The sequence below is a fragment of the Pongo abelii genome, chromosome 13, assembly GCF_028885655.2.
Source record: "Pongo abelii isolate AG06213 chromosome 13, NHGRI_mPonAbe1-v2.0_pri, whole genome shotgun sequence".
In the NCBI taxonomy this organism is placed as follows: Eukaryota; Metazoa; Chordata; class Mammalia; order Primates; family Hominidae; genus Pongo; species Pongo abelii.
The window spans coordinates 99,082,820-99,226,998 of NC_071998.2; the positions used below are offsets into that span (position 1 = coordinate 99,082,820).

At 41.5% G+C, this 144,179-nt stretch overlaps 2 long non-coding RNA genes and 2 pseudogenes across 2 annotated transcripts; 2 read left to right on the plus strand and 2 right to left on the minus strand.

The window, feature by feature from the left end:
• Positions 1-3,616: 3,616 nt before the first annotated feature.
• Positions 3,617-64,912, minus strand: LOC129047983 (uncharacterized). The gene is made up of 4 exons (XR_008509935.2): positions 64,799-64,912; positions 58,408-58,501; positions 54,903-55,056; positions 3,617-5,220 (listed from the first exon to the last, which is right to left on the minus strand). It is a non-coding gene; the product is annotated as an uncharacterized LOC129047983 (long non-coding RNA).
• Positions 45,294-45,762, plus strand: LOC100456282 (large ribosomal subunit protein eL31-like; annotated as a pseudogene).
• Positions 64,878-69,459, plus strand: LOC129047982 (uncharacterized). Its single transcript, XR_008509934.1, has 4 exons — positions 64,878-65,112; positions 65,996-66,104; positions 67,919-68,010; positions 69,257-69,459. It is a non-coding gene; the product is annotated as an uncharacterized LOC129047982 (long non-coding RNA).
• Positions 69,460-102,686: 33,227 nt separating this feature from the next.
• Positions 102,687-103,109, minus strand: LOC100449890 (mitochondrial intermembrane space import and assembly protein 40-like; annotated as a pseudogene).
• Positions 103,110-144,179: the final 41,070 nt, after the last annotated feature.

A 144,179-nucleotide genomic window follows, 5' to 3' on the forward strand; every position in this document is an offset into this window, starting at 1 on the left:
GCTTTATTATTTTCATTTCATTTTGTTAAATCATGGCTTGAGAATATGATCAGAATTCCAGTTTATATTATTGAGTTCATCTCAGGCTGCTATAATCTCACTTTTTCTTTCTCCTCTTCCTCTCTCCTCATGCTTTTCTTCTTTTGAAGCAGCTATGGTAGGATCAGGGACCATTTCACAGACTTTAAATGTAGTATTTCCTGACATCTATCAAATCTATGCAAACATTTTCCTTTTTTTTTTCTCTCTCTCTCTCTCTTTCTCTCTCTCTCTCTTCTTGGTAACTGGAGGGAGTTCTCAGGTCTTTGATTCCTACATTGGCCTGATATTTACAGATTTTAGAGACATGCTGATCTAAGCCATTTGGTCAAGTATTAATGGCATGATTGGCATCATTTGTGGTGTGCCCTTGGGTGGTGACTTATCCTCTCCATACTTCACTTTTATCATTGTAAACAAGGGGCAATGAATATGCATGTTTTGATGGGGTTGTGGTGAGAATTATAAGTAATTTTTTAATGGTTCATTACATTATTAGCTTTGAAACTGGCAGATACGTAACATATATGCTTTAGTGAATATCAAATATTTTCTTTAAAAGAAGAGAATAATGTTTATGCGGTACTTGCTGTGGTCTGAATATAGTAGGTATTCCATAAGTGGTAGCTACTATTGTGGTTATTACAAGTTTGAATCATGAGCCTATGTATGAGAAGAAATGTCTGAAACAAGCATTTAAAGGACTCCGTTCATTTACATTACATCATAGGATACCCAAAGATGCATAAATAGCAACTTCCCAGCCTAGTGAGCTTAGAGTTTAGCTGTGGCAGCACATAAACACAGCTAGCAAACCAGAGCATATCCAGTCTGTACTCTAGACTGTTGCTTCCAAAACCCTTATGCCATAGTACACGAAGAAAATAAGAGCATTTGTCCAGTGTAATAGAGCAAGTGGGAGGGGACCTGGGGGGTGTCTGTCTATATGGGCTTGATTTTTTTTAATCACAATTTTTTTCTTTATCTTATGTAATTACAACAAAACAGAGTGTCTTAAAATTTTTATTAAATGTTAAATTTATATAAAACTTCCAAATAAATGGTTTTAAATTTTTCCATGACAAATTAAGCTCACTTTTATTAATATAAATTTTAAAAATATTACTCTTTCTGCTTGAAATGACACAAACAATCTCTGACCACAATATTTTAATGATGGTATCTTCAAATTATTAATCCTATTCCAGAAACCTTTCACACAGAGATGATTACAATTTTTAAACATTTGTATAAGAATTCAAAATTGTCTTCAGTTGAAATTATATTTAAAAAATCTGATAGCACTTCCTTTTTTATCAGTAAATATTGGATTGTTTGTAAAAATAAGAATGGATTTCAAATCCAACTGAACTTTTTAATGTAAAGGTTTCAGAATAATGATGATGCTCTAATTTGTATGATATACATTCTTAGAGAAGATACTGTTTAGCCACCTAGTAAACCACTAAAAATCTCATCAGCCACAAGTGAAAAGAGATATCCAGTATATGTGAAAGGAGAACTCGGGGCTGCTACTTGGAGCTCCATCCAACACGATCTACAGTTGGGCCTCCTCAGTTCTTCCCTACCTGATTGACCACACCGGAGGCTATCCCCCGGCTACTTGAACATCTAGAACGGCAACTCCTCCAGCAGCTACCTTCATGTATCCTTACCCATGGGACAGTCATCTCACACATCCAAGGCTGGGGACTGAACATAACCCACAGCCCCAAGTGTTTGCACATGGCAGATGGGTCATTACAAGTTATGGTGGTAAGGATTGTTGTAGTGCCTTTGATTATGTACATCTTTACCTGCACAATGGATTACAGTTTCATAAAGTTGGGACATACCTACATAAGTGTGCCATACGTAAGCATGCCTGCCATTTATATATGTGAAGTAGTACGAGATATGTTTTCAAACTATTGATATGGAGGCCAGAACTTGAAGATTGGTGGTGAGGGAGGTGACTTAAGAGTATCAATTTGAAACTGCTTATTCTACAAATGATCTCTCATTTGGGATGTGATCCAGAGTCAAAAGGGGGGCTTCCTTCTGGTCAAATAGAGAATTTAGGTGTATCTATGTAAACCCCCACCTTCTTCCAATGCAAATAAGTCAGATCCCATGACCTCCAATGGTAGTCGGACCCCCCCGCTACACCCCCGAGAACCAGTGTGGCCTGACAGCACATTCTTCTGGGGACCCAGGCTCCTTGCCCTCTTGCCCTGTGTCATGTTCTCATCAATCATCATTTTTGGTCCTTCATTTCTATTTCTTTAGAATTTAGAATGAATTCTCCAATTTAAATTCTTTAGAATTTAGGACTAACAATGTTGGCATTTTAGAGAAGGAACTAGACTTTCCCTTGGAGTAAAACAAGTATACTGTTTGGTAAAACAAAAATAAAGGGCTGAGCTATTTGCGGGGTGACAGGCCCTACTCCAAAGTCTCAGGTTTAGATTAAGGTTATATTTTCTCTGGAGGAGTAGGCAAAGTGTACTTTCTTCACTTGAAGGATGTATTTTTTTTATTACCTTCCAAGGCTCTTGAATGGATTCAATATAGATTTCCTTGGAGAGAGAATATAGCTTAGTAGTTAGGAAGTGGAGTGTAGGTTCAAATAGTCTGGCTTTAAATCCCCGCTTCACCATATCTTAAATGACCCTGGGAAAGTAACTTAATCTCTAGGTCTCAGTCTTATCATCTGTAAAATGGGAACAACTCACATTTGTCCTTTACTCTGTATCATAGTATTTCAACTTTGGCACCATTGACATTTGGGGACAGATAACTCCTTGCTGCACAGGGGCTGACCTGTGCATTGTAGAATGTTTAGCAGCATCTCAGCCTCTACACACTAGAAGCAGTAGTCCTGCATCCCCCAGTTGTGAGAATTTAAACTGTTTTTAGACATTGCTAAATGTTTCCTGGGAGGCAAAATTGCACCTGGTTGAGAACTGATACTCTAAATAGTAAATGAGAAACTTATACAGCACATGCATAGCACATAGCACTGTGGTTATGACCTGTGTTCAGATCCATCTCCTTCATTTGCAAGTTGGATGACCTCAGAAAAGCCACTTAAACTCTCTAAGCATCATTTCTTCATTACAAAATGGGTATCATCAGCTCTAATAGGTCTATCTCATTGAACAATTGAAAAAAATCAAAGGAAGTCTCTCATATAAAAATGCGATGTAAGCCATTGAGAACTATCTGTTATGACACACTGTTACTGCCTGGTGAATAGTTTGGTAGTGAGGCTGCATGGCTAGACCACCCCTCTAATGTTCAAAGTGATTTGCAACATCGAAGTGCTCAATACATTTTAGCTTCTGTTGTTATTGTCTCCATTCTACAGTGAAGAACTTGAGACTTGGGGAGGTAAAGGAACTTGCCCAATATTGCACAGCATGGTGCATGGAGATGGAATTTAATTCAGGCCATGTAATTCCAAAGTTGGTGCTATGTTCAATACATTCTTGTTTCCCAGTGAACACGAGTGCCATCATTAGAAATAAAAGCAGCACCTTCTGTTAGCAAAGGAAGTCACCATTTATAAAAAGATGTCTGTCTTTTGGTGAGGGTTGGAAAAAGCACTACAGGACAACTGAGAATAAGATAATTTAGGTATTTTTCTCCTGATTTTAATTCAGAAAAGAGGTACCCTTAGGGACTTGAAGACAGTTGAAAATGAAAGGGCAGAGCCAACCCCACCTCCATGCTATGAATCATTCATTCACTTAAAGGGTTGAGTTGTACGTTCCACATCTGAGCTATTTTCGTTTTAACTTTGCAAGCCTTGGTTATTCTAGCTTCCTAGGGAAAAGCCGTCTGGCGCTTACAGCCTCACTGGAGCCCTGGCTGTCATTGTGAACACCAGCAGTCAGAAGGTAAATACTGAGGATACTGCTCCTCTTAGCTGACTACCGTAAAGGCAAGTTCCTGATCCCTAAAATTCTATGGTCTGAGCTCAGTAGAAACCATCTCAACCACTGCTTCCAAATGTTCTCAGTTCAGTTGCCATCTAGAGAGAATTTCTCCCTCTGGGTCTTGCCTGGCTTTGGAAATTGCATTGAGCCAAGGGTGCCTTGTTGAACTCCTAATCTGGGGCTACATAATTGGAAGAGCAGCCTGCCCATGGTGTCGGTGTTGCATTACATCCAACCATGCACCTCTTCTCTCCTAAGTGCCCTCGGGACACAGAATTCCAGGATTCCAGGTAGCTGAGGGCAAATGCAGCACATGAAGCTCAGCAACAGCCAGAAGCTAAGCAGTTTCAAACTGATACTCTTTAAGTCCCCTCCTTAACTACCAATCTCAGTTCCAGCAGAGATGCAGCCACACGGAAAAAGAGAAATGTTTAGTTAGCTTGGGTACAGTGCCCTCCAGGAGGATGGATGCTTGACAAAGTCCCAAGTCCAAAGCATCAGCCTTGGAGTTGAGCTGTACCAGCTGTCTGACCTTCTACTAATCCTTAGGAAAAATTAGCTTTTTCATTTTCTTTTTTTCCAGGTGATGAAACATCTTCAAAAAGAAGAGTAATTTAACCTCCAACTCTCTGTACAATCAGGTAATACTATGGTACTCAGTTGAGGTGAGAGGCATGGTGCATCACCCAGCACATGGCGGGGCACAGTAAGTGTTTGTTTGGCTTTTTTTCTTTTCTCTCTCTCTCTCTTTTTTTTTTTTTTTGACAGGGTCTTGCTGTCTCACTCAGGCTGGAATGTAGTGGTATGAGCAAGCTTACTGCAGCTTCGATCTTTCAGTAGAGCGAAGGTGCTGCGCACCACCACACCCAGCTAATTGTTTTGATTTTTAGTAGAGATGAGGTCTCACTACATTGCCCAGGCTGGTATTGAATTCCTGAGCTCAAGTAATCCTCCCACTTCAGCCTCCCGAAGTATCTGAATTTGGGAGCCAAATTCAGGTGAGCCACTATGCCTGGTCAGCAGGTGATGTTTTGAGTCCTTCCTATAATAACTCTTTGTTGAGCACCAACTACATGCTATTGTCCTGGGCCTGGCCCCAAGATGGTCATTACTGTGCACATTGTAATGCAGCAAGTATGGAATTTGCAACCAACACCCAGATCTTCCGATAAGTTCCTCTTCTTATCAGCATGCAATCCTAGGCAAGTCATTTTCCTTCTCTGCATCTCCATCTCCTCACCTGAAACAAGGAGAGAAGATTTACAACACTTATTGAGATTATACACCTCATGCAGTCCTGGCACAAGATATGAATTAATGTATTCATTATTTCCTTCTTCCTTTCCACATTTCTGCATCAGTTACATGTGCTAAGTACTCCACACAGCTCAGAGATGGGAACTTTTGAAACTCTTCTGATCTAGTGCAAATGTTCTGGGGATGGCGAGGATCTGGAGAAATCCGGATACAGAGTAAGTCAGGTTGGAGAGAGAGTTTTTTAAAGACATTGCAATTGCTTAGGTGAGGAAGACAGAAGACTTCAGAGGAATTGAAGTTGATTCCTAGGTTTCTGGCTCGAACAACTAGGAAGAGGTTGGTGTCAAATGCTAGGGAAGAATTCTCTTTTCCTCCTGTCTTAGTCAGTTTGGGCTGCCATAAAAATACTATCAAAATTTATTTTCTCACAGTTCTGGAGCTTGAAAGTCCATCAAGGACCAGAAACCAACATTATTGGTTTCTGGGTGAGGGCTCTCCTGGCTTGCGGACAGCCACCTGCTTCCTGTGTGCTTACATAGCCTTTCCTTGGCGCTTACACCTGGGAGAGAGTGAGGAAACTCTCTGGTGCCTCTTAATAAAAGAGCTTTAATTCCATTGGACCAGGACCCCAACCTCATGACCTCCTCTCATCCTAATCACCTTCAAAGGCTGTGTCTCCAAATACCATCAATTGGGGATTAGAGCTTCCACAAATGAATTTTGAGAGAACACAAACATTTGATTCATAACACCTCCAGATTAATAAGAGAAATAATGATGACAGGTATCCTAGTCATCTTCCTATTCCAATGGCTTTGAGCCTCTTTGATTATTTCAGGAGGTGGCTTGCAAGCACATCTGTCTACATTCATTTATCTTTTCTTTCATAGGAAAGATAAAGGGGAAGAGGAGCCTCAGTAGGTGAGTTAGGGCTAAGCTATGAGTTCGTAGTGAAGACTTTTTCTGACACAAGCATAAAAAACTAGATTCCTAAGGACCCAATCAATGTGAGGCTTTGAACTGGAAACTGGGATGTCAGCTGAGTCAGAGGCACCCTTACCCTCAAGGATCTCACTACTTTATAAATACATGGAGGATTTTCTCAGGAAGTTAGCTGTTTGGACTCTGGTCTCGGGTCATGAACATCTTGCCTCTGAATATGAAGGTCCTTAAGTGTCTAGGACTTCGTCAGGCAGGGGATGGTCTGCTTACCTGACCCCTAAGTGGCTTGTTAGGATGAATCATGTTCCAGTTCTCTAAGAGGGTTTATGTGTTGGAAAGAATATTCTCTTTGATCTCATGGCTTAGAGTGCATAGGCTTTGTCCAGTTAATCATGTAGCTGGCGTCAGGCTTTGCCAGTTTTTATTTCTTTGAGGCTTTATGGCATTTAAAGGGTTGGAGACTGGCCCTGTAGCCAACATGGTTTTGACTTCAACAGCAACTGAATCTTTTCTCCAGCTCTTTGATAATAATTGATTAGTCTAGAAGTCCAAGCAAAGGTGGGACTTTCTAAAGTACCTCAGATCTAAGGGGTGATTGAAGGGGTGAGGCTTTAATAAGGACGCACTCTCTCCTCTCCTCTCCTGAGTCATTCCCGCATGGTTAAAAGAGCTCTCCCAATAAATTTGATTTTGCCTTAGTGCTTTCCATTTACAAAGTACATTCATTCTGCTATCACTTTAACCTCTCAAATCAGCCTTGAGAGATAGAAAGAGCAAGGCAAATGGGCCTAATTTTGCAACAGAGAAATTCTAACACTCATTAAATGATTTGCTCAGTGTCTTATGGGGTAGGAGTTGTGAGAGGATCTAACATTTATTGAGGGTCTGCTATGTGACAGTTTCCTTGTAAACCCTAACTTATATAGTCTACAACTAACCCTGGGTGAGGGGTAGATATTATTGTGCCCAGTTGAAAGATGAAGACACTGAGTCATGAGACATTTAAAGAGCTATTTCAAAGCCTCCCAGCCCTTAAATATTAAGCCAACATTGACTTTCTAGTCTTCTGAGAGTCAGTCTGTTATGCTGTTTAAACTCCTCATGCCTGACTGTAAGACGATAATAGTACACTATTTATGCTTAGTCAAATCTGGGGTAAAAAGTGCCGTAAAAGGAAAAGAGGTCCATTTTCCCTCTTTACAGAGAGATTTGGAAATTTGCTTCTCTTTACATATGAAATGAAAGAAGACACAGAGACATGGACCAGCTGCTGCGTGTGCTTCTCTCTGAAGTCTGAGCCGAGATTCCCTAAGCTTGACTGCATCGCTCAAGACCACAGGCCAGGGCAGCAGCCCTTCTGCGAAAAAAGCCACCTTTTAACCGGCTTGTTCATTTTCTTCTTCTTGCACACTCTGTGGTCTGGCAAGGAGCAGGGGGGCCTCAACAGCAAAGCCCTCACAACAGCAGTCCTTCTCAGTTCCCACTCTGAGTGAACCCAGCTCAACTTCTCAGGCTAACAGAAATTTTAATCCAAATGAACTGACAGAGAATTTGCTAAGTCCAAGAACACACAGTCTCAAGGTCACTGGACAGGAAGAGAAGCCTCTAAAAGCTGAAAGAATGAGGCAAAGGCTTTCCCCTCGGCAGGCTCTGGCTTCCCTTCTTGACACTTCCTCTTGGGCTCTGTGAGTGTTTGCCCAGGGTTATTGGCGATGTCATTGGGTGTCAGCTGATCGACAGTGAAAGGGAGAGGAGCTAGAGCTACTGCAGGCCAGGAGCGCACACGCTGGATCTCATCTCATCTCCATCTAACTCCTATGTGAAGTGGGCTGTTGGAACCCCTTTCCCACAGTTGAGGAAACTGAGGCTCTAAAACGTGCAGTACGTCGTCTATGGTAACTGGCTAAACTTGCATTTGAACCTGAATCTGTTTAGCTGCCAAACCTGTGCTGCTTCTACCACCCCACACTGTCCGCAGACACACACATAGCACTTTCTAAGGCTCCAAATACTTATCCCATTCTACTATCAGGCAGGGCCATTTAGATCCAAATCCTTTTTCTCCAATAGAAATGAGCTGTTTAAAGGCAATGACCTTCTTGCTCAACCCTTCATCCTTCACCAGACCCATCAAGAGGGCTTGCAAATAGTAGGTGCCCAATAATTGCTCATTTTTACTAAATTCAACATGTAAATGCACACATACCCTGCAGTTGGTTCTGCCCAAAGACCAAACCCACTGGCTGTGGGTAGCACTTTGTTTTACCCCAAGCTGTCTGATTCCCCGCAGGATAGGTAGTGGGTAGATTTTCTACCTATCCTCTTGGGTTAGTGGGACTATCATTTAAGCAGCGAACTTTTCCATTCTAACAAAGCTCTAATCAGAGGTGGAGAGGGAAGCTTGGTTATCTGGGGCAGGTTATATAGATCAGTGATTCTTTGGACTCCACAAATTCCCAAATCCATGGTTCAGGCTCTGTTTTCAATCTTCAAGCATTGTAGGCATCTCCCGGGGGCTATGAGAAGAATGCTCTAATTTCAGGACAGAGTGGAGCCTAGAGCCAACTTGGCAAGGGCCAGAGGAATATAAATTCAGAGTGACAACTTAAGGAACATGGTTTTAATAGAAACATACTTTTATTTCTTCTCCGATCACATGCCGACTGTCTGTTTGCATGGGGAGCCCCAGGCTCAAATGAAAGTTGTCAGAATTGGTAATTAAGGGGCTCTGCTTTTCCCCCAAAAGCTCCCTGGTCCTCCAGATGACAACTGTGAGAGATCGCTTGTATGCTTGGGGACTTTGTGAAGTCAACATTATAGAGCAGCCAGAGCAAATGTAGGTATGATTTGCTATATGCCATGGGGGGAAATTCTGGCACAATTCATTGAAGAAAATGTTAGGAAATCCCTGGACTGTTGGGCACATAAGAAGTGGCAAGGTTTCAAAGGTGAGTAAGACATCTTCTCAAGGAGCTTGTTCGATGGAGAAGACAGAGGTGTGAAGACTGTACTTGAAATTGGTTAGGGGTACAAAATACATTAGACAGAAGGAATAAGTTCTAGTATTTGATAGTACAATAGGAAAATTAAGGTTAACAATAATTTATTGTATATTTCAAAATAGCTAAGAGAGAAGAATTGTAATGGTCCCAACACAAAGAAAAGATAGATGTTTAAGGTGATGGATTTCCCAGTTAACCTTGATTTGACTGTTAAACATTGGATACATGTATCAATATATCACATGTATCCCCAAAATATGTATACCTATGATGTATTAATTTTTTAAAGCCCCATAATTGTAATTCTTAGATATTGTAATAAGAGAGTAAAGACAAATAATGAACTCAATTTAGTAGAAACCAAATATAATAATAACATAAGATGTGATATGTTTTCAAACTGTTCTCAGGCAATTGGTCCAACTTCTCATTTTAACACTTGTATGTACTATGCACTCCTTAAGGTTTGGGGAGAAGTCCTTGTAGAAATGTCATTGAATTTTTATTGGAATAAGATAAAGAAAAAGAAATAAAAATAAAGGTTAAAATTAGAGTGGTGTATTAGAATGTCAGGTACTTTTGTGTGTGTGAAAAGCAGTACAGCCTAAGGATTAAGAACAAAGGCTCTGGAGCCAGGCTACTGGGTTCAGATTCTAGTTTTCCCACTTACTGTGTGACTTTAACCAATTGCTTGGCTTCTCTGTGTCTCAGTCTCCTCATCTGTGAAAAGGAGAAAATGATGGTGTCTGCCTCATAGGTTACTGTGAGGATGAAATAAGTTGATAAAAGTAAAGCACTCCTAAATGCTATGTGGAACCTAGATTGGATCTTGGAACCAAAAGAGAACATTGATGAAAAACTCATAAATTCCAAATAAAACATAGAATTTAATTAATTTTTTAAAAATAATGATCCTGCATTAGAAATCTTGTCTGTGTCACAAAATAATACATTGTTGAGTATGAGATGGGAGATGGAGAGAAGTCAACTCCATAGAGAATGCCTAGAAAGGCTGACGAGGAGTTTGCTGGGTGAACACAGGAAGATGGAGGCCTAAAAAAAAGAATGGAGTGTTTAGGGAATTAACGTGACATAATTTGGCTGGGGCCAAGGTTGTGTTTCCAGATGTGAAGGAGAAGCAGGAGATGTCCTCAGAGAATTAGATGGAGTTTAGATCATGCATGGCTTTGTACTCTACACCAAGCTCAAACTGTCTCCTGTGGCAACCACATTGGAGTGATGTAGTCAGAGGTACACAGCAGAACAGTGTCCTTGGCTGCAGCATGGTAGATGAAAGAGACTGGGATCCAGAAGACAGAAAGACCAGGAATAGAGCTGCTATGGTCATTCAGGTGGGAAGTGATCACTGCCTGACCAGGACAGGACAGCAGGGCTGAAGAAACAGAAAGGATGAGGCAGAGACCTAAGAGGCATCCTTGGGAGATTGCTGTGATGTCACCCTGCAAGGAAGTCACCAATTGCCTGCCAGAGACCTTTCCAGAGTACCAGGGCCTCAGGATGAATTACTCCCCTTACTTTGAGATGCTTTAGTAAAGAGAGATGCAGAGTGTCAGGAAGAAATGGATCCTCATGTACATATAGGGGTTTACTCTTTACAGGGCTCCTTCATGTGCGTCATCTTGTTGGTTATTATAGCAGTCCTGAGAGGCACACATTGTCATTATTCAAAACTGTGCTTTTGTTTTACTGATGATAGATATTATAGAAATAATCATTGTAGAATGCTTGAAATACTTTTAAAAAAGGAGTAGAAAATTAGAATTGCCCTAATAGCTTGATTGATAATTACTGTTAATATGTTGATAAACCAGTTGCTTATAGCAGCTAGCAAGTGAAAAAATACAAAATTATATTTCAAATCCAATTACATAATAACAGGTTATATGTTTTAGCATTTTCTATAGTTACAAAATTGGGATTGAAATACAAGTGCTTTATATTCTCGTTTCAGTTTTAGCATTAGATTATAAGCATTTTCTGTGTTAATAAATCCAATTTGCAAGCCCAATTTTCATCGCTGCCTAATATTCCAATGTAAAGGTGTGGTATACTTTAGTAATACTATTATCTACTGATAGATATTGATGGACATTAAGTTATTTCTAGTTTTTGCACTCATAAATAATGCCTTCCTGAATATGCTTTAACATGTGTTTCCCCCATGTGTTTCTAATTACTTCCTTAGAATAAATTCCTAGAAGCAAAATTTCCAGGTCAAAAGATATGCACATTTTAAAACTTGATGTTTCCTGAAATTATGTATTCCAAGTGACCGTGCCTACTCACAGTGAATGAGCCAACCTGTATTACCCATCTTCATCAGTACTGAACATAATTTTTCAAAAAAATATTTGTCAATCTGATAAGCATAAAACTGTGTCTCATTATTGGGTTAATTTGTGTGTCCTCATCACTGGAGTGGTTTAATTCTCATACTCATTTTATAGATGTGGGTTAGTGATTTGCCCATACCACAAATTCAGCAGGTGGCTGAGAGTGGACTGCAAGCCAGCCCAAGTGGACTCCTCGGGCAGTGCTCTTCCCACTATGTAATATGTAAAGAGTTGCCTTGATTTCTCTGTGTTTACAGCATCGTTCTCTGGGTTCCCTTTCATTGGGGTCACACCCTCAGGAACTCACTGCCCTGGGTGTCAAGGAAAGAGTGTACCCTTCCTCCTGAGAGACAGCAGTTCCTTCAGCTTCTCAGAGGACCTGGCAGTGGGGAGAGTTCATGCTGTGCTCTGGGTGGAGGCCATGGGTATGGCATGTGCTTGGGTGGCTGGTCCTTCCCCACAGAACCCCAAATGGAAAAGGGACACAATAAGGAAATAAACCCTGCGTTCTTCCTAGAAGGAAAGCCTGACCTGTCACTTTTCTGCTGAAAACCTTATGATGGTCTCCTTGCCAATATCAGGATCTGGTCCAGGCTCTGTCTTCTGGCACTTAAAGCCCTGAGAACCTGACCTGACCTATATCACCTTAGTGTCCGTGTGATGGTCTCTCATGCCAGTCTTGCTGGCTTACATTGCATGTTTTCCTAGGATCTACCTATTTCTTGTCTTCCAGGCATCAGCTTCAAAGACATCTTCAAAAACCTGTCTGTCTTTTCCATGCTCTGAGCTTGCCCATGTAAAATCCTCACCTTGGGTAAGATTGGCTCTTTGTGTGGCTGCCTCTCTTCTCAAGGGAAGGGGACTTGTTTTCCTTTTCCCTGAGTCCTGGCAGGGAGGTTGCACACTTGAAAGGTTCCTAGACTGAATCAATGTTAGAAGTCCCACAGAAAACCTACAGGATTCTATCTGAGGTTGACCACAGAGTCCTTCATTCACACAAGAACTACTAGTGGAAGGACTGCAATGAGCCAGGTAACGTTAGGCGCAAGCAGTGGAATAGGCACTCCCCATTTCAGTACTTCAGTGCTCATATCTCCAGTAGCTGCAAATGTTGGTGGTTCTCAGCTGGGTTCCTCTCTGGAAATGTCCTCAGTGGAAGAGAACACCTAGCTCAAGGTTTTACCTCTCTACATGGGCAGCCTTCCTTGAAGACAGGTTGTTGGGAAGGTGTTGGTAGAAGCTTGACTCTCTTGTCTTAATTTGGAGCAACTCTGAAGGGCCATCCCCAGCTCTAGACCTCTCCACAGGACCAGCTGAGTTATTTGTGGCCAGTGAGTTGCAGCTGGAATTCTCTTATCTGCCTAATGCTGTTCCTCCCACCTTCCCATTGGAGTTGATCCCAAAGTCCCTCCCCAGTAAACTTCTTGAGTGCAAATTTCCATGCCAGAGCCTGATTGCTGAGGAAGCCAGCCTGACATGATGGTAATAAGAGATATGATACCTGTTATCATAGAGCTTTGGGGCCAGCTTTGTCCATCATAACTACCTTTGTTTGTCCCCTAGGACAAGCAAAAACTATCCAGGCCCAGTAGGGCTGTGCTCATGGTGACACTTGGCAGTGTCCTGAGCAAAGACCTTTGTAGCTATACCACTCCATGCAGCCATCATTAAGGCAAGAGCAGAACCAGCTTTGCAGCTGGCAATCACTCATATTAGTTCCATAAACCTGTTATTGAGTGTCCTCTGTCTCCCTGTGCTGGTGCCAGAGATAGAAATACCTAAGATATGGCTCTGGATTTCCAGGACCATCTCATGGAGGGGAAAATGAACAAGTAATCAGACAACTGAAAACATATGGGACAATTCAAGATCTGCAAAGTGCTATGGAAGCTCAGAGGAGATGGTGGTGGCTTACTCAGGGGGTCAGGGAAGGATTCTCAGAGAGGCAGAGGAAGGAGAACATGGTGAGGGCGGTATTCATGGGAAAGAGAAGAGAATAAGTATTTCAGATAGAAGAAATGTGTACATGAAAGAATGAATAGGGGTGAGTGAACAAGCACATTTGTATCCATTACTTTATTTGTGCTCTGCAACACCCTAATGAAGTTGTCTGCAAACATCCTTATCCCCATTTTTTGAACAGAGAAACTGAGGCCCTGGGAGGATAAACAACTTGTGTGCAGGAAGGGGGTTATCTGTGACCTGAACCTGTATCTTCTGACACCAAATCAATGGCTCTGTCTGTCACACCATTCAGCCAACATTGATTGAGCTTTTCTCCAATACCCAGCATGGTGCCCAATGAGGACTAAAAGAAGAGTAATATCAATGGTCAGCTCTTGAAGAGCTTGGATTCAAGATAAAATTTAAAAAATTGATAATGTTAAGGGACAAATGCTGAAATGAAGGCCTAAGCAAATGCCCTGGAATCATGGCAGAGGTATGTCCCCCAGAAATGTCCTTAGCCCTGTTTAATATTTGGTACCAGTTATTTGACAAAGACATATAAAGTCTGCTTATCACATCTGTGGTTGACACATAGCTGGGAGGGATAGAAAATATGATTGATGTCAAAATCAAACTTTTAAATGATCTCAGTTGTCTGGAACCATGAACCAAACACTGCAAGATGAAGTGCAGCAAGGGTTCACATTGGACCAGTACTTTCTTCGAAATAATCAATTGCTTGAGAATAGGAGAAGGGAGCCTGGCTTGGCCTCTGGCCGTAAGAGAGATTAGAGACTTCACCAGGCCTCAAGCCAAACTTGCACCAAGTATTTAAATTAAAAGTGTCTTGAACTCCTGACCTCATGATCCACTCACCTTGACCTCCCAAAGTGCTGGGATTACAGACGTGAGCCACCGAGCCTGGCCAAGATGGTGAAACCCCGTCTCTACTAAAACTACAAAAATTAGCCAGGCGCATTGGCAGGTACCTGCAATCCCAGCTACTCTGGAGGCCGAGGCAGAGAATCGCTTGAACCTGGCGGCAGAGGTTGCAGTGAGCCGAGATCGCACCACTGCACTCCAGCCTGGGTGACAGACTGAGACTCTGTCTCAAAAAAAAAAAAAGTGTCACAAACTGGCATACTCTGAGTCTGTGTGGCAATTATATTCATAGTCATTGCATACATTTAATGGGACATTTTATGAATTACCTTGGAGATGGTTTAATGGGACATCTTGTGAGTCATGTTGGAGATGGAGTGGTGCTGGAGGGACGACAGCATCTTCAGATGAAAGAGGAAGATGCTTATAAATCTCTTTATCCAGGCAGTTCTCTCAGTGCACCTACCACATGCGAGGCCTGTGCCAGGTCTTGGACAACATGGAATATCAGCCTAGGAAGCCCCAGGACCTTGCAGAAGGACTTATGCATAAACTCTTGTGTGCCTCTGGGAAAGTCATGGAGGCTTGCTAGGCATCATTTTCCTTATTTATAAAATGGATGCTATAATTTTAATCTCATAGGACCTTGTGAGTAATAATGAATGAGATCATGAATGTAGAATGATAAGCACAGAGCTTGGCCTGAAGCTTGTATTTAAAAAGGGTGCTTACTGTTAATATCCAGACAAATCCAGAGACATCTATAAATAGGCAGCAGGGTTGCAGGACCTGTGGACTTGGATTTAGGGTCAGGCCTTCAGTCTTCAGGTGGGTTCAGGAAAGGCTGATTTTTCTCTCTCTGAATGCGTGTGTGTGAAGAATTTCAAGCTCAAGAAAAGACACAGCTTTAGTATACTTGGGGCATTAATCAGATTAGAGAGACAGTCATCCACTTAACCAGAATGACACCCAACAGTGGACATAAATTCTCGGGTACCAGGAAGTTGCCCACGGTACCTGAATTAGGGCAAAAAGTCAAAGCTATCTTGGCAGCAAAAAAGATGAGACTGATTTCCACAGTTCTGGCTGGGGTTCCCTTAATCCACTTTCCTTCAGGATAGGTTGGTCTCTGGGCCTCTGAGTTTCTTCATTTGCAAAATGAGAGGGCTGGACCAGATTAGTGGTTCTCAAATATACAGTCTTGGAGAGGTGCTGGCCTATGTTGGAGTCAAATCCATGACATCCCGCTCAGATAACTTCCTGACTGTTCTATGTTGGGATACTAGGGAGAAAAATTGTTCCTTGCTGTGAATAGCCACATAGAAAAAAAAAACACTGGCATGTCCTTTCCTGCCACCCTCTCCAGACAGACTCCTGGGCTACCTTAGTGAACTTTCTTTTCAGCTTTGGGCCAAGAAAGGGAAGAACACTGCTAGAGATATGGTGGAGTTACTCATCCACTTCTCTGAAGTGCCCAGAATATTATGAACTCAAGGAAGTAGTGACAGTGTATGCTTTTCGTTTTTATCTATAAATGTCTTTGAAATTTGATTTTTGTTGACAGTATTAAAAATGAAGCGACCAAACTATTTGGAGACTCAAGTTCACTCTATTTTACTGTATTGCATAGGTACTCTCCCAGCTGACAACCTCTGTCAAGAAAAATATTATCTACAGCATAACTCATAACATTTTACATTCTATTTTAAATTTTAAAATGTAAAAAGCCTACCTTTTAAAAAGAGTGTTAGATTGCCAAGATATTTTTTTCTCTTTCTGAGGTTATGCCTTTTGTTTTTGAGGGGTAGGCTGTTAAAATTCTCATTCTTTTATGAAGTGATGATGACAATTGATGGAACCAGATTTTATTATTTTTAAAATTATACCACTTGGAATAAAGTAATAAAAAGTTAGACTCAGGATTGCTTTCCTCTTTTAAAAAAAAAACTTCCCTGGCCCATGAAATACAAAAAAAAAAAAAAACTTGAAGAAAAATTTAAGAAGAATTTATTAATTATACCCCTAATGTAAAGAGGCAGATTCACCAATGTAGCTTGGGAGGCAGTCTTAGTTCTTCAGATACCTATGTTGAATTGAACTCTGTGTCTAGTAGCAGGCTAAGTAGACTAGGGGGTATATAAAAGGACAATCCCTGGGATCACACTTGGAGGATGAGACCAGGGCCAAAATAATTTGATGTCTAGACAAGCCATTGGTGCTGGCTGTCTGGTAATTATAGATTTATATCAAACAGCTTAGCTTGGCATTCAGGTCTCTTTGTGATCTTATTTCCACCTGCCATTAGAACCTTATTTGTCTTCTTTTTCAGAATCCCTTGGGTCCTTAAACTCTGTGCCCAGGACATCCCTGGCAGCCTGGAAAAAGTATGGACCTCTTCAGAAAGTAAGGACTTGAAATAATTTAAAAAATACATAGTATTGCAAAGGAAAACAATGATGTTAAGATACAGTTATCAAAATAACTGAAAGTGATAGGGTTATTAACATGCTTCTTTAGTAACACATCAAAAAACAAGCTCTAGCATCAGGTCTGATGCCATTGGAATTTTGAAGTTATAATGAGTGTAAGTGCTATTCTAAGATATCTTCAACAAAAGTGATGTGTTATAAAAATATCTGTGATTTCTACTGATAAAAGGTCAAGGTGCTATTAATACTACTGTGGTCTGTTGTCTGCATGCATACTTGAAGAAAATGCTAGATTTCAGTGTGAATTCAGTGAGGATTTTGTTTTCTTTTTAATTTGCCATCTCTGAATTCTATCCACTGACCTTTTCAGGGATCCCTGCACCCCAGTTTAAGAACCGCTGCTAGTCAAACTTATGCTGGTTTTTCTAAATATTCCTGATGTTTTCTTGCCCAAGTTTATTATGGTTTTTTTCCCCAATCTGGAATAGTCTCAGAGCCCTCTTCTTATAAATGCAAAATTCTACCCATCCAGCTATCACCTCTTCCAAGTTTTCTTTGAGTTTTCTATGGCAAAATCATCTCTCTATTATCCAAGGTTCCACAGCCCTGCATCAGACATTTCTGATAGCCCTTGTAAAGTATCTATTGTACAGGGGTGATATGCAAATTAATTCTCATGCTATCCTTGTATTATCTACTCCATTCTATAAATTTTTTGGAGAGAACATCTGTAGTTGATTCCTATATCTTTCTCTTGATGTGTTTTCAAATACAGGTGTTGGCCCTGACCACCACACCCAGTGTATTCAGAATTAACCAGGTTTCATTTCCCTCAATATAGGGCTCCTAAAATGTCACTAGACTCCCTAAATAGCTCATGCCAAATATAAATAACCACTGCTCCCTAAATCTGCTTCCTTAACCTGAGTACTCCTGCCTCCTTCACTTAACCCACTCTGTTCCTTCCAACTAGAATGTTCTCCTCCCAACCCATGTATGCCTGTAAAAATCTTACATGGCCTTAAAGATCAATTTCAAATGTCACTGTCAAAAGAAGCCTTCTCTGCTCTCTCTCCCCAACATAGCACATTGCCATCACTTAGCATCACATTCTGCCTTATTTTGCACTTGTCTGTGAATTTCTTTCTTCTCTTCCTATTAGACAAACAGCTGCATAAGAATAGGAACTAATGATTTTCTCTCTTCCTTTTGGTTCTAGCATAGCTAATAAATATGAAATGGAACACTTCTCTCTAGTTCATCTGACTGAAACAACCCACACAAAATTTCTTGGTCTTAAATTTGAGCAGGAAACCTCAAAAAAAAAAAAAAATCAAATGTCACCTCCTACTTCCTGTCTCCCTACTTTGGGCTCAGGACGAGCCTGAAATGGCCCTGTCAAAGTTGGTTTTCTTTGGCCAAAGCCATAACAAGACTTGAGGTGTGGGTGGGAAGAAAAAAATAAAATCAAGTTTTCAAATCTGAAAAATAATAAGTCTTGGCATGGGTTTTTCTGAGGCCTGCAATGAAGACATGTTTGTCCTCATTTTATTTGCTAAGCAAGCTTTTTCTTTCTGTAGGACAACCCACATGCAGATGCAGAACCTGGGGACCAGACAAGGCAGTAGCCCTGGCAACCTATTAACTATGGATGGAAATATAAATAGCTTAGCTCAGCATCCAGAGTTCTTCGTGGTCTTCACCCAACCTTCTGTTACAAACTTAACTCCTCCTCCTCTTCAGCTCACCAACTCTGGCTCAGCACAGCCCAGCCAACACTTATCATGCCCTGCACTGCACCAAGAAACTGGAAAGGCATTGGAGTTACTAGGATGGACAAGACTCAGACCATTCCTTTGACAGGGACCATATTTGGTGTTTCTCAAGAAGGAGCAATGTTACCCAAACAGGAAAGAGAGAAGACAGATACAGGTAAGACTTTAAACCATACTGCAGAAAATGGTAGTGCCAAAACAGAACTGGGTTTGATTTTGTAGGTCCTGTAGGTACCAAGTGTATTTATATTTATTTTTTAGTGATTATAATAGCCTTTTATAAAATTGCAGCATTTTGTCTTATGTTAACCTTTGCCAAATTATTTAATCTCTCCAAGCCGTGGTTTACTCATCTTTAAAATGGATGCTAGCATGCATAGTAGCTATTTCAAAAAGTGTTTTTGCATCAGTACTGGATAAAAAGTGCTTTGCAAATTATCAGATATTATTTTATTTTTACCAGTTTCTATATACATTGTGTAAACAGTCTTACATAGGCCATAGGGAAAGAGAGTGATGCAAGACAGCTAGGACCTTTTCCAAGTCACATACGCAAATCACTCGGTGACCCCACATAGATCATTTTATTTTTTCTATCCCTTGTGCTGGATTTCGAAGACAAGGAAGATTGTATCTGCCTTATATCTACCTCTTCCAAAAACAGAGAAGATGATTTAGAGTCCAGGAGACAGGGAGTACCTATGGGAAAACTGAAGGCACGGTTTTTTTTCATTATCTCTTTCTCTCCCTCTAAATTAAACTTCGCCAAAGACAATTATAAAAAAATATATATTTTTTTATTTTCCAGGCTGGCAACATTTTCAGCTTAGGAAACAAGAATACTTAACTGCTGAAATGACCTGGTTTTTATTTCAAACTTGGAGACACATCACAAATAGGTTGAGGTCAAAAGATGCATTTCTACCTTAGATAATAAGGAAGTACAGCAGTGGGCAGATGGCTGTAGTGGAAAGAACATCAGAACTGGGGTGAGGATGCCTGGGTTGAAATTCCTGTTTTGTTTTTCATTAGCTATTTGACAGTGAGCAAATTAGTTCACTTGTCTGGTTCTTAATTTCCTTGTATGTAAAGTAATAACAGCACCATCTATTTTATAGAATTTCATGTCCACGTTATATGGACTGCTTATATATTCAGTATATTTATTCTTGATGTAGCTGATTAATTTGGAAAATGTCGTGTAAAAGACTACTTGAATTCTGTAAATCTTTATTGATGCCCCATGGAAAAACATCTCTACTTTTCTTCTCTATCTTCACTCGCTCCCATGGTGATCCCATGGTGTTTCATGATCTCAGATACTATTTGTATGTGAACTTCATGAATCATGAATGATTCTCATCTCTCTGGAAACTCTATGTCTCCATTTGAATGTCCAATGAGCATCTCAAACTTATCATGTGCAACATGTGTTTCCAATCTCCTCTTTCCAACCTGCTTCACTTACAATTATCCTCCTTTCTTTGAATAGCAACTTTCTTCAGTTGCTTAGGCCCAAAAACCTTGGAGTCTTTCTTGACCCCCTCCCCTTTCTAACCCCCATTCAAGCTATCAGCAAATTCTGGAGGCCTTCCCTATGATCATAACGTGTTCCAGAATCCCACCACTACTTACCATCTCCAGATATCACCACCCCAATCCAAGACACCATTTATTCTCACCTGGATTCTTACAGCAGCTTCCTGACTAGTCTCTACTTTTTTTTTTTTTTTTTTTGAGACAGAGTTTTGGTCTTGTTGCCCAGGCTAGAGTGCAATGGCACGATCTCGGCCCACTGCAACCTCCGCCTCCCGGGTTCAAGAGATTCTCCTTCCTCAGCCTCCTGAGTAGCTGGGACTACAGGCATGTGCTACCATGCCTGGCTAATTTTGTATTTTTAGTAGAGACGGGGTTTCTCCATGTTAGTCAGGCTGGTCTTGAACTCTCGACCTCAGGTGATCTGCCCACCTCGGTCTTCCAAAGTGCTGGGATTACAGGCATGAGACACCCCGCCCAGTTAGTTTCTGCTTTTGCACTTGCTCATGTAGAAACTTCTGAACATGGTGGCCAGTGCCATTCTATTTTTTAAAAAATTAGTTTGATCCTGTCACTCCTCTGTTCAAAACCTTCCTAAGACTTTTGACTTGAACTGAGTCAAGTCCAAGTTCTTACCCTAGCCCCCCAGGCCTGTGTGGCCTCTCTGACCTCTAGCTTCCTCCTCTCCAGCCTCACTGGTCCCTTTGGTGCCCCCGAGTACTCTGCCCTGTTCTTATCAGGACTTTCCTTCTGGTGGCTTCCTCTGCTCCCACCTACCTCCATGTCCTGCTCTCTCACCTCCTTCAATCTTTGCCTAAATGTCAACTTCCCGGACCACCCCACTTAAAATTGCACCCCCAATTCCCGCCCTCCCCATCCCCCTTCCTTGCTTTATCTTTATCCACAGCACTTTTCATCTTCTGACATTCTACGTGTTCCACTTAGAACTAGAATATAAACCCCATGAAAACTGCCATTTTGTTTTATGCACTGACTTACTCCTCTGTAACTGTGCTTGGCCCTAGTAGGCATTTATTAAATATTTGTTGAATGAGTGAATAAATGAATAGGACATTCTATTAAGTGTAAGGAACATCAGCTCATGTACTCCTCATAATAACTATTGGTTACATTATCCATTATCTCCATTTTGCAAATGAATAAACTGAATCTCTTAGAGATTAAGTAATTTGCTTGTGTTTATTCAATAGCATATTTATCGTGAGAGTCAAATCAGGTCTGGCAATTTGCAAATTCATATTGTTTCTATTATGCTACAAAACATAATACATTTTTAAAGGAACCGAAAATGTATGCTTAGGTTTTTTTTTGTTGTTGTTGTTTAAAATTTCTGGCCCTAACTCCTTGCTCTCTACTGGGTTGGTTAGGTAGGAGAAGATTCTGTACACATCCCAGAGATGTGTACATGTGCTGAGCTTCAGCTCTGTTCCCAGATAGAATCCTGTTTCTATCCCCTCTCATCTGGGGCATGAGAGTGTGGAAGGCTAGGCTGGGGAGGGCTGGCGTTTCGTGCAAATGTCTCTGCTGTTGGTGAGCCCAGCTTGGCTGCATGTTTCAGCTCCCTGAAACCTCCTTCGCAGTCAGGCAGGCTTCTGTCTCCAGTCTTTTAAAACCATTTTTTTTCTTTCCCTCACACAGCTTTCTGTCTCCTTCTCTTAGCTTGACGTTGTGTCTGGCCACACAGGCCATATGGGCTATTTTTACTGACAGCAGTCACCAGCCCATATGGTTCCCATTACCACAAACTATTACCTTCATTGACACCAGTTTGCAAGTGAGTGGATGGCGGACAAGGAGGATGTTGAGTCCACATGGCCAGTCACAGGGCTCACAGGGTTTGCCTTGGCAGGTATGTTGATCTTGATGAATGTCCTTTAAAACAAAATTGGGTTGGACAAAATGCTGATTAATTACTTAGGTATTTTGCTCTTCCTTTTCCCTTCCATGTTCATTTTAGTAGGTTTTCAAGAGGGTCAAGTTTCAAAGGTAGGTTGCTTTTTATAGAGAGGCAGATTTGAGTTTTGTTTATTTCCATTTTTGGAGCTTGCTGCATGGTGGTACCTCCATGGGCGATGATGCTTATTAGCCCCTCAGGGAGTGACAGACAATAGCACACAGCTTTCAGTGCAGAGTCTATGAGTTTATGATGAGATAAAGTGAATCCTGAGAATTCCCTTTCTCTGGAAAGAGGATTAGAGACCCTCAGGGTGTCAGTACTATTGGTAACACCTCTCTTTCTGCATAGAAAACACTTTATAATTCACAAAACATTTTCAAATGCACCATCTTATTTGAGTCTCACAACCTTGCTATGAGATTGAGGTTTTTCATCTTCATTTTATAGGCGAGAAAACAGAAGCTATGAGAGGCTGACTTTCCCAAGTCTGCGTGACTAGTAAGAATCCAAGATGGGGATTCAACCTCAGCTTCCTGGACTTCAGGCCAGAGCTCAAGCCTCAACACTACGGCTGCCTCAGTGACTTGAAAGAAAACCGGGCAGGGCTTGTTCAAGGACATAAGCTAGCAGCTCACAATGGGGCCTGATGGGACATGTTGCATCGAAACTAGAAGTTGGCATTGAGATCCAGGCTCACTGTGGCACTACAAAGCTGCCGCCACGTCAGCTGGATGACACTGAAATGGACGAGAACAAAGGGCTTTTTCCTGCAGTGTGTAATGTCCCCTTACCAAGGCCCAGGAGCTATTGTGATGCACTGAGCATAAAGCTTCCAGAGCAGTGAGTAGGTAAAAAGGAGAACTCTGGGCTGAGAATGAGATTTCAGGCAAAGGTGAGTCACTCTGAGGCCCTACTAGCGCAGCTGGGCCATCTGTGATCAGAACCTTCCCACCAGGCCCACCAAGGTCTTCTCTTCCCCTCCACTTTCTCCGGCTTCACTGTGCCCTTTCAGTTCCTCAGCCACACAGATCTCTTTCTTAAAGTCTTTGGCCATGTTGTTCTCTTTTCCTGGAACATTCCTCCCTGTTCTCTGCAAGGCAGACTCTTCCACATAAATGTTCCCATCTCAGAAAGTCTTTTTGTGGCCACTGTAGCTGGTTAAATAGTGACTGTCCAACAAGACATGTCCAAATTCTAAGCCCTGGAACCTATAAAGGTGACTTTGTTTGGAAAAAGGGTCTCTGCAGGTGTAATTAAGTTCAGGGTCTCCAGGTGAGATCATTCTGGATTTAGGTGGGTCCTGAATTCTATGACAGGTGTCCTTATAAGAAGAGGAGAGAACTCAGAGACATTTAGGGAGAAGAAGGTAATGTGGAAAGGGTGGCAAAGATGGAGTGGGCAGCCCACGTCAAGGGATGCTGACAGCCAGCAGAGGCTGGAAGAAGCAAGGAAGATTCTCCCCTAGAGCTATCAGAAGGAGAGCAGCCCTGCTGATTTGATTTTGTACTTCTGACCTCTGGAGCTATAAGACTATATTTCTGTTATTTTTAAGCCACCAAGTTTGTGGTGATTTTTTGCAGTAGACCTAGAAAACTAATACATTCACCTAATCCAAGTAACATCTTCACCCTCCCCATATACACACTGTTGGAACTCACTGCTAATTTCACATTTGCCTCTTTCATGCCAATGATCGATTTCTAACTCTACCATCATTTGGGATGTCTTATGTTTTGTCCGTATTCCCTCTTCATGTCTCTTTAGGCCATCGTTGGCTGAGATAGTTGGTTGGTAGTTTTGTGGAATACTGGTCAGGTATTTTGTAGAATATCCCTCCATTGGAATTCAATGTTTTCCTCATGATTAGACAGGGATTATGTTTTTTTGTTTGTTTGTTTGTTTGTTTGTTTTTAAAGGAAGATCTCACAGCTGTAAAGTGCCATTCTCATCACATCATATCCAGGGTACTCACCATCAATAATATTTATCATTGTTGATAGTAACCTTGGTCATTTGGCCAAGGCAGTGCTTGTCAGGTTTCTTCTGTATAGTTACTCTTTTTTTTTTTTTTTTTTCCTTTCTATACTGTACTCTGGAAGGGAGTCTCTATGGGAAGCTATAATTCATTTTTAAGCTACAGTTATGCTTTGATTTAATAAGCAATGCTTTAAATAACATCCACATTGATTGTCACAACTCTCTCAATGGAAAACTAAGAGTCAGAGAGGTCAAGCTATCTTCCCAAGGTCACACAGCCAATAAGTAGAGAATGGAGACAAATTGTTAGCTCTGACTCCAAACTCTGACCTTCTCACCATGCTCTTTTTATACTGCTTCCTTAGAATACTAATCAACTAAATTCTTAACATAAATTTTCAAATGTCCTGGGTCTTGCTGTGCTGAGAGTGAAATAGAAAAGCGGGTTGGGAGGGGGAATAATTTACCATCTGCACTGTCTTTGGAAAACTTTAATATACAGATCTATTCTATATACCAACATAAATAGTAAACTAAAGTCCATATGTATTCAAATTTCCTTAGTTTATCTTTGTGCCCCTAACACTATGAATAAGAGCCATACATCATGTCAGCTCTACCTGGCACACCTGGGGGCCTCATACTCTAGCTTTGACAATCTAACCTATTTATAGCAGAGAGCTGTGGAGGGGCACAAAATGCTTTAGGATCATTATCAAGGGCTATAGGAAAAAGTTAATGTAACATCCTACAATATCACAGTTTAAAGGACTTGAAGGTTCAGAGTGGTAGTAACTTACTGAAGGCTACCCAGGGAGATATTGGTAGAGCAGGAACTAGAAACCAGGTCTTTGATTTAGCTCAAGGCTCTTTCTATTTAAGACAAGTGGCTTCCAAGAAGAAGCATCTCATGGCTGATCATTGTTCACACTTGGCAGGCTCCATTGTTAAAAGCTTAGTCTGAAAAATGGGCTTCCTATTACTGGTGAGTCATTGTCTTCATATCATCTTGACTCCAGCTGACCGGCCAAGTGGGGACATGTAGCTAGTTCCTTATGAGCTTCATCTGTCCCTCATGAGTAAATCTTTAACCTCTAGGCTAACAAGGGCTGATGATGCAGGCACCCAAACATAGTAAGTACATAAATAGACTGAAACCAAAGAAAAAGGGAGAGACTCAAGGATCTCATGTCTGCTATCTTCCTGTCCTACAGGGAAGACATCCTGCTTCCACTGAGGTCATATCAAGAGCTTGGGTGAGGACCACATAAGAAGAGACTACAATCTCACTGGTCTGCATAACCAAGGACAGAAATCAGGTGACATGGGCTGGACATATTTTCTTTTATAGGATTCAATGAGATCACAACATCAAGGACTACTGCGGTCAGTCAGTGGCATCTAAAAACGCTCAAAGTAGATTCCTTTTAGGTATTTGTGTAACAACTTCAGTAGTGGCAAACATTTGTGTAGAAATTTCTCTTCTGTGCTATCTCCAGCAAGTTTAATGACATGATTGTTAACATTTTACAAAGGAATAAATTAAAGCTCAGAGAAGTTAAATCTCCTGCCCAAGACTATGGAATTGTAGGTGAATTTAAGATTTCAGCTGTGATCTTTTGACTTCCCACTTTGATGGTGACCATCCCTATCTCCTATTTCTGCTTAAAACACAAACCTATTGATCCTACATATTCCATGCTCCATTCTAAGTTCAGATATTCTAATTCTAATTCTAATGCTAATTTTAATGTGTTAGTCCCTTTGCATTGCTATAAAGGAATACCTGAGGTTGGGTAATTTATAAAGAAAAGAAGCTTATTTAGCTCACAGTTCTGCAGGCTGTACAAGAAGCATGGAGCCAGCTTCTGCATCTGGTGGGGCCCTCTGGAAGCTTGTAATCATGGTATAAAGCAAAGAGGGAGGCCGTATATCACATGGTGAAAGAGGAGCAAGAGAGATGGGGAATTGCCATACTCTTTTAAACAACTGGGTCTCATGCAAATTTATTATGACTCTTTTCTGCAAAGAGGTCACCCAGCCATTCATGAGAGATTCACCCCTATAATCCAACACCCTCCAACAGGCCCCATCCCCAACATTGGGGATCACATTTCAACATGAGGTTTGGAGGGGACACACATCCAAACACATCAGTTAACAACCAAAAAAGAAGTAGCAAGAGATGGACAAGATATTTTAATTCTATAAACTAAAAAATAAAAAGGGATCACTGGGGAACTTTGGGGTGGATTTTTAAGGGAGAGTCTTTTGTTGCTTCAGAGATGATGAAAGACACCAGATACACTAGGGAAGTGGCAGAGGAAGAGAAGACTAACATATAAATAGGGTTAGCTAAAGGGATGGGTGCGCTTTTTTTTAAAACGAGGAGTGGAATGGTGGAGGGTCTCAACTTTGTACTTCTTTGAAGCTTTCCCTTTAGTCACATTCTTTTCCTTCGTGCTCACCCACTTCTATACGTTTCTTACCATGTGTAGCTTTCCCTGCATAGCTGTTCTCACAGGGGTCATCTGTTTCCTTATTCTGTGAGCGCCCCAAGGCCAGGAGCTGTTCTGATTCATCTCCATTAATCCAGTAGTGCCCTGCAGGGAGCTATACATAGTGCAGACCTTAGACTATTGCTGATTGATTAAACGAATAAATGAATGAATGAATAACAATTGAAGGAAGAGGGTGAAGCTATCACAGGTCTACCTTTTGGAGACTTTCCATTCTGGGACATCACAACAGGTTTCAAGCACATTTCCTTTCAAGTGTAAATGTAAATACCAGTTAAGCAGAAGGAATCTCTGGAAATAATGGTGGTGGAAGACAAATGGTAACTAACTCTATCATGAGACCAGAGATCAGAAACTTCTTTTGATAATAGATCTTCCTACAGTGGGGAGACAATGAAACTGCTATAATGTTTTTGAGGGACTTGATGGAAAGAGTCATGTCTTGGAGACAAAGATTATAAGATCATAGACATAGACAGAGAAAACACAAAAAATGCTAATCATTTTCTTATTGAGATGAAATTAATGTAACATAAAAGTAACTATTTTAAAGTGAACAATTTGGTGGTATTTAGTACCTTTATAATGTGCAACCACCACTTCCATCTATCCAAAATATTTTCATCATCCAGAAAGGAAATCCCATACCCACTAAGAAGTGGTTCCTCCATCCTCTTGTACCTGGTAACTGTCAATCTGTGTTCTGTCTCTGTTGATTTACTCAGTCTGGATATTTTATTAATATTTAAGTGGGGCTATACAATACAATCCAACCTCTTGTGTCCAGCTTCATTCACTTATTTTCACTTAACATTTATTGTGTCGTAGCATTTATTGGTACTTATTTCCTTTTCATGGCTGACTAATAATCCATTGTAGACTTATTTACCACATTTGGTTTGTCCATTCATCACTTAATGGATGTTTGGGTTGTTTTCAGCTTTTGGCTATTATGAATCACGCTGCTATGCATGTCCATCTACTTGTTTGAGTAGCAAAAAAAAAAAAAAAAACTGTTTCAAAGTCTAAATTCTAAGCAAGCATCTGACTTCAAAGTGAGAAGCCAAAAGAAAGGGAGAATTCAACAAGGGGGTCTGAGGGAAGAGGCATTTTACTTGCCCTCCAGGGAGCATATAGTGAGGCACTGAGCCAAGGAGGGCTATATTTGAAAAGTGCTCCATGCTCACTAAAGGGAAGGTTCTGAATATGAGGAAAATGAAGGTGGTTTCCAGATGACAAACTAATTCCATCAGTCAGAGAATGAAAGCCATTCATGCTCCCTTTTCCAAGACTCCCTTTTGTCTATAAACAAACCACAGAGCCTCTCCTAATACATTGTTCCTGGTTGCAGACATGACAACAGACTCAGTTCGCTTTCCCTACGTCAGTCTTTCTTCCAGAGCCCAGGAGTTCGGGATGAGGGTAGTGGAAGGAAGAGGGAGGAGGGAAAGGAATAAGTTTCTTGTAGAACACTGCTGGACAGGAAAAACACTGGCAAGGAAAGCTAACTTACTATGTCCTGGGCACTGCGTGGCATGTTTTCACACAGATCATCTCATTCATCCTGACAACAGCCCTGTGACATGGGCATGCGTAATGTTTTCATTTTACGATAGAAGAAACTGAGGCTCAGAGAGGTTAAGCAATTTACCCAAGATCATGCCACTTGTTAGTGATGGAGCAAGCCTTCAACTCCAGGTCCTATGTTCTTAATTACTGCAGTGACTGTAACCCTCCAGTCTTCCCTAAGCATGAGCAAAATATTGATTGATTTCCTCTTTTTACCAAGCCCTGGGGTTGGATTATCACTCAGGACCTTTTAAGGATAACAACAAACATTCCTTGAAAATAATTAAACCCACTTTGACTGGGCACGGTGGCTCACACCTGTAATCCCAGCACTTTGGGAGGCCAAGGCGGGTGGATCACGAGGTCAGGAGATCGAGACCATCCTGGCTAACACGGTGAAACCCCATCTCTACTAAAAATACAAAAAAATTAGCCAGGCATGGTGGTGGGCGTCTGTAGTCCCAGCTACTCGGGAGGCTGAGGCAGGAGAATGGTATGAATCTGGGAGGCAGAGCTCGCAGTGAGCCGAGATCACACGGCTGCACTCCAGCCTGGGAATCATAGCGAGATTCCGTCTCAAAAAAAAAAAAAAAAAAAAAAAAAAAAAAAAAAATTAAACCCGCTTTATATAACTGACTAAGTAGAATGTCTTAAGCAGTACCTTCAACCAAATGAATGATGAAGCTAGAATGCCCACTACAGTGAACTGAATGGAAACTCTGCTAACAGGTAACATTTACTGGGCTCTACTCTAAGTATGTTACATGCAACCTCATTTAGTCCCAGGAAACCTATGACCTATACCCTACTTGCAGTTTTACCTTACCATCTCCCCAGCTGGATGCAGAGCTTCTCTCTTTGACTTTGGGAGCAGGATAGGGCCTGGCAAGAAGCAGGTGCTCAGGAGTAAAAACAGATTCCAGTGTGGTGAGCCCAGGGGCATCTCTTCACTCCCTCCTAGGGCAGAAGGTAATCTCGGGACAGGAGCTCCTTGACCATTCCCCAGGGCCTCACCTGGCTCTTTGCATCAGTTTTTTACAATCAGGTTCTACAGTCACCAGAAGTGTGAATTAGACTGGTCATTTGTACCAGAGATGATACATTTTGTGAAGAGAGGCCTCGGTTTCTCTGTCAGCAATAGTATAAAGTTCAGTCTTTTTCACCAGGAGTCTTACTGCTCATTCCAAGGAGACTTTATCCAATGTGAACTGCTCAGTGTTCAGGCTTGGACTCTTGTAGAGGTATGATCTTGGCAAGCTCAATGGAATTTTCTGCATCTTTACACATGTGTAATATTATCCAATAATACCCACCTCATAGAGTGATTGTAGAAATACCATGATAACAATGACAAGCATAACAAAAGTGACAATAGCCAATGTGTATTGTGAGTTTGCTATCTGCCATGTTGCATTGGGCTTACATATATGTGTGTGTGTGTGTGTATATATATGTGTCTGTATATATATGTGTATATATATGTATATATATAGTATTTATATGTGTGTGAATATATATATATACACGTATATATATATTCAGCCTAAATTTTTGGAATGGATATGGATTCTGAATGACGTCAGAGATGTCAATTGCCCTAGCACACCTCAAGGTCTCTCAGCTTGCTAAAATGACCGCATCCAGAATGTGCCGGGAGAAATTCAACAAAGAGCCTGGGGGAATGGAGATACAAACTCAAATTAATGTTCCATCTCTGATAAGCTGTGAAACCATGACATCTGCAAGCTTTGGTGTTCTTTTCTATCCATCAAGGACAGTAATGCCCATCTCACTGAGCTGTGGGCAGGAGTAAACAAGGTAGTCCATCCATACAAAGTGCCAAAGGTCTGACCTCATGCTTGGCAGGCAGAAGCCAACTGCCAACCCGGATTCCTATAACAAATACTCTAATATCCAGTGTTTCAATTAATACTCAAATTAATAATTTAATGACTCAAATTAATCCCAGGCTTTCCCCAGACTCTTCTTGTTGCAAAGCAACAAGTAAGCGTGCTGGAGTCAGTTGTCAATGCAAGGCAGAGAAGCAGAGTGGTGAATGGCATAATCATATTAGATTTATATGCATGACCGTGCGGGGAAGAATGTAGGGGGATTAGTGACAGGAATTAAGTGGCTTTAAGAAAACATGGGTGTCACTTCCATCACTCAGCAGTTTCTCAGACATATGGGCCATCTGCCAAGGGGTTTCAATATGTACTCGATGTCTATCTGAGTCCTTTTTGGAAAGGTCTGGGGAAAATTCAGGGGATCATTGAGAAGTCCTGTGTAAAGGGACATTCATTGCAAACCTATGAGGAACAGAGGAAAAGGCCCATGTTCACTCATCCTAGCTCCATACTGTGATCCTGCACCTTGCAGTATAAACTCCATAGACACATAGTTCACGAAGCCAGTGCGCTTCTGAAATGTATTAGATCACATTCTTCTTTCACATTTTCTTGCACAGGACCTTTTTTCCCGGTTAGCCAAGGCCTCTATTTACCTGGGAGATAACTTTTAAAATTTTGAGCAATAGTTCATAGGAGGAATAGCATCACTGTCCGACTTTTAATATTTTCCCCTTGGGTATAGTGAGTCAAGAGTCTTAGAAGGTAGATGTTGCTGAGAAGAGATTTTGAAATCCCCCAAACCCCCTTACTTATCAGGAGATACTTCTAATGTGTTGCTCTGAGCAACTTGGAATATAAGTTTGGGGAGTGATCAAGTTTGTATGTTTATTTCTCCCAAATCTCATGTTGAAACGTAGTCCCTAATGTTGGAGGTGGGGCCTGCCTGGTAGGAGGTGTTTGGGTTATGAAGGTGGATACCTTATGAATGGGTTGGTGCCCTCCCCATGGTAATAAGTGAGTTCTCATTCTTTTAGTTCATGTGAGAGCTAATTGTTTAAAAGAGCTTGGCATCTCTCTTGCTCCCGCTCTTGCCATGTGACATGCCTGCTCCCCTTACAACTTCTGCCATGAGTAAACACTGGTGCCATGCTTCTTGTACAGCCTGCAGAATTACAAGCTATATAAACCTCTTTTCTTTATAAATTGCCCACCTCAGGTATTCCTTTATAGCAATGCAAAATGGACTAATACACAGAGGCTCCTAGAAGCATTCAGAGGAAGAGGAAATGCTTCCATTGGAAAGTTTGTGGAGAAGAAATAGTTGGCAAAACCGCAATTACTTTTGCACCAACCTAATAGAACCAGAATCTCCACATCACTGTCTTTACTACCCCCACTCTTTGAGGGAGGCAATATTTAGGGGGTGGGGTAGTGGGCTTTTCCAGTAGGCATAAGAGAATCAGAACATTGCCCTGCTTCCTTAAGTATAGTAACAATAGCAATGATAATAACAATAACAGCAACTACAAGAATTTACCATTATGGGCTCTTCATACATGCCAGGTGGTTTCCTAAGTCTATTATGTACATGATTTCATTGAACCCTTATAGTAAGTTCATGAGGCAACTACTATTACATAGGCAAGTTACCCCCGTTTCAGAGATGAGGGAATGGAGGCACAGTGAAATTGAAATAAATTTTTCAAGGCCACTAGCTAAGAAGTGACTGAAATGAGTTTTAAGTTGAAGAATGATGCAGAATCTATGTTCTAAAGCCAAGACAGTGCTGCTTCTTGGTCATGACACAAGCTTTTACTTACTGAGGCTTATGATGTGCTAGGTCCTGTTTTAAGGGCATTAAAAATGTTATCACATTTGACTCTTAGTAACCACAAAATATAGTGCTATTAGTGGCCCGATATTACACATGAAGATATACAAGAATAGAAAAGTTTTAAACTTTCATAAATGTATCCATTTAGCAAGTACTACCATGGGATTTATTTTTTTTTATTTATTTTATTTTTTTAATTGTTATTATACTTTAAGTTTTAGGGTACATGTGCACAATGTGCAGGTTTGTTACATATGTAAACATGTGCCATGTTGGTGTGCTGCACCCATTAACTCGTCATTTAGCATTAGGTATATCTCCTAATGCTATCCCTCCCCCCTCCCCCCACCCCACAACAGGCTCCGGTGTGTCATGTTCCCCTTCCTGTGTCCATGTGTTCTCATTGTTCAATTCCCACCTATGAGTGAGAACATGCGGTGTTTGGTTTTTTGTCCTTGCGATAGTTTGCTGAGAATGATGGTTTCCAGCTTCATCCATGTCCCTACAAAGGACATGAATTCATCCTTTTTTATGGCTGCATAGTATTCCATGGTGTATATGTGCCACATTTTCTTAATCCAGTCTATCATTGTTGGACATTTGGGTTGGTTCCAAGTCTTTGCTATTGTGAATAGTGCCGCAATAAACATATGTGTGCATGTGTCTTTATAGCAGCATGATTTATAGTCCTTTGGGTATATATCCAATAATGGGATGGCTGGGTCAAATGGAATTTCTAGTTCTAGATCCCTGAGGAATCGCCACACTGACTTCCACAATGGTTGAACTAGTTTACAGTCCCACCAACAGTGTAAAAGTGTTCCTATTTCTCCACATCCTCTCCAGCACCTGTTGTTTCCTGACTTTTTAATGATCGCCATTCTAACTGGTGTGAGATGGCATCTCATTGTGGTTTTGGCATTTCTCTGATGGCCAGTGATGATGAGCATTTTTTCTTGTGTTTTTTGGCTGCATAAATGTCTTCTTTTGAGAAGTGTCTGTTCATATCCTTCGCCCACTTGGTGATGGGGTTGTTTTTTTCTTGTAAATTTGTTTGAGCTCATTGTAGATTCCGGATATTAGCCCTTTGTCAGACAAGTAGGTTGCAAAAATTTTCTCCCATTCTGTAGGTTGCCTGTTCACTCTGATGGTGGTTTCTTTTGCTGTGCAGAAGCTGTTTAGTTTAATTAGATCCCACTTGTCAATTTTGGCTTTTGTTGCCATTGCTTTTGGTGTTTTAGACATGAAGTCCTTGCCCATGCCTATGTCCTGAATGGTATTGTCTAGGTTTTCTTCTAGGGTTTTTATGGTTTTAGGTCTAACATTTAAGTCTTTAATCCATCTTGAATTAATTTTTGTACAAGGTGCAAGGAAGGGATCCAGTTTCAACTTTCTCCATATGGCTAGCCAGTTTTCCCAGCACCATTTATTAAATAGGGAATCCTTTCCCCATTGCTTGTTTTTCTCAGGTTTGTCAAAGATCAGATAGTTGTAGATATGTGGCATTATTTCTGAGGGCTCTGTTCTGTTCCATTGGTCTATATCTCTGTTTTGGTACCAGTACCATGCTGTTTTGGTTACTGTAGCCTTGTAGTATAGTTTGAAGTCAGGTAGCACGATGCCTCCAGCTTTGTTCTTTTGGCTTAGGATTGACTTGAAAATGCGGGCTCTTTTTTGGTTCCATATGAACTTTAAAGTAGTTTTTTCCAATTCTGTGAAGAAAGTCATTGGCAGCTTGATGGGGATGGCATTGAATCTACAAATTACCTTGGGCAGTATGGCCATTTTGACGATATTGATTCTTCCTACCCATGAGCATGGAATGTTCTTCCATTTGTTTGTATCCTCTTTTATTTCATTGAGCAATGGTTTGTAGTTCTCCTTGAAGAGGTCCTTCACATCCCGTGTAAGTTGGATTCCTGGGTATTTTATTCTCTTTGAAGTAATTGTGAATGGGAGTTCACTTATGATTTGGCTCTCTGTTTGTCTGTTATTGGTGTATAAGAATGCTTGTGAGTTTTGCACATTGATTTTGTATCCTGAGACATTGCTGAAGTTGCTTATCCGCTTAAGGAGATTTTGGGCTGAGATGATGGGATTTTCTAGATATACAATCATGTCATCTGCAAACAGGGACAATTTGACTTCCTCTTTTCCTAATTGAATGCCGTTTATTTCCTTCTCCTTCCTGATTGCCGTGGCCAGAACTTCCAACACTATGTTGAATAGGAGTGGTGAGAGAGGGCATCCCTGTCTTGTGCCAGTTTTCAAAGGGAATGCTTCCAGTTTTTGTCCATTCAGTATGATATTGGCTGTGGGTTTGTCAGCCACAGCCAATAATAGATAGCTCTTATGATTTTGAGATACGTCCCGTCAATACCTAATTTATTGAGAGTTTTTAGCATGAAGCGTTGTTGAATTTTGTCAAAGGCCTTTTCTGCATCTATTGAGATAATCCTGTGGTTTTTGTCTTTGGTTCTGTTTATATGCTGGATTACGTTTATTGATTTTTATATGTTGAAGCAGCCTTGCATCCCAGGGATGAAGCCCACTTGATCATGGTGGATAAGCTTTTTGATGTGTTGCTGGATTCAGTTTGCCAGTATTTTATTGAGGATTTTTGCATCAATGTTCATCAAGGGTATTGGTCTAAAATTCTCTTTTTTTGTTGTGTCTCTGCCAGGCTTTGGTATCAGGATGATGCTGGCCTCATAAAATGAGTTAGGGAGGATTCCCTCTTTTTCTATTGATTGGAATAGTTTCAGAAGAAATGGTACCAGCTCCTCCTTGTACCTCAGGTAGAATTCGGCTGTGAATCCATCTGGTCCTGGACTTTTTTTGGTTGGTAAGCTATTAATTATTGCCTCAATTTCAGAGCTTGTTATTGGTCTATTCAGAGATTCAACTTCCTGGTTTAGTCTTGGGAGAGTGTGTGTGTCGATGAATTTATCCATTTCTTCTGGATTTTCTAGTTTATTTGCATAGAGGTGTTTATAGTATCCTCTGATGGTAGCTTGTATTTCTGTGGGATCGGTGTTGATATCCCCTTTATCATTTTTTATTGCGTCTATTTGATTCTTCTCTCTTTTCTTCTTTATTAGTCTTGCTAGCAGTCTATCAATTTTGTTGATCTTTTCAAAAAACCAGCTCCTGGATTCATTGATTTTTTGAAGGGTTTTTTGTGTCTCTATGTCCTTCAGTTCTGCTCTGATCTTAGTTGTTTCTTGCCTTCTGCTAGCTTTTGAATGTGTTTGCTCTTGCTTCTCTAGTTCTTTTAATTGTGATGTTAGGGTGTCAATTTTAGATCTTTCCTGCTTTCTCTTGTGGGCATTTAGTGCTATAAATTTCCCTCTACACACTGCTTTGAATGTGTCCCAGAGATTCTGGTATGTTGTGTCTTTGTTCTCATTGGTTTCAAAGAACATCTTTATTTCTGCCTTCATTTCGTTATGTACCCAGTAGTCATTCAGGAGCAGGTTGTTCAGTTTCCATGTAGTTGAGCGGTTTTGAGTGAGTTTCTTAATCCTGAGTTCTAGTTTGATTGCACTGTGGTCTGAGAGACAGTTTGTTATAATTTCTGTTCTTTTACATTTGCTGAGGAGTGCTTTACTTCCAACTATATCGTCAATTTTGGAATAGGTGTGGTGTGGTGCTGAGAAGAATGTATATTCTGTTGATTTGGGGTGGAGAGTTCTGTAGATGTCTATTAGGTCTGCTTGGTGCAGAGCTGAGTTCAATTCCTGGATATCCTTGTTAACTTTCTGTCTCGATCTGTCTCATGTTGACAGTGGGGTGTTAAAGTCTCCCATTATTATTGTGTGGGAGTCTAAGTCACTTTGTAGGTCACTAAGGACTTGCTTTATGAATCTGGGTGCTCCTGTATTGGGTGCATATATATTTAGGATAGTTAATTCTTCTTGTTGAATTGATCCCTTTACCATTATGTAATGGCCTTCTTTGTCTCTTTTGATCTTTGTTGGTTTAAAGTCTGTTTTATCAGAGACTAGGATTGCAACCCCTGCCTTTTTTTGTTTTCCATTTGCTTGGTAGATCTTCCTCCATCTCTTTATTTTGAGCCTATGTGTGTCTCTGCACCTGAGATGGGTTTCCTGAATACAGCACACTGATGGGTCTTGACTCTTTATCCAATTTGCCAGTCTGTGCCTTTTAATTGGAGCATTTAGCCCATTTACACTTAAGGTTAGTATTGTTATGTGTGAATTTGATCTTGTCATTATGATGTTAGCTGGTTATTTTGCTTGTTAGTTGATGCAGTTTCTTCCTAGCCTTGATGGTCTTTACAATTTGGCATGTTTTTGCAGTTGCTGATACCAGTTGCTCCTTTCCATGTTTAGTGCTTCTTTCAGGAGCTCTTTTAGGGCAGGCATGGTGGTGACAAAATCTCTCAGCATTTGCTTGTCTGTGAAGTATTCTATTTCTCGTTCACTTATGAAGCTTAGTGTGGCTGGATATGAAATTTTGGGTTGAAAATTCTTTTCTTAAAGAATGTTGAATATTGGCCCTCACTCTCTTCTGGCTTGTAGAGTTTCTGTCGAGAGATCAGCTGTTAGTCTGATGGGCTTCCCTTTGTGGGTAACCTGACCTTCCTCTCTGGCTGCCCTTAACATTTTTTCCTTCATTTCAACGTTGGCAAATCTGACAATTATGTGTCTTGGAGTTGGTTTTCTCAAGGAGTATCTTTGTGGCATTCTCTGTATTTCCTGAATTTGAATGTTGGGCTGCCTTGCTAGATTGGGGAAGTTCTCCTGGATAATATCCTGCAGAGTGTTTTCCAACTTGGTTCCATTCTCCCCATCAATTTCAGGTACACCAATTAGACATAGATTTGGTCTTTTCACATAGTCCCATATTTCTTGGAGGCTTTGTTCATTTCTTTTTATTCTTTTTTCTCTAAACTTCTCTTTATGCTTCATTTCATTCATTTCGTCTTCCATCACTGATACCCTTTCTTCCAGTTGATCGCATCGGTTACTGAGGCATGTGCATTCGTCACGTAGTTCTTGTGCCATGGTTGTCAGCTCCATCAGGTCCTTTAAGGACTTCTCTGCATTGGTTATTCTAGTTATCCATTTGTCTAATTTTTTTCCGAAGTTTTTAACTTCTTTGCAATTGGTTTGAACTTCCTCCTTTAGCTCGGAGTAGTTTGATCTTCTGAAGCCTTCCTCTCTCAACTAACTCGTCAAATTCTCTGTCCAGCTTTGTTCCATTGCTGGTGAGGAGCTGCGTTCCTTTGGAGGAGGAGAGGTGCTCTGATTTTTAGAGTTTCAGCTTTTCTGCTCTGTTTTTTCACCATCTTTGTGGTTTTATCTACCTTTGGTCTTTGATGATGGTGATGTACAGATGGGTTTTTGGTGTGGATGTCCTTTCTGCTTGTTAGTTTTCCTTCTAACAGTCAGGACCCTCAGCTGCAAGTCTCTTGGAGCTTACTGGAGGTCCACTCCAGACACTGTTTGCCTGGGTATCAGCAGCGGTGGCTGCAGAACAGCAGATACTGGTGAACCACAAATGCTGCTGCCTGATCGTTCCTCTGGAAGTTTTGTCTCAGAGGAGTACCTGGCTGTGTGAGGTGTCAGTCCGCCCCTACTGGGGGATGCCTCCCAGTTAGGCTACTGGGGGGTCAGGGACCCATTTGAGGAGGCATTCCACCCGTTCTCAGATCTCAAGCTGTGTGCTGGGAGAACCACTACTCTCTTCAAAGCTGTCAGACAGGGGCATTTAAGTCTGCAGAGGTTATTGCTGTCTTTTGTTTGTCTGTGCCCTGCCCCCAGAGGTGGAGCCTACAGAGGCAGGCAGGCCTCCTTGAGCTGTGGTGGGCTCCACCCAGTTCGAGCTTCCCAGCGGCTTTGTTTACCTACTCAAGCCTGAGCAGTAGTGGGCGCCCCTCCCCCAGCCTCGCTGCCACCTTGCAGTTTGATCTCAGACTGCTGTGCTAGCAATGAGCAAGGCTCCGTGGGCGTAGGACCCTCCGAGCCAGGTGTGGGATATAATCTCCTGGTGTGCCGTTTGATAAGCCCGTTGGAAAAGTGCAGTATTAGGGTGGGAGTGACCCGATTTTCCAGGTGCCATCTGTCACTGCTTTCTTTGACTAGGAAAGGGAATTCCCTGACCCCTTGCGCTTCCCAGATGAGGTGATGCCTTGCCCTGCTTTGGCTCACGCACGGTTCGCTGCACCCACTGTCCGGCACTCCCCAGTGAGATGAACCCAGTACCTCAGTTGGAAATGCAGAAATCACCCGTCTTCTGCGTCGCTCACGCTGGGAGCTGTAGACTGGAGCTGTTCCTATTTGGCCATCTTGGCTCCACCCCTACCATGGGATTTAAACCCAGGCAGACTGGGCCCAAGTCCCTTCTGACCTGAGTGGGGCTCAGGATTCCGAGTAGACAAGCGGAAAACACTGGGCCCTAAGAACTGCAGGAGAAGCACTCAAGCCCATCAGCTACAGAGGGCAACAGCCCTGGAGAAAACTTGGCCCTGGATGTGAAAAAGTAACTTATCCACAACTCTTTCTCTTCTCAAATTTCATCAAGTCACCTGGAGTACCAGAAGGGCAGCACTTGCCACACATCCCCTTCTCCATCCTCATCAAAACTCACCTGGAGCATCAGAAAGGCTGCACTAATCTCCCACCACTTTCTCCATCCTCATTAAAGTCATCTGAAGTATGAAGGACGGCACTCATACTGCAGCCTCTTCTCTTCTCCATGGTCTTGAAGGCTTACCTGGAGTACCAGAACAGGCTTGCAAATCACTGCTCGTCTATAACCTCTTTGCCCTGCAGCCAGGTTACTTTTCAGGTTGTAAACCTTCAATGAATTTTTAATTTTATTTAATTCTAATTAATTTAAATAGCCTCATGTGGGTAGTAGCTACCATATTGACCAGTGCAGGTCTGGAGTCCCAGGTCCTTAGCCTGACAATAAGACCTTTCCTAGCCTGGGCATTACTTCTCATCCAGTCTAGAGTTTTCTAATCATGCTGCTTTCACCTGCATCTGCTTTCAGTTTCTTGATCCAGCTGAGATACTTTGTCTTTCCATGCTTTTTTGCAGCCCTGGGACTAGGACAAGACAAAAGTGGCACCTGAGGCACACAATGTAATGATGTGCTCCCTCTCAGGGTGGTGTACTGTAAAGTCTAGAAAGCTTTTCAATGCTTTCCCTTCTCCATTAGTCCCAGCTCATCTTTCACGTACCAGCTCAAATGCCTCCTCCAACAGGAAACCTTCCCCTATCACCCTCAGACAGAACTCAGATGCCCTTCCTTCAGTGTCACCCCTCTTTTTACAAAGTTTCCTCTGCCTGTTTCACCATCCTCCTATACAAGGTCAGTTCTTTAAGACCAGGAGCCATCTGTCATTTATTTCTATATCCTCAATACTGTCTTGGCCGGAAAAGGTGCTCATTTAGCACCTTTGAAAATGATTGAATTGAGTTATTGAATTCATCTGGCCTGGCCCACAATGACAGCCCCCAAATTTCTCAAATATGTTTTAATATGGGGTTAAAGTGAGGACATACCATGTCAGCCAACAGAAGGGAGGGGAGAAGTTATCACTTTCATGACGTTAAGTCTAACTTCTAAGTCCACCTAGACTTTTCCCATGAAAGGTGCCCTGATCACCACCGCACATTCCTCCACCTTCTACCCTCTGCCCCCATCCGTCCTCTTCCCCACCCACAATATGGTCTTGCTCTATTGGGCTTAGCCAGAGTTTGGAGTCTGTTTCATCCCCGCCCACCCGCTCCTACCTCCAGGAGATAATTGGTTGCTGCTGGTCTTGGCAGCAACCTTGAGGCTACGCTTGTACTTCTATCAGCACTAATTAGTGACTAAATAAACAGCAAGAGAGCCTCGGGATAGGCCCACATGCAGGACTTTCAGACTGGGTGGAAAATGTCAAGACATAATGAAACTCCTTCTCTGAATCATGTCTGGAGAATGAAAAGCTGGGGAGAGCCAAATCCTGAAACACATGAGAAAAATAGGAGAAGGGAGTACAGTTCTCCTTGGAGTTTCTTGCGTCTTTGTAACATCCTCAGGAGGAGGAAAATTCACGTGGCTGGGGGGAGCCAGGAGGCTGCCTTGCCAAACATCTCCTTGCTCTGTGTTTTGCTGTGTGGGAGGTGCTGCATGAACCTGTCGTGTTGATGAAAGTTTCATGTCTGTGGAATGTTTGGAAGAGGTAAAAGGGTTGAAGATTACTCTAAAATATGTAACACCTAATATGGGACAGGAAGTCACAGCTGTGTGGGCTGCTTGGGGTCAGGGCTCATCTCAAACACACTCACTCATAATCAGAGGAGCTGCATCCCAGGGAAGGGAGGTGACTTTGCTGAGTGCACAGAGAGCTTTTAGAGCAAGAAAGTCTAGGTCTCGAATCCAGGTTCCGTGACTCCCAGGCCAGAGCAATTTCTCCTGTAGCTCAACAATAGAGGGAATAAAGTTTGGGAAATAGGCGCTGACATTTTTTCCTTAATATTGTCCCATTCCACACTTCAAAATGCCCCCAGCAGAGAGGATGGAGGACTGAGAAGCTGGCTTTCGGCTCTGGGGCTGTCACATCTCAGTAGGGGTAGACTGGGACAAGCTCAGAAGTAGGGGCAGATGACCTTGCATTAAGTCAGGTTCTTTAACTTGTTTGCTTGTGACTGTGGACACATCCTTCTGCTTTCCGGGCTTCACTTTCTCATCTGTGAAATGGGCCTTGTAAACCTGAAGTCCTAGGTCATTTGTGGAAATTAAATGAGATAATGGATAGAAAGTAGCTAATTTAACAGCTCTATTTATGAGAGCAGCTATCCTGTGCCAGCTTTGAAGCTACAGAGCTGCCAGCCTGGTGCCCAGGAGGCTGTGAACATCTATCATGGCTGGCTGGTAGGGGCAAGTTGGGGTAGAGATGCCAGTGAAAGTGGCCCCATTGGCTGCAGACACTAAATCCAAGGAGTTGCCCTCACTCCCCATGCACCCAGCAGCAGCCCCACTGCAGGCTGGGCTGAGTTCTGTCTGACTCTGCAGCAAACACCCTTCCCCCTCTTCACTTCCCAAGACATCTGGAGCAGCTGACTCAAGCACCAATGAGATAATGTTTTTATTTGTTCTGTTTGTTTTTTGTTTATAAACCTGGGCTCCTGGGAGAAGCCAGATTCAAAAGTAGGTCTGAGATGTGAAGGTCAGCCTTGAGGCTGACCACAGGGCTGAGGCCCAGCTGGGGAAAACACCAGGCTACCACACCTAATGGCCAGGCCAACTGCCCGTTGTTGCACTGTTACAGTGCTTCTCCTCAGTGCCCAGCCCTGGGCAGGAGGTGGGGGAGGCAGAGGCACAGCCTTCTAGGACCCAGCCTTGGAGACCCTCCAGGGTGCTCTGAAAAAGCAAGAGACTATGACAGAATGCAATACGATCGAGCTGTGACAGCAAAAGCTTGTGGGCTTATTTAAGGATTAAATGAGTTGTAGCAAGTCTTCAAGAATAGCTAACAATTACTCTAATAAAAAGGGAATCACAGGAGCTTTTGAAGCAGCAAGAAGACTCTAAGCTCACTTTTGGGAGTGGGACAGTGTGGTGTGAAAGGGAGGGAAGTTTTGGCAGGGGCAGGAGGGTGATCTAATTGAGACTGGGCCCTTCTTCCTCTAGGCTGATGTGTATCCTTATCATATAAACCAATACTTTTTTTTGCCCACTATGTGCTGGAATCTATGCTAGGCTATGCTTTGAGGAGATCACAGAGATGTATAGGACTTAATTTCTGCCCCTGCAGTGCCCATAGGTCTGATGAGAAAGAGGATACATGTATAATCACACAATTGTGCAAAACCTGCAGGAACATTTTGCAGCATCCCAAGCTCCTGAGCCTCTCAAAGTCTCAGTTTCCCCATCTGGACCTATACAATTGGTATCATAATTATATGCTATCTTACAAGGCTTTTGTGCAACAGTCCTGTAGTAAAGTAGTTAGTAGTTAGTAGTAAAGCAATTAGCAGAGCTCCTAGCCCATTTTAAGAGCCCAGTAAATGCTGCTTAGTAGGATGATAGTGGTGATAAGTATTGTCCTGAGCCACTAAAGTGGGGGGCAGTGGATATATGGTGAGGATGGAAAAGGTGACATTTGGTTTGAAACATAAAAGATGAATAAGAGTCAAGTATGCAGAGGGATCAATGCAGACAGAGAACTGGCAGGGAGGATGGTACTACATTCTGGGAAAACAATAGCAGCTTTGATGTGGGTTAATATGAAGGCTGAGCTCCTTCTCGAGCATCTGCAGGTGCTTGGAAAGATGAAGAGTCACTTCAAGGACTTCAAGAATCTTGAATGTCAATGTATAGGTTTTGTCTTGTAGACCAATGGTTTTAAATCCTCTCTTCTTCTCTTCTTTCCTTCCTTTCTTCTTTTCTTTTCCTTTCTCCCTCCCTGTCTTCCTATTTCTCCATTTCCTTTTAGCAATTGAACTTTTCGTTTGAAAGCAGTGTTAAACAGAAGCCCATTATAAAGAACAAATAGAGGTGAAACTGCTGTTTGAAAGTTACCTACGGAACTAACATAGCTGGGGGTTTCCCCAGAAAGCAGAGCCTGAGATAAGCATTTGTGGGCAGGTAGTTGCTTTTTAGATACAACCTCATGGAACAGTAACAAGGGGGTGGGACATGAAGAAAGGAAGAAAGCCAATACCAGTGGTGCCATGTCCAGCTAATCATCACCATGGACAATGGAGGCTGGATTCTGCAGGGACCTTCTGAGGACCATATAGAAAGTCCTTCAAAATTGTCTGCCTGATGGTGAGAAATGGGGTCACGAAATCCACCTGCTTTCTGCCCCCATTGGTTAAGGATTGCCCCATAGGTTGTTAACTCCCTCGCATTTTCAAGTTTTCCTGAGCATAGATGTTGAGCAGGGTACCACGGTTGCCCTACTTCTTGATGTTCCAGAAGCCCCGGGGCAGTAAGTCAGCAAGGTGGAAGTACAGCTGGGGGCATTGCCTAGACCCCACTGGCAATGGCTAGGGTAGAAGGTGGGTTGAAAAGATGTGAGGCAGGGCACAGGTGTGAATGCAAGATCTCATGACAGTTTGAGACTGGGGAGAAGTGAATACGGACAGGAAGTCCATTTAGGCAACAATTGGTGCCATAGACCAGGGAACAAGTTGTGAGGGAGGGAAGCAAATAACTTGGAGTGAGAAGGAAGGGGAGGTACCATTTTGGAGAACAGTTAGGGAGCTAGAATCCATGGGGCTTGGGGATCACTTGGATGTGGGAGATGAGAGAGAGTGACTGGAATGGTTGTTAGGTGTTCAGCTGGGGCACTAGACAAAGTGCGGTGCTGCTCACCCAAAAAAGAGACTCAGAAGTTGGAGGAGATTTATTTATCCATTTATTTTAATGGAACAGATTTTTTTTTTTTTTTTCCTTTTCCAGGTGGAGAGAAAATGAGCCCTCAGCTTTCCTGTAAGCCTCTACTAAGTGACTTCCTGTCTGCATGAAACAAAGAAATTCCAGAATCATGCAAGTGGGGTTGGGACAGGGTGGGTAGTGTATGCTTAGGACTTGCCTTTTTTTTTTTTTTTTTTTTTGCCTCCATTGCTCTTGTATCTACAGAGTAACTACCTTCTTCTCTACTGACTTGTACGCACAGAGTCCTGATACTGGAAAGACCCTTTCTTTGTGTGGAAAGAAATGCTGGGCACAATGAAGTGATGCACCTGTGTTCATGCCGTGAGCTGGGATGTGAATGCTGATTGTAACCCAGGCCTGATTCTTATTCCTCTTCCCTTCCCTTCCATGTCTCCTGTAGCTCCTTTCTGTTCCCTGCCTGCTTTCTTATCTTAGAATGGGCCTAGGGATACCATGAGGTTTTGGTCATCATTCCCTATTCAAACAAGCAAGCAAACAAAGCATTGTCTGTGTACAGCCTTTAAAGTATGCAGTACCATTTTCCAGTTATTGCCTCCCTTCAGCTCCAGTTTTCTCCTCTTCTATCCAGGGTGAAACTGGTCCACAGAGCAGTAGTGTTATCTTCCCAAGGTCTCATGACCAGGAAGAAGAGGTGAGACCTGGATCTGAAACCAGGCTTCCTGGATCTTTCTTTGTTTCTAATGTGGGGTTGAAATCATGTCCTTGGTGCCCCCAAGGTAACATATATAAGCCTCTAACACATAGCAGCTACCCATTTGGTGCTATTTTCCTCTCTTTCTCCTCTGATCACTTTCTATCAAACCATGCTGTTGCTCCCAAAGTTCCTCCAGCCAGTACTTTCCTGAGGAATTCCTAGATTACTCTGTGCCTTTATAGAAAAACAAGAATGGTAAATATACTTCTTGCAGCCCGGACAACGTCTCTAATTGCTCTGAGCCTACATTTCATGGCCGTCAGGATAAAGTTCAGACCCTTAACCTGGCATCAAGGTATTCCACATGCACTCCAGCCTCTCTAATTCTGCCTTCTCTTTGAAACCATTCTGAAAGCACTGGGCAGAGTTGCTTGTCCTCTCAGTTACAGCTCTACAGTTAAAGCACTTAAACCCTCAAAGCTATTGTCTATTTGGGAAAGACTGTGCTGCTTGAGAGTCAGACAAGCCTTATTTACATGATTTTCATCTATGAATTAGCACAGAGCCTGGCACAGGTAAGTACTCAGTAAATATTTGTTGAATTAATGCCACAATCGATGTATACATAAATCAGTGAATCAATGAATGAGGGTAGTGATACCTGCCCTTAATGAACTTGCAGAGTTAGTGTGGTACAGATGCAAGATGTATAACTATGAGGTTCCAGACAGATACAGAGCATTATTCCCATGGGTTTATAAGATGGACCTTGAAGAATTAGCATGTGTGCTCACATAACCCGTATCGCCTGCTGTAGGTGCTGCTGTTTGGGTGGCAGGGCCGAGGAGAACCTTGCAGAGTAACCTCATGTATCTTTAAGGAAGGAACCATGCTGTAGTTTCTGAATGGAGCTTGGCATAGACAAAGCATGCAGTTCATATTTAGTATCAATAGTGGCAGATTCAAGCCATGGGGCAGTGTATATTCCATGCAGTGAGTCACCTGGAAATTCCAAAAGGCTCAAATTGATCTTATCTTCTTAACTTCACTCAAATTTTCTGAGTCTCAGTTTTCTCAGCTCTAAATGCAGCCATAATAGGGACCACCTCCCAGAGTGACTGCGTAAGAATTATGCAGATTAGACAATGTATGGCTGTGGCTCCCAAAGTTCCTCCAGTTAATGCTTTCCTGAGGAGTTCCGGGATTACTCTGTTCCTTTACAGAAAAACAAAAATTGTATATAGACTCAGGCATTGCCTGTGTACAATCTTTAGAGTATCCAATGTCATTTTTCAGTTATTATTGCCTTTCAGCCCCAATTTTCTCCTCTTTCATTCATGGTGAAACTGGTCCACAGAGCAGTAGAGTGATCTTCCCACGGTCTTCCTAGTGACAACTGGTTGGAGCAATGTTCGCTCTCTAGCTAGTATCTAGACATAGAGTAATGAGCATCAACCAAGTATGTGCCCTGGCTTGAGAATCTGCCCTATAGAAGTACACAGTATTACGTTAAATACTTACAAAGATCTCACTTTCCAACTTGGGCTTGGTAGAGTGGCTCCCGCAAAGAAGGCTGGTGAGAAGAAAAAGGGCCATTCTGCCATCAATGAAGCAGTGACTGGGGAATACACCAACATCATTCACAAGCGCATCCATGGAGTGGGCTTCAAGAAACATCCCCCTTGGGTATTCAAAGAGATCTGGAAATTTGCCATGAAGGAGATGGGACAGATGTGTGCGTTGATACTAGGTTCAACAGACCTGTCTGGGCCAAAGGAATAAGGAATGTCCCATACGATATCTATGTGCAATTGTCCAGAAAACATACTGAGGATAAAGATCCTCATTAAGTAAGTTGTATACTTTGGTTGCCTATGTACCTGCTACCACTTTCAAGAATCTACAGACAGTCAACATGGATGAGAACTAACCACTGATTGACAAATATATCAAAGTTATAAAATTGCCAAAAAAAAAAAAAAAAAAAAGACCTCCAGGAAGCTGCTCTGAAGAGGAGAGCCATGGGCCACATGTCTTCATTCCTTCAGTCTGCATGGTTGATTCTGGTCTTGTCTGGTTTAGAGAACAGCTTCATTTATTAACAGAAGGGCATAGGGCTGAGAATGGGCCCTCTGGAAGAAGGCAATTTGAAAGAGATAGGTCCTCAAGACCCCAGCCAAGAAACCTAAGGTGTCAGACCAGGCACTTGTCAAAGCAGGAAATGAGACTTGTGTCAGGAGTGAGGGGGAGGCTGGGGTATCAATGAGAACATCTTGTCCTAGATGGGGGTGTTCTGTAGCAGCCTAGGGGCAGAGAGCTGACTCACCAGACAACAGACACAGTAGCAGTAACCAGCACATGACTGCTCTCAGAGAGGAGTTGATATTGGACCATGCTTCTAAATTATGTACCACACTGCTGCATTGATTCAGGTAAGGCAGGGTAGGGCTGGTCTTGTAAGCTGAAGGCCTTGTGGGTTGCTGGAGATTTGGCCTGGGGAAAGCAGGCGCTGACAGCTGCAGTCTCACTTTTTATACAGACACAGGTTATATATATTCTCTGCTTGACTCGAAGCTATTGTGTTGGTAAAGACCCTGTCCCAGTCTTTGGTCTTCTCTGTATTACTGGAACTAAGCATGATGCCAGGCACATGGGAGGTGTTCAGTAAATCACTGCAGAATTTAGGAATAAACATGTAGAGGTGGGGAATGTGTGTTTTGGGGTGGAGGAAGGTGGACACATTGTCCTAAGAAAAGTATAACTCTAGGATTTGAAATCTTATCCTCTTCAACCTGAGACCTTCTCAGGTAAACGTAGACGGGATTCATGAACACACTTCCAGGGCAAACACATTTCATGTTGATGCAGAGTATCTGGGACTTGGAAGAAACAACTCCTTATCTGAAGGATAATTTAGCAATTATGAGCTGAGGCCTAACAGAAGGTTACCTAACATGTCTGTGTCTGCTTCCTCATCTGTAAAACAAGGGGCTAATGCCTGTTCATGGGGTAACTGAGGAGTTGGTGAGATGACGTGTGAGAAATTAGCGGTCCACAGCACAGCTTGATAAATGTTTGTTGAATGGCAAATGCCATTCTGGTGACTAAAGTTCACCATGGCTCAGTTCTGCTTTCTGCCTTGACTCATCCTCCTTGTTTTCTGCCAAAAATCATTCTGTGCCCAATCTGGTTCCTTCTCAAACTAAGAGGTCCATTCACAACACTAGCTGGCATCAGGTAGGAAGCCACCCTTGGTCATCTGCTGCTCATCCTTGGGGGACAGACAGTGATGGACAGGCAGATTCTGAAAGTGGAGCTGAGTCCTGAGCACTGAGCATGTGATCCATCATTGAAGCCACTTCGAGAGGAGAGGAAAGTAGTCAGTAGTGTCACCTACTGACTGGCACTGCTGGTAGCAGGGGGTCTTATTTTAGCAATGCCTCTGAGCTCATGCAAGTATCATTGGGAAGCAGGATTAGGTTTGCTAAATATATAATTAAATAAGATGAAATATCAGAGAAGAGGCACAGATGAAGGTTATAGAGTTATAAAGCAATAGATTGGGAAAAGGCCATGATAGTTTCTTTATATATTCCCTAAGAAAAATAAGCACAAAGCAGCAAATTTCAACTGTAGAGAGCACGTGTAGAAACCTACAGGGAGAACCATTAGTGGGTTGAAGGCTGGGATGCATCACTGAAGAGAGAAAGAGAGGAGAATCTGCATTTATCGGCTGCATGGTCTGAGCCAGGCCCTTCCCATGTACACTGTAGTCCTACATGGGAGAGATTACTATTTCTGTTTTAGTGAAATGGAAACTAATGCTCAGGTTTGTTAAGTAACTCGCACACACCCATGATATTTGTGAGTGTCAGAGCTTGGCCTTGTATGTCCAAAGGGCATTGTTCTACGGAGTCACACTGTCCAATAGCCCTTCTGGTTTATAAAGAAATTTTAATGTAAATCTTGTCTAATTGTTTCAGCAAAGATCAGAGAAGAAGGACTTCAGGGTGAACCTTTTACTTAAAGAGGGTGTTTGGAACACTCTAATCCAATTTCCATTGTAGTCTATGTACCACTCTATGTTTTTGGCATGTTCCCATAATGGCCTAGTTGCCCAAACCATGGCTCTATTGACAGGTGCATTCTCCTTTATTTCTCTAAAGCATGAGGCTCTACCAACCCCATCTCTGTTCTTGTTTGGCTCTACCTGTCATCAGCCATGAACTAATCCCATACTCCCGGCTTTTCCCCCTGTTAAAAGCTCCCAGCTCCAATACAGCTTCCAACATGGAAGCCAGAGTGATCTTCTCGAATTCTGGATCTACTAATGTCCCAACTTTGCCCTCACATTTAGAAGGGTTATCTCTTGCCACCACATTTTATCCAGTTCTATGGTCTGGCATTCAATTTATCCATTTTTTTTTTTCAGTGTTTCAAAAAACGAAACATTGGTTTTTTTTTGCTGTCCCAGATAAGAAAGATTTGCTTAACCAAAGGTCATAAAAATTTACTTCTATCTTCTCTTCTAAGAGTTATATAGTTATAGTTTTTACATATAGGTCTGTACAAATTTTAAGTTTTTTTTATATATTTATTTTTAGATGTTACATCATTTAATTTATACAATAATTTTACTCTTTCTTCTATTAACATTTCCATTACATACTGCAGTTTTATAGAGAATACATTGATTTGTATGTATTTATTTGTAACCATTAGCCATTCTAAACTCAAGGAAGATTGTAGTTAGTTTGTTTTTTTTTTTCAGGGTTAAGAAATGGAAAATAATGATTAATTTTTAAATCTCCCTTTTTGAATAGTTATATTGCTTTTTATTTTATTTTACTCACTTAAACATCCTAAATAATGTTAAATAATAATAGGTGATAGGTGACATCTGTATCTTCTCGAATTTAGTGGTAATGAACCTGGTGTTTGTTTGAAATTGACTTCAGATATTCTTTACCATGTCAAAACTATTGCTCTATTCCTTCTCTACTATTTCTAGTTGAATCCAGACAGTATAGTAAATTTATTGTTATCTGTTTTTTGCTCTGTTAATCACTTAATGAAATGATGTAATGCAGTTATCAACATTTTCAGCATTGAACCATCCTTGTATTTCTGGAACGAATCCTGCTTAGTCATAGTGCATTATTCTTTTAAGATACTTCTGGTTTGGAACTGCTACCATCACATTTATGATACTTGCAGAAATGATATTGCCCAACATCAATATATGACAAATTCCCTTTCTTGGACCAAGCCAAACTACATTTAAAAAGTAGGTAAACAAGGAAAGGCCTAGATGAGGCTTCAGGATCTAATTTTTGCTTATTTTAGAGAACCTGATAATTGTTCATGTGACAAAGTGCTTATATCACAGTTTCTCATTTTAAGGTCCTGCCCTATTTTGGCAAAGCATTGAAAGGAATTACTAAAGCATCACAGGGCAGTCTCAGTAAAATAAAACTACAATAATACAGTAGTTATACAAACTACAATAATACAGTAGTTATACGGTAGTTATACAATAATACAGTAGTTCTGCAATTGTATACAGTAGTTATACAACCAAGAAAACTACAATAATACAGTAGTTATACAACCAATAATAGAGTAGTTGTTTATGGTATGCCATATGACACTATACTTGACACTTTATATATATTAGTTCTTCTCCTCCTCTTCCTCCTTTTTGGCAGGACAACTTATTGGAATATTAATTAGTGTTTTCTATATGATAGAAGGTTGGAAAAAATGTGTATGGAATATATGTTCTTTTTCCCTGAGGGCATTATTAGAGGCTTTTGTGTTGCAGCTCTGAAAAGAGAAGACATCTAAAAAAAATGCCTTTATCTACTCCCACTCTCAGGCCTTTGTTTGAAGAATGTATTGAGATATTGAGGGAAGCTGGCATATGAAGTGGAGAAGGAGGCAGAACTGGCCCTACCTGTGCACACACGAACCCTGCCTTCTACTGAGATTGCAAGGCAAGTGAAGGTTATCATCCTAGAGCCTAGGGTGGGGGAGCATGCTGTGGCAGGTCCCACCAGTGCCAGGAACTCACACAGCACCTGAGGAGTGCCAGGGTCTTTGATGGGGTGGTCCATGGTGCCAAGAAATTGACCACTGAGAGGCAAAGCCTTAGGACATTTGCAAAAAAAGCCTTAGCGTGATGGCAGAGTTTCCTCTTTGTGAATGGAAACATTTTCATTTTACATCTCAGTGAATAGCTGTGGATTTTAAAATAGAGTATATTCTTCCATTTTTCAGGTTCCATGGAAGTATCCTGGGTCTTTGTATGCAGCCTAGAAAGGAGGTGAGTGTTTCCTCCCACTCTATCTTAAAAAAGTTGCACCTCAGTGTTAGGGAGCAAATTCCTGTCTTCTAGCTATACAATTCTCATGCTAACCTTAGAAAGTTTTTAATCATTATCCCATTTTTAGATAAGAAAATGAATATCCAAAGAGACTAAGTAAATGGTCTGAGTAACTGGATGTTATCTCAAGTTAACCTCCTTTCTCATGGCTGAACAATTATACTATGCTGCCTTACATTAAAAAAAAAAAAAGCTATTCCTTACTAAGGGACTACTTTATGCAATGCACAGGGCTAGATGCTATATATATATATATATATATCATATATATATAAAATATATATTATATATATGTATATAAAATTTCAGGGAAGTTCTTCCTATTAATCATTTCATCTTATGGTAAAGTAGAAGATGGAGAATTATTTGGTAGTTGTTAGACCCAGTGTTTAGTCCCAGTTCTGCCACTAGCTTTGTACATTAGTTTCTTCATCTGTGACCTGAGAATAACAAAATTTGCCTTTTGATATTATCATGAGTACTGAGTGAGGTATTAGAAATAGCAGGATCTTGTTAACTGTAAAAAGATGTGCACACATGGACCCTGCCTTCTACTGAGATTGCAATCTATACTGGTCATCTCAACTAAGAGTCTCTCTTCAGCAGTTACTAAGATACTGAGGTATACATTACAATGCAGAGGGGACCAGGACACCACGAGTTGGACACTAGCCTTGGAAACTGATTGTTTATGTTTGTGTGTAGTCTCCTTGAAGCAGAGGTTAGGTCATACATAGCTCTTCTGGGTCTGGCAAAGTCAACTGGAAACCACTAATGGCCAATCATCCTATAAGATTGCTTCTTTCCAGTCCTCTGCATTCAGGGAAGCCAAACAAACAAGAGGCACTTTCATCACCACTCCAAGGAATCTATCTTTGACAACTTCCAGACAGCAGACATACTGGAATATGTAGTCCATCCATAGAACCCAGAAGGTGATCTCCCAGTAGAGATCAAGCCATCTCAAGAAAAGTCCAAAAAAACTCCCTGAGCAGATATCTGCCCTCAGGATAACGTTGAGGCACGTGTTTGTGCTCTGAAGCCACCGCATGGTGTTGGCTACATTCAGAGTTGCTCAGGACAAGCTGTTTGCTAATCCAGGCTAGTAAATGAAGGGGTGTCTGTGGTATTTGTTAAAGAGTCACCAAAGTCACCCTCATTGGGCCAAAGCTTGGTGGAACCCAGGAAGTAGCCAGATTATGCCAAAGGCAATGGGGATTTCAGGGAAAAAGTTCAAAGAAAATCACTGAGATTTAACAATAGATTTCTTTTTCCATCAATATTGGGAAAGTGTGCCTGGTAAAGAAGGCATCGGGGGACCCAATAAGCACTGTGAGGTTACAGACACATCTTTTACTCTTTGCTTATTCTGTACTCCAAGACTTGACAATGTCTTGTATATACTTGGTACTCAATAAATGTTAGTTGGCAATTGAGCGAATGACTATTTGGGCAGTAAGTGGGATGGTCGCAGTTGCTGTATGTAAATCTCTGTACAACTTAACAGTTGCTTGTTTATGGAGAAATAAATTTTGCACTAACCCCCAATTTTTTTCTCATGAGGAATCACAATGCCAGATACAAAGAAGAAACAGATTTAGGTTGTTTTGGACTCAAGGGTTCTGGGTTCCAGTTTCAGCCTTAGAACTATTCTGAATCTTCACCTGTCTACTTGCATGACATAGAGAAATCATGTAAAGTCAGTTTTCTTATCTGAAAATTTAAAGTGGTATTTCTTACCTCATGAGGCTTTTTTTTTTCATAATTCCATGAAAAAATGTGTATGCTCTGCCAGTACAGTTTCTGTAGGGTTGCAATTAGGAATAAGAGAAACATGCTTTGGCATCAGAATGTGTTCAGATCCTGGGTCTACCATGTAAAAGCTGACTGTTCTTGGGCTAGTCACTTAAATTCTCTCAGTCTCCTATTCTACATCTCTAACAAAAGGATAGTAATAATATCTACTCCACTGAGTTGAGGGGATAAAGATTACAAAGTGTTTATACTGTCCAGAATATAGTAAGTGCTTGTTATTATTAGAAAGAGGAAGCAATTTCTCATTTGGATATCAGATTTTGATAAGATAAAGATGCTTACTATTCCTTAAAGATTTTTCTTCTTCTTTTAAAAAATAAACTTTTAAGAACATAGCGAATCCACAACATGGAGTTTCACTATACGATTTTAAAGTCAGCATTTCAATTTTTGCATTATTTTCCTCTTGCTTCCTTTGGAATGGAACCACCAAAAACATGAAAAGACTTTATAAACTGGATAACATCTTCTGCTCTTCCCAGGTCTTTGGGGTATAATTCAATTTCATGATGCAATTAAGAAAGAAGTCTAAACCAAGGGACACTTACCACACTGCAGCAACATGTGGCTATTTATCTAGCGTGATTTCACAGAAAATTTTTAGGTCATCCAGGGTTTCTGTGCCTGTAGTTTTTCATCTCTCAAAATGGGATTCCTGACTCATAGTGTGGGGTGAGGCTGAAAATGCATGGTATATATGGAAATGCTTTCTAACTGGAAGGTGACTAAGGACACAGGTACTATGGTGTGGTCCTCAGAGCAAATCGTTTGTGCTTCTTTCTTTTTTCTTTTTTATTATACTTAAGTTCTGCGGTACATGTGCAGAACGTGCAGTTTTTGTTACATAGGTATGCATGTGTCATGGTGGTTTGCTGTAACCATCAACCCATCATCTACATTAGGTATTTCTCCTAATGCTATCCCTCCCCTAGCCCCCCACCCCCTGACAGGCCCCAGTGTGTAATGTTCCACTCCCTGTGTCCATGTGTTCTCATTGTTCAACTCCCACTTATGAGTGAGAATATGCAATGTTTGGTTTTCTGTTCTTGTGTTAGTTTAGTGAGAATGATGGTTTCCAGCTTCATCCATGTCCCTGCAAAGGACATGAATGCATCATTTTTTATGGCTGCATAGTATTCCATGGTGTATATGTGCCACATTTTCTTTATCCAGTCTATCACTGATGGGCATTTGGGTTGGTTCCAAGTCTTTGCTATTGTGAATAGTGCTGCAATAAACATACATGTGCATGTGTCTTTATAGTAGGATGATTTATAATCCTTTGAGTATATACTCAGTAATGGGATTGCTGGGTCAAATGGTATTTCTAGTTCTAGATCCTTGAGGAATCACCACACTGTCTTCCACAATGGTTGAACTAATTTACACTCCCGCCTTTTGGGACCCTGGTGGTTGAAACACCTTGTAAGCATCCTCCTCTTTCCTGCTTAATGAATCAGCCTCAGGTGTCAGGAAGCTTATGATTTCTTTTTCTGCCCTGATCTGTACCCCTCTGAAATTGCAGCATTTTCATGATCTTCTTCCTTTTACAACTGCCATCTTCTTGTTCTGATACCAAGAGGCTGCTCATAGAAATTTTGAAAGTCAAAATTCTCAGTTACATATTCCTGCTGCTTTGTAAACTTAACAACTGACTGATGGCATCCCATAGGAAAGACTGCTCTTGCAAGAAACTGGCTCAACAACCTCCTCTCATCATTTTTCTCTTGCTTTCTATGAAGACCTAGGGAGTTTGAATGAATCCCCTGTTTAGAGCTTGGGGAGGACAGCCCGGCTGGAGGGCCCACAACTAGAGCAGGTTTCTGTCTTGGGCATACAGGGCTCAAAACCCAGCAGATTCATCAAGCCAGGCTCCCTAGAGGCAAGCCTAGGTCCAAATACCTGGTTGTCTATGTTGTACTCTCTTGTTTTCCCAAATGCCGCTCTATGCCTAACTTTATTCTCAGAACATTGTGAGATAGGAATCATTTCCTGTTTTTCCAAACTAGAAACTCAAGGCTCAGAGAGGTTCAGTAACCTCTCTGAAATCACACAGGTAAGTGACAGAGCTGAAATACAAATGCAAATTTGCCTGACACCTAACCCCGCATTCTTTTCCCCAATAACAAAGGACCTTCAGACAGTGAGAATTAAGATAAATTTACAGGCTGAATCCCAAAAATATTTTGCCTTGATAGTAAATAAATTTTCCAAATGAAAACAAAGTATTAGTGAATAATAATATCTTAAAGAATTTTGAATGCTGGGAATGTTGGTGATAGCGTTAACAAAAATCAGCAGTTGCATCAGCTGGGCAGTTTTCCTCCTGAATATTCTAGTCTCAAACAGCCAGAGGTTATTTCTGATTACATCAGCAGCCAGGCAGATCCAGTTTAGGAATCTCGAAACCACATATGTGACTCACATGTCATTGTTATAACAGTAGGAAACACATTAACTCTGCTTTAACAAGCATTCATTGAAAAGTCGGGTTTCCAGAAACCAGTTTCTCAGTGTACTTGGAGCACATAATCTAAGCCTTTTTCCTGATGACAGTGTCATTGCATGAGGCTGTACATTGTGTGACCTGACATCTTAACAAGACAATATCTGCTTTCACAAACTCCGTGTCCTAGCACATTCCATTGAACTTATAGCAGGTGACTAATGAGTATTTCACCACCATGATATTTTGAGTTGCAAGCTATAGGGACTATCATTTGAACAATACATTAAAAATGTTTGCAAACATTGTAATAACAAAATATTTCTGTTGAAGTCATAGAAAAGAGTTCCTTCGGTCTAGCTCAGAACTGTCAATAATGCTGGTCTGTTACAGACATTTTTGAATGATGGAAGATGGCACTTACGGTTTTCCAAATACAGGAAGTTGATTCTTTTTTTAAGCTGTACATGCTTAAAATGAGAATTCATAGTTGGATGACCAAGGTGGGGTCTCAAATACTTATCCTCTGGTGTTGGCATGGAAGTTGAAGACCCAAAGCATAGTCTAGAAAATGGAAACTGCAGGGGACAGAAATTATTACACTTAGATTCAGCCAAACTTGGTTTCCATGTCACATCTTGCTTCTCTCCTGGCTACTTGATCTAGGAAAAGTCACTGACCTTCTCTGTACCTTAGCTTTCATGGGAAAATAATGATACTTTACAGGAGAATGTGTGAGGATTAAAATAAGATGATAGGTGGAAGGTTCCCAGTACATAGTAAGTGCTCGAAAATATAGTCTCATTCATTTGTTTGTCTCCATGGGAGCAGTGGACAACCAGATAAACAGAGAAACAAGTTCTGAAGGCAAGAGACGAGGGCTGATAGAGAATGTGGAAGAGGAAATTTGGTAGAGCCTGAGTTACTGAAGGGGAAAGAGGAAGGACCGAGGAGCCCAGTCTTACTGAATACCTACCACTATGTGCCAGAGATTAGAAGGGGTGTCAGAGGAAACAGGATAAACTCTTTTAAACAGACATAAGAGTCCAACTTGTGTGGGCTGGTTTGACTTAAAAGTGATGTTCCCTGGGGTTTTCTCTTGCCTGCCTTTTTAGGTGTTACAGGGAGAAGGAGAAAGGAACATATGCTTTTGTTTACTCCAGGGAGGAAAAAAAGTGAGAGAGAGAAAATAAACAGAACCTAATGCTGGGCCATTAAAACTCGGATAAAATTGAAATGGCAGTGTCTTGAGATTTCCTTGCCATGTTATATGTTCCTGGGCATAAAATGATGGAGCACCAGGGGTCTTGTACTTATTATTAGAAAATTAAATGAAAGCACACCCACAAAGATAAAGACCTGATTTGATAGTCCTATAGATTTTGGATTGTTTACTGTAAAGGGAAGTAAGAGCAGCTTTATTTGGGTTTGGATTTGTGTTTGCAGAGGAGTTTTATGTGGGCGATTTTGCATATAATATCTACCTTCCAAGAGATGCCATCATCTGCAGAATGGGGAGACGTGCTCCAGACTTGCTCATAAAAATCTTTATCATCTTTTGGGAGGTGATTTGACTAGTCTTGATGGGCAGCTGGATAGAAAATTCTAGTGGAGGGGATGTGACCAAGCTCATATGCTGACAGAGGCTCAGCAAACAAGACTGTGTAATGCCTCTATAAAGTGGCTTCAAGAATTTATTTGAACAATGTCCATCAAAACGTGAATGTATACCAAACAGCCAGTGTGGACTTAGACTGGATTATATCTACGCATTGGGGTACGGCATGAGGCAGAACCTTCCCAGTCCCACCCTACCCCAGAGTTTATTAAAAGATTGTTGACTGTTTCTTGCTATAGAGATACCAAATTATGTTAGAAGTACATCAAGTCTAGGCCAATAAAATCCATTGTTTGGGGATGACACAAGTGAATGAGTGGACATGTTGATGCTCTGCCCAGATCCTCTCAGATCCCTTTTACACTTCTGTGTATCCCTTCCCTGGCTTCTGGGTGCCTTTGTGTCTAACAAACAGACAGTGCCCTTGGACTACCAGAGCCACTTTGCCCAGGAGCTCAGAGAGCTGGAAGTACCCGAGTTTGCAAACTGCTGGAGTGGCCCATGCCAGCGATGGACTGTAATAAAGAATATGAACCCTCAGCCTCCTTGTCTCGAGTCTGAATGAACTCTAAGGTGTAACTTCCTCTCTATAGACTCTCTGTGGGATCAGGGTGATGCTGCACGCTGAACTGAAATTGTACCTTGCTCGATGTCTTCCCCTTTCCTTTCCTGCTTCCTGAGCTCCTCTGCTAGGCTGTCCTGGGAACTCTCCCCTAATAAATCACTTTCTTCTGAATTATCATCTCGAGGGCTTCTCAGGAAACTGACCAAAGGCAGTGCATTAATCCAAATTCTTCATATTGAAATGGGGTGTATGTATGTGTGTGTGTGCACGCATGTGTGCAACTTAATTTTTGTGAGCCTCCTTTCATGGCATGAAGGGGGCTTGTTGGATAAGGAGACCTTAGTTCTCTCTGAAGGGATAAAGTTGATTCTTTCCATCCCCATGAGGGGAGCAAAGCAGGGATCCCTAGGATGGGTTGCAGCCTGTCAATGTTAAGAACATCCACAGCCCTGCTAGGTGCTGTGAAGAACATGGTGCTTTAACTCATCATGAATCAAGGGAGAGGGAGAGAGTGTGGGAGCCGGCAGCCTGCTGTTGCTTGGGGTTGGGGAATGCAAAGTGTCCTGCGACCTCTACAGCAGCTACTGTTTCAAGCCTTGGCAGCTGGAGGTGGTTATTACAAGTGGCCACCTTGATGAATGTGGAGAATACACACATTTTCCCTGAGAATTCCTAGGAAATAATGGGGACATGACATTCTGCTATTTTTCAAGAGATGGCTATCAATATTCATTTAGACTACATTACCACACATTTCTAATAACCCAAAAAATATGATGCAGGGTTATTAGGCTGGGCTGCCTCCAGGGATTGGAGACTCGCCATCAATGGAAACATCCAAACAGGGATGGGGTGGGAGGGGCTCTTGTGAGGCACCTTGTAGCTGGGATTCCAACATCAACTGAGTGAGAGGGAATAACCTAGGTGATCCTTTCAACTCCCAGGAATCAGCAATTCCATAACTAAGGAGAGCATGAGCATGGCAGGGACACTGTGGCATTTGCTGCTTTTCCCCACAAGGGAATACGCATCATCATTTATTTACCACATTCCTCATAACTCCTCCTCCTGAGTCCCTGCTAAGGAGTGACAGGGATTTAAGCTGGATAAGACAAAGGTTCCGAATTCTACAACTCAGCAGGCAGGCAGAAGAAAACAATTCCCTCTTTCATCAGGAGCTGGGGTTTCGTCAGTTGCCTGGTCTACCCGGCTTTTACTGCACAGGGTTGGGGATCATTGGAGGTTTGGGACACATCGCAGGCAGGCTTGGCCCTGCCATGTCTTCACTCCAGGCAGACATCTATTACCCCATCTTCCCCTCCAGTCCTTGCAACAACTTCACTCCATGCAGACATCTATTACCCCATCTTCCCCTCCAGTCCTTGCAACAACACTTAATTACGTGACACTCTGAGCTCTACCACCACTTGCCTCACCTGGCTTTATCCTGCAGGCTTGCCTGCTGTGTTATTCCTGTAGGATACACAATTTTATTTTGGTGCTGCTGCTCCCATGTGAGACTGAGTTTGAGCTCCATCGATGATGAAGAAAGGGTAACAAACACGTGGAGAAAGTGAGAAGAATGGACACTGGAGCCAGGTGAAACCAGCCACCTCAACTTTTTTAACTTCTTGAGTTTGACTGGGTCTTTGAATGACTAAAGCCAATTTGGACCCAGATCTTATTCATGAAACTTACTTAAATTTCAAATATATGACATGTTTCCTCTTCAATGCAAATACTCACTCTAGGCTCTGAGCTGGGGTATCCAGGGTCTCCTCATGAAATGGTGGCTGGAACTCATCCCTTTTCTTGGAAAGTGTCAAAAGAGCTGAAAATTCTGGAAGGAGCAAGAGGCAGAAAATAAATCTGTCCCTACTTTGGAGCAGAACGACAAGGATATTCCTCCTCTGAGGGAAGCCATGGGATCTGGGATGCTCAAAGCTAACTATCGACAGAAGTTACCAAATGGTGCAGAGGAGAATAATCAACAGTTTCATGGAAACCTCTTAGCTGTAAACCCCTTATTTTCACTAGTCAGGGTGGTTATGGAAAAGAGGGGAGCAGATCTGTGCCCTTGACCTACCCTCCTAGACAACACAGCCTGGAGAAGAGAGGGTTAAATGGTGTGTGGAGGACTTGAGCTACTCTCCCTCTCCATTCACCCGAAATCCCACTGGGATATTCTAATCTCCTTGGAACACGCTGCATTATCTGTACTTTCAGCACAGCTCACGTTTCAAATGGCAGGCTGCAGAGCAATCTGATTGTTTTACAGGCCCAGCCAAGAGAGGAGCTCCAGTTCCTTTCTCCTGGCCAGGTGCCCTCTTTGAGGGAGAAGACCTGCGGTGTATAGAGACTAGCCAAATGCTTAAAGATTTCAGAAACTTCAAAGGCAGGGGAGGAGCCAGAAACAATAAAAAGGAAAATGATAAACATTCGGCTTAAAGACGGGCTGAGTTAAAATCCCTGAGAAATTACTCTGAGCAGTTAGAGGCCGATTCTCAGAGGCCCGTGGCAACGTTCCATGGTGTTACACAACGTTCCAAGAAGCAATTTTAGCTTTGTTTTAGTTGTGATTAATACAGTTAATGACTCGTAGAGGTGGAAAGACAATGGAAATGAGGAAGATGAGCACACAGAAAGGGGTCCCTGCTCCAGCCCAGCACTCTGACAAGTAAGGGGAGTTCATCCCATCTTCAGGGTGTCTAGGAGGTCTTCACCCATTTTGAAAATTCAGTTTTGGAACTATTTTATAAGGAGAAACACAATTTTTTTTTTAAAACAGCCCAAAGCCCTTGCTGTTGAATAGCAAAAGGAAATCTGCTTTATTAAGGGACTCATCGCTTCCTGCGGGCAAAGAAAGCTTTGCCATGGGGCTCAACATCATTAAGGTCATGTCTGCACAAAGACCAGGAGAGAAAGTGATCAGCTGGAATGTTTAGGTCCAAAATATTGGAAGAGCTCAGCCTGATTCTCATGGGGGACTTAAACAGCTCAAGTAGAAAAAACAAAAATCAGTAGATTTAAATCAGTGCAAAACTCTATGTGAGCACTTACTATGTGCCCGACACTTTTCTAGGGATGTATTTTGTTCCAGCAGGCAAGACAAGGATTCCCTTTTCTCATGAAGGTCACATTCTAGAAGGAGATACAGACACAAAATAAAAGCCACAATGATACATCATAGGTTAACGTGGACAGTGCTATGGAAAAGAAGAAAGCTAAGCACGGGAAGGAGTGTTAGCAGTGCCAAGGGCTACCTGGGGAGGCAGGAAACACAACGAAATGGGTGGAGATGTTGGGCTTCATCAAGATTGGGAGATCCAAGCAAGGCATGGAGGAGGTGATGAGGTCAGCCTAGAGGTTTCTAGGGGGCATCCAGGAAGAGTGAGGGACAGTATGTCTCAAAGGGGCAAGTCAAGAATGTGCTGTGTGTCAAAAGAACAACAGGAAATCCAGCGTGGCTAAGGTGAAATGAGTACTGAGGCAAGAGGATGGAGGCTCAGAGAAACAAGGGGTTGAAGGGAGAGCCTGAAAAGTCTTAGAGCCATTGTGAAGATATTGCCAGAGTAAAATATTGCAATCACTATGTCTCAATACTCTAGGAGACTTGAATAGCTTAGACAGACAAATAAAAAATATTTACATATATACAGAAAAAATCATGTCATTGCTATCTTCAAGAAGCTCACAGTCAACTGGGAAAGATAGATAAGTAAACATAGAATAATAATCTTACATGTGATAAGTAGATACTACAAAAGACAAACGCTTTGACTTGGGAGCAAAGGGGATGATTTGTGATCCTGTTTGGGGGAACCAGGGAAGATTTCCTAGAGGAGAGGACACCTGAGCCTATTAGTTAAGTTGAAAACAGTAAATTTGTTAGGCATTTTACCCTACAGATTTGCCCATAAAGACACGTATACTCCAAGGATGTATGTGATTTGTCCCGGTTACCCTGCACCTAAAGTACCAGTCCAGTTTTACCTCCTACTAGATCAATTGCCTTCCTGTGTGCAGACCCAGTTTGAGCTGTGTTTGGGGTTGTTTTCCTCCAGCTTTCTGCTGAGGTCATGAAATGAAAAGCCTTGGCCACAACGGAGCTTCTTAGAAAACTCCGAGCTTGCCTTCTCCTGATGTTACTGGCTGCCTTCTGTAGGAGTGTTTCCCAACTGGGGACTCTCCTTCAATGAAAATCTAGACCGTGAACATTGTAAAGATGGCCCTGTGCAAATGAATTTCCCATGCTGGTAAATGTTACAGCAGAACAAGGAAGACCTATAATCGAACAGAAAATATATGGGTAATTTAATTAGAGATTCACTGGAAACTTAAGGTGTTCAAGGTGAACAACCGGAACATTGAAATGTATTCTTCCTGGTAGACTAGAAAGTTTGCAAAGTTTGGTTTCAGGCAGCCCTGGGTACATACGCAGGTTCAATCACTTGCTAGCTATCTGATCATGGCCCTGTTTTCCTTCTCTGTTACATGAGATCATAATACTTGTCTTTCCGAGCTCCCAGGGCTGTTCTGAGGATCATGAAAGTATGTGGTAAGCTGTAAAACACTATACCTGTGTTGAATGTTTTCCTTTTCAAGGTGACTTTAAAAAAAAAAAAAAACTTCATTGGTTTATTTAGTCAATATGACACACTTCTGCAATCTTTTGAACCCATGGAATTTTCATATTAGAAATTACAAATATTAGAGAGATTCTTATTTAAAGCCCTCATGTTACAAATGAGCAAACAGGCCCAGAGAGGGAATATGATTTATTTAAGATTGCACAGCAAATTAGAGGTAAAGCTGGACCTGGGTTCCCTGACTCATTTTTCCGTGTTCTTTCAAATAAATTACAGTATATAATAGAAGATCATGTGAAGGAAGATTCTTCCTGCTTCTGACTGAGTCAGAGAGACAGGAAGTATCATTTCCTTCTGGGGTTCTTCCACTGGAAGCACATTGCATTTCCTTCTATAGCAAACACTTTCACTAGTTTTAAAGGCATTCTTTTTTGATAAAAAACTCTTAATCCAGCACTTACATAAAACTGCTTTCTTTAATTCTCCCAGTAACCCAGTATGTTATTAGTAATCCCATTTTGCAGATGAGGAAACTGAGCCTCTGAAAGCTGAAATGACTGACCCAAGGTCACATCTAGGAGGCAGCAAAGGTGGAGCCCACCTTCGAAGGCATTGTGCCAGTATGTCTTTCCACCACACCAAAACCGTATATGCTACTTTCTCTTTTAGCCTCTGGCAGAATTTAGATGTCTGCATTAGAAAGGAGCTAATTAAAGAAAGCAGCTGAAACAGTGAAATCTATCTTTATGAATCAACCTAATAAGTAGAATTAAAATCGCAAATTAGACTTAGAGGATAACCTTATTTTTAAATGTTTTTACAAGATAAGATTGCAAAAAAAATAAAAAAATAAAGATAATGTTTTCCATTTACACAATGACTTTTATCCAAAGCAGTTTCACAAATGTGATAGAGATGAATCATAGGTAGGATTTATGAGTGAGTCTAACATTTAGCAATGTGGGATGCCCTAGTAGAGACAGTGTCTGTGTAATAACAGGAGCACTGAAATCAGAACTGCTTTTATCAAAGATGCTTGGCAGATAAGATAGATTCATTATTATTGTAAATATAAGAAAGTATAAAAAATGAATAAAACTCGCCCAAGCCTAGATAGCTAGAAGCAATTATTCATGTTATTGTTGTATGTTTCTTCCTTCTCCCTGAACATTGCCTTTTAAAAACTTTGGCTGGGATTAGACTGTATGTGAATTTGTACTTGATGTTATTAGTATTATTTATTATGATATATAACACGCTTCAAAAAGATAATATTTAATGGATGAATCACATTCCATTACAGAAAATTAAAAAATATATATTAAAGAAACACCCCCAAAGGGGAGAAAAACAATGACAAAAACCAAATGCAGAAAAAAAAAATGGTGAGGTGAGTTGCAGGCTTTAAAGCAAAAGATAAAGTCTTTACAAGAGAAGACAGAATAGACTCTTGTTTCAATGATACTCTGGCCTCCCTAGTTCTTGTTAACATTCCTGAGGCAACATTTTGGTTGACTCTTTCAAACTGGCTGTGTGTGCTTGTGCAGGGATTGGCCAGCCTTTTCTGTAAAGTGCCAGAGAGTGAATCATTTCGGTTCGAGGCAATACAGGCTCTGTAGCAACTACCCAACTTAGCCATTGTAGCCTGAAAGCGGCTATAGACAATTTATCAACCAGTGAGCGTGGCTGTGTTCCTACAAAACTTTATTGACAAAAACAGACAGTGGATGGAATTTGGCTCTCCCAGGGGTATTCGTATATCAGTCTTTGCCTGGGCCTGGCTCTGTGCTAAACTGTGTATAGATACAGAAAAGAAGGAAGTGTTTTTTCTCTGCCCTCAAGTAACTGGGAGAGATTAGAAAAGGCATCATTGCAATGTAGCATATGAAAAGCAGTAAATAAGATGCACACCACGTGCTGTGAGATCAAAGAGAAGGAAGCAAGCTGATCTCCTCTGGGCTATAAGGAAGGCCTCACAAATGAAGGGATCTAGCCTGAGTTGCAGAAACTGAGTAGGCGTTTATCTACATGCATCTGTTCAGTTGGCTGTGTGTTGGGTTTCTTCTCCTATAAGGTTTGGAGGTGTCTCCATGAAAATTCCCAAGTCCTGGGCTTCGCTCAGACCAGTAAAATTTCCTGAGAAACTGGTGGGCACTTTCCAGAGCAAACTTTACTAAACCATTGCCCTGGATGATTTATCCTTGTTTGATCAAGGTATGAAAACAGCGAAGCCGGTGCGTCTTTGAAGTCTTTCTGTGTTGTGTTTATTTGGTGTGTGTATACATGTTATACAAGGTACTAAGGATGAAATCACAGGGTGTTGTTACAAATTCCACCCCCAGCTATGGGGCAACTGCATTATGGCATCCAGTCAATCCCATAATGAGTGCCTACTGTGTGCAAGAGGTGGTTTTCTGTCCAAAATAATGATTGATCCTCTGTTTCCAGCACCACCCCACCAGCAGCAGCAGGACAATTGTCATAGGGACAAAGGGTCCCAAAATGTTTGCTCCAGAGGGAGCAAAGAGAATGAGGAAGTGGAAAGAAGAGGTATTTGTTTTGGGGTGTGTTAACTGTTTCTCTTTTAGCAGGAATTTAGCTGAGGTGAGGGTTAATGATTCCGTTTCTATTCTTGTTAAGAGTAACCAAGCTCTCCAGAGATTCTTGAAACAACTGTGCTATCTAAATACACAGTATTTTTCACATACTTTCACGTTAATCCCCCAGCTCTGCCTAAATCAGCTGCTAAGAAAAACTTAAAACAATTCCAATAGATTTCCTTTAGAAAGTGGTAAGGGAAAGAGTTGAAGTTGGGAAAATGTGGCAGAATGCTAGAAATTTTTCTACTTAGGTCTTGGATCCAGAAAATTAAAAAAATTTAAATATCATTAAAAGGTGATTAAAATTTAAAAATGTTTAAGTCTTCTGCTTTGAAAATTATGAATTAGGGAGCGTAATTTTTAAGTAAATAAATACTAGATATATAAGGAGAAGTTAAGAGAAAGACATTGAGAAGTACAGCAGATAATGATAAGGAGAAGAGCTAAGGCATGGGGGCAAAGAGAGCAGGATTGGAATCCATAAAAAATAAAAATACAAATTAGAGTATTAGGGGAAGAGGTAAAGTTTAAGGAGAAAAAAATCAAAAATCAACTCTCAGTAAAAAGAGAAGAGTCAGGCTGGGCGCAGTAGCTCACGCCTATAATCCCAGCACTCTGGGAGGCCGAGGCAGGTGGATCGTCTGAGGTCAGGAGTTCAAGACCAGCCTGGTCAACATGGTGAAACCCAATCTCTACTAAAAATACAAAAAGTTAGCTGGGCGTGGTGGCTTATGCCTGTAGTCCCAGCTACTTAGGAGGCTGACACATGAGAATCACTTGAACCTGGGAGGTGGGGGTTTCAGTGAGCCAACATCATCCACTACACTCCAACCTGGCTGACAGAGTGAGACTCCACCTCAAATAAAAAAAAAAAAAAAAAGAAAAGAAGAGTCAGAAGGGAGAGAAAAGGAAGAAGAGTCAGTTATTAGAAAGTTCAGAAGAAATTACCATCTGGAATCTTCATGAGCAGGATGAAGGCCCACTGTTTTCAGCTCTTCAAGTTCTCATTCTTAAAGCTTCAGAGTCTCTGACGTAAATGGGAACTGCCACTGCAGCCCCACGGGGAGCATTTATTCTAGGTGGCTATGGCAACACCCAGAACAATCACTTCAGAGGCTCAATGCAACAAAATCTAGGACCGGCTGTCCCCTGTTGACTGGAGATGGACCTTGTACTGTGGGTTACTGATTATCTGCTCAACATTCTGCATGTGCCTCCAATGAACAAGACTCTGAAGCCTGGGATTGACGTTGGACTAAAAGGTGGGCATTTTAAAGCATTTTACCGCAAAGAGAAGAGTCTCCCTTTGTGTCAAGAAAAAAGCCACACTAAAGAGCTAAGGAAAACGCATCTGAATTAACACATATTTATTGAGCAGCTACAGTGGGCAAATCACTGCATTTATCTCTTCATACACACGTCATTTCATCTACTCTTCTAAACAATCCTGTGAAATAGTTATTATTGTCTTCATCTTCTTGGTGATGAGACTAAAGCTTGTTAACTTATATGTGATTTGTCCAAGGATCTATACCTATTAAGTAGTGGGAATGGGTTGGTGCCCAACACCAAAATCCAAGCACATTCCATCCCTTCAGCTCCTCTAATTGTATAGCCCTACTACTAATCCACTAGGAGTGAGGCTTTGGCTCTAGGGCCCACTAAACAAGAAGTTATCGGGGGAAACTTGGCAATGTCTAGAGACATTTTTGTTTGTCACCTGACTGGGGTATGCTACTGACGTCTAGTGGATAGAGGCCAGGAATGCTACTAAACATCAATGCACAGAAAAGTCCCCACAACAACGAACTATCTGGCCCCAAAAGTCAGTCATCCTGTGGTTGAGAAGCTCTGCATAAGACGGAAGTCCCTGGCCAGAGTTGCTCTCCTAAAAGATCCATCTGTTACAGGGCTACTCAGATATAGCCAGAATATACAAACTTTAATACTTTAAGTGCCTTGGAGGCTCTTCGGCAGGGGGGCGGGAGTGGGAAAGTCAGCTTTTCTGTTCTGTTTGTTGCCTAAATACAAGGCTTTTGGCTTTGCAACCTTCAATCCGTTTTTTTTTTTAAATGCAGTGTATTAGGAAGAAATAGAAAATGCTGACTAAGATCATGGGGAAACTTTTCTTTGCCACTTCTTTAGGCCTCTTCATCTTCTGCCTAAAACCCTGCAGCAGCGACTTGATTGTTCTCCCGTTGCCATCCATGCTCCCCTTAAATCTACTTGCCGCCATCATCTTCCCAAAATACAGGTAAAGTCATGCCACTGCTAAACTCTCTAGGACTCCTATTGCCTCAGAATCAAGATCGTTTATTCTTCCTAGCCTGGCACTCAGAGCACCTATGATCCTGACTCAATCTGATTCTCTCAAATTTAATTTCTAACATCTCTGCTTTCTGAACATTTCTTATAATCCAACCAAGCTGTAACACTTGCTTTTATGGGTTGGTGGTGGACAGGGTCCTAACCTGGGTTTTCCTGTCTCTGTCATGTTGCTAAAGCAATTCCTTTTTCTTAAAATGCCTTTTCATTGGGTCATTCATGGCCAAATCCTATCTCAAGCAACAGCTCAAATGCCACCCCCACATTAAATTGTTTTCTGATTTCCCAAATTATAAATAGACGTTTTTGTCTCTGAAATCCCATAGCCCTTTCTCTGTGCCTCCAAATTTGAATGCATGTGCATGTATGTAACTTATATATAAAACACATAGTATGTGATACACATAGAATATTATATAATGTATCATATATTCTATTAAATTAAAATTATTTTATATAATTAAGTTATATAAAATTAAATATATATTAGTAAATATATATAAATTAAATACATTAACTTATCTATGAAATTAAATTACATAATTAAAAGGTTTTGGTATTGATGTAAGAATATCTATATAACTCAATGATAAAGAAGAGGGAACCTAGGCATGAGTTCAATTGTATAATTTAGTATGAATTTAGTATATAGTAAAAGGGGCATTTAAATCAGCAATTGTCTTTTCATTAACCATCTACAGAACTTTATATTATTTAAAAATAAATTCAGATGAATTAAAACCCCAAATATGAAAAAAGCTCATTATAGTGATATTATAAAAATATATATTCATGGGGTAGGTATGCCTGAAATTATACACATAGAAAAAAGTTAAAAGGAAAAAACGTAGCTATAACAATTTAAATTTTAAAAATCGTGATTGGAGAAAGTTAACCTGAGTAAGGCTTAAAGATAAGAGATGTACTGGGGGCAAATATTTGTTACATAGACTGCAAAGGATTGGTATGAATAATATGTAAAGAGCTTAAACAGTTCAATACATTTTAAAAATGGCCCAATCAGAATAATGGATAAATGAGATAAGAAGGCTCATAGGTTCATAGACTAGAAAATACAAATGGCCAATGAACACAGGAAAAGATAGTGAGCCTCATTAATAATTCAGCAAAATGGGAAGCCATCTACCACATTCCTCTTTTAGCCCACACAGGTTGCAACGCATGAAAAAAGCTTACATAAAAATATTACATAATGGTGAGGCTAATATACTGTGGGTATGAATATAATTGATCAGGTTTATTTACAAAAGTAATTTATTAAGATTGGCTGAAAAGTAAAATGTGTAAACTCTTTGGCTTAGCAATTCCATTCTAGGAGTAGATCTTTTACAAACGTGCACATATATACAAAACAGTAGAAACAAACGTTCATCAAGGGAGAAATGGCTAACCATTTAGGCATATGCATACTATGGAAGACTATGTAGCCGTTTAAAGAGATACACTAGAGATACAAATATTGACATGAAAATTTGTCCCAGTCATATTATATACTGAAAAAACAAGATATGCACAGAAATGAAGATAGATATGAATTATACACTTTTTGGAAGTGTGAACACCAGTGGTTAATTGTGAGGAAAGTTATGAGATTAGGGGAGAATAAAAAGTTCACTTTTTATTTAGTCCTTCATTTTTATTGATTTATAGCTTGATTTTTTAAAAATGAGACATGAATATAACTTGTCTGATTTTGTAAATGATAAAATTAATATTTTAAAGGATAACTGGAACAACTACCATCTGTTAAGCACCTAGGTTCAAAACATCATGATGTTCAAACGTGTCATCTCATAGAACCCTTGAGCAACCAGGTAAAGTATGTATGTTGTCATATTAGAGATCAAACAACCTAGTTTTAGAGAGTTTAGATAACCACTGTTTGGACATATGAAGGGTAAGCTGTGGAGCCAGATAAGGACAAAGGCTGCCTATTGGCAGAGGCCATATCCTTCACTGCAAAAGAGGGTGAGAGTGTTCAGTGAGAGGTATGTCCTGGAAGCTGGAGCTGGGTAGTCTAGAGGACATGAAGCAGTCAAAGGTGGGAAGAACCAGTGAGAAATACAAGTACAAACCTTAGAAAACACTAAAAGGGCCGGGCGCTGTGGCTCACGCCTGTAATCCCAACACTTTGGGAGGCCGAGGTGGGCAGATCACCTGAGGTCAGGAGTTCGAAACCAGCCTGACCAACATGGTGAAAGCCCATCTCTACTAAAAATACAAAATTAGCTGGGTGTGGTGGTGCATGCCTGTAATCCCGACTACTCAGGAGACTGAGGCAGGAGAATCGCTTGAACCCGGGAGGTGGAGGTTGCCGTGAGAGAGGATCCCATCATCACATTCCAGCCTGGGTGACAGAGCGAGGCCCCATCTCAAAAAAAAAAAAAAAGAAAAAAGAAAACACCAATAGGCCAAAAGCAGAGGGGTGCAGATGAGCAATAATGTGAACCCCGCTTAGAGAGAGGCATTGTACCTATAATAGCTATGTGGTGTGAAGGTATGAAGTTAAGTAGTTTTAAAAACATAGGGTCAATGCCCAGAGAATTGCCCTATGGAAGAAGGATTTAATTTGTTCTGGGCACCTTAGGGGCATGGGGAAGAGAAGGGCAGAAATGGGCAGAAGCTCCTGGGAGGCAATGTATTAGTCTGCTTTCACACTGCTATAAAGAACTAGCTGAGACTGGATAATTTATGAATAAAAAAGGTTTAATTGACTCACAGTTTCTCATGGCTGGGGAGGCCTCAGGAAACTTACAATCATGTTGGAAGGCAAAAGGGAAGCAAGGACCTTCTTCACATGACAGCAGGAGAGAGAGAGAGAGTGAAGGAAGAACTGTCAAACACTTTTAAACCATCAGATCTCTTGAGAACTCACTCACTATTATCGGAACAACCTGGGGGAAACTGCCCCATGATCCAATCATCTCCCACCAGGTCTCTCCCTTGATGCTTGGGGATAACAATTCAAGATGAGATTTGGGTGGGGCACAGAGCCAAACCATATCAGGCAGACTTCAGCTCAATAAAATAAATACCCATAATTTTATTTCAACATTTCAGAGGACTTTGGAGGAAAAGTAAAAAGCCTAGACCAAGTGGGAAAGGAAGGCAATCTCTGTTACTCGAGAAGTCCTGCCTTGGGTAGGAGCACTGTATGAAAAACCAAAGCATGCCCTTGCAGGTGACTCTCTGTGTGCAAAGTCTATGTAAGTAGAACAGTGGGATATACCTTCTCATGAAAATGAACAGGTGTGGAATCCTGGAATCTCCTGGTATTGTTTTTTTCTTCTTTCCTGCCCAGCCCTTCCCATTCCCCGCTTTTTATTTGGGAACTACTTCTCCCCAATTGCGTGCAGTTTTGGCAAATCCATCAGGATGCCTCCACCTCTCCTAAAATCCATGAAGCCAATCCCTCATTCACCCTGGAATTTGAATCTTTAGCAGAGTCACACAGAAACTGAATAAAATTGTTATAGGTTTTTTCCCACTCAAAAGATAGATAGTGTCTTGAATAGGCTATTTGTCTGGCTACCTTGGCCTGTCCTCTTGCAGGTCTGAGCAGTTACAGAATATAGATAGCCACACTCTCTCATTCCATTCCAGTCTAGGTTGGCCAAAGTTGGTTTCTATAGCTTCTCACTAAAGCACCTTAACTGATACAGGAGGATTTACACATTACTAGTGCCCAGTATTGGTCATTCACTCTTTCAGTAATTCAGAGCCTTGGATGGGTCAGGCTCTGTGCTTGGCACTGGGGATTCAGAGCCCAAGGACCCCAGGCTCATGAGAAAAACAAACCCCAAAAGCTGAAGGAGTCAGTCCATGAGGCCCCTAACCTGTTCTAGGAGGTGGAGAGTGGGAGGAGATACTTCTAGAGGAGCTGACACTTGAATTGAGTCAGGAAGTAAACTTGCACTACCTCTGCTTCTTTCTCCATGCCACCCACTGCACTCCACATCAGCAAGCATATTTTCATTAGCTACTCAGTGCCACTGAACGTTTGTCCCTGAAAGTGCCGGTGTGATTAAAGGACTTCAATAGATTTTTATGGGAAAGTTGAGGAAGCTACACATTTAGAAAGTTTAGAAAGCTCCACATTCCTTGGGAGAATGATGATGAATTTCAAAAAAACAAAAACAAAACAGAAAATGAATCCCTAGAGTCCAACCCCATTCTGATTTAGAGACACAGAAGTCACTGCATAACTGTATGCTTTTTATTACAAAGATAATTGATACAATATAAAACACACGGGTAACAATTACAGATATGACCCAAATGCGGTCACATGGGGTAGCTTTGTCTGAATGTAGGGGAGAGGGGTATATTAACTCCTTGACATCAACGTTGTCCATCCTACATATTTAACACCTTGTATATCTGTGTCTCATTAGTTAAGACTTCGCTTCCAAAATGTCATGACACAGCAGGCCTAAATTTTCCCCTTTGCCAATAAATAGCTGTATGAACAACTCTGGACAAGGCCCTTGAGCTTTTTGAGTTTCAGTGTTTTTCAATTGCTAAATGGGGACTTCTTTGCCATTGCCATAGCAGTATAATGAAGATGAAGGCAAACAGATATAAATATTAAGATTAGTCTTGAAAGGTTCCAAGAAATCAACAGGTATAGTAGGCAGAATAATATCCCCTACCCCAGAAGATGTCCATGTTTTAATCGCTGGAACCTATGAATCTGTTACTTTATGTAGAAAGAAGAGACTTTATAGATATGATTCAGGGTAAGGACCTCAGGTAAGGAGATTGACCTGGATTTTCCAGGCGAGTCAAATCTAATCATGAGTCCTTAGAAACAGAGAACCTTTCTTTCCTGGCTGTGGTCAAAGGGAGATGTGACTACTGAAGAATGGTCAGAGGGATGTGATCTGGGGACTCAACCCGCTGATGTTGCTGCCTTTGAAGATAGAGGAAGGAGCCATGAGCCAAGAAATGCGGGCAGACTCTAGGAGCTGGAAAAGACAAGGAAGCAGATTCACCCCTTGGAGCCTCCAGAAAGAAATGCTGCCCTTCTGATACCTTGACCTTAGCCAGTGAGACCTATGTGGGATTTCTGACTTCCAGAACTGTGAGATAACAAATTTGCCTTATGATAAATTTGTCTTGGTGTAAGCCACAAAGTTTGTGGTCATTTGTTACAACAACAATAGAAAACTAACAAAATGGGGGAATGTTTTGAAAGGGGAAGCATGAGCAAATACCATAAGAGAGAATGGTGGCTTCCAATAACTGAAAGGAATTCCATGCTGCCGGAATGTAAATTGTATGCGGGTGAAAAAAACAAGAGATGGGCTGGAGAGAATGAAACCCTTAATAATAACAGTTACAGCAATGGCAGCAACAACATTCAGTGGGCAATTAATGTGTGTCAGATACACATTTAAGCATTTGACTTGTGTTAACTCTAAAACTCAAAGCCATCCTATAAGGTAGTGACTTTTTTTTTTTTTCTTTCTTTCTTTTTTTTTTTTGACGGAGTCTCACTTTGTTGCTCAGGCTGGAGTGCAGTGGTGCAATCTCAGCTCACTGTAACCTCTGCCTCCCAGGTTCAAGTGATTCTCCTGCCTCAGCCTCCCAAGTAGCTGGGACTACAGGCATGTGCCACCACGCCCAGCTAATTTTGTATTTTTAGTAGAGACGGGGTTTTACCACATTGGCCAGGCTGGTCTCGAACTCTTATCCTCAAGTGATCCAGCTGCCCTGGACTTCCAAAGTGCTGGGATTACAGGCGTGAGCCACCGTGCCTGGCCAGTAGTGACTGTTATTATCTCCACTTACAGATGGGAAAACCAAGTCACAGAGAAGGCTAAGTAAGTTGCTCAAGCTTAACATAGGTGCAGTGCAGCCATGCTAGGATTTCATTCCTGCAGTCTGGCTCTGTCTCCTTCTCTCTAATCTCACCCCTCCAAAGGGCAGTGTGGAGGCCTTGAGGGAGTTTATACAGGAGAATGACAATCAGAACTGAGGTTTAGGGAGATCAGCCTGGTGAATGAATTTCAGGGAAATAAAACATCATTCCTTTATTACTGGCTCCCTCTCTGTGCTGGTCTTGTTTATCGTGGAGGGAGAGCATCATGTGTGAGCAGATAGATAGGCTAAGAGGGAAAAAAGAAAGTTGAGGAAAATGAAACAGAGAAAGCCAAAGAGATATTTCTCGAGGATGGATAAATCTGCTGCAGACCTTTCCGGTGAAATGTATTATTATTTCCCAACTCTCAGCACCTTTGTTCTTCCTCCTTTAGAACAAGAAAGCAGCAGAATCATTTCCTTGGTCTACACTCTATGTCACTAGCAATCAGTTGAAGTGTGTGTGTGTGTGTGTGAGACACTGGCAGTCAGTTGAAGTGTGTGTGTGTGTGAGAGACACTGGCAGTCAGTTGAAGTGTGTGTGTGTGTGTGATTCTTAAAGACCAAAATGTTTTCAGATACAAGCTACCACACTGTCAGGTCACTTTAAAAGAAGCAGGATCAGTTGACCTTGCGGGGGATCCCACTGGCTATTCCTGCCATACCACAGGGGCATTCTGGTTCCCACAGCTCAGAATTCCTCTATTTGCTCATCAGTCTTGTTTTCTTTTTTTTTTTTTTTAATTTTATTATTATTATACTTTAAGTTTTAGGGTACATGTGCACAACGTGCAGGTTTGTTACATATGAATACATGTGCCATGTTGGTGTGCTGCACCCATTAACTCGTCATTTAGCATTAGGTATATCTCCTAATGCTATCCCTTCCCCCTCCCCCCACCACACAACAGTCCCCGGTGTGTGATGTTCCCCTTCCTGTGTCCATGTGTTCTCATTGTTCAATTCCCACCTATGAGTGAGAACATGCGGTGTTTGGTTTTTTGTCCTTGTGATAGTTTGCTGAGAATGATGGTTTCCAGCTTCAGCCATGTCCCTACAAAGGACATGAACTCATCGTTTTTTATGGCTGCATAGTATTCCATGGTGTATATGTGCCACATTTTCTTAATCCAGTCTATCACTGTTGGACGTTTGGGTTGGTTCCAAGTCTTTGCTATTGTGAATAGTGCTGCAGTAACCATATATGTGCATGTGTCTTTATAGCAGCATGATTTATAATCCTTTGGGTATATACCCAGTAATGGGATGGCTGGGTCAAATGGTATTTCTAGTTCTAGATCCCTGAGGAATCGCCACACTGACTTCCACAATGGTTGAACTAGTTTACAGTCCCACCAACAGTGTAAAAGTGTTCCTGTTTCTCCACATCCTCTCCAGCACCTGTTGTTTCCTGACTTTTTAATGATCGCCATTCTAACTGGTGTGAGACGGTATCTCATTTTGGTTTTGATTGGCATTTCTCTGATGGCCAGTGATGATGAGCATTTTTTCTTGTGTTTTTTGGCTGCATAAATGTCTTCTTTTGAGAAGTATCTGTTCATATCCTTTGCCCACATTCTGATGGGGTTGTTTGTTTTTTTCTTGTAAATTTGTTTGAGTTCATTCTAGATTCTGGATATTAGCCCTTTGTCAGACGAGTAGGTTGCAAAAATTTTCTCCCATTCTGTAGGTTGCCTGTTCACTCTGATGGTAGTTTCTTTTGCTGTGCAGAAGCTGTTTAGTTTAATTAGATCCCACTTGTCAATTTTGGCTTCTGTTGCCATTGCTTTTGGTGTTTTAGACATGAAGTCCTTGCCCATGCATATGTCCTGAATGGTATTGCCTAGGTTTTCTTTTAGGGTTTTTACGGTTTTAAGTCTAACATGTAAGTCTTTAATCCATCTTGAATTAATTTTTGTATAAGGTGCAAGGAAGTGATCCAGTTTCAGCTTTCTCCATATGGCTAGCCAGTTTTCCCAGCACCATTTATTAAATAGGGAATCCTTTCCCCATTGCTTGTTTTTGTCAGGTTTGTCAAAGATCAGATAGTTGTAGATATGTGGCATTATTTCTGAGGGCTCTGTTCTGTTCCATTGGTCTATATCTCTGTTTTGGTACCAGTACCATGCTGTTTTGGTTATTGTAGCCGTGTAGTATAGTTTGAAGTCAGGTAGCATGATGCCTCCAGCTTTGTTCTTTTTGCTTAGGATTGACTTGGCAATGTGGGCTCTTATCTCAAAATAATAAGAGCTATCTATGAGAAACCCACAGCCAATATCATACTGAATGGACAAAAACTGGAAGCATTCCCGTTGAAAACTGGCACAAGACAGGGATGCCCTCTCTCACCACTCCTATTCAACATAGTGTTGGAAGTTCTGGCCAGGGCAATCAGGCAGGAGAAGGAAATAAAGGGCATTCAGTTAGGAAAAGAGGAAGTCAAATGGTCCCTGTTTGCAGATGACATGATTGTATATCTAGAAAACCCCATTGTCTCAGCCCAAAATCTCCTTAAGCTGATGAGCAACTTCAGCAAAGTCTCAGGATGCAAAATCAATGTGCAAAAATCACAAGCATTCTTATACACCAATATGACAAACAGAGAGCCAAATCATGAGTGAACTCCCATTCACAATTGCTTCAAAGAGAATAAAATACCTAGGAATCCAACTTACAAGGGATGTGAAGGACCTCTTCAAGGAGAACTACAAACCACTGCTCAATGAAATAAAAGAGGATACAAACAAATGGAAGAACATTCCATGCTCACGGGTAGGAAGAATCAATATCGTGAAAATGGCTATACTGCCCAAGGTAATTTATAGATTCAATGCCATCCCCATCAAGCTGCCAATGACTTTCTTCACAGAATTGGAAAAAACTACTTTAAAGTTCATATGGAATCATCTGTCTTGTTCTCTTACAGGTCTCCCTTATTGAATGAATGAATAAATGAATGAATGAATTTTCCTTAGAACTAGATTTTATGCTAGCTCCCGTTGAACTAGGAGCTCCTCTGAACACTACTTGCAACAAAACAAAATATAATACGAAGTATTCTAAGGTTTCATCTTAGAACAGTCTGGAGATTCTAAGATACACCAGTGCCCAAGATCCATCCTAGAGCTACAAAAACAGAATCGTTAGGAGTGGGGCTTATGTATGGTTATTTTTAAAATAACCACTCCACTGTGATTTTTTTTTTCTGAGAATTTTTAAAATTCTCCACTCCCCAGGTGATTCCAAAGTTCTTCTGTAATTGGGAACCACTTCTCTAAGCTTGTGAGAGCTCTTTCACCATCATGGAGAAGAAAAGCCCTGGCTTTGGAGTGAGAAGCACAGGTTAGATTCCTCTCTCTCCTCCAAGAAATTGAAGAAGTCATTCAATCTGAGCTTCAGACCTTCCTCTTTCAACTGTGATTTAGCACTTTTCTCATAGGGCTTTTGGAAAAATTAAAGGACATCAAATATGGGAAGCAACTGATGCAGCCTGACACACAGTAAGCATTCAGTAAGGTGGAATTTCTGTCTTTTTTTCTCACATTCTTCCTTCATAAATCCAGGGAGAACTTCTGTAGGGAAATAAGTAGGGGTATCCTCTGATAACCTCAGTACCTCCCTCCAGCTGGTAGACCTGCACACATAGTCTGCTTATCTCCAGGTCTCCAAATGCTGTTCCCAGCACTGGCTAGCACCTCTTCTGGGCAGCTTATGCCCCAGCTTGGACTCCTTGTCCCCAGGCTTACAAAATTCCAATCCCTCTTGCCCTATACCAAGGGGGGAGCAATGGGGTGGCCCTCTTCCAGAGCAGTGGTCCCCAACCTTTTTGGCACCAGGGACTGGTGTAGTGGAAGACAATTTTTCCACGGACCAGGGAGAAGGATGTTTTTGGGATGATTCAAGCACATTACATTTATTATGTACTTTATTCCTATTATTATGACATTGTAATATATAATAAAATAGTTATACAATTCACCATAATGCAGAATCAGTGGGAACCCTGAGCTTGTTTTCCTGCAACTAGATGGTCCTATGTGGGGTTGATGGGAGACAGTGACAGATCATCAGGCATTAGATTCTCAGATTCTCATAAAGAGCATGCAACCTAGAACCCTCGAAGGAACAGTTCACAATAGGATTTGCACTCCTATGAGAATCTAATGCACTTCTGATCTCACAGGAGATGGAGCTCAGGTGGTAATGTGAGTGATGGGAAGTGGCTATTAATACAGATGAAGCTTCACTTGCTTGCCCGCCTCTCACCTGCTGTGTGGCCCAGTTTCTAATAGGACACAGACCAGTGCCAGTCGGTGGCTTGGGAGTTGCAGACCCGCATTCTACAGTATAACTCTGCAGCATGTTCAGCTCTGCCCTGGCACAGACCACTTTGCATTCATGCAGCCTGCTGATGCTTCTGCCTGTGAGTTCCAGTCTTTACCAAGCAATGCTAGCTGGAGTTTGCCAGAAATTCTAAGCTGATACCATCTTTCCAAGAGATTGCCAGGGATCTTTATTTTAATTCCTCTGCTACTAGCATGAGTTCTGAAGAACAATTGTTCAGTTGTTGTCACTACCCCACTCTCCTATGGACATCAAGCCACAGATTTTCTTCCACTTGAGCTATATGTAAAAACTTCTTGAGTTGCATTTAGGAGTTTGTCCTTCACGGCATCGCTGTCTTCAGGATAGTACTCACATCCCATTGGAGAAAGAAAAACAAAAGTATTTTCCCTCCCACTATTCAGGAATGCCTCATGGTACTGGGAAACTCCCAGGCTAATTTTCCCATTGTGTATACAACACCTTACAGTTTATAGATGCTTTCATAGTCTTAACTTTCTGTGATCTTCTCCAAGAATGCTATTGAGATAACAGGAAAGATATTATCATTAGGTCTTCATTTCACCAACGAAAACTGAAGTTCAGAGTCAGACTTCAAAACTGGGTTCCTTCTCACCAAACCAAGCACAAAATCACACAAATGTACTTTACATGTTTTTGGAATGAATCCTGGGTTTTGTTTATACACAGTTATGTCAATAGGCTGTAACTCCTAAATGATTCAGTTGAAACAGAAACTAGCTCAATAGACATGTCTCATTATTACTCTTAATAACAAAAAATGCCACAACTTGGATTGATGTAGCTGAAAAGGTAAAGGAAGCAGGACTGTCTACTCCTGTGCTCCCCAAAGCGTGGCCATTGTGCAAGCTGTTCTAGATAGGGTATTTGTCAACAAAAATTTCCAGGAAATGAATGGGCACTGTATCTTTTTATTTGGATATCAGAAAGAATTTCTCCTCTACAGTAACTTCTCCCCTGGCTAGGTTTTGGGGATTAAATCATTCCCCCATATACAAGAGCCTTGTGGCTGTCCTAGGCTGTATCTCCATTTGGAGTGAAATGAACCAAGGCTCCTTACCTAAGCCGCAGCTCTTCGGGCTTGAAACCATAGGCTCTTTTTCGTAAGACAAGTGAGAAGGGATTCCTGGGGCCCTGGAAAGTATTTGACTTTCCCAACTTCAACTATCAGAGGATTTCGGCTGGATCTCTGGTATCGCATAAGTTGAGAGAGAGAGATAAATTCTTTTTTTTTTTTGAGACGGAGTCTTGCTCTGTTGCCCAGGCTGGAGTGCAGTAGCTCGATCTCGGCTCACTGCAAGCTCCGCCTCCAGGGTTCACAGCATTCTCCTGCCTGAGCCTCCCGAGTAGCTGGGACTACAGGTGCCCGCCACCACGCCTGGCTAATATTTTGTATTTTTAGTAGAGATGGGGTTTTGCAGTGTTTAGCAAGGATGGTCTCGATCTCCTGACCTTGTGATCCGCCCGCCTCGGCCTCCCAAAGTGCTGGGATTACAGGCATGAGCCACCGCGCCCAGCCGAGAAATTAATTCTTTTGGAGATCTCTGAGCTCCTGCCTTATTAACCATCTGCTGACAATCAACAGATCCTTCAGAGGCACGACTTAGATCTGAGAGCCTCTCAACTTTCCTGTGTCCTGATGTCACAGCCCACCTAGAAAGCCAAGTCCAAGGGGTATGAAAATTGACAACACCCCAGCTGCCCCTGAGATGATTCCTCAAGATCTTTGCCAGGTTGTTACTGATAAAGAAGACAGATGACTGATAGTGTGACTCATTTGTCACCAATGACCCCATCTGGTGCAGAAGAACTGGGTACAAAAGGAGGGCTGATTGTGGAGCGAGGACCGCCACTAACTGCACGGGCACCATCAGCCATCCACCTGTTCACGTCATTAACGTCATGATGCTCTCTGAAGGAGGCTGTGGTATTCCCATTTCACCAATACTGAGGGAAGTTAAACACACACACACACACACACACAAAATCACACATCTTGCAACCTATTTTTAGCTCCAAAAGCCACTCATCCAGGCTGGAGTGCCATGGTGTGATCTTGGCTCAATGCAACCTCCACCTCCTCGATTCAAGCGATTCTCCTGCCTTGGCCTCCTGATTAGCTGGGACTACAGGCATGCACCACCACACCTGGCTAATTTTTGTGTTTTTTTAGTAGAGACGAGGTTTCACCATTTTGGCCAGGCTGGTCTCGAACTTCTGACCTCAGGTGATCTGCCTGCTTCAGCCTCCCGAAGTTCTGGGATTACAGGAGTGAGCCACCACCCCAGCCAGATTCAAAATCTTTTATTGCCTCTAGGAATTATGAGGCAATTCATGGCTATTGTGCCTCTACTCCACAGTTAAGGACATCCCCAGGGACTCCTGAACTGACAAATGACAATGAGAAATTGACCAGGAACAATTTTTTTTTCTTCACTTTAAAAAGAAGCAAAAACCAATGCAACACCTCCTTGGGGATCAAAATCTCAAAATTTTGGTGTCGATTGGTAAAGCATCCACAATGCAACTCCTTCTTGTTATCTCTTTTGGGGTTCTAGTTGTTTCCTTTCTTCTTTATCCATGCAAAAGAGGATGGCAGGAAGGAAGCGTGAGAGTCCTTGCCGAATCTGCTTCCGGGGTTGCTATGTGGATTACACAAGCAGACAGGTGTGAATACGTCTGCAAACATCACAGCACTCTACAGATGCCATTTATGAGCAGAAGGCATGCTTTTTTAATGCAAAAACGGGTGTCTCCTCTGAGCTCCCCAGCCTGGGTGAAACCATTCTAGAATCTTCTGTGTTTCACTCCACCAGAACACTGTTATTGCATTACTTTCATTTCCCTACTTGTGAGAAAACAGTGTAATGAATGGATCCTTGAAACCACGGTGCGGTACAGGGCAGGCAGTGAGAGATAAAGATGGGCAGAAGAAATGTGCATATGAAATGTGCAAACAGGAAGGACTCTCCTCTTTCCTGGTCCAGCCTGGGAGGGCTTTTCTCATCAGACTGGTCAGGGGAGATCAAACAGTCCTTCACTGGACAAGGCCCTGAGTCAACATCACAGTGGAAAACGGTCTCACCCCTGCAAGTTTCCTTCTGCATGCAGCATGAAGGAGGGGGGGTACCCTTTAGGGGTTTCCATTTCTGCTTTCGTCAGTCAGTGGGCTCTGAAATCCAAAGGCTTCTGTGTTGCAGGACAACTTTGGCATGCCCCTATCCTAAGTTGTAACCAGAGGCAGCTCCTTTTGGAGTGAGCAAGAGAGAAAGAGAGAGAATTGTTAAATTTTTAGTTTTGGTAGCCAATTGATGTCACATTGATATCTCAAAATTGGTTATGGTTGGCAGTATTTACACAAGGGAAATTGGTAAATACTACAACTAAGGTCTTTTTTTTTTTTTCTTTTCCTCCAGAGACCTGGTTGTTAAATATTTACCAACAAACCATTGGCTTAAAGTTGCATTAAAGTGTAGAACCCCAAATTTTGCTCATGCTTTCTTGATTATATTCTCTTTTCCCCTCTTCCCAAGGTGCTTTTGAATTCTACCCTTCTATTTGCTCTTGGTGTGTACTTCTAGAGAAATGCTAAGGTTACATTCACAGAGGTCAAAGCAGTATGAATAAATAGACCGTTTATTTGTACAGAACCCTTGTATTGTTTGAAGTGATGTCACGTGTATTTTTTTTTATTTTTGATCTGCACCACAACCCTGAGAAAGACAGAGTTAGTACAACTTATTTACAATTTGCAGATGGGAAAACTGCAATTCAAAGTGTCTGCATGAGAATGATGGGCCCAGGCAAGGAGGAGGGCCAGGGGATCCTCCCCACCACCTTGCTGCCCCTAAAAGTCAATGAAGCACCACTAGACAAAGCACCTACCATTCCCAGACCAGACTGTGGCCGGCCGGGAAAAACCAAACTGCAGCGAGTGCACAAACGGCTTTTATGTGGTTTGAGGCTACATTCTGTGATTCTTTATGTAGAAGCAAATTGTCCTTTTAATTATTGTGTGGGCTGAACTGAAATAGATGTACATTCCTTGAGCCACCGGCAGCAGCCAGAGTGGCCCAGGTGTTCAGCGTGAAGATCTGCCAAGTTTCAAATTTGATGCTTATAATTGGGAGTGGTATCTGTTTCTATGCAGAAAGTGTTTGCTTTTCTTAAACTAAAGCCTTTGGAATATTGTAAATGGGAAACACAATGGAATGGTCATGGAGTTCATGGTATATTCCATTAGGAGAGAGTTGGGGACAAGGTCCTGGTGGGCAGTGGGTGTTCACTGACATATTAAAGGTTCCAATCCTGTGGCATTGATCCACTTCAGGTATATGAATCTTATAACTGTTGCCAAAGGGTAAGATCATTTTGAATGGCTGGGATTGTTATCTTTTAAAAATACATTCATATAGTCTCATACGAGTTTGTTGCAGGGAAGTACGTTGGCCTATACAGAATTGGAGTTTTCAGACAATCAAAGCAAAGAAAAAAACAGGCCCCTAGCATGCATTCTTCTTTGTTCTTCTGCCTTGGAGCTAGGGAGACAGCATTGATTCTGGGCTCTTGCGGAGATACTCTGCAGACAGATCCATCCCCACCCTCCCTAATTGCTGCCCAGGCTCAGGTGATCACCAACACCCATTCCTTTGTTCCTCCCTAAATATTTTCCCACAAACCAAGCCCCGGGGCCATCTCCTCTTTTTCTGTCCCCAAAAACTAGGGCCCTCTGATGCCCCACCTCCTCAGCATGTCCCCCAGCCAACTTGAAAAGGAGGCCTACCTTCATCCTAATTGCTGCAGGACCCACAGAACAAGGCTTCCTATCGCCCTCCTGGGGGACCTGGTCAGATTCATGGAATTCCCAGAGTGGGTGTTGTTGCCTCCCCTGGCACCGCTTCCCTTCTGTTGTCGTAACATCACAAAAATTATTCTTTAGGGAGATTCTACACCTCTATTTCACACTATCATTGTGGGACTGTGAGTCAGTCTTGGGATTTTTACTCAAGAGGTTCTCTCCTCTTTTGGCCAAGGGGAGACACTTGACTCAGTCTCAACCCCTCAGACTCTTTCGCAGAAATTCTGAGCACAGTGCCACAAGGTGGAAGGCAACGAGGGCTAGCGCATCCCAGGGCTGACATGGGAGAAGCTTGTTCCCTGATTCCTGCGACTTAAATCTTCAGGGCTGCCCTGCATCCTCGTTTATCTCTCAACTGTCTTTTCTGTGAACTAACTTATCTTCCAATACATTTTCTTTTCTTTTCTTTTGAGACAAAGTTTCGCTCTGGTCATCCAGGCTGGTGTGCAACGGCATGATTTTGGCTCACTGCAACATCCACCTCCCGGGCTTAAGCAATTCTCCTGCCCCAGCCTCCTGAGTAGCTGGGATTACAGGTGCCCAGCACCATGCCCGGCAAATTTTTGTATTTTTAGTAGAGACGGGGTTTCACCACGTTGGCCAGGCTGGATCTCGAACTCCTGACGTCAGGTGATCCACCCACCTCAGCCTCCCAAAGTGCTGTGATTACAGGCGTGAGCCACTGTGCCTGGCCAAATGTTCTTTTTTGGTTTATTTTTCTCAAGTTATCCCGTTCATCTGTTGCTTACAGTCAAAACGACCCTAATTTGCGGAGTCCCAAATAAATGAAAACCTCACACACTGAGGCTGGAGGCTCTAGTCACAGCCCATTGGCATGTCTGATGCGTCTGAAGTCAGCAATGGCACATCCCCATTGAACAACAATAACCAAAGAGGTTAGGGTGGAAAGTTGAGAATGAACCTAAAATAGTTTAAAACTCTGGGTTATAAATGACCAAAACCTTTATCAATAATGAACGTGCACAAAGTGGGAGCTTGCTCGAGTGTCTCTCCCAGTTTGTTTCTGAGTTCACTCATCTATGACATGGGAGGTAGGCCTGATGACTAGATGCTGGAAATCCGTGATTTTGCCACACTGGTGTTTTCAATGTGATAAAACCAAAACTGAGCCCTCACTCTGTACTGTGCTAGGTACTGGTCAAAGAGATGAGTGGAATGCAGCCCCTGCCCTCAGGTGATATGGTTGGATTTGAGTCTGAGGAAAAGAGGCCAGGCTGGAGGCACAAAGACTGTTGGGTGACATTGTCCTGGCCTGGGATAACCAGGGCTACAGCCATGGTGTGGAGGCAGGAGGGGCTTCGATGACCACAGAGCAACAACAAGGGAGAAGCCCAAGTGACCCGGTTTCCTGATCTGGGGGACGGTATGTTTCTGAGATATTAAAGGGCTACCTTTTTTCCCCCCTCTGTGGTTTAATAAGTGGCCTTGAGGGAATTGGGCAACTACAACTCAGAAGTCAGTCCCTTTTTATTTTGTTTCTCAGGATAGTTGCATTTTTCCTGGCCTCCCAAGAAGAACAGCCCCTTCGCGCCAGAAAACTTGGAGACCACACAGCAGACATCCCTGACACCTGCTTTTCTCATAGTCCTTGTGCTTCTCCAGACCCAGAGAGAGAGGCACACCGCAGGGAACTGCTTAGCAACTGCACGTAGGGAATTGGGATTCCAAACTATTCCTGTGGGTTTTTTCTTCCCCGCTTTGTTCTCCTGTTTTGTTTTCAGTCGTTCATTATTCAGTCATTGTTCCATCACACAACGCACTAACCGGTTCTGCAGGCCCTGGGATCTGAACTGCACTGGGGCCACAGCCGCCCCGGTTCCTGGGGTCAGGGGGTTTCAGGCAAAGGCCCCAAGTGATTCCCTAAAGACCTGGCCAGGGTGAGCCGCAGTGGGTGGGCAGCCCCAGTGTGAGGCTGTTCTTAGGGCCCCTGGGTTTCTCTGGGCCTGAGCCCTTGCTCTCATTCTCTCTCTCTTCATCTCTGCACTCGTGTGGGCTCCTGATATTTCTGTTTCCTCTCTTGGCAGAAGGGTCTGTTACCCATCCACCTCTGTCTTGGTCTCTCTTTATATGCATCTCTGTCTCTTTCTTTGTCTCTCTCTGTCTCTGTGAGCCTCTCTGCTTCTCTCATCTCTGTGTCTCTATCTTTGTTTCATTTGTCTTTTTTTGTCTCTGTGTCTTTGTTTTCCCACTGTCTTTCTCTGCTTCTGTTTGTGTCTGACTCTCTTTGTGTGTCTCTGTGCTTGTCTCTTTCAGTCTCTATAAGTTTGTATCTCTCACGCTGTCTCTGCATCTCTCGGTTTCTCATTTCTCCGTCTTTCTGTTTTCTTTTTGTTGCCCTCTCTGTTCTTTCTCTGACTCACTTTCTCTGAGCCTTCTTCTCTCTCTCCCTTCCCCCACACCCCTCTCTCTTTCTGAATTTCTCTCTGAAGCTCAGAAGCTTGGCCCAAGTCCCAAATGAAATGGGCTCAGTTTCCAGAACAGCTAACATTGCACATTGAGAGTTAATTTTTTCCCTCGTTATCAACTTCCCTCCTATTCCAGAATGGCTGAGTCTGGCCAAAAGGGCTTCCTAGGAAAGGGCCCACGTGCCGCGGCAGAAGCCACACAGCCATGCTGCACCCCAGAGAGCACCAAAGAAGATCGATTGACGACTGCAACGTGCAATGTGCCGGATTTCTCTGGCAGTGCTCCAGCTAGTCAGAGCCAATTAATATGAAACCAATAGGCCAAGTCAACGTTTTCAGAAGTTAACTCAAAAAAATCCCTGAAGATTAACCAGCCTGTGGCCTTTGCTATGAAATTGTTACCACACCACTTTCTTTTCTTTTGAAAGTCCAGATGGGCAGATAAATCCAGAGTGGATCAACCACATCTGCCATTCCTCCACACAAATTACACCCCCTCCCACAACTTCCCTCTTCCCTCTCCAGCATGCAGAGCACTCAGGGCCTGGGCTGAATTGACATTTTATGCCACACTGTATGTTTTGAATTCCCCATTGTATTATGAGGAACTGCATGATGACCCCTCTGAGGCAAAGAGCTGGCAGATTCTGAAATTTGCCTTCTCCAAAGGTGAGAACTGCATTTATGGAGGGATGGCTTTCTTCCAGGCACAAAATGAGCCAAGAGTAGAACCCAGCCTTGCTGGCTGCCTTCTCCAGTGTTCTGAACCGGTATTCAAATCAGCAAAGTCCAGGTGGGTGTTTTCTATTAATAATGCCCCCTTTTCTACATTTGCTAGGTAATGTATTATAGTATCATACCCAGTTGAGAGATGAGATTATTAATGAAGTCCTTTCTTGGAGAAGAGAGTTGGGGGAAGGAAAGGAGAGAGGCAGGACGGTTCCTTGGGATGGGCACCTCTCCTGCAGAGTAGCTGGTGCTGCTGGAATCTGGGCAGCATATGGGGTTTGGGTCAAATGTCAAAAGTTAAGGCCCCCACCCCAGGATGTCTGTATAAATGGGTCCTTGAAACAAGAAGGACTTGAGATGTCAGAAATTGAAAATCTTGGGAAGAACCAAATCAAGAGAGTACTGGAACATAATGCTGGGAAATACTTAAGAAACTGATGTTCATGCTGGCTTTTTGAGTGCTTCCTGGGTAGAGTGCACGGGAGTGTTAAAAGGCTAAGAACAGATTGACATAATCTGGAGCACAGTAGGAAACTTTTCAAGCTCAAATCCTTTAATTCCAAAACTTGTGTTCTTTAGGTAAATTAGTAAGCATTTTCCAAAGTGTCTCTATGAAGAAAGCAGCCAGGTGAATATACATTTTATATAGCTAGGGACACCTATTAAAAGCTCATTTCCCTTTAAGATTATTAAGAAAAGTATAGGGAATGTTCTATTTTATGTGGGCTGGGACTCTTGGCACAAAAACTGAGATTTTACATAAGAAACTGAAATCACAGAATTCCAGAGCAGGAAAATATTTCGAGATCAACTGATCTTCAATACCCTTTTCATTCGACAGATGAGGAAACAGAGGCCAGGAGATGGAATACTGCATGCAAGGTCGCACAGCAAGTGTGATGGGTGGTGACTTATACCTCAACCCCAACCTTGCAAGTTGACCATGTGGTTGTGACATTTCTTCATTCCATTCTCAGAGGACCAGTGAACAAAAATGATGTTGTTTGGGTAGATTAGCATTCCTGGGGTCTGAGTCTTTAAAATGTGGTTGTTTAGAAGTTTGAGAGAGGCTAGTCTTACAGAAAAGCACCTTGGGTTTTGCATGGCCATGTTAGCAGGACGAGCAGCACCCATAGGCTATCCTGAGTTCCTGACACCAACCAGTGACCTTCCAGGGTTTGGCTCAGCATGCTTCTCTGTTCCCAGCCAGAGCATGGCTTGGGTAGTGTCCCACTTGCTGGTTTTTGTGCTGGCCTCCACACTGGACCTTGAAATACCCTGCCTGTGTATCATCTGGCAGTTCATCTGGCCCCAAAGACCTGAGCAGATCTGTCCTCTCCCTACCTGGCCTGCTTCCAAAGTCTGATGCCTGGTCCTTGTCTTGATGTTGGCTTGAACTGGACAGTTTCTGTCATTATCCCGCCACACATTCAAGGTTACTTGATGGAGATGCCCTGAGGACTTTGGGAATCCACAGCGTCTGCTGCATGCCAGATATGACCTCACAGTGATAAAAGTAAGATCATCGCCTGATCCAATCACTCAATCACTATATCTCCCCACCCTTCCCACCATCCACAAACACATGTACCTATGTGCACATTTTACAGACTAATCAGTTGAAGCTCACAAAAGAGAAGTGATGGCCCCAAAGCATACAGGCCCTATGTGGTAGAGTTTCAGCTCAAGGTAGAGACTTCACTATAAGAAGCCATCCCTCCATTTTCAGTTCTAATGAAGAAAATCTTTTTGGGTTATTGTATCCAACCTATATTTTATGGAAGTACATTCTTAGTTCCTGTCCAAATGTTAGGTGACACCAGCAGAAGAACAGCAAAGCCTAGTCTGGGTCATTTCCTATGACTACAAAATCATTAGATACAAAAAGGTATGTTTGAAAATTGTAAATGTTAAGAAGCCAATATTCATTCACCGTTCCCTAGTACCAAGTCCTGTTTAAGCACCTTGTATGTACTAGTTCATTTAATCTTCGCAATAGCCCCATGAGGAAGGTACTAGTTTTTTCCAGCTTTCCAGATGAGGAAATTAAGGAATAGAGAGATTAGGTTACTTGTCAGAGGTCACACTGCTAAAAAATAGCAGAGCTGGGATTCAATCCAGGCTATCTGCCTCCAGAGCCACATTCTTAGGTGCTGTGCTGGGCTATCAAAAATATTTTGGCAGCTGAAGAAGTAGTCCAAATCACGTATTATTAGATTTGTTGAACAACAACTGCTAAACTCTGCACAGCTCTTTGGCATGTGCTGCTTAATCAAGTATGATTAGCTTTGTTGAAGAATAGCCACTAACCTCTGCACAGCTTGCGCATGTGAATTTTTAGTGTGTAACCTCTCATGGCTGCTCAAACCCCAGAACATAGAAGGCTTGGGGGGAGGGAAAGTGACTTTAGTGGTAAGTGGCAGAATAAGGATTTGAACTCAGCCCAAATTAAAGCATATTACTTTATATTTTACATAAGAGGAAACTGAGGCCCAGAGGGATTAAGTAAGGCAAATCCCCCTCTTCGCAGGGAGCCCAGCATAGCCGTTTGTATGGGATTAGTGCTAAGTATGTATGAAGTCCTACGTCAAACCGTGTCTGCAGACTGAAGGATTCAAGGCTCCTGGACTTAGTCCCTTGGGGAGAGTTTGGGGTCTCTATTGCATTCATGCTGGGGAGAAGAGATTTACACAAACCCAACCAGATGCTGTAGGAGAATGAGGGAGAAGACTGAGGCACAGGGTGAGCTGAGCTGAGGCTATCTGAGAATTCAGGCTCCAGGCTCCTGTGTGTAGGGCATGATTGTGGACCCTTGATCTGGAGAACCTTGAAGAGGAAGCAAATAGCATCAACTCATTTCTGCAGGACATAGAATTGGCCATCATCAGTCAACATGGATTTCAGTCTTAGATTGGTCTCTCTAAAGTCTTGTTTACTTCATTTATAAAATAGGGTCAAAATACTACTGACAGTGCTAATTTGATTAGCAATTAAGTAAGATAATATAGCTCTTATTGATGACACATAGTGGGCCACCATACTTTTGTTTCCTTCCCCATCTTCTCTGTCAAACTCTGTCTTCCTTGACAATTATCTGAAGAAGGCATTGATGTGATTTTATTTCCATGCAAGGATGAAATGAAATGAAAAGTAATTTTTAATGGCTTGCTGGTGTTAGAGGTTTTCAAACCTCCTTTTGCAATTGGCAGCAAAGGGTAACTCAGATGATGCATTAGTGTCCAGTGGCTGCGGTAATGAATGACCACCAGCCTGGTATCTTAAAGCAAGAGAAATGTATTTGCTCCCAGTTCTAGAGGCCGGAAGTCCAAAGTCAAGGTGTTGTCAAGGTTTGGTTCCTTCCGGAGGCTCTGAGGAGGAATTCATTTCCGGACTCTCCCCTAGTTGCTGGTCCCTGATGGAAGTCCTTGACAATCCATGGCTTGTAGACTCATAAGGACAGTTGTCATTGGATTTAAGGCCCACTCGAATCCAGGATGATCCTATTTTGAGATTACCCTAATACTATCTGTAAATATCCTTATAAGCTCACATCCTGAGTTTCCAGTGGACATGAATTTCAGCGAGGTGGGGTTCACTATTCAATTAACTATAGGCAGATTTCACAGGAGAAAAGGATACTGGATTAATATAATTAACTGTGGATTTTGCTTTGCCACTTGCCGCGCACTTGCTGGATAACCCTGGCCACATTACTTCCTTTGATCCTCAGCTCACTCCCCACGTCACCTATAATGAGACCATGCAGAAGGGAGAACTTTGTAAAATTTTACCTAAGGCTGAGTGGGTTTTATGACTGGAGAGTGGATAAATGGGAACCCAGTGAGAAAAGAGACTGACAAAGTAGGGCTTTGCTGGCATCTTCTGAGTAGCAGCTGAAAATATTTTCCTCAAATGCCCATACATATCAGGATGCCCCACAGCCTTTTACTAAATTGGCTATCTTGATCTCTTCTTGACCAGGTTGTTCTGCTTTCTGGAAATTGCAGCTCTGAGGCTTCAGCAAGAAGGTGACGCCTGAGCCCCTGCCCATTTCTCCACACTCCCTCAGACAAGCATGCAGGCATTATATAACTGCATTGACAAACAGCCACCTGTCTCTGGCAGTGTGACCTGAAACCCATTCTCTGGGACTTGTCTGCGGGGTCTCAGTATACACTGTAACCGAGGAAATGCATGCTTTCCAGATGTTTATCTCCTAATTAAGAATCTGATGTGCCACTTACGGTAATGTACTTGCTCATGCTAATAGTTTCTCTTTCCTCAGAGGATCTGCCAGGGCAGATTTGATGCAACAAAAGAGAGTGTCCCTGGTGTGTTTTAATCAGGCGATTGGTCTCCAGTCATGGTGAGTACCAGGTGCCAGGCCTGCTGCAAAGCAGTTCAGATCAACAACAATCCACTGATTTCTATTCTAAGGTGAATGAGGTAGACTCTGCTTTTGAGGAGCTTTCAGCCTCCAGGGAGGGGGCTTGACAGACACAGATGACTAATTAGCATGCAAGGTGTTCAGTGCTCTAAACCAGTCCTGTGGGCTGAGGAGTTGGAATTCCACTGGAGGCTTGGAGTTTAGTGAAGATGGGACAATTTAGCCAAGCTTATCAAAAGAGACCAGTGGGAATTTATCAGGCAGACGTGGAGCAGGACTATATTCCTGGCAGAGGAAACGGCCTGAGTAAAGGCATAAAGGTGTAAAAAAGCAGATATTTGGCATGAGGTTGATGCCTGGTGTATATGGACAGAGTGGGAAGGGATGAGGGCAGACACCATGGGGACAGATCACACAGTGCCTTGAAAGTCAGGCCAAGGAGTTGATTCTGTAAATGCCAAAGGCAATATGATGGTGCTTGATTGGGAAGGAACATGATCGGGAGTGTATTGTAGATCAGTCACCAGCTGTAGCCTAGAAGACTGAAGAGAGGAGGCCAAGGGAAGGAAGAAGGAACAGAAACTGTTGCAGCACTTCAAGTTCAAGATGATGGTGGCCTGATTGGAGCAGTGCCAGGGGAATGGATGAGTAGAACTCATATAATTGTCCGTCGGAGGTTGCAGGGAGAGGAGTGAGGTAGGAATGGAGGAGAAGTCTGCATTTCTCTCTGGGATGACTTAGATATGGTCCATGAACTGAGATGAGGACTTCAGGAGGGGGTGCAACTCTGGGGGAGTCGGTGGAAAGGGTACAGTTGAGATGAAGGTTGATTTAGGAGCCACCTGGTCATGAATCTAGGAAACCCACTCCATGCTGGGTGAGCTATGTGATTTTAGGTGCCTAAGGAGAATCTTAGCTTATATATTCCTATAATAAAAGCCCTGTGGGACCATCCACTGCAAGGACTGGAGTGGGTGTTCTAAACCTGCAGTTCCAGCCTTGACCACTCTGCCTAAGTGTCAAGGGGAACTTGCTGTGAAGCTCTGGAATCCTGACCTCAGATCTCCGCCTCCACTCTGCCCTCTCAACCACAGGTTAGCAATTTCCCAAATACCTTCAGACCCTCCACCCCTGCCCCTCCAGCACTTCCTCTCCACTCCTCACCCTCCTCTTCTGCCTAGTGCCTTGCCTGGACTTGCTCAGAACAGGACTTCTCCTCTGAGTCTCTTACCCTGCCTTGGCCCATGGTTGGGATTTGGTGGGTGGTAAGGCGGGAGGTGGGCAGAAGACGGTAGCATCTCCTTCCCCAACTTTGCCACCTCTGCTGTCACATTTCTTCTTTTGCGTCTTTCCAAAAAAAGACATTATGGTCAGATGGGCTACATGTTGGGTCTTATGGAGAGAGAGTGAGGATAGTCCTGAGTGATTCAAAGGCATTGAAAAACTGGCCCCATTATAAGGAGCAACTCCACAATAAAACAATTGCCCAATAGAATTGGCATCTAGCAGGTCTTTCTTATTGGTAATTGTCAGAGGCATTTGAACCAGAACAACTCCATCTTGAATAGGGGCTGGGCAATATAAAGCTGGGACCTACTGGGTTGCATTCCCAGGAGGTTAGGCATTCTAAGTCACAGGATGAGATAGGAGGTTGGCACAAGATACAGGTCACAAAGACCTTGCTGATAAAAGGATGCAGTAAAGAAGCCAGCCAAAACCCACCAAACCAAGATGGCGACAAAAGTGACCTCTGGTCATCTCACTGCTCATTATGCACTAATTATAATGCATTAGCATACTAAAAGATACTCCAACCAGCACCATGACAGTTTACAAATGCCATAGCAACATCAGGAAGCTACCCTATGTGGTCTAAAAAGGGGAGGAACCCTCAGTTGCAGGAATTGCCCACTCCTTTCCTGGAAAACTCGTGAATAATCGTACCTCTTGTTTAGCATATTATCAAGAAATAACCATACAAATAGCCAGCCAGCAGTGCTGGGGGCTGCTCTGTCTATGGGGTAGCCATTCTTTGGATTTCTTTTCTTTACTTTCCTAATAAACTTGCTTTCACTTTATGGACTCCAAATTCTTTCTCGCGGGAGATCCAAGAACCCTCTCTTGGGGTCTGGATCGGGACCCCTTTCCAGTAACATCATCATTGCTCTTTTTCTCCTTTCTCTCTTTCTTCCTTTCTTCAGTAAATAGGAACAGAGCACCTTCTCTGGTCAAGCAGTGGTTAGAGCCTGGGGACACAAGAGGCGAGTAAGTCAGAGAGCAGGTCTACCAGGAGCACCGGATCTAGAGGCAGAAAAGAAAGCAGATGATCACAGCTCCCAAATGGAGGCCCATGGCTAGAGAAGCCCAAGGGAAGGGAACAAGCAGTTTGAGAACAGAGCTACTTCATCCATGTGGAGGATAAGTTTTCACAGGGAGAAAGGAAACAGGACATTGCAGGCAAAAACATGACATGAAAGGCGATGCCTGGTTCTATCTTTCCTCTTTCCTTTCTTCATCACCCTTATCCTATTTTCTCTTCCATCTTATCTCAACAAAATACTAATGAAATATTTGCACTATTTTGAAGCTAATATGTATTATTTTTATCTAATGCTGTTTGTGACATAAAGACAATCTCCTATCACTCCCATCACAGAGATGAGGCAAGTGTGGCTTGAAGACTTTAGGTGACATCCTGGTGGGTGGCTAGAGGGTAATGGACTTTGGAATTGGATGGTAAAAGCTGTTCTCCCCTCCATTTTGTATACCACCTCCTTTTGGAAAAATTTGGAAAGCGGTTATGTGCATTTATTCTAATCTGTGTAAGTGCCTTCTTGCCATTGTATGAGAAAATAATATGAATGGGCAAGAAATGCACTAAATAGGAGGTCAGGAGACTGGTCCTGTTATCTTTCCATAGGACCTCAGGGAGAGGATGAGGAGGGTCCTTCTTTTGCCTCCCATGCCCTACATACCTTGAGGTTCCCTGAACAGAACAAATGGAACCAAACACATAGCCCAGAGGTTTGCTGTTGCTCTTGCATGGCTGTCCAGGGCTCACTGCTTGGCTTAATACTCTGCTGTCTCCATTTTAAAACACTTTATAATTTTAATAAGGCCCTGCATTTTTATTTTGCACTGGGACCCACAAATCATGTAGCCAGTCCTTCTCAGGAAACCTGCTTTCCTGCCCATTCACTGTCTCACTGTCGCTGTCTGGCTGCCTCCCTTCAAGTGATTCTCTACTAGCTCCCCTGCGGCCAAGACTGTTCCTTTGATCTGAGACACGGGCTGGTTCCTGGGTCCATGCAGAATAGCAGAATGATGGTGTCCAGCACCAGACATGATTATCCAAATCATTTCCTCCTGTGACCAGGACCTGGCTTAATACTTCCCAGGTACCAGGTGTTCCCCAAATATCTGCACGTGGAAGGGTTTGGGTGGCTCCATTCTTTTCTCTTTCGATAAAACAATTAGGTAATTTAGAATATGAAAAGCTTTGAAATCATGAAAGTACTTATTTGAAGTTTGGGGAAGAAAGGACTTTGATGGTGAAGAGAAAGACAGCTATTTCCATTTTAAACAAAGAAACAGCAGGAGAGATTTCTGGGAGACGGTAATAACTCAGATTCTGTTGTCCACAACATTGGTAAGAGACTTTACAGAGTCACTCATTTAGTAAATTGAGACTAGTCCCAGTAGGTAGACATTGCAGAAAGAAATCTTTGGCCTCAGAATAATGAAGAGATTCTAGCATTCAGAGATTTCCGGATGGAGATTTGGCCAACTCATAAGACAGTGAAGTGTTTATCCCTGGAAGCAATGAGCAAATTGCTGGTTTATGCCCATTCAACAGAGGGGTGGAGAAGAGCTGAGCATCAAATGGGCAATTGGACCAGATAGAGTTTAAGATTCTTAACAACCCTGGCAACCTGTGTTAGTTGATTCTAGTGACTCTGAGATACTGGGTTTTTCTAACCCAGTGATTCTGGGTTTTTTTTATTTTTTATTTTTTTGGTTTGTACCTAAAAGCTAAAGTTACCGACTTTCTTTTTCTATTTCTGCAGGAAACAAATGAAGAATCCAAATTTTCATATTTACCATATAAGCAGGAAGATATTGATTGCTTGAAATTACTGTGATAATTCCATAATTCTAGCCGGTGGCTTTCTTAAAATGAATGAATGAACAAATTAACTAAGGAAAGAAACGAGAAACATTCAATGCAGAAACAGTTCTTTCAAGATTACCAAGGTCAGGAAGGGTAGATAGACCCCAGGTGGTGGTTGTCTCAGGACATGAGGTTCCATAATCTTAGAAACTGCTGTGATGCCAGCAGCCTCTAGGGTATCCATTTCCCTGCACAGAGTGGAGTGAACAACATTAGCACACACCTGGCCAAGGGCCTGGAAAGAGGATGTTTGTGAAACACTAATAGAAGCTTCTGTGTAACATCACAGTGTTCCCAGCACTTCCTCGGGCAGAAGCCACATCCTGGAAACAAGCCGTGTACAGGTACATGAAGATGCAGTTGGCAACGTTTGTGTTTATTCCATTGAAAGCATGAAAGGCACCGGTCCTGAGGTCAGGAGTCCTGTGTGCTGGTCCTTGTTCTGCCTCTAAATACTTAGGTGGCTTTGGCAAAGTCCCCTCTCCTCCTGGGGACTCAGTTTTTCCATTTTTAAAATAGGGATGATAACAGTTTTACTCCATGCAATGGTTATGAGGGTTGAATTAGTTAACATTTGTAAAATGCCTTAAAAAGTGCCCATTGTAAATACTACATAAATAATGAACCCAGAAGCGTCACTAGTCTTTACAGTAACCTTTTTAGATAGGCATTCTCTAAAGGAATCTGAGGCTCAGGTAGTCAGTGAAGTCCCCAAGGGAATATACCTGGCCATCACCCCACTTTTCCACTGTCATCAGGGCTAGATCAGCTATAAAATGACTTCCAATTCTGACATTCAGAGATCCCATCTTTATAAACTGACAACTTTGCCTGGATTACATGTATCCCTTAGTTCTTGTGGCCACCAGCTAGATGTAGGAAAGGTTCACTCGCAAGGGGATCTCCAATTCTGTTGGTGATGTGAAAGGCCATTTTCAGCATCAGCATCTTGCTTTGTGTTCAGTGTGGCCTTGGAGGCTCTGACAGACCCTGACTATGTAACCTAGAGCTGCTGGGCCTCCTTTACATTAATGACGTGGAGCCTGGTTCTCCCAGCTCTGCGGCAATTCTAAATACATTCCAAGGTTGCCAAAATAAATGTCGAATCCTGATTCTCTCTTTGTAGTCCCTGCTAGGTCAACATCCCAAAGCCTTCCAAGCTACTACAAATATTAGTGTCTGCTCCTCCCTTGTCCTCCTGTGTAATCGATCACCAATCCTGTCTTCAAGGTTAGTCCCATATGCTGCTTGAAATTTCTAAGTGAATCTGCATTATGTATGAGGTCTAAGCTTATCAATCATTCTAGCACCTCAGGTGTTAGCTCCTCCCTACCTAGCTTCCTCTCCTACTCTCTCATTCTCCCTCCATGGGCTTCCCCTCATTGGCCTCCAGGGCAGCCAGCCCTCCATCCGTGAAGAACCTCTTGCTATAATCTGAACACGCCAGGTTGTCCTCAGCCTTCCTCATCTACCCCAGACACTTCCGGGGAAAATGCCCACCCTTTCCTCCTCTCCTCCTCTCCTGTTATTATGGCTGAAGTGCCCCTCCTTCTGTCTATCTCTAGACCCCATGCATGCCCTGTTGCTTTCTCAGGGACTTCATCTTTCCTCTGCCTTCTTTATTTTTTTTGCTTCTTTGTTCCTTTATATAAACTTAAAAATGCTCACTCCCTCCCATTTTCACAAAACTCCTCAATACCCATGTTTCACCCCAGCTATCACCCGTCACAGCCAATACTTTCTGCCACTAATTCTTAACCTCCTACTTACTCTTCAATTCATTGTAATCTGATTTTTGGTCTTTACATTTTACTGAAATTACTCCTTGCCATTGTTTCCTCAAACCATCTTTTTCCTAAATCTAAAAGTCTAATCATTCCCAAGGCATTTTTAATTTGACCTTTCAAAAGAATTTGATACTCCCCACTTCTTTAAAGTCTCCCTTCCTTCATCCTGGAGTTTGTGGGGTTTTCTCCTCTCTCCTCGGCCACATATCCAACTTCACTTCCTCTGCCTCTGCAGACTTCTCTTTTTCTTTCTTCCCTTTAAATGCCTTTCCCCCCTGCAATAATTCTACCAGTCAAGATGGGTCGAACTGCACTAATAAACAACCCTTAAGATCTCAGTGACACATATTTGTTATTTGTTTAGGCTACATACCCAATGCAAGGCGGCAGTAGGACAAATCTGAGAACCATGGACAGTCATTCCGCTCTATGAGCAAGACTGACCACTAATCAAGAAAATTCCAACATTTTCCCAGCTAGACTTCAGAATGGCTCTGGTGACAACTTTCTTGAGTGTCTATAGTCATTACCCTATGTCTGTCCCACCACTGTGTCAGGGGCAGATAATTTGTCTCTTTCATTCCCAGGAGTTCAAATTGGGAGAATCTGTACTCAAGGAGCTGTACTTAAAGAAATATACCCAAGAAGATGTATTGACACCTAAACCTGATTTAGATGATGAGATTCTGGACTTCAAGCTGATTGATTGGATAGAATGAGATTTTGGGGAGCCTTGGGGAGGGGCAAATGTGTTTTGGATGTGGGAGGCATGTGAACCATTGGGAGCTGGAGTCACACTGTCACAGCCAGCCTTCAAGATAGCCCTCATTTCCTAGCCTTCTAGTATTCACTTCCTTGTACAGATTCTGCCTCCATTGGATGGGGCTGGCCTGAGTAGCCAGTAGGATAGTTCAGAAATGATGGAGTGTGATTTTGAGGGCAGGTCATAAAAGACACAGTGACTTCTGTCTTGTTCTCTGCCTCTGTTATCACTCACAATGGGGGAAGCAAGAGACTATGTCATGAGGGCATCCAGCAGCACTGTGGAGAGGCCCACACAGCCACAAACAGGGACCTCTTGCCAACCGCTATGTGAGGGAGCCGTGTTGGAAGCAGATCCTCCAGCCCGTCACATCTTCAGATGCAACTTTCATTGACTTTCTGATAGCACTTCAGAAGAAACCTTGAGTCAGAAACTTCAGATAAGCTGAATTCCTGACCCTCAAATTCTGTGAAATGCGAGTGTCCATTAGCAAGTCTTCATCATCTCCATTTCTGCCCAGTCATGTTAACTCTTGACTAAACCACTGCAGCTGCTTCTCTAATAGGTTTCTTTGCTTTCAAATTTCTTCCTTTTCTGAAATTCACTTTCCCTATGTGGACCTGAGTGAAATGTCAAAGTATGAATCTGCCGAAAATCCTCTGAAGATTTTCCAGTGCTCCTAGGAGAAATCCTAAACTTCCCAATGTGGCCTATGAGGGCTGCGTGATCTGACTGCTGCTGACCTTTCCAAACTAGTTCTCATGACTCATTCTTTTCAACTCAAAATTCAGGCCTTCAAATGTCTTTCATTTTCTAGAATAAGCCTTCCTTTTTCTCGTTCCTTGACAAGACTTTTTGCACAAACGACTGTCTGCCCAGAACACGCCTCTGTTCTCTTTTCTCCCCCAGTTATTCTTCTCCCTTTGACCCCACATCTCTGAGAAGCCTGTCCAGACTTTCCTTGCCCAAGTCTGGGAGGCGACCCTCTTCTGTGCTCCATGACAACCTATATCATATCCTTATCACAATATTATCCATCCCTATGATATTACAGTAACAGTAATATTAATAACTACTCTTAACAGATGCTCACTGGGACTACCCCTGTGTCATCTGAAGACATTTCCCCTACTCAAGAGCCTCTGCACCTGTCCTCAAAAGATGCTCTTTGATCAGAGAGCATGCTTGACTCGCACTTAGGGCAGGCTAGAAGCACTGCAAAGTTAACCTCAATCAATGAGGGTTAAGAGTTGGTGAATAAATAGCCCATCTTCTTCACTTTAGTGGGCCCCTTCTGAGGTGTGCTCTACGATATGTCTCAGAATTTCAATGGGATTAAGCCCCAGTTACCCAGAGGAGTTACCTGTCCATAAACATATCCTTTGTTAGTGGTCTTTTTTTCCCCTCTGTGTCCCATCTCCACTCCCTCACAGCTTCTTTTCCCAAATAAACTACTAGTACACATATCCTTTCTCAGGGTCTGATTTTAGAGTTAACCACACTGGGTCACAACCACTTAGTCAGCACTTACCAATGAGCTGGACACTGGGTTAAGCTCTTTACATGCATTATATAATTTGAGTATCTTAGCAACCCAATGAGATAAGTGCTAATTCATAAAAATTAGGGTAATAATACTTACTCATAGCATTGTTGTGAAGATTAAGTGGAATAATGCACAAAAAGTGCTCAGAACTTGGTAAGACTGGAAGAGAAGACAAACTTGAAGAGTTTAGCAGAGCCTTTGGCAGAGTAAGCAATTGGTCATTTGCCCAAGATCACACAGATACTAAGTGATAGATTTTAACCAAATTCTGCCAGATTCCAAAGTCCTATACAGTCTTGTCAGTTGTAACCTTCCCTTCAATTATTTTCTACAGGAGACTGTAGGCTCCGTGGGAATAGGAACCATGTTTATTATATTTAATTTTATTCCCACACCCTGACATTCAGTAGATAGCAAAATATTTATGTTGAAAACAATCTATTCTTCTTCCCCCTCAAATCTGTTTTATATTTACTTTATATTCATTACTCACAATAACTTTGAGTCATTACTGAGAATAATTATAAAAACTATATATAAAAACAGCATGTCATCTTCAAAAAGTTGAATTTTTCCCTTATTTTTTTTCTCTTCAGGAAAATAGTGTATTTCCATTTCAGGAAGGCAGCATATTTAGTGGTAAGGTCATGCTGGTTTTGAAGTCTGAAGGACCTGGTTCAAATCTTGGATTTTCAACTCTATGACCTTGGAAAAAATTCTTAGCCTCTCTGATTTGTAGTTTTCTCATCTATAAAAGAGGAATGATTGTACCTCCCATACTAGTTATTTACTGTTGCGTAACAAAAATTACCTCAAAACTTAGTAGTTAAAGACAACAAACATTTACTATCTCACATACTTTCTGAGGGTCAGTAATCCAGGCGTAACTTAGCTGGGTTGTTTTAGCTCAGGCTATCTCATGAGGTTGCAGTCAAGTTGTCGACTAGGACTGTCATCATCCGAAGGCTTGACTGGGGCTGAAGATTCACGTCCAAGCTCACTCATATACTTGTTGGCAAGACTCTCAGCTCCTCTCCATGACAGCCTCTCACAGTATGGCAGCTAGCTTTCCCCAGAGAAAAACGTCTAAGAGGGAGGGAGAGGCACCCCCCAAGACAGAAGCCACTGGGTCTTTTGTAACCTAATCTTGGAAGTGTCATACCATCACTTCCATATTCTATTGGTTGCAGAGACTAATCCTAGCACAGGGTGGAAGGGGGAACCACACAAGGAAGCAAATACCAGTAGGCGAGATCACTGGGGCCATCTTGGAGTTTAAGCACAACATCTCCCATATGGAGTTGTAATGAGGGTTTTTAATGTGCCTAGAACATAGCTATCTCTCAAAAAAAAAATTCTGTTTTATGGACTCACGGGAAGATACATGAGTTTTAGAACCTGAAGGACACACTTAAAAATTTAGAGTATAGTAGTCATCCCGGCACAATTACTGTCAAACAAATCTAGTTATTAAATTTCACATCCTGCTGAGGACTTAGCCAGCAATACTAATGGACAGCCCAAACTGCAGAGCTTCTCATAGTTTCCAATATTTTGTTTACATTGATCATTAGTTTTAATTTTTATGCCATCATATATTTCATTTAGTTCAGCAACTCAAAAAAGTGTATCAGTTATTATGGTCACACTTTCCAAGTAAGGACAATGAGCTTTAGGAAGGTTATGTGATTTGTCTAAGGACACACAGCTATCCAGTGATGAAGTGAAGATTCACCCCAGGACTCATGACTCCAAAGTCTATTCTCTTTTAATTATCTCATGCTGTATTAGTGCTAAGTCAAATTCATTTTATAAAAGATAAAAAGAGAAGAGGAGGGAGTGTCATCAGTATTGCCCTTTCCAGGAATTTCTACATAAGCTGACAGCAGTTTCCTTGGGGTTCTCTTTTCTGTGGTTGTCAATTGTTAAACGGCCCAGGATCTCTCAGAGCGCATCCAGGTATGTGCATAGAGCCCTGAAATGCTGATATTGCCTTAGGGGGTTATTTGTTTTTTATAGCCCCACAGGCCATAGCTGGTGCATTTGCCTGAGCTTCCTCATCCTTTGTACATATACCCAGGGAGGAGAAGGTGAATAGATAAGATCTTTCAGCCTGCAGATTTCCAGTAATTAATAAAAGCAAATGCTTTCTGTTGAGGGCCAGCTGAGACTAGAGGTGGTGAATAAGGGCTGTATGTGTAAGCACTGTAGACTTCCAGCCAGAAAAGAATCCAGACAGAGCCTGCACCCTCCTGGCCTTGGAACTCTAAGAGCACAGAAGGACAGGGTACAGACCTATGGAGTATGACACTTATTCCAGGGACTTTGACCTGCTACATTCACAGGTCATGACAGCTTTGGTGCTGCCTCTGGGGAAGGGCCACCATTCAACTTGCCAAGAGAAGAACCAAAGGAACAAAGGCATGAAGCCCTGGGAGCATGGCTGGGCCAAGTTACTGACAGTACTATTTGCATAGTTCTGGTCACTTTCCAAATTACCTCTCACTCAGCCTCTCCGCAGCCTTTATCCACAGAGCCACCTGGGGTGGAATGGGAGGGGCTTTTCTTATCCCCATCCAACAGATGAGGAGACTGTGACTCAGAGAGGTGAATGACTTGGGCAAAGTCTAACAACAGTAACCACAGAGTAATGATTTCTAAGCTACTAATTAACTTTTTAACCATCTACCCATAAGGAATTGGCCTGTAGGTTGAAAAGGCATTCCTGAGTCTCTGTATACCACACACCAAGGATTAATATTCCAGGTAATCATTTTAGAAATTAAAAGTGCAATAGTTAAAATAAAGACAATAAGATACTGGACACATCTATTAAAGAAAAACATCAGAATAAATACATCAGAAGACTGACTCATTGGGCGTGGGGATCAGATTCCTTCTAAAAGTCATCATGAAGGAGAGTGGAGAAACATTAAGGGATATGGAAGATAGAAATGGAACCGCCAATATTTGAATAACAGAAGTTCAAGAAATAGAGAAGCAGCGGCAACAATGAAGGGGGGAAAGTACTTGGAAAAAATATTAATGATAGATTTTCTAAAAGAAGAAACAAAGGAAATACGGAAGAGAGACTTTGGAATCAAAGTATCAAATAGGATTTGAAACCCCAAATAAATGTGATTTAATAGAATTTGAAAACATCATAGAGAAAATTCTACGAGCTTCCAGAGGAAAAGAACGTATCACTTTGCAAAAGGACAAGACTCAGAGATTAACCACTGGTATAAGAAGATGATGGAACAATATTTTTAAAGTATTAAACGACTATAACTTTAATGCTAGAATTTTATAACCTCCAAAATTTTCACTTAAGTGTCATGGGACAGTAAAGATATTTTCAGGCATTCAAAACCTCACTAGTTTTACCACAAAACTTCACTTTGAAAACACTCCATGCTTCATTTGATCCTCACAGGTCTGTGATGTGATGGTTGTTAATACTGTCCTTAAAGGCAAGATTAAAATGGTGGAATCACCTATCCATGGTCACACACTTGGGACTCACAGCCAGGTCAGAACTGTGCAAATCTCCTTCTACTCTAGGATGTTGTCTCCTTGATGAAGCAGAAAGGAAGGTCATATAACTGCTCTCACAGCTTTCCTACCTGCCCTTGCCACTCAAAGGAATTCTAGAGCTGCCCTCTGCTTCCCCACGTCCATCTTCTCAGAACTCCTGTTTTTCTACCAGAGAGACAGATAAAGTCAATCTATACAATCTATATAATCAAGGAATGAGAAAACACTCCTTGGGGACAAAGAGAAAGAAACACACAGGCTGAGTTGTGTGGAAAAATGATAGAAAAAAAAAACAGGATGGGAAGCTGCTCTGGGATATAAGAAATCTGCGAGGAATAAGGGAAAGTCATTCAGAGCTATAGAGGATCAGGAATGGTGTCCCACTGATGTTCTCTAAGAAATGCAAATAGAGGTTTTGAGTAACATTGTAGTTGCTTTTCTTTTCTTCTTTTCTTTTTTTTTTCTGAGATGGAGCCTCATTCTGTCACCCAGGCTGGAGTGCAGTGGCTCAGTCTCAGCTTACTGCAACCTCCCCCTCCCAGGTTCAAGTGATTCTCCTGCCTCAGCCTCCCAAGTAGCTGAGACTACAGGTGAAGACCAACACACACTGCTAATTTTTGTATTTTTAGTAGAGATGGGGTGTCATCACATTGGGCAGGTTGGTCTTGAACTCCAGATCTCAAGTGATCTGCCGCCTCAGTCTCCCAAAGTTCTGGGATTACAGGCGTGAGCCTGGGATTATGGCCCCTGGCCATAGTTGCTTTGAATTGTTGGAGAGGCATTTCCTTGGAAATGCAATTGATCTGGGATTGGACCTTGTGAGTTCCTAGATTTGTAAGGAACATACCTATAACTGTGTGATAGCCTATCTGCTGTGGAGCAGACTTCCTTCACAAAAGGGATCCCTGAAATAATAGTAACAATGAAAAGATAGCGACCCTGAATGTGTGCTCCAGTGGTTGAAACCTTTGATTTCTGTCAGATATGTTAGGGGAGCAGGGAGGTAGCCTACCATCTGTATTTGTCTTTTTTCTCTTTTTGTTTCTACTTAACCATTTTGCATTCCTGATTGCCTTTCTCGCCGTGACAATGCTTTATTTTCACAGGGCAGTTTATTGTTATGGACCAAGCAATGGTCAGGCCAATTGGAGTCCTAATCTCAAACCCCCACTAGTCTTGTCCCTTGATCTTAGATAAATTACTTTTTTTTCCAGGTAGAAATCATGTTTCCTTTTCACTGAATACTTAATTCACAACTTTTTTTTCTCTTGGTTGCTACTCTGGTAATAATTATGTCCCTACCTATCAAGAACACTGCATCTGACCAGACTGAGAGCCAGTGTGAACATGGGCCCCAAACCAAGGCTTTCAGAATAACAAGGAACAGCAAAAACCAGCCTCTCCCTTCGCTTAGAAAGGAGCTATGATTGGGAGGGTCCAAATTTTCACCATCCAAACACAGAAAACCAGGAACTCAATGCCAACATGGAAACCAGAATGTATCAGGAATGAAGTACAGTACCCCCTCATATACACAAGGTCAAGATGGGTTTGGAGAAAGATATATTTGACCATCATCTGGCCTCTTCTAGTAGATAGGGCCCCAGCCTAGCATTTTTAAAGGAAGATATTTTTGTTTCTATTACTTGCATTACTTCTCAAAGGGGTATACAATCTACTAAACGGGATACAATGAAGGAGAATAAATCTGCTCAAACACAAGAAACATTCCTGGATAATGATTTTCAGTCACTGAAAATCAGTGCATTATTTAAAAGTGGCAAAAATTCAGGGCAATCTGAGGAAGTATTCAAAAGTGATGGCTACATTTGCTGGCAGGTTTAGGTAGAACATGCGCACTTACAACTCTCATTTTTTTTCAGTGTATATGTTAAGAGGCCAAAACCTGTGATCATCAAAATAAGCAATTCTGTATATTACAGTGCACAGGACAACAGAGGGAAAGAGGCTGTCTTGGAGAGTGACTAAAAGGTCTTTTGCAAAAGATTTGTATTACCTTGAAGTGGAAGGATTGGAGCCCAGAGCCATGTGGCCTTCGTTAACTTGACTCTTCCTTTTCTTTAGTTGCAGTAGCCTCATTGGGAGCTGTTTCTTCTACATGTTCTGCTGGCTTCTTCTCTACCTCTTCCTCCCCTTCTTGGGGATAGAGATCTGGATATTCCTGCCTGCCTTCCTGCATGGCTCAGAACTGGTCTACACAGTCTGACCCCTTGACCTGCTCATGTTATGGTGGAAGCAGGGAAAGGCTGCCTTGAACTGTTCCCTGTAGGAGCCATTGGCCATTCCGCTAAGGAAGAGGCAGTGCCAGTTAAAGTCTCCATTTGGCAGCATCAATCCATGCTCCTCTTAGGGAGGGATCGTTGGGGTCATCAGCCACCAGCTCTGCATTGCTTGGAGTTTTGTGGTCTTCTTTGGTCACAAATATGATTCGAGCCTTCTGTTCCTGTCAGCAGTAGGACATGGCTGCAGCCCAGCCCCTAGACCTCGTAGAAGGAACAGTGGCTGTTGGAGCTGCATGAGATGACCTCCCTCTCCTCAGGCAGGGCAGGTGCCTCTGAGGCCTGTGCAGACTGGAGATAAATTACTTAATCTTCCTGGATCTCAATTTTTTTGTCTGTGGAATGGATTAAATCACAGCCATTCCCTGGCTGAGTTATTGAGAGGACTGCATGAGGTAATGAAGGTGAAGCCCCCGGCCAAGAGTGAGTGTCCACACACCTTCACCCTCATTCCCTTTTGACTTGGCTCCCTCATGAGGCACTTTCTGTTATCAGTTAATGCAGAACCAGTAAAGGACATGAGGACTCTTGACCATCAGTAAACTGATGCTCAAGGATCCCTTTCTTGCATCTCATTGACCTTTCGACAAATGAACCTTTTCCCTCTTGAACATCAACTGATCATCTTTTGAAAGGCCCTGCCTCAATTCTGAAACTCTACTCTGTCTTAAAAGTAGCAGTGATGGGAGACATCCTTTGTCTCTACGTGATCTTCAAGAGAATGTATCTAAGGTTTCTCCATTGAGTATGATGTTTGCAATAGATTTTTGATATGAAACCTTTATCCTTGGTTGCTGAAATTCATGTTTGTTTTTGTTTTCTCTTGTGATCAGAAGTAGACACTGAACATATCACATGATTTTCTTCATGTATCAGGTAATTATATGCAGTTTTCTTTTATATATTGATCCAGATAAATTATTTTTAATAATTATCTGTATCAATTTAATCGATTATCTGATGTTAAAACATACATTCATTCCCCCCAAAAACCTTACTTAAGTATAAGGTATATTCTTAATTGGCTAGTGAACTTGTATTATTCAGATCAGGTAATCACCTATTGATTTTTGGGTATTTGATCTGTTGTGTTTTTAAAGAGAGGTGTTTAAAAATCTCTGATTATAATTGCTGCTATATCTGCTGCTTCTCACAGTTTTATAAATTATATATAAGTATTTGGAGGCTACATTTTAGAGGCATATGTGCTCATGATGGGCCTTTCATCTTGCTCTGTTGGTTTAGAATATTTTTCTTTAAGATATTGTTTCCCTACAGTTTTCAAGACTGTTATTCCAGATTTCACTTGCTTCATATTGGCCTGATATTTCTTTTCTCATCCTTAGATTTTGAAATTTTCTTGCATCCTTTTGATTTGTGTGTCTGTCGACCACACAATTTCTGTTTTTAAAAATCTCAATGGACACTCTTTTAATTGGTGAGCTTAACCATTTACATCTATTTTAATTACTGTAATATTACATTCTTGTGTGCTTTCTATTATGAAAGCTTTTGATAGTAAAATACAATTAAACTCTTAAATACAAAGTTTGATTTATTCAATGCAAAACATCTGTTGTTTCTTTTTTCTCTTTCCCTTTTCCAGCTTACGCTGTTAATATCAATGTTTAAATATGCTAATAGTATTTTAAATGTATTACTATTTATGTCTTTCATAAAAATACAGGTTGTGCAGCATGTTCTCATGTTACTTTTATCTTTAATCCTACCCTCAGCCCCACCTCTGCTGTGACTTGTCTAAAATTATAATTCTATTTTTCTTTTGTTTTCTTTAGTGCTTGTCTTTAAAAAAAAAAGACAACAACTTTATTAAGTAACTTGATCACTCCTTTCTATACCTCTTCAAGTTCCCTCCTGTATTTATTTTTGTTTTTATCTGCTCATTTCTACCAGGAGTGTTTTCAAAGTGGAGTTTTGGGTAGTAAAACTTCTAAGGTTGCTTCATAGGAGATGCACTTTTATTTGTGATTCCTACTCTACCTTGAAAAACTATTCAATGGGGCCGGATGCAGTGGCTCATGCCTGTGATCTCAGCACTTCGGGAGGCCAAGGTGGCCAGATCACGAGGTCAGGAGATTGAGACCATCCTGGCTAACATGGTGAAACCCCGTCTCTACTAAAAATACAAAAAATTAGCCGGGTGTTGTGGCAGGCACCTGTAGTCCCAGCTACTCAGGAGGCTGAGGCAGGAGAATGACATGAACCCGGGAGGTGGAGCTTGCAGTGAGCCAAGATCACACCACTGCACTCCAGCGTGGGTGGCAGAGCAAGATTCCATCTCAAAAAAAAAAAAAAAACAAAACTATTCAATGGGATAATCTTCTGCCCCAGTCAGCTCTCATTGTTCACTTCCTCGTAGGTCAGAGTGCAACAGGCCCTTTGAAATCATAATCTCAATGCTGATATTTGAATGTGTCCACTCCCAGAAATGAATCACAATGCCAAATTTGGTTTAGTGTCAAGCCTTCCCCCACTCTTATTTTGAGCTGTTTGGCTTTGAAGCCAGCAATGGCATGAAGGGCATGGCTGGATTCTTCATTTTTCCATCTGTCCTCCACCTGGGGCACTCTGGCCTTCAATCCCCTTACTGTCTTCTGTTTTGATTTCCCCCAAGTTCTCAGGTTGTGGAGGAAGACAGAGGAGGGATAAATTCAGGTAAGTATTTTTGGAATGAATTTTATTCTAAGCTGATTCTGAGCTCTCTGGATCAGGCAAATGCCTACAGCTCACTCTTTTTTTACTGGGCATTTTTGTGGGTTCTTCGAAGGGTCCCTCCTAGGCCCTTCTATCCTTCAGTTCCGGGACAGGAGTGGATGTACCACTATTCTAGCTGGTCTCTTTCAATTCTTTCCTCAGTCTTAGGATTGCAGAGATATCCATCTCCCCAACTACCACCATCACTTCCTTCCCTACCTCAAGATGACACTACTGAAGATGTTGAAAGATACACCTCCCCCCTCCCCCACAACCCATACCCACACACACACAAACACACACACAGGCTTTTCTCCTGCACATGGCCCACAACTGGGCCACAAAAAGTACCCACAAATCCCTTGTTCCAACAACCGGAGAAAGCAAACTGATAACAGCAAACATTCTCTCCTGGCTCTGCCCCAAGCTCTTAATCTCTCACTCCCTAGAATTCCCAGGCATGTGGGAAAATGTGGGACACCAATTTCTACATCAACCCACTGCAGGGAACAAAACTCAAAGCTCCGCAATGGTCCTACTAAAGTCCCACTCACTCATCTGGAGTTGAAAAGAACTCAATGGAATAGTTCCCTCCAAAGAACTCCCTTCACAAAATCTGCCCTTTCCTCATTTAGAAGTGCTGGAGGGCATTCAATAGACAAACAACAGCTTGAGTTTTTGGTGTCAACTTGCCTAGTTTCAAATACTTGTGTTATGGTCTTGGCTGAGTTATGCATCTTCTCTATGCCTCAGTTTCATTATCTGTAAAATGTGGATAACATCAGGACTTAGCTACAAAATTGCTGTAAGGATTAAATAGGATAACGCATTGGAGAACACTTACAGACACACAGAAAGTGCCAGCTGTTATTCTTAAAACAAACTGCAAATCTCTGTATAAATAGTAGATTTATCATTACAACATAATGACCCAATAGGTTCCTCATGATTTTGGAATCAGAATTTATAAATTTTCCTGACTCCATGAGCTTAAGTATGCATAAGCTTGAATCAGCTTGAAGGAAAACCCTAGATAATTTTTATCATTATTTCCATATAATCTGCTGACAAATTACAAATGGTTTTCAAAATTGCAAACTGCAGTGATAACATTTTTACAGAAAATAAATAGAGCTGCTACTTCCTCACTGTCTGGTGTGATCATCCATTTATCTCCCTGGCTGCTGGGAACACTGATGACAGGGGCTTGAGATATCCTTTCTTCCTTTTGAGACTGACAAATACAAATTTATCAAAATTCAGTTGAAATGTCATCTTTGGTGAAAGCTGACTTAACCAACTCCTCCAAACACAATTGTTTTCTTCCCTTCTCTACATTCTGATATGATTTTGTACAGTTCCCCCTTCTTACCTAACTCTAGCGTGTCTGGTTTCTGACTGTCTGTGGCCCCTTGGATTGAACTTCTGTCCGTACTCCTAAATATGACCTTGACTCTAGGTACCGTTCCCCACACACCCATTTCATCCACACTTGATGGCTAGTGTGACCATATATGCTGGTTCATCTCCCTTTCCCCCAGTGATAATTTGATTTTGGCTCTCAGACCCTTCATTTATATCTGATACCCCAGGGTCTCCTAATCTGGAAGTTTAGAAATGAAATATAAGTGTAATTAGAAGCTAAGAGAGCATAGGGAAAGCAATTCCTACATCTGCGAGTGGAGAGGGTTGGGAAGAAGGGAAGGGAAGGGGTCTAAAATATGTTTCTGAAAGGCATTGTTTTCCAGGTGGAGGTGTCCAAGTATAAACTTACGTAAGCTAGACAAAACAGCCTTGGCAAGGCAGGGAGACATGGAGAAGGTTGTTGTGACAGCCACATGAGGAGAGTTGATGTGTGGAAGTATGGAATGGGAGCCCCAGGGAGAACGATGGAAGGTAACACTGGGCAGAGGGCATGAAGGTCAACGAATGCTAGTAAGGAGTTGGTTTTGTTATTTAGGCTTTGTGGAGACATCCAAGATTGTTAAATGGGGAGGGGGTGGTGAAAAGATAGAATCTCTATTTCAAATAATATCACTCTGACTACCCTGAGGTTGGCTTGGAGGGAGTATGCAATAGCATCAGCCTGGAAGGGCCAATCCTTCCATCTGTCACAGCACAGTGGATGTCTATCATCCCATTAACAGCCATTCATTATTTTATGGCTGAGGAGTGTCTGCAAGAAGTCAGATACAACAAGGAGAATTATTTGCATGGTGTGTGTATGTTAGGGAGTAGGGGACTCAGAAGGGTGCAGAGAAGAATGCACAGGATGTTTAATCCTGAAAAATACAAGAGAATGAAGTCTGTGGGCTTCACTCTGGAAGAAAAGATGCTTATGAGGATATTGCTGAGAAGCAAAATTATATATATACCATAGGCAGAGCAGAGAGACAGGAGAGAAGGAATCCAGAGAGATCAGAAGATCTTATCCTGGACTTTGTGCTACGAGAAGGAGGAACTGTGCTTGGTTGGTCTGTTTGCTTGTTCTGATTTTGGCATTTCTATGGGCCCTGTTCCTGCTGCTTTGCAGAGAGGAAGGTAGTCACTGGCAGATACACCTCTCCTTCTGACTGGAATCCTCTGTTCTTGGTTGAAGGCCACAGTTGAAATCTAGCCTCTTCTGCCTTGTGCTGGATAAGATGGCAAGGGGGTAAGAGCTTGCTTAGCAGCTTGAATGGAGAACTGAATGCTGACTTTCTAAATTTTTTACTTGTTCTTGTGGCCCAGGGCCTTTAAGAGACTGGTATCGAGGGGACTCTGGATATGGAGTTCAATTGACTAATAAATACTCTGTTTTGTTTCCAAGTTCAGAAATATGCACAACCATGTCCTGATCTTAAGAATTGTAAATTCATTCTCTGGTCTCCAGAGCAAAGGAGTTACCAGAAGGCATTCCATCACTATGAAATCCTAATTGTGGCCCCAGGTCGTTAGATTTCATAAATCAATGTGCCTGAGTAATGGCTTAAGAGACTTTATTTTCAGGACAACTGATGCGATTATGAGAAAAGTTCCTAATGACTGATATCTCATGGCAGTATCTTAATTACCATAGAATTCATAGGAAGCACCTGATAGCTCTACAGATGATTTGATTAGAAACCACATTTTAAAATCTCTTCTCAATGAGTCAGTGACAGCATCCTTTGGGAGCCAAGTCTTAGTGTAAGGTCTCATGCACAAAAAAATCTCAATGTTGAAGATAAACAAAACTCTGTTAAAACCACAGCTTTCAATATCTAGTCTTAAGAAAATGGTCACATTTTCTTGACTAAAAGCTTCCAGGCTAAGGAGAAGCTGAAATTAAAATGCTATTTTAGCTGCATTTTTTTTGTTATTCATCCATCACTGTAGCTAGAGGTCATGGAAATCCCATGGCACGGTATATGAGGTCCCATACCACATGACACCAACCTATTCATTCACGTATATATTTAGCAACAAATAACTACTGGGCCCCTGGAACAGCTACGTGCCAGGTGCTTTACTGGATGTTAAAGCAGTAACAATGGTGAGCAAAAACAAATATAGTATCTTGCCTTCTTAAGCTTACAACTTTTTTAGAGCAGCTATACCTCATCAGTAAATTACCCAAATAAATATAAAAGAGCAGATACTGGTGCAATGAAATAGATAACTTGTGAAATTGACATATATTGATCAGAGAAACCTGGCTTTCTGAAAAAAATAATTATTGGGCTGAGACCCAGAAAAAGAGTGGGGAATAGTTCTTTAGTGAGGGATGGTTAGGGCAAGGGTTGGGTAACAGGAAGTGAAGGTGGGGACCGCATTTGGGGCACAGGGAAAAAGGCACAAAGGGCCTGGGGCAGAATGGAACTGGAAAACAGTCATGTGGTTGGAGAGCCATGGGAGTACATGTTAATATATAAAAAAGAAACTTATTATTAACAACCGCGGGTGCTATGCAGGCAGATAAATAATTCAGACAATAAATGTTAAAAGAGAAAAAGCGCTGGAATAGTTTCAAAGAGTATCAAGTGGGCTGGAATCTGGCTTGAAAGGAATCCATAAGGGGGTGTGGAGTGGGAGGTGGGTGGCATTTAACTGAGGCTCAAGGTTTTAGAACGGGCCCTGGGGAGAGGTGGGGTGTGAATTGAGAACCAAAAGGCTGGGAACTAGTCATGAAAATTGGTCAGAGGAGAGTGAAATAAAACAGTGCTGCTCAGGATGGCTGGGGTGAGGTACATGGTGAGGGCCGGTACAGAAGAAGAGGCTGGGGAAGTAGGTGCAGGCCAGGTAATGAGAGGCCTTGAAGGTCAGCAAAGGACTTGCAACCTGGAGAGAGTCAAAGAATGAGAGAATGGTAGGCATTAGGAAGTGTTGAACCAATGGGGAGCTGGAGTGGATTAAACACAGTCAATCCCATTTATACCAGTCACAGCAGATTGGCATAAAACCTATACCAATACAATCTATTGAATAAAACCTATCTGCACATCTCTAGCTTCTCCCCTTGAACTGGAAAGTGGTGTTTGTGAGAATGAATGGACAAAGTATATTTTACCTGGAAAGGGGGAAGGAGAGGTGTGAGCATGTATACATGTACGTGTGCTTGGGTGTAGAGTACAGGGTGTAGAGCCTGAGAAATGTTTTCAAGTATGTGACAGCCTCTGGATCTGGGATGAATATGCCCTTTGAAATCCCTTCAATGGCTACTAGAATGGAAACTAAACTCCCCCAAGAGTTGGAGTCTTTTATTCCCAGCTTTCTAGATGCCTTTCTCACACGCACATGTTCTCACTTGTCACTCCAGTCAAAGTAGGTCACCTGGCATCTCACTTCCTTATATGGCTTTCCTCGCCTGGATTGTTTTCTCCCAGACCCCACCCATCTAGCTATCCAAATCCTTCCAAGTACTGCCTGAAATATTACTTCCAGGAACCTTCCAGATCTCCTACCAGAAGGCTCCCCTGTTCTTCTGAACCCATGTGGTATTTGTACCCCCTTGTGTCTTATATATGGGGGAGAGTGTCTGAATCACAGGCCCTGATACAGATTAAACAGATATTCGGTATATATATTCAAACGAATGATTTTGAATAAATCAACAAATATTAGCATTTGTGTTCCTCTTTTTACTTGGAGTAAGGTCCCAGGAGATGTCTTACTCCTCTCTGTAGCCTTCACAGTACAAGACAATAAAAAGCACACAAAGAGGTTTAGGTGCTGTGCTTTTTGCATGGTTTAAATTAGTGAATCAATAATTCAGACTCAACTAAAAGCAAATTTGATGACATCATTCAGTGGTTCTCAATTTTGGATGGAATTGTTCCCCTGGAGGTGCGTGTTTGGGAATGTGTAGAGCATTTCTGACTGACTTAGTTGCAGGTGGGGGTACTACTTGCATTTAGTGGCAGGGATCAAGAATGATAAAAACCCTGCAACCCAAGGCAGAGTCCCGCACAACAAAAAAGTTGTTCCACCTGCACCATTAAAGAAGAACTGCCTGCTCTAAATGATATTGAGAGAATAGAAAATGTTTTGAACAAAATTGTAGACCCTTCTCCTCTGGGGAAATTAAAAGAAAACAAGAGAATGTTGTCCTGATGGCCTCTCTCAACCCTGCCCAGCCCTGACATACTAAACTCCTGGGGAATGTAAAATTCAGGCCAAATGATCCAGACACAGGAGACCCATCCCTTTGGTTCCTGCAGGGGCAGCCTCAGCATTCACTGCTCCCATCGGAAAGGGCTTAGGGCCGAACTGCGCTCCCTCTGGCCAGGAGAGAGGCTGTCCCTCTGCATGTATTTTACTCTCTGGGTAACAACTCAGAGAAAATGTGGACATTTGCATTGGCACTCAGATGCTGTCATAAGGCCTGCCATCAGCCTGTCCTAGAGTTTTTTTCTTTTTCTTTTTCTTTTCTTTGAACTAAGTAAATAGCAGGAGTCAGCTATAGGAAGCAAGCTATGAGGGGTGGAGGAGATTTGAGGTGGTGTCAAGGATAAGGGTGACAGAATGTCTGGAAGGAGAAGTGACAAACTTGGCTGACTTTGGAGCCCCTTCCCAAATTACCAGGCTAAAACTGACCACTGCCTCTCTTACATTATATATAGAGTTTCATATGAATATATATGAATACAAGTATTATATTTATGAGATTATATATAAATACAAGTATTATATTTACAAGATTATAAATATAATACATTTACTAATATAAAAATATGTTATATAGTCTCAATCACAATTTTATGACAAATAATGTATTTTGATATACAATAATAATATAATACAATATCAGTACATTATTAGTGTATTAATTTAACATATTAATACACTAATAATGTATTAATACATTATTAATATATTAACATATTAATACACTAATAATGTATTAATACATTATATTATATATTATATTATAATTGTTATATTAATGTTTATTATGATGAATAATAATTTTGTGATTCCTGCTAATCTTGGAGCTCCCTGAGATTACTGACAATATTTTATTTATTCCTATATTCCCAGTACCTAGGAGAACACCTGTCCACTTCCTCCATTCATATACATTTCTGTTTTACTCCAAAATACATAGGATTTTACAATTATGCTTTTGCCACAATTTATAGCACAAAATCCTGACAGCAGTGACTATACTGTACTCCCTTCTGTGTCCCCTGAATCAGAGTTCCATATACCCAAGAAATGTTCAGCAAATTTTGGTTGAATCAAATCAAACTGAAGACGTGAGAATAAACAGCATTAAAATCTCTAGTCTGAATGATCAGATGCACGATAGTACCATAGAAAAATATATATATTTAAGAAAAAGAACTATGTGAGCTAAAGGAATAAAGGGGTTCTAACATATTTCAGGAAATTAATTAAACACCCTGGAAGGGAGTGAGTTTTTTGACAAGGGAAATGCTTAGGCCGAGGGGGCAATTTTGACAGAAGAGATTTAGAGACTTAACCATCGATTTGTAGAAAATGGACTATTTCCAGAACTTTGGGAGACCGAGGCGGGTGGATCACGAGGTCAGGAGATTGAGACCATCCTGGCTAACATGGTGAAACCCCGTCTCTACCAAAAAAATACAAAAAAAAAAAAAAAAAAAAATTAGTCAGGCGTGGTGGCAGGCGCCTGTAGTCCCAGCTACTCGGGAGGCTGAGGCAGGAGAATGGCGTGAACCCGGGAGGCGGAGCTTGCAGCGAGCCGAGATCACATGACTGCACTCCAGCCTGGGCAACAGAGCGAGACTCCATCTCAAAAAAAAAAGAAAGACAGTAGACTAGTTGTCCAGGGCCATTGATTAGAAACATCCCAGAAGCAAATGGAAAAGGAAATGTTCAGAATGTAGATTCAGTCACAGTCTTAAGAATATCCTGTTGGTAGGTACAGCAAACCACTATGGCAAACGTTATCCTATGCAACAAACCTGCACATCCTGCACATGTGCCCGGAACTTAAAATAAATTAAATTAACAAAAGAATATCCTGCCTTGATAGGCTAGTCCAGAATGATGTGCTGAAGAAGGCACTAGGAATACAGAGAGAAATAAAATACATTTCCTACCTTCAAATTATTCCTAAAGCTATCTGTTTCTCATGGTTTTATAAGCCAAGATATTCTATTTGAACTCTTTCAAGTTAGACTTTTACAATCTAAAATCAAGGAAATCTGGGTTAATGTAAACATTTACCATTGTTTTTCTCAACATATCATTTTTTTAAAAAGGCTTTTGATTTCTTGAATGAAATATAAAGAAAATCCATTGTCTTGAAGAGAAGGTTCATTAAATATTATCTCCTTTTCTCTTTTATTTAACTAAGTACTTAGAGGCCTGGCAATTCCCAGGTATGTTTGAGCAAGTTGATTGGTCTCAATCAGTGGATTAGAAATTAGGCTTTTAAAAATACATAGAGATTATTGATTGTCTAGGATGTTTGTTCTCAATTAACAAGGAGCAAGAAGACCTGAGGAGAGAGAGGCCAGTGAGGAATCTTTCTTCCCTCCTTCCACTAATGGCCCTGTTCTGCCTCTTTGAGACAATCATTAAAACTTCACACAGCTTATCTTTGGTTCTTATTCTGAGTGAAGGGAGGAGTCTGTGGGCATATAAACCAGACAGTCCTTTCGTTACTCTACAGCCAGAATGATAACAGCGTTGCTTAACTGGTTAGTATCTCTGAGTTTCATTGTCTGTCCCTCTTAGGATTTAAATTAGTTTTGGCAGTAGCATCTCTTTCTTGACAAACACTGTAAACATCATAACCATCTTCTGCAGTCATGATAATACTAACTCCTCATTGCCTGATGACAACAGTAATCATAATCATGATTTAGGTGTAAATGTGCTTTCCATGGAATGTATCAACTTGCTATCTTCAGTAGATTTCTATGGCCCCTTTAGAATTTTGTGTCTCAATGAATGTGTTTACAGTGATGCTTATGAAAAAGAGTTCACCAATTCCAGCCCCAAATAGTTACATTTCTGTCTGATTACGCACATTTTTCTGTCCTGTAGGAAAGTGCATAGTCAGATTTATCTTGTTTGCTCTTCTGGAAGCCAAATTTAGGAGAATGTGTATTTGAAAGATAGCTGATCAAATGCTGAGTCATCTAAAATACATTGTCAGAGACATCTGAGTTTTGGCTTTAGCTGGAAGTTCTTCACATTGGTCTGTCTTCCCACACAAAGACAAGTTAAAAATGGGCCTGATCATTTAGGCTGACAAATATAATGGCCTGAAAAATAGCACTTACTCTATTCCAAATATTGTACCAAGACTACCGTAAACATCATCATGCTTTCCCCCACGACTATGTCCATTTTATAGATGATGCTGTTGAGGCTCTGAGAGATGAACTGCCCAAGGCAGCTGCTAATTTTGGAGCCAGGATTTGAAGTCTAGAGTCTACTCTCTTCATTTAACAGAATGAGTTCTCCCTGATTCTGCACTTGGTACATTCCTCTAGCAGAGTGAGTCTCACAATGGACTTTCATTGTTTATTTACTTAAGCTTTGCCTCCTCTACCAGGTTTGCTAATTTCTTGACCATCAGTGGGGACTCAGTAAATATTTGTGCAAAAATGGAACGAATGCATGAAGGAAAAAATGAGTATATGAATGCAAGACAAACACATAAAATAAATGGATATTTTTACCTAGATTCTTCTGTGACTCTTTCCTTAGACTTTGTCTGATTTGCCTTCCCTTAGATGTAATGGATACTATGCATCATCATTTATACAATTTAGTGAACCTTTACAGAATGGAATTCTGTGCAAGTCCTTTTGATGCAAAACTAACTTAGGCCAAACCCTGCTCCGAAATGCTTATTATGTAGAGAGATAGGCAGGAACATAATCATCCAACTACAGTTGGTGTGTGGCAAACAGAGGTTTGTGTGAAATATCCATCTGAGCAGGACTGAGGATCTGAAGATCTCACAGGGCACGTAGTGCTTGAATTAGGCCCTGAAGGATGAGTGGATTTCAGAAAATTAGTGCTTCACCACCAGAGGATTTCCTTCTTTCTTTCTCTAGGGGTTCGACAAGGAAGGGGTTAAGAGAGGCCAAGGCAATAAGAACTGTTTATAGCATACAAGTTAAGCCAGAGTGACATGGCTCAAGTACATATGGAGGCCCTATATTCTGGGGTATGAATAAACTGCCCACAGCACCATGACTGTCTCTGAGAGCATCTTTTTATTTCTAGGAGAAACAATCCACATTCTTTATTACAGTGTCCTCAGCAACTTCTCCTGCAGGGTATAGCCCTTCCTCCTGTCAACTCTTAATAGAAGTGATTTGTTTACATTTAGCAGGAAGGGAGGAGACAGGGTACTGCATCTTATCATCCAATCTGCCCCTGCCTTTCAGAGGTATCCACTACCACGTTATAACCATGGAACCCAGACACTCAGAGCAAAACACACCTGCGCTGGCCATATAATCTTCCTCTCCCAAACTCCATTCATCCTGGGTGGAAAATGGGCCAAGTGAGATACTCATCTGGTTAAGACCCAATGGCATGACAAAGCGAGGCAAGCAGGGGCAGGGAGACTGCAGGGAGCTCTAGGTGCTTGGGAGTTTGTCCACATGCCTAGAACCAACCAAGAAGCTTGGGGATTGAGGCTTCAAGCCAAAGGGTACTGATGACAAAAGATGAGATTAATGTCATCCTGGACTCCCATCACATTCCAATTGGAAAACTGCATTGATGACTATGGTGTTTGGTCTCTCGCTGTCTCACGAGCTGCAAGATGGTCTTGATTTCTTCCGGCATAGTGACAGTCCATGCTATAATGCTGGTCTTCATCGTCTCTTGCCTTGAGTGTGACAACCTCCTCAGTGTTTTTCGTGCTTCTACTTTTATCCACCCCAAACCCATTCTCCACATTATAAAAAAAAAATTATCCATCATCTTCCTTTTAAAATCCATCACTCACTTTACATCATATGCAGAAGCACTGTCCACAGAAATTTCTACAATGATGGAAATGCTCTTCATCTACTCCAATATGGCAGCCACTAGCCACAAGTGTATACTGAGCTTTGAAATATAGTTCATGCAACTGAGAAACTGAAACTTTAATTGAGATTACTTTCAATTACTTTATATTTAAAAAGTCACACATGTCTAATGACTACCCTATTAGATATTGTAAATCTACAGGATGGTGTCCAAGCCCTTGACCATCAGTGGGGACTCAGTAAATATTTGTGCAACAATGGAATGAATGCATGAAGGAAAGAATAAATATATGAATGCAAGACAAAACACATATAATAAATGGATATTTTGTTTCCTAGATTCTTCTGTGACTCTTTCCTAGACTTTTACAATCTAAAATCAAGGAAATCTGGGTTAATGTAAACATTTACCATTGTTTTTCTCAACATATCATTTTTTTTTTACCCTGGCACTGAAAGCTCTTTATGATCTAGTCCCTATTTACATTATTTATTTCCTACCATGTTTCCTATCTGGTTTTTCCACAAATAAGCTAAACTCTTTTTTTTAAAACCTCTATGCCTTTGTGTCAGGTGCTCTAGATTTCAAGATTTCAAGATGGGGATTAAATGTTCGTCTTCTGGAAAGCCTGTCTCAACTTCTTTTTCTCCATAGAATGAATCACTGCTTCCCCTATACGCTCAAAGATCAATGAATCTGCTTCCGTTATAGCATCTGTCACATTGTATTGCAGTTATTTGTTTACCTGGCCCTCCCACCCACTAGCCTGGGAACTCCAAAGAACAGGGATTAACTCTTATTCATCCCTGTAAGACTATCACCCAAGGAAGTACACATCAATAAATGCGTGGTGAACAGATGCAAACTTGCAGAATGAATTTATTATTTAATCAATCAGTGTTTAGTTCAAAGAGCTCCCTGAGCTGACAGAGCCATTAGTAAACTTTTGCAACATCAAAGACACTGAGGACAGCCCATGATGTCAGGCACAGATTTGTATCCATGCAACGGTGCCTCTAGTCAACATGGAGGGTCAACATGGAACTTTCAAATTCACTTTACATCTGAAAACACTTGGAATTGGGTGGATCATGCTCCAGGCTGAGAGGTTAAGCTGAAAGATGCTCGAAACTTCAGATGCCCAGGATGAGAAAGCAGAATCCCAAAACCTCTGGATGCTCAGAATTTTTTAATAGTTACTTATAAATGCTTTTAGGAACCTTGTTATTCTTTACACAAGAGTAAGAGGAGGGGAAGTATTAAATTTTTTTCTATAAAAGGTACTATTGTTGATTGAGATTCTACCATGCTATATCATTTGATCAAATGATACAATGTAATATATATTATATATCCTTTGATCAAATGATATACATTATATCCTTTGATCTTCTTTAAAAAACTCTATGGCATTGCTATCTACAGTTTGCAGATGACAAAACAGGAGCTCAGAAAGGAGAAATGATTTTGCAAGGTCTCCCATATGGTAAATGGTAAAGACAGGATTAAAACCCAAGCCTAACTCTAAAACACAATTTCCCAGCTCCTTTTTTCATACAATTGGAGACAACACATGAAAACTTGTTTATATTTGGAGACACCTGTTGCCAAAGAGGTTTTATATTCCCCCAAAAACATCAAGAAAAATTAGAGTTGAAAATGCCTACAAGATAACCTTTCCTGCCTCCTATGTGTCACACTTGGGAAAATTGAAGCCCAGAGACAGACAAGCACTAACTCAATGTCACACAGCTCCAATGGCACAGCAGGGACCAGGTTTCTTTTGTTTTTTTTTTTTTTCTAGAAAGTGTCTCATTCTGTCATCCAAGCTGGATGCACTGATGCAATCACAGCTTACTGCAGCTTCAACCTCCTGGGCTCAAGGAATCCTCCCGCCTCAGCCTCTCGGGTAGCTGGGACCACAGGCATGCACCACCATGCTTGACTATTTTTTTTTTTTTTTTTTTTGGTTTGGTTTTTGTAGAGATGGGGTCTCACTATGCTGCTTAGGCTGGCCTTGAACTCTTGGGCACAAGCGATCCCCCTACCTTGGCCTTCCAAAGTACTGGATTATAGGCATAAGCCACCATACCTGAATAGGACCAGGTCTCTAATCTCAGGCCAGAATCTTTCCGGACTATTCCCAGCTTCATTAAAATGAAACTTCTGACAATCTCTTTGCTGTACATCACTGTAGCAGCAAGATTTTGGGAACACAAGCACATACCCTGCGGACCTCAGGGTCCACTGTGATACAGACACTCCAGAAAGCAGTTTGGTCATCTGCATCAAGGGTCTTAAAGCTGTTCAAAAGAATTGACCGAGTAACAGGTCTCACTTCCTGGAAGTTATCCTAAGAAAACGATCTGTGATGTGGGCAAAGATTGTCATTTCAGCCTTATTTATAACAGCAAAAACAAAACGAAACACCAAAAAGCAGCAAACTTAAATGACCTCAAATCAAGATAACAATAGTTCCTAACATGTAGGATTGTTAGAAGAAATAATTGATATGAAAGACACTTAACCCAGTGCCTGGCCCATAGTTAGCACTTAGTTAAATCAGACACCTCTGACCTTTCACATATGTCACTTCTAGAGCCCAGGGACAATATGATGTGAACCAAGCCAGACTAAGTAAGATAAATTCCTGGTTTGGAGGTTTGCAAAAGTGAGGACTCAGAATTGGTCAAGTTTACTTAGGCTTCAGTTTATTATAGAACCAAGTAGCAAGGAATGTGCCAGTAATTACATCAATGAGTGAACCTGCTGCTTAGAGCTTCCCTTTGTTCTCCATGAAGGTATATTCAAATTATCAGTCTCCCCAGTCTGTGCAGAGTGAGAAACAGACCAACTCACTAGAGCCCAGTTCAAAGCCTCTCTGTTTTCTCTGGCATTTTTGAAAGAATAAGAACTCAAGAGTCCATCCTATTATTAAAAGAGGAAGTTCTTGCCTTGTTCCTGTTACTACCTCATTTTCTCCTCTGATTTATGTTTTTCCTCTGTCTTCAGGCCTATTACTGGCAGTGGGCCTGTCCATGGCCTGACTCATGATACATTAGCAGAGACATAGGCTTTGAAGAGTTAAAAAAAATTCCCCTTCTCTTACTAAGAACTTTATTTAATCTAATTGAGCTCCTTTTCCTAGCTGCAAAACAGGATAATACTCTCTAGAGTTTGCATGAGGATCAAATAGTACAATATGTTTACAGAGAGCCTGGCACCCAGCAGACTCTCTCAAAAGGAAGTCCACCCTTCTTGGTCTTCAACAACTTGTGCAAGAAAGGGGAAAAATGAAAAACCTATGGAGCTGGTGCACATGATGGGGAAGCAGAAAGTAGGCATGAGTGACAGCAAAGACACCTAGAGCCCTGAGCACCCAGGCAAATGCGGTGGCAGAGTTAGACCAGTTGGATAATATTCGCCTAGCTCGTGAACCATTTTCACTTACACTTCCTGTAGTATTGACATGTCAGTCCTGCGTGGTTCACCTTTTGCAACTGAGACCATGTAACTTACTGAGGTCATGGTGAGTGCAGGGCAAATCCAGGACTCACTCAAACCTATCTATCACTAGCTGTGCTATTGCTTCCACACTGAGTACTTCTACATTAGACATGTCTGGAAGAAGGGTGCATCAGGAATATGGCACATAAGAGATTAACATAGCTGACCCTTGAACAATGCAGGTTTGAATTTTGTAGGTCCACTTATATGTGAATTTTCTTCTGCCTCTGCTACCTCTGAGACAGCAAGACCGATCCTTTCTCTTCCTTCTCCTCAGCCTGCTCAACGTGAAGATGATGAGAATGGAGAGGATGTATTTTCTCTTCCTTGTGATTGTGTTAATAACATCTTCTTTTCTCTAGCTTACTTTACTGTAAAAATACAGTACATAATACATATAACATACAAAATATGTGTTAATCAACTGTTTATTGGTAAGGCTTCCAGTCAACAATAGGTTATTAGTAGGTGAGTTTCTGGTGAGTCAAAAGGTATACTCTGATTTTCCACTCTATGGGAGTCAGCATCGTTCAAAGGTCAACCGGAATAATGAAAATGCAAGAGTCTATGGAGGTGATTTTCTGTGTTCTCTGGCAATACCCACATAGAAATAGCCCGGCTAAACTCAGAAAAGAGCAAGCAATTGTATGATATATATGCAAATGTACATATATATTTGTCTGTCTATAGACATGCATCCAGAATATGAGAATACCTATTATGGTTGATCTTTCTTCAATTTTCAACTGTGTGCTTTGGCAGTGGGTAATCACTGTAAAATATTCAGAAAAAGCAAGAATTAAGACCAAATATGACTGTCAGAGTAGGGACTAATTATCTGATTAATTAATTCATTCATTCATTCATCCACTCATTTACTCAGCGTCACTTTTCTGAGCATTTTCTGTACTATGCTGCATGCTGGATCCTGCAGATAGAAATGAATAAGAAACAAAAGAAAAATTGTTTGTTCTTAAGGCACCTCCAGTTCTGATTTATTTATTAGAATGAGCGTCACTGTCTCTGTGTATGATTAGGTCCAATAAACCATAACCATAATTTTTATTCCTAGAAATGGGCCAGATGACCCCTTCAGTATATTGGTATTCTCCAATCAACAACCTCAAGAGCTCTTCAAACAGTATGAAAAGAGAAAGGGAGGAGGTCAGAGAAGAAGGCATGGATGAGCAAAGAGGGTTACAACTTCTCAATATGAGCACTGGAATTCCTTTTTCCTGGTCCAAACAAAAGACGTAGTCATAAACCAAATCATGTTTTATTAAAACATATATATATGTTTATATATAATAGTTCTATATTATATAAATTATATATAAAGTTCTATACTATATATAAATTATATATAAAGCTATATATATTATATATGTTATATATAAAGTTATATATATTATATGTTATATATAAAGTTATATATAATAAATAAATAAATAAATACATAAAGTGATATATACATATAAAACTTTAGGCTCTATCCAAAAAGGATTTGAGTCTGTTTACAGTAAGGGCCAGGCATATGGGAATTCACTAAAAAATAAACAGTAAAGCAGAACCAAAAAATGAGAAAAAGGGAAAGATTGGGAGCTTCATAGGATAATATAATTCTCCTTGACATGGTGGAAGATCATACTGGACTCTCAAGTTTTCCAGCAGTGGCAAAAGTAGGAGTATAAAATTCTATAGCTCTTATTCTCTGAGCAGCAAAAGCTCTAAAAGTTGATTAAAGAACATAAAAGTGTTTGGGGGGATTATTGTACTTCTACTTTGTTGGGTTTTTCTTTTCCTTTTTCCCTGGGGCTGTATTTTTAAAGTAACACCTGATTTAGGACTTGACATAAAGAACATTGAAAAACAGAAAGGACAAAGTCACTCTCCTTTGGAGTGTGAGCTTTCTGGGGAGGGACCACACTATTCTTCATTTTTAGATTCCTAGAGTGCAGGGATATGACTGGTTAGAAGCTCAACAAATGATTGCTGGAAGAATGAATCAATGTATCACAGACTAATTGATCATAGTCTTAACAGCAAATACCAAAGCAAATTTCCTACAACTGATGCTGATAACAATGTTTGCAAACATCTCAGTATGTGCTCTTAAAGAGCAGATCAATGAAGGTAAGGAATGTGACCGAAGTTAAAAGGTTTCCATTCATCTAATTTTGAGTGAATAAAAATAGACCATAGGAGAGGCAGCACCAGTATTCAACCTGACCATGGCAGCATGGCTGAACAAATTGTTTGTAGTCAGAGTCCATTGTAATTGGTTGATGGATGTTGACTATTCTGAATATCCTCAGCAGAGGAGGAGGGTGTACCATTCTTTGCTTGAACTCTTTCTCATGAATTCACTTCTTTCATTTTAAACTATTTAAAAAAATAATAGAAACCTTGATGACTGGGCGTGGTGGCTCACGCCTGTAATCTCAGTACTTTGGGAGGCCGAGGCAGGTGGATCACCTGAGGTCAGGAGTTTGAGACCAGCCTGACCAACATAGAGAAACCCCGTCTCTACTAAAAATACAAAATTAGCCGGGCATGGTGGCGTATGGCTGTGATCCCAGCTACTCGGGAGGCTGAGGCAGGAGAATCGCTTGAACCCAGGAGGCGGAGGTTGCGGTGAGCTGAGATCACGCCATTGCACTCAAGCCTGGGCTTGAAACTCCATCTCAAAAAATAATAATAATAATAGAAACCTTGGATGCCACTATATTATGTCACTGTATTACTTTACAGCATGAAATAGAATATCAAGTGAAATGGATGCTTGTATATGCTCAAGAGTCCAGTCTCTTCTCACAGGTAGTTCTTCTATCTAGGAGGTCAAAGTGTAAGAAAGTTGCTTGATGACTCTAGAATCAGAGTAGGCAGAGTTTGCTGAATTTTCTTAATTATTGGGGGTGCTGTTGGGTTTGATCACTGACGTGTTCTCCAATGCTCAGAAAAAGTTCCAGCCATACAGACTCTAGTCTGTCTAGCTAAAGTGGGTCAAAATATCCTCTCTCCTAGGGCCTCACTACATTGGCCAAGGTATTTAGACAAAGTGCATGAAAACCTATTCAAGTTTACTGAATATGCCAGACCTGATGCTTGTGCAGGCCACCCATATCAGTAAGAAAAAAGTCTACCACCCCATCTTCTGGATTTGATAACTGCAACAGTGAATGTTGGCGCTCTACTAAAGTTCTTAGTCACTCTTATTTGCTTCTCCCTGAGTTTCCATCTAAGTAATATCAAACAAACAGAAGGAGTATAAGTTATGGCTGGTTTTGTTTTGTTTTTTTTTTTCACAAGAAAGAGGAGAAACCATAAAATCTTTTAAAAAGCCTTTTACAGATAAATTGTTTCTAAGCACGACCACACTCCTGAAACACTCAATGAATGGTCTTGAGGTGCGGGGTGCTGCTGGAATTTATCCAAGACTTCAGATGCTGTGAAGATTGGCCATTATCCTTGCCAGACAGGCTTGTCCATCTTCCCATCAGTTGCAAGACATTTAATAAAAACAGGCTGCATTAATTCATGCTTGTTTAATGGACTGCTCCATGGGGCCTCAACTGGGTAAGCCTGCAAGACCCAGCCATGCATGGCAAATGGCTAAGCAGATGGTTTCAGTTTAGATAGTGGCTGTCAATGGTTTGGTGCGAACAGCTCTTGCAAACCAGCATGAAGTGAACAGATTGCATGGTGGCTGGGAGAAGCATATGTAATTGGAAACAGTAGCCACTTACAATGGGGGCACATTTTCAATCTTTATCACTGTGGCTCCAGTTGGGAAAAAGAGAGTTGATTAACCAAATGTGTTCTTGGCTGTGATGAATCCAACATTAAGAAAATTTGGGTAGTGTCTCAGGAGGGTGCTGGGCATGGCTGGCCTGCTGCATTAATCAAGGATGTCTCGATCCCAGAACTAATCCTGCTCCTGGGAGACAGGGAGGAACTTGGAGAAGCAGGGAACATGCTCAAAAGAGCCAAATCAACAAGCTGAAACTTGCAATAGCTGGAGTTACGGCAATAGAGAAGGTCAGGTAGTTTAGGCAAACTGTGTCCATGGGCATAAAAGACCATAACAGGTAGAAATCCACATGGGTTATTCGGGGAAAGGAAGCAGAGGTGCATGATTTTTGGAGACCCTCACTGAGAGAGGACATATGAAGGTTTGCAGCAGATGGTATGGCTACAGGCTCCAGGTCAAGGCTGCTTAAAAGACTGGATCTGAGAAGGAGTTGTATGGGCAAGACAGGGACATTTCTTAGAATGACAGTGGAATGAAAACCTTCCCTGAGACAGAGACAGGGCAAATGGACCAAGGCAGGGACTGGCCCCTGGCCTTAGAGCCAACTTTGCAGAAAATGTGTCTTCCATATTTATTGGCATTTATTGAGTAATTATCTCATCCTAGTCCTTGTGATAGGCTGGGGACACAGATCACTGAGACATGAATGATCTTCCTGACTCCTTTTGTCTATCACTCCTACTATTCCTCACCTCCATCAGCACTTCTCTGCCCACCTCCTTGACTATATTAAATTCTCCTGCTAGTCAGTGTGCTGTGTAGTTGCTGTTCTTAACACCTGTAAGTTTCAATTTTTTTCATGTATTAGATTATGATTTTATGAACTCCCTTACTAGACTGCATGTACCATGACATCGAGGAACACTTTTGCCTGTTTATTTATTTTTTTTAAATCAATGTATTTTGTGTCTCCCGGGGAGTGAACACTCAAGAATATTTGCTTAACTAATGCATGGATGAGTGAGGGGAAAAAATGATTTCCTTTTTTCTCTAACTGCTTAGAACCCAGGAAATAGTGACAATGCCAAAGTAGAAGACAACCCCAGGCTCAGTGCCCAACCTAGACCATGGGCAGTCAACGAAGGCCTCCTGGGGCAGGTGACCCATGGCTAAGGTTTAAAGCTTAAGGTGAAGTTGGCCCAGCAAAGATGGCAAGAAAAGCTGGAGAAACTTGACACAGCTCCTGAGAAAGGGGTTGAAGCTGCTTAAATGCTTTCTGCTCAATGCTCCCTAAGTCTGGAAAATGGCAGGCAGAATGGAACCAGTGCTGGGCATTCCCTGGTTCAGCCACGGAGAGCACAGGGTAGAAGGACAGGGGTCTAGGTAAGACCTACATGGGATGGAGCACCATGAGAACAGCAGAGTCTTTCTCGAGGGAAATACTGTCTGTCTCCATCACAGTAAATGTAGAAATGACAGAGCCTGAGATCTGGCTGCCTGGATGCCATGAGGGCCACAGAGAGCTGCCCAGGCCTGCCCAAGTCCCCCCAGGCCCCAGGGCCTGACTCTATACTGCACTTTCCCACAGTGTTCTGTCCTAGGCCTGGCACCGTATTTGCTGTGTGTCAGGAAGGCCACCCAGCCTGAGGCACCCTTGGCAAGGAGGGTTGGGATTGTGGGGGCTGCCCACTGATAGCCTGGCTTGCTCTGATACTAAGGTGCTATCTCCTTGAGTCAATTTCCTCTGGTGATAACACTTGCCCCATGTAAAGGGCCTGTGTGAAGGAGCCATTCTTGTCTCTGCCCCTTTACACAGCCTGGCTCAGTCAGCTGTTTTGGCAAAGCCTGGGCTGCTGACGTGACAAGGTCACCCGGGACATGTGAGCTACACGTACGCAGGGCACTAAATCAAAGGAGGCTCAGTGCCATCTGGCCCAACACCCTCACTTGACAGATGAGAAAACTGAGGCCCAGAGGGAGGGCGAGACTAATTGAAGGTCCCACATAAAGCTACCAACAAAAAGGCAAGAACCCAAGACTTTTGACTCCCTCTTCAAGTGCTCAGTCACCAAAGAAACAATGAAAGAAACCCAACATCATTCAGAACCACAGTTCATGGAGGGAAACAGTCAGGTAAGGTCTCTGAATAGTAATCCTGATGTTGGAACCCCTCACCATGCTAAGGCACCTAGAGACACAGCTATGTGTGACTTTGCACAAATTCCTTTTCCTCTCTGAATCTGTAATAGAGGGACAAAAAATGATCACGGTTCTCACATTGTCCCTGATTATGAGACGTTCACTTAGGAAGATATGCACCCCAAGCCAATCATAGTACAGGATGAGTATACTAGAGATGCATACACGGTACCCAGTTTGTTCAAGGGCTGACAGTTTGTCCAAGGCAGAACCTGGAAGGGCTTCTCAGAGCAAGTGGCACTTTGGCAAGGTTTTTAAGCAGCTCGTCCCATAGGTGAAGATAGTGGACAGTCAGAACAGAAGCAGCAGCGTGCACCCAAAAGCCTGCTGTGGGAACTCTCCATCTTGTGTTGTGATGAGAATGTCAAGTGCAAAGAAGTGCATAGGGGCTGACACATGGGACTGAAGAGGAGTCGGAGTCCAGATTTTGATGGTCAGGGAGATGGTGGTCAGATCTGAATTGGAAACAATCACTCTGGGGCTGGGTATGGTGGCCCAAGTCTGTAATCCTAGCACCTTGGGAGGCCAAGGTGGGAGGATTGCTTGAGCCCAGGAGTTCGAGACCAGCCTGGGCAACATGGCGAAACCTCATCTCTACGAAAAATACAAAAATTAGCCAGGTGTCGTGGTGCACATCTGTAGTCCCAGGTACTTGGAAGGCTGAGGTAGGAAGATTGCTTGAGCTCAGGAGGTTGAGGGTGCAGTGAGCAAAGATTGTGGCACTGCACTTCAGCCTGGGCAACAGTGTGAGACCCTGTCTGGAAAAAAAAAAAAAAAAAAAGAAAAAAGGAAACACTTTGGATCCTGAAGTTCAAGTCAACATCAAGTGAAATATACCTATCTGAAATTTGTTGTGAAACTTCAACTGAATAATTCATTTTCAGCATATCTAACTGAGTAAATCTATTTTGTCCATTTGAATTGTGTCATTTTTATAGTTTGAGTTTAATAGTTTTAAGAGAGCTACAAGTGTAAGGAGTGTATAGCTACTTTTATGTCAGCATACATTTAAATAGCACTAAGTCAAGTTTTTTAAAAGTTACACTGGAGGTTGCTATGAAGGATGGAGTGTTGGAGACTGGACTAGAGTCAAGAAGACCAGCCAGGGGAAATTTGTAATTGTGTAGGTGAGAAATAGTCTCTGAGACAGCATACAGTGCATGGCTTTAAAACGTGGGCTCATGTGTCAAGCTATCTGGCGACAACTTCAGTTTCCAATCCTTATGATTTAATTTAGACAAGTAAAATCACTTCTCTAAACCTCAGTTTCCTCTTCTGTAAGCTGGGGATAATAATACAATGGAACTATTTCGTTAGATGAAATGAATTCTAATGATTAATAATAATTCATATTAAGTATTTGACATGGAATTTGGCCAAAGTATATGTTCAATAAAAATTAAGAGAAAAATTCGCAACAAATAAAACCACCAACAAAACACAAAGATGGAACCAAGGGCAAAGTACACTAGATAGTCTTACATTGAAATGTAATTTTAGTGCCGAGAGAAAGAAAACTGGGAGAGGAAACCTTTGGAATGGAAAGTTCTAAGACTTCCCATGACTCACCTCCAGAGCACTGTGTTGGGCTCCTTTCTGAGACACTTTAGGGTGCTCTCTGATGAGAGTTAGGGATGTAAAACTGCAACTGGGTGTTGTCTCCAAACTTCTAATAACCTCAGCAGGGAAGACACCAGGTTCAAGAGGACCAAGAAGAAACCCAGAGCCAGCAAACAAGACATGGGGTTTCATTATGAGTTTACATACGGGGGAGAGAGTCCAGTTGAGGCAGAGGAATAGGGTCTGGAGGCAGGGAACCTAAGGCCATTTCACGCCAAGTTCCTAGAACTAAATTGAAAAGAAAACTCTAACTTTTCACTCCCAAGTAACAAAAAGACCAGAGGCTACTCCCTTTGCAAATCCCCCACCTTTTCTGTGTGGCAGATGGGAAATTGGCTGTGCACAACCAAGCAGACTTATTGTGGACTGAGTCTTCTTTTGCATAGAAGTACAACTTTGTAACTTCACCTTAGCCTTTGATTGCAAAAATCAACCAATCAGATGTTTGCACAGGAGTGTGACCTTTGTAATTCCACTTCACCGTCTGGCTGGTTGCTTTCTGCAACCAATCAGACTGATTGCGGGCCACTGCTTCATTTACATGAGGTGAGCATGAGGTGGCCAATGGGAAATCTCTAGAGAGTATTTGGACCTGAGAAGATTCTGCATCCAGGCCCTTGAGCTGCTGCTTGGCCCGCTCACACACTGTGGAGTGTACTTTCATTTTCAATAAATCCCTGCTTGCTGTCTTTCATTGACTCATTCTTTCCTTGCTTTGCTGCATGTTTTGTCCAATTCTTTGCTCAAAATGCAAAGAACCTGGACAACTTAAGTCAAGACCCTCTACCTGTAACACAGTGGTGTGAGTTGGACAAGAAAACCGCATAGCCCAGTGGCAGTGGGCTGGGCAGAAAAACTGCAATCACCTGCAAATATCATCCAGTTTATAGAGCGTTTTCACTTAACACCCTCCCCATAATGACCTCCATCTAGCCACCTTTACTTAATCCGAAACTCAGTGCCTCAATCCCCTTACAGCCCCATGTTCCACAGGATGCGGGGCAGCTCAGATGTTTCCCATAGAAAAGGAATACATCTTTGGGTTGGCCACTTCCAGATTCCCTAGCTCAGAACACACATTCACATGCGTCTGCCATACAGGGTCATTCTAAGTGTTTGCTTAGGTTATTGCTATCAGATGCGTTTCCCCCATACTGGGTGGAAATGATGCCTTTGCATCTGCAACTGGGCCTCACTTCAGAGTGTCATTGACTGACTGCTGGAAGTTTCAAAAACAGAGTGAAGGATCATTTGGCTTCTGCTGAAATACAAGATTCATTTAAAAGTGAACACTTCACAGGGCACTGCTTTGGTCGAAGTAAGATGTTTCTAAATACTTTGTGCTACAAATCTTCAGGTCTCCTAGACTGGGGCTTGATGTTTTTCATCCAGTGTCCATCTCTGATTTCTCTCCTTCTGCCCTATCCCAGGAAGTAGACTATTGAAAATTTAGATGTTAAATGAAGACATTCCTGTCATACTCACTTTTTAACATTTAGGGAAAAGAGCATTGAAGGGCTGCCTTTGGTCCTACCCAGATTTTATTATTTTAACACCCTTGATTTTTGTCACAAATTCTATTTTCTATAACTTCATTAGAGTTGGGGGAAAGTTCCAGTTTCCTAGCTTAAATGAGGATAAAATGTAAACCGGTAGACCTTGATTATTCCTTTGTAGTAGAAGGACATTCTGCCTCTACTCAGCTTAAATGCAGTTTCCAGGGAACTGAAGAAGTGTAGTCTCTAAGAACTTGGAAATCTCTAATTTGGAAATTAAGGACACCTGGATTTTATTCACTTATTCATTCATATATTGAACAGCTATTTACTGAACTTTAGCTTTTTCTTTTTTCATACTCCATACTTTGTGCTGGGTTTACAACAGTAAATCAGCTAAGATTAGAATTCAGGGCCTCAAGGAGGGAAGGAAGGGATTAATCAATTTCAAATAATAACAATACAATTGCATTTAATCTTGCAAATAGGCTACGTGGAAGCATACACAGCTCCAAGAATGTTTATTAGGGAAATCTGATCTTATCTGGGGGGTTGGAATCGCAGTTCTGCCACTTTCTGATCACATGGGCTACTAAAAAAAATTTAAATTTCTGGAGCCTCAGTTTACCCATCTGTAATCCAGGGTCTGTCTTCCAGGACTATGGTGAGGATTCTAGGAGATAAAGTGTGAATGTGCCAGCACAGGAAGAGTCTGTGGTAAATGCTCGGTTAATCTCTTCCTTTTGTCGTTCCTTCCTTGAGCTTATTAATACTTAGGTAAAAAACAAATTATTTTCAAAGCTGTCTGTTTGGAAATGACAGAGGGAGGAATTAGTCTACATTTTTGGGCTAACTACATTATTGCAAAAATATTCTCTCTCTCTCTCTTCTTAAATAACTCTAGACGTGGGCTCCAGGACCACAGAAGGAAAGCCGGGTAGAAGGAAAGCACCTGGGGCCCTGTATCTGGAAACAAACTCTTGCTACTATGCAAAAGCAGTTCACAGCACTCAGATCCCATTCATCTCTAGTAACAGCCCAGTGGCGCACTATGTGCATTTCCTGTGTATCCCAGCCAGGAAATGGGGATGGGATAGTGTTACTATTTCACCAAAGCACCTCCTTTTTGTCACTGGTAACTGAGACAGAGCACTAGGGGACAAGTCACTCTATGATCACCAACTGTGGACTGAGGTAGTGGATTTAAAGCAGCTCTTCCATAAATTATGGCCCAAACCAAACAAAAAACACCACGCATGAAAGGAAAAAAAAGACTGAAAAGAAATATACTAAAGAATAAGAGTGGAAAACATAACTTGGTTTTTCTGCTCCTTTTACTTCTACATATTTTCCTCAACATTGTAAATAACACATATTACTTTTAACATGTTGAGATGAAAACAGTTTTTTTTTAAGACATTCAACTATGACCACATAGACAAGACTGAGCCTATTTTAAAAGCCTGATATTGAGTCCAGCACGTACACCCTACTCATTGTCCCAAAACAAGATTCCAATTCTGAGATATTATCTGAGCAGTGGCTCCTCTGACTCTTTCTACTTTTCCTTCCTCTCCTATGAGTTTGCTCCTATAAGTCCTGAAATGCGTCTCTTATTCCACTTGTTACACTGTTTGTATCTCTTTACTATTGAACTGTGAGTTCTTCAAGTTCAAACATCTTGTCTTGTTCAATTTTTTTAGATCTCCTATACCTAGGACAAGACAACTACAAAATAATATAATAATGACAATAATAATGACGATGACAACAACAGTAGAAGGAGGAAAAAGGGGGAAAAGGAACTAACATTTACTGCCTATGCTATAGGTCCATCCATGAATAATCTCATTCAGTCTTTAGAACTGACAAGTTGGATGTGTTATTTCTGATTTACAAAAATTAGACTGAAAATTACAATTTTTTTATGATTTACATGTGTTATTTCTGATTTACAAAAATTAGACACGATATCAAGCTCTGAGACAAAATTGAAGTCACAGGCTAAGTAACCTACCTCCTTAGGTCTCTTAGCTGTGTCGCTGGGATTCAAACCCACAGCCCAGGCTGCTGTGCTTTGCAGTGTGTGCTGTGCTTATGCTGCTGACCAGTGACACAATTTGGCATTAAACAAAATTATTTTTAAAAATTGATTAATAAATGTCCTGGGTATTGGGCAGATCATACAAACATAAGGGGCAAATAATCCTATAATAAGAGATGAAAAAGTTAAACGCCTTTGGAGTCCAAGTAGTGAAGGGAGACCAATGGAGTCTGTAGTGAGAGTGAGACTGCCTGTCTCACCCATAGGGGGCACCTGCGAGCCTGTATGCACACTTTTTTTGGACCTCTTTAAAAGAGGATCATCAAGACCTAATCGTGTGAAAGAGAGAAATCCTGACTAAACCTAAACAGAACTATTCTTCTTAAATGCACTTTTGCATTTTGGAGCACTTCAAAGTTTCTAGGAGGAGGAACTGGAAGTTGGCATCAGAGCCTCATTGACTGTTGACTACTTGCTGTAGATATTTATATTTAAATTAACAGTATAGCAGCATGCATCAATTCTGAGTCCCATATGTGGATGTAGGAATCTTCAACTGATGCTTCTGATGTCTTCAAAAAATCGGGGATACAAATATGAGTATAAATGAGTACAGGAAGCTTCATTCCAGATCAACAATTCTTTTTATAAATGAGCAACCTCAGCAGGTGTTTTCTGCTTGTATGTGTGTCTCATGAGCCAGGAAACCAAGGTTTCCAACTCAGGCTCTTGTTGAGTTACCTAGAATACCACAGTCTCAACTTCTAGTGTTATTTCTCAAACTTTGCACTGAGGTCAGTTCTGAATCTTGGATTAAGCCACTAAATTTTTATTAGGTTGGTGCAAAAAAGTAATTGTGTTTTTTGCTATTAAAAGTAATGGCAGGCTGGGCACGGTGGCTCATGCCTATAATCCCAGCACTTTGGGAGGCCAAGGTAGGTGGATCACCTGAGGTCAGGAGTTCCAGACCAGCCTGGCCAACATGGAGAAACCCCGTCTTTACTAAAAATACAAAAAATTAGCTGGGTGTGGTGGCGCGCATCTGTTACCCCAGCTACTTGGTAGGCTGAGGCAGGAGAATTGCTTGAACCCGAGAGGCGGAGGTTGCAGTGAGCCGAGATCACGCCACTGCACTCCAGCCTGGGCGACAGAGCAAGACTTCGACTCAAAAAAAAGAAAAAAAAAAAAAGTAACGACAATTACTTTTATAGTAATATGCTCTAATTGCGTTTACTAGTGGTTATGCTATACTATCTTAAAACTGTTAGTTACGTATTCGCTTTCCTAGTAAAACAAGCGCTTCTGTCAAGCAAGGGCTTTCTCTTTTTATCTTTGTTTGCAACAAAGGACTACAAATATAAAAGTGCCATTGAAAGAAATGGCCAAAACCACAATTACTCTTTTGTACCAACCTAATAGTTGGCTGAAAACTACAATAATTGGATCATTTTGGATGGAGAGAAATAACTGAGTGTCTTACAAGGTTTTATCAAGTGCAGTCTATTCCAGTCAAGCTAGTAGACCCGTGCCAGGTAGTTTTGAAAAGTAAATATGATTTTAAAATATTATTTCATTAGAAAAGAACAAAACAGTAAATAACTAGACCTAATTAATCAAAATTGTCATAGGAAAATCAGGTTATACAATTGGTTGTATTTTCTTATCTGTTTAATTCAGGGAAAGTTCTGAGAGCAATATAGATTTAATTCAAATTTCTGTTTCTTCTGTATGTTTAACTAATTCACTATTCACTGGGCTTCTACTCTGTGCCAGGTGCCATGCTATGCATTACGTATTCAGGAAGTGACACAAACACTTTCTCTGCATTAATATGCTTATAGCATAATAAGGAAGCTAACTGACAACTTGATTGTCTGAGATTATAATGGAAAGAACCTGGTCAACTTCTAATTATTCTTCAAAATGGCTCAGCTGCCACCATCTCCAGGCGGTTTTCCTTGATCTGAAGAAGGAATAACTCATTTCTCATTGCATTTATTACTGCATATGCTATACTATCTTCAACTTATTGGTTACATATGCAGCTTTCTACAAACATTTTGGCAATTCTAGATTACCCAAAAGGGTGATGGGAAAGTAGAGAAAAACAGGAATAGATTTAAGTTCAGTAGAATCACTGCTTCCAAGTATCTTATGACATTCTTCTTATCACCACAAAAATTTCTTGCGAGAGTTTTATTCTTATATTGCTGTATCCACAACACTAGGAACAGTGTCTGACTAGTAATAGCTATTTTGTGTATGAGGTTTAATTAGACATTAAAGACAAAGAAAGAAAAAAAAAAAAAGGCTAGGCGCAGTGGTTTGCGTTTGTAATCCAGCATTTTGGGAGGCCGAGGCAGATGGATCACTTGAGGCCAGGACTTCAAGACCAGCCCGGCAAACATGGTGAAACCCCATTTCTGCTAAAAATACAAAAATTGGTGGAGTGTGGTGGAACGCGCCTGTGGTCCCAGCTACTTGGGAGGCTGAGACAGGGGAATCGCTTAAACCCAAGAGGTTGAGGCTACAGTGAGCCGAGATCACGCCACTACATGCCAGCCTGGGGCAACAGAGAGAGTGAGACTCTGTCTCAAAAACAAAACAAAACAAAACAAAAAGACAAAGAATAGACAAAGTGGACAAAGAGTAATAAAAAGGTGAGGGCCGGGCGCGGTGGCTCACGCCTGTAATCCCAGCACTTTGGGAGGCTGTGGTGGGCAGATCATGAGGTCAGGAGATGGAGACCATCCTGGCTAACATGGTGAAACTCCGTCTCTACTAAAAATACAAAAAATTAGCCGGGAGTGGTGGTGGTCACCTGTAGTCCCAGCTACTGGGGAGACTGAGGCAGGAGAATGGCGTGAACCCGGGAGGCGGAGCTTGCAGTGAGCCGAGATCACGCCCCTGCACTCCAGCTTGGGCGACAGTGTGAGACTTGGTCTCAAAAAAAAAAAAAAAAAAAAAAAAAAAAAAAGGTGGAAAATACAGTGAGTGCAACTAAGGATAAATCATGTTGAAAAATAAATATATAGACTTTCAGTTAAAGGTTATGAATTGTACACATGCATTTTTCTCTAGTTCTGTCTCAAAACTTCATTTGAACAATAGTTTAAGGACTAAAAAATAAAGACAGAAACCCAGAAGGATAAAGAAATCAGAAGAAAACAGAGCTTTTTGGAAGATGGAAAGCAGATGGGAACTGAATTAGCAGACCCAGTAAAGCATAATTATAATTCAAAATCTTATAATTCAAATATAAGCAAGAGAAATACGAGGCAAATATAAGCAAAAAAAAAAAAAAAGAAGTAAATATAGACTTCTATATTTACTCAGAAGCCACTGCAGAATCCCTAGGCTGGGTAGCATTAGGTACCTCTGAAAAGACAGGTCCAAGTAGGAGCATTGGTTGAAAGTGTATTTAGAAATCTATGAGACCCCTTACCTTTTACCAGCAGCTAAGTGACTATCCCGGCATATTGGAGGTTTCTTTCTCTGAAGAGGGTAAAACAGCAGATCTTGAGATCTCAGAATACTGAGCAGAGTTGAAAAGTGGGTCCATGCCCCATGAAAAAGGGGTTATTGAATTTAAAAGGGGGTGATCAAATGTGTACATACCACAAACTAAATAATCAGACTTTCTCCTCACATAACCTCCAGGATACAGGCATCCAGGCTTATACCCTCAAGGTAGAGGCTGGAGGAGACTTTTTCTGGGGAATCTGATCATTCCACGAGGAAAAAATTCTGACATTGCGGTATGAAATGGCTCAGCCAGATAATCCTATACTGAAGCCCATAGACAGTCGTCTGTACACAGAGCTTTCTGGTGTCCTACACTTTAATATGAGATATTCGAAGAAAGTATTTTGAAATCCAGAGACCAAAAAGAACAGACAAACAAGAAACACAGCCTAAGCAGGGAGATGAAAATTTCTAAAAACTATTATAAATATGCTCCAAGAGATGAGAGAAAAATTTGTGTTGGTGAAACAAGAATGGTATTATGCAGGAAAGGAACATTGGATGAAAGGTTAAAAATGAGAGCTGAAGTGAAAATAGCAAGTGGGAGGATTTCCAGATAAATCTGAGGAAATAATCCAAAAAAAAATACAAAAAAAGATGAAAAATAGAAGAAAATAAATGAACCATATCAGAAGGTATAACATCTGAAAATATAAAGTTCAGGAAAAAGAGAATCTATAAAACAGGGGGTAAGACATTATTAAAGAAATGGAAAAAAATGTTCAGAATTGAAGGATGGAGTTTTCAGGTTAAGTGGATTCAGCACAATGAATGAAAATAGACCCACATCAAAACACATCATTATAAAACTATAGATCACTGGGCACAAAGAAATCTCTAAAGTCTTTCAGAAAAAGGGGAAAAAAGGATGTTTCCATACAAAGAATCAAAAACCAGAAAGGTAATAGACTTTTCAAAGCCTCCCTAAAAGCCAGGAGAAAATTGAACAATGTATTCAAAATGGATTCTTCAAGATGAGAATGTTGTATCTGGCCAAGCTATTCATTAAGTGGGATAGTAACATAAAAATCTTTTCAACTTAAAAGTTCTCAAAAAATTACTTATCAGATAACCTCATTTAGGAAGCGATTTGAGAAATCATATACTGAGAGGGGGAAACCCAAGACAAAAGTGGAATCCAGGGAACGGTGGATCCAACACAGAATATGCACAAATGAGTCCCCAAGATAATGACAAAGGAAGATTCCAAAGTGTCAGTCATCCAAGAGGTCTAGAGAATAATCTCTCTGCCTAAGACCAGTTCAGGAGGCTCTGTGGGTATTTCTTCAAGAGGAAATCAGCAATTACCTAATGTATTTGAATGTATTAAAAGGTTTTTCACAACTTGGGAAGAATTTGGGGATAAATTAGCGATATGTACTAGAAAAACTAAGCAAAAGAAAAATCTTTTGGAAAGTGAGTGGACTGTGCAGGGAAGAAAATATACTACACAATCAACTGCAAATAGCACTTATATAATCATTGTAATATAAATAGTGAAAACTGAGCCACAGTGAAAACACAGCTATCTCATGGGACCCGGCGAACAAAAGCGTGCCTGGGTTAAGTGGAGCAGAGGGTGAAAGAGAGCCAAATCCTCATTTCCCATGCTGGGAAGTTAATTTATAATCCCTAAACTAAAATAAAAATTAAGAAGGAATATTATAAGCATATTATTTAGAGGATATGGAGGCAGATATGGAAAGCACGAGCTGAAAGAACTGAATGCACTTGTCTCATTGAATAATTTGATTCTTTAAGCTATGCGTGTAAATCACATCGATAAAAATAAAATCTAAATTTGTAAAAAAGGAATTTATCAAGTTGTAGAGAAAGTAAGATGTTGACCTCTATCTATCTACCCTTGGTTCTTAGAGACTATTTTACTTTCTAAATATTCATATTCACCAGCCTTCTTGCTCTTTCTTTAAGGATTTAAAATCGCCCTTCTGTCAATTTAACAACGTTTTATTTGCATTTTAGAGATTTCTATATCATGGCTTTTGTGATTAAAATTGCTCTGGAAGGCTAAGCCCAGCAGCCATATTGTCTGTTTGCCTTTCTGAATCAGGTTTCAAATGGTGAGCAAGGGCTCAGCCTCTCCATTCCGTGTTTGTGTTTACTCAGGCAGGTGCCATTTTGTGACAAAGAAGATAAGATCTGTTCCCAGGACTGTAAGAGGTGACAAGTATATTATTTGAACATGTGGGAAAATTATTTAAATAAAAATGCACTAGATTATCAACACCCATATCAATCAGTTTAAACAGGAACCAAATAAATGTCACCCTGCCTTCACGTACTTACTTGGCAGCTTATCCGCCAAGTGTCCACAAAGAACAGGGAGGCAAGATGTTGACACCAGTTGAGAATTTACTGAGTCAGGTACAGAGAAAATAGAAACTGCATAAAAACTGGATGTTAGTAAGCCTTAAACCACTATTATCTAATTTAATCTTTAGAACAACCTCATCAGGAATTTATTATACCTCAAATTTACAGATAAGACACTTAGAGTTTAAGCAACTTGTCTAGAGGAACGAGCCTGGGAATCAAATTTATGTCTATTTCATTATAAAGCCCAACCTCTTAAACATTTGCACTGCTTAGGTGAGAGCTTATAAATCGTCTTCATACAGTGGGGATGTTTATGTTTGTGAGTATATGTGCATATATGCACACATTTGTTTGTTGGGAGAGGGAGAATTATCAGAACACCAGAATATTCTGGACATTCTATTTTGATGTGTCAGCCATTGGTGTCCTTGTAATTTCTAAGGGAAATAAATGTACCAAGGATAAAGCCAAAACCATGTGCTCTCCTTGTAACTGGGCACTTTGACCCTAAATATCTACATAGTCAGTCCCTGGTGAGCTAGACTGAGTGGTGTGAAAAATGCCTGGCAAGAGACAAAGCTGAATGCTTTCTCCTCTGGACATTTTCTAACCAGTGCTGTGCTGGAGAAACTTGTACTGGCTTGTAAGAGCTGATAGCTGAATTTTTAGGAATTTTGCTAGCCAGTGGGTGTCAAGTTGGTAGTTTGAAATGGGCCATGATGGGAGTCTTTACTTACACCACAGTATTTTAGCTCCCTGAGCCGAACCACTCACATGCAGAGGAAAATCCAGTCCAGGAAGAGCAAGCTGCTCCATGCAAGTGCCAAAGAGCTTTTCCCAAAACCTGGAGCAGAGCTGACCTAGGTCTTTTGGCCCAGACCTTCATAGGGCACAACAACAAGAGATTCTGACCTTGTCTAATTTTGTGAAACCTGATTGGAGAGGAGTGAGCAGTAAAAGAGAGAATGAGAAAGTCAAGAGTGACCCAAACAGATGGCTGGACCACTTCCCAGGGGCAGCAGCCTCTCTCAGACTCTTCTTGCCTCTTCACCCGCTTCTGGCTTCAGAGTTGAACTTCTTTGCTCCTTCATAAAGTTTTACTCTCAAGCACTGTAACCCAAATACTCCCTTTGAACTTTACCTGCCTTCAAGGATGCCCTTAAAGCAGGGGCATTTCAGCTTTCCCAGGGCTACAGCAATTTATCAGCTGCACAATGGAAAACAAGCCATGCCACCTATTGCAACCACGTTTTTGTTTGCTATAAAACAGAGTGTTAACACCACCCATTCAGGGATGCTTGAAGAACAAATGTCAAGATCCCTGATATGCAGCCAAACATGACAAACAAAAAAAATTATTGTTATTGTGACTGTCAATATTATGACTATGGATTTGGGCACTTATCAGGGAATACATTTGAAGATCAGAAAGAATCTAACTGAATTTATGCCATTCATCTCAGAGGCTAAAACAGCTTATCTGATGAATTTTTAAATAAATAGCAAGCTCAGGAAAATGTTGATGCTCCACGGCCAGCATCCCTGATAATTCTAAGAGGTTACACTACTAGACTCAAACTTCAATGTTGTTATCGAGCTGGCACCAGGTAAGAGGTCACTGAGAAGCACACATCGGTCATGAGAACCTTATTTGTCAGCCCACCCACCCCTTTTACCTAATAAGTGTTTAATAGCTGGTTTTAACCTGGGGGCCTTGATTCCTTGATCCACTTATTTCTGTAGGATACAACATGGGTTTGTGGGCACATTGCCCTCACAGATGGCTTCACACAGAAGTGCTGCTCTAGCTCTTCCCTGTAAGTAACTGAGTGATGGAGAGTTGGGAATAGAATTTTTCTAATTTGTTTGCCATAGATCAAGGGGCACTGCCTGTAAATTTCCAAGTCTTTTTGATAGACAGTGATGGTAACAGGAATTGGCTAGGGAGGGGAATGGCTAAAGATCAATCTCATAGTCTATATAACACCTTTTCCTCCAAGTCAGCATAAATCAATACACAGCAGACAACAGAACAGCACACTTGCTGCATAGAGGCAGATTTACAGCAAGCTCTCCAGCCCCTTCAGCAATCAGAAGACCACCCCTCAACTCTCTCTGCACTGAAATTCTGGAGTTGCCACTTAGGGCAAACATCTCTAAACAGGTGAAGGGCTGCAGTTTAGAGGAAGAAATGGAACTAACAGGTATAGTCCAGATTAAAAACTTCAGCAAATTGGTGGAGGCTCCATGGAAGCAGTTATGGTTCTGCTAAAACAGACCTTTTACATGACTAAGAGTCCTGATGTACACACAACAAGTGTTGAATATGGTTGGAAACCCACTTCACATTTTATTAGTGACACTTCAATATATTTGGAAACTTCTCCCACAAAGAGTCAATCTTCATGGATGAGAAATTCATTTAGGAAGTATGATATCTTTTAATCAAGAGACTTCACCATCTAGTAGGCCTGGAAATAAACTACAAATGACCTCCAATTTCCTGTAGCCAGTCACCACCCTTGAAAGCCCTGTGAATAATTCATGAAGGTGACCCATTGCTTCTCTCATCTGTATCACAGGTGATCTGATGGTTTCGTGACAACCATCTTTGTTATATAAGTGAAGAGTGTGTGTGTGTATGCATGTACACATAAAGCAGTAGATGAATTTCTCCTTTAGTTTATGGCTTTGGAAAATGTCTCTACCTATGCTATAAAAAGGTACACTTTCTTTTATTCAAATGATGATGGTAAGGTTACATCCCATTTTCTTTTTTGTCTTGGTTAACAAAAGATTCAACTCAATATCGTCATCTCCTGTAGAAATTTACTCTGAATAGAATTTTGTTAAAACTACTTTTTCCCTCCTCTCCAAAGAATTTGAGAGAGCAAAACTCCCTTTGGAAATTTGGCAAAAGTTGAATGCATAAATAAAATCAATAATGAATATATAAAATGAATAATAAATAATGTATAACATAAATACATTCATACATAAAACATACTACTGACCTAGTCTCTCAGGAATCCAAGTTTAATATTGAATGGCTTTACCTGACTGTTGCCTATTACAATTACCTAAAGAAATAGAAAAAGTTGGTATGTATTTTAAACTTATTATATATTAGTTTTCCAATTAGGGAAATAGGACAAGATATGTACTTTTCTTAGTGTGTAAAAATATTTTCAATACATTCAAAATGGATTCAAAACGTTTGTGTTTGAACTTTTAGGTTACAGTTATAATTTTTGATATATATTTTGCTTCTGTGGGGTAAAGATAAGCATCCTTGTTTCCTGAGAAAAGAAACATCATTACTTTAATGATGAGTAATAAGCATGTCAAATGTCCAATGAATTTGCACCTCACAGTCTTCGCTGTCAACATAAAATTTTGCAAGGCCGGATATGAATTTTGCAGTAGCTTTGTGAAAGAAGATGGGTGCCACTTTTGTCAAACAAACCAACCTGTGTATTAAAACATTCTATGTTTGATAAGCCTTTTGTCACTAACAAGTCCTGATTAAATTATCATTATGCAAAACATGGACTTGGCAGTGCCAATGCCAATATTGATATTGACCTCACCTTGGCCACCCAGCACAGAAGAACTTTTTCGTTTTATTTGACTTGCAACTTTTGTTCGTAAACCTAGTCTTGTACATATTTACTCTCTTACTCTCTAGCACCTCATACCCACAGATACTGGCAATAATCAGGCTATCACATTTCCTCAATATTCATCCAGCTATGATTAGCTTTCTTATTTGTAAGATATGGCATTCGTGTGAACAATTCAAATTCACTACTGGCAAATAATGATAATGCAAAAAAATTAATTTCAAAATTACTTCCTGTGTTTACACAATGGCTTCCAAGACTAAGTTTAATTTGATGAATAATATTGATCAGACAACTCACACACACTCTCATACACACACACAATAAATATTTGCAGGTATTTTTTTTATTATGTTGACCAGTAAAACAATAAAATTGGTAAAAATTGCATCTATTCATAAACGACAGAGGCAGTAGTCTTTTTGAACAAGTTATTTGATTCCGTTTCAAATAATTAATATATATGAATACTCTATTTGCAATTTAAATTTAGAGAAATTATATGTCAGAATGAATATCTACCCAGTAAGAGATTTAATTGTATTTTCTCCAATAAAATTTCAGGACACAATTTTCCGAGGATTAAAGGCTATTAAATGTCAAGCTATTACTATGCCTGACATCAGGCACAATTTATAAACACATGGAGAGCCAGGGCTTGTGTCATGGGATGCCACAAAGTACAGTGGCAGTGAAATGGTGAGGTTTCTATCATCCTCTGATAGATCACTAGGGGAAAACGATGAGACACTGACTCCAAGCAAAAGCTGATTCCAGAACATTGCTTTGCCTGACATAAGGATGAAGAGAAGATCCTAAAAGACCTTGAAGGTAGAAAGCTTCACATAGTATCCCAGAGTCTCCAGCACCTCATTTGTAACTGAATAAATGGTACCTACTCCACTACTATGAAGATCAATGAGAAAGCATGGAGTGTTTAGTCCCATGCCTGGTGTATAGCAGGAATCTAACAAACATTATTTTCCGTCTCTAAGTAAAGTTAAATTAGCCTTAATGCTCTTCTCAACCTTGAAGTAGACAAAAGATCCCTTTTCACAAACAAACTTAGCGCAAAGACCTCTGGGCTGGGAGTCTGAGAATCTGGGCTCTAGTTCAAGAAACTAACCTCTGTAAGAATTTGGTTACCTCATTTTCTCTCTTTGAGTTTGTGTCACCATCTGCAAAATGTGGCTTTGACAATGTCACCTGTCCACCTAGTTTGGTCATTCTGAGCCCTTCTGGATTCCTGAGAGCCTTCCCTAATAAAGGATGTTATTGAAGTGGACAGTCTGGTATTGTCCTGGTTCTAGTAGGGTCCCTCAAAGAGATCATTTACTACAAAGAAAGATTAATATTAAAACATCTTTATCCCCTCAGAATATTTTTCAGGAGACCTGTGATGGAAATCCATAAGGCCTGGGAGTAAGACAGGAGAACCAAGAGACCCCAAGTCTATTATCTATTATCTACTTAGATCTTCTGGCCATCATTCATCTCTGCTCCTCTTCCTGGCACACTCCCCTTCCACATCTTGTCCCTGTGATAAACTCCTTTGTGATTAAACTTCAAATGGTATCATAAGGAAAGGAGGTATTCCTTATTCCTCACAGATGGTGTTTGATATTCCTTCCTCACTCCCACTACCAATGCCTCACTCTTCAAAAGTTTTCAGTACATATTTTTTGAATAAATAAATGATATATTAGGTACTTAAAAAAAGAACTAAAATGACAGTGATTTTTGTATTGCTCATGTCAGAGCCCAGTAGGGTTTTTGGTAGATAGCATTCCACGTAGTGATACAGGGATCAAGTTTCCTTCTATTTGTGGCTCTGTCATTTCTTAGGGCTTTAGAGTCTTCCACTGGATTTTTTAAGTCTGATAACCAGCTAGAGAAGAAATAGCAAGTCAAGAATATCATAGGAGAATTTGGGCACCAAGCCTGGAAATGGTGTACATCACTTTTCCCAATGTTCCTTTAGCCAGAGTTTATAAATACATATTCACAACACTGCAGCAAAGGAGGCTAAGAAATGTAGTCTTGTGAATCCAAGAAGAAGAAACTGGCTTGGAGACCATCTAGGAAATCTCTGCCCCATAAAATTGTGTGCACACTCTACTGTAATTTTCTGTTTATGTAACTATTTTATTTTCTAGATTAGAAACTCCTTGAGATGAGAAAGAGTGACTTACCTAAGATTATGTCCTTATCACCAGACACAAGGGTGGGTGCTTGTGTTTGCTGAACTGAAAGCTATTCTAGGAGTGTATTTCCTCAGATATCATCTATTCAGTGAGTTGGGCATGATTACCATTTTTCAACATTTCTTATCCTGATATTTACACATGAGTTACAGATAGCTTGGCATCTCCCTTGTATAGATAAAATGCAAGTCAATTTAATCAACACTTATAGTGCATTTACTATAAGCTGGGTACTCTGGTACTGGCTGAGAAAATACATAGTTATTGCCTAAGATTTCAGACTTCAAAGTGTTATGGGAGACTACAGAAAAAGCAGAGTGACTGTTGTACCCAGACAATGGCTTATGAGGTGACCCGCATTTTGAAGGATGAGTAGGAGTTTGCCATGAAGAAAAGGGATTGAATATTCTAGACAAATGGAGCAAGATACACAAGCCCATATGTGTAAAAGGGAAGGCATACTGCATTGAACAATGCCAAGTGCTAGAGCATAGACTAAATCAGAAGGAGTGAGGAAAGAAGACCCTGTTCAGGCAGATTAGAACCGTTCTGTGCTGGGCCTGGTATGCCACATATGCAAATCAAACAAACATCAAACACAGTGCTCCACTCTATTCTCACTCTCAGTATGCAGTTGTTAGCACTGGTAATCAGCATCTCATTTTACATTAAAACAATCACAAGAAGAAACTCAGTCTTTTGCCACTTAAGTAGCTCTCCACTGCCTGAAAATAAATTTCACTGGAGCTGCATTCTCTAGACCTGTATTGAATTTAAACTCTAGAGTGACCTCTTACTTAAACGTATCTCTGGACTACCCAGCATGAGACAATATACCCAGCTATGCATTGCAGGAAGATTGCTGAACAGATACCCTGCACTGAAAATGCCCAATTTATTGTCATGAACGATCACTGAGTCCCACATTGGCTTGAATCTCTGCAAAGAAAGAGGGCATGCAAAATATGTCCAACGCCCAATCTTGTTTTGTAGGTTCCCACGTTGTTTGGGAGCCAACTAGTGTTGGCTTTTTGTTGTTGTTGTTTATTTTGATCTCTCTAGGAGAGGTAGAAGAGGGTTAGAAGATCTTGCCAGTCATTAACTTCACACGCTGATGACCCAGGACCACAGGCAGATAGAGGAAGGGGCTGAGTAAATATCCAACTTTTCATCCCACTGAGCTAAACCAACTGAGGAATTTAATTTAATGCACCAAATAATCATTCATTCTTAGCTGGTATTTCAGCGGTTCTTATTCCTATTAGGTACTATATGTTGCCACACACAATGAGAAATACCTCCACTCCCAACTCTCAGTATTTATGGGCATCTCAAAAAATTATTATACACATTAACAAATGCAATAGGTAGTTCATTCAATGCCATGTAGCGTGCATTATTGTTACCATCCTTCTGCTTTCCTATCTCTTGGATGGGGACCACCTTGTCCTTCAAATCCACTCTGTCTGCTAAGAACTGCTAAGTTGTAGGTAAGTGCAACGAGAAGGAATCAATCATGTGGAGGGGAGTTTTTAAACTGGCCTGGAGGAGGAGATCAGAGGTTACTGGGATATGACATGAATAGAAAGAGATTTCCATGGGGAGAGGTGAAGGAATTTGAGGCAGAGAGCAACCATGTGCACAAAAGACATGGGTACAAAAAGGTATGCCAGGTCCAGAGTGCAGCAAGAAATTTGATATTACTGGAATGTGATGTATAGAGGAAATGAAGCCAACCAAGTGTCTGGGATGCTGGGATGCTATCAGAATGGACTTGGA